The sequence below is a fragment of the Phaethon aethereus genome (genome assembly GCF_964289735.1).
Source record: "Phaethon aethereus genome assembly, chromosome: 6".
NCBI lineage: Eukaryota > Metazoa > Chordata > Aves > Phaethontiformes > Phaethontidae > Phaethon > Phaethon aethereus.
Window position 1 is genome coordinate 39,993,542 of NC_138580.1, and position 144,179 is coordinate 40,137,720.

At 44.0% G+C, this 144,179-nt stretch overlaps 3 protein-coding genes across 3 annotated transcripts in view; 1 reads left to right on the forward strand and 2 right to left on the reverse strand.

Annotated features, from left to right (window-relative positions):
- The window catches only part of BARD1 (BRCA1 associated RING domain 1), a 43,383-nt gene extending 35,356 nt beyond the window's left edge, over positions 1-8,027 (reverse strand). Inside the window, exons 1-3 of the mRNA XM_082001849.1 lie at positions 7,810-8,027; positions 7,625-7,681; positions 3,900-4,045 (exon numbers count right to left, since the gene is read on the reverse strand). Of these exons, the coding sequence (XP_081857975.1) occupies positions 3,900-4,045; positions 7,625-7,681; positions 7,810-7,949 (343 nt within the window). The 5' untranslated portion in view covers positions 7,950-8,027. The remainder of the gene's footprint in view (positions 1-3,899; positions 4,046-7,624; positions 7,682-7,809) is intronic.
- A 16,781-nt stretch (positions 8,028-24,808) lies between these two features.
- On the reverse strand, positions 24,809-111,690 carry ABCA12 (ATP binding cassette subfamily A member 12; the record flags this gene model as incomplete). The annotated part of the gene is made up of 54 exons (XM_082001738.1): positions 24,809-24,928; positions 26,178-26,315; positions 26,978-27,083; positions 27,552-27,644; positions 27,904-28,007; positions 29,415-29,549; positions 29,695-29,839; positions 30,457-30,566; positions 32,213-32,423; positions 33,065-33,333; positions 34,657-34,816; positions 35,432-35,547; positions 37,455-37,632; positions 38,127-38,181; positions 41,714-41,819; positions 43,202-43,289; positions 44,218-44,345; positions 45,898-45,991; positions 47,204-47,290; positions 48,537-48,789; positions 50,130-50,268; positions 51,052-51,276; positions 52,925-53,085; positions 53,483-53,679; positions 54,327-54,545; positions 56,098-56,275; positions 57,036-57,191; positions 57,898-58,032; positions 58,134-58,203; positions 58,977-59,306; positions 60,639-60,753; positions 63,348-63,663; positions 65,091-65,270; positions 66,615-66,705; positions 67,882-68,001; positions 68,579-68,718; positions 69,296-69,497; positions 70,478-70,642; positions 71,568-71,741; positions 72,541-72,665; positions 73,109-73,221; positions 73,340-73,593; positions 75,055-75,161; positions 75,865-75,980; positions 76,613-80,779; positions 80,907-80,997; positions 82,818-82,930; positions 85,848-86,026; positions 86,808-86,993; positions 87,741-87,850; positions 89,278-89,366; positions 91,972-92,119; positions 107,291-107,384; positions 111,622-111,690. 54 exons carry the CDS (start codon positions 111,688-111,690, stop codon positions 24,809-24,811), a joined length of 11,970 nt encoding a protein of 3,989 aa, XP_081857864.1.
- Positions 111,691-138,227: 26,537 nt separating this feature from the next.
- ATIC (5-aminoimidazole-4-carboxamide ribonucleotide formyltransferase/IMP cyclohydrolase) overlaps positions 138,228-144,179 on the forward strand; it is a gene marked incomplete at its 5' end in the record, with an annotated part of 24,234 nt that continues 18,282 nt past the window's right edge. Inside the window, 4 exons of the mRNA XM_082001579.1 lie at positions 138,228-138,303; positions 139,018-139,144; positions 140,930-141,006; positions 142,111-142,177. Of these exons, the coding sequence (XP_081857705.1) occupies positions 138,228-138,303; positions 139,018-139,144; positions 140,930-141,006; positions 142,111-142,177 (347 nt within the window). The remainder of the gene's footprint in view (positions 138,304-139,017; positions 139,145-140,929; positions 141,007-142,110; positions 142,178-144,179) is intronic.

A 144,179-nucleotide genomic window follows, 5' to 3' on the forward strand; every position in this document is an offset into this window, starting at 1 on the left:
GGAATTCTTTGCTGTCTCCAAGTTGGAAGCCAGAGCTCGTGTCTCAACAGGGATGAAAAAAATCACTATATATCATTAAGACTTGCCTTTAATACATAAAAATTATCCTCACAAAATTTTGAGATGCATTGAGACAAGGTAAATCAGTAAAATCTAGAATTAGTAAGGCATGCTTTAAGCACCTGCAATAGTGTAAAGACTATCCACAATAACAGTATTAGAATCAGCCTATAATAAATGCAGTAGATTTATTCTCCATTACCTATTAAACATAACATTCATTCATACACACAATGTATTAACTGAATTCTTTCTAAATTAGACTTACTTGCCCATAATAAGCACAGATTTCTTAATGCTGACATCTAATAAGAGTTGAATTTCTTAAGTGTTAAAAGGGTTGAGACAAAAATATTAGGAGCTACACAGTGCCTTGCAACTAGAGTTCTGCTGTAGTGCAATAGCAGGCTGCAGCAGGAAAAAAAGGAGCAATTAGAAAACGTGGTTTAGCTATCATTAATCTGCATCAAAGGAATATAATGATGCACATTGTGTGCCTTTCAAATTATTCTCTATTATAGGTTTCAGAACAGAAGTTGAGAAATCTCTTTGACAAACTAGTCCCTTATTAAAAATCAAAGGGAAGTGCTTTGGTACCATCTGTGCAACATTAGTGCCTTCAGTGAAACATGATTATTTTGCAAGTTAAGTATTCAACACGGGATAAAAAGAGAGAAATTCCAGCTATTCAAAAACTCATCTTTAGCTATTATGAAAAATGTCAGAGTATACATGAAATGCAAGGTAATCTATTACAACAGGAGTTCAACGTCTTTCCCTCCACATCAGTAAATGTGGAACTAAATTATGATACTATAAAGGCTAATCAAAAGGCAATCTCTCTCCCACTGTCCACCAGCATCAACATGAGCTTAGGAAGCTTTGACCAACACCTGCAAGGTCTAGCTCTGTACGAGAACAGGGAAGGAAGGCTTTCTGTTTGACTGTTAGAGTGAAGCTGATTATGTTACAAAGAATAAGGTAAAATCATCTATAAATGGTTGCATTGTGAAAATTTACAACAGTTTCTTCTTTTTAAAAGAGGATCACACAAAAATCTGCTGAAGTACTTAGAAATTCACTTTCAAAATCATTACTGTAAATCAACCTTCTTCATGTCTAGTATACTATGTCCATGATTCAACAAGTTCTCACTAATTACTCACCTATGAAGCCAGTCATCCCATCAACTCCAGTTCTCAAGATGTCTTGGACTCTGCTAAAGATTTGGAGGTGTAGACATCCCATCTATGAAGCCTGCCAGCCAGAGACCTTCCCATTACCCTCACAAAGGTACAACACTAGGCAGTGAAAAGGTCAGACAACTCTCCTCACCTTGCCACCGACTAGGGATATAACATCTCTAACAAGTGAATTAATTTTGAGACTCAGCATTTGCTACCTATAGTTTGCATTTTCTAGCCAGTTTCAGATTCATTGTTTGCCAATTCCCCTTCAGTCACCTAAGTATTATTCTGTGGTGTCATTTGCTGTGCTTCCCTTTAATTTAAAAGGGAAGTATTAGCTGTTTTGTGCAGTCTTTCCTGAATTACTTGCTGCTGCTTCTTAGAACACACACAGTTTGGCAAAAAGCTATTCTTATCCCAGTGGACTACAAAGTACATATAGACTGTGGAACCTGGGGGTACAGGGATTTTTATACTTGAAATATTCAACACACGAGCTTAACCCTATCCTTTTCAGTCACAGTAGTTCTGTGTGTTTCTAAAGACAACACACAACTTACTGCATTCACTAGGTCTATCGTAGATTAAAAAATGGGTAGGGTGATGCATTTGCATTAAAAACTTCAGTGTCAACAAGGATCTCAAACAGAAGCCTTGAGACAAGCCACAAGTGACCCAAAACAAGGCATATAAAGCAAATATGCAAAAGGCACATAAAACAAATATATAGAACAATTAATTTTGCAACTGCTTCTCTTCCTTTTCTTCATAGAAAGATTTTTTTCAGTCTGTCTCCTTTACCAGAACATAAAATGCAATTTTTGACCTTCTAACAAAAGGAAGGTATTGTTGACAGAAACGTGGCAGCAGTACAGTGCCATAAGAACACGAGAGCAACTCCTTAACAAGGGAGGCCCTGATTCTCCAAACTCAAAACACATTTCACTTTGCATACATTATGTTCAGGACATACAACTCTGGGAGATGAGAGATTTGCCAGAGATGAGTGACAAAACATCCTAAAGAATTTGCTCTCAGAATCCTTAAAGCTCACACATTCTGTGATTTGCCATAGTACAACACATAATTGGCTGTTAGAAGTGTGCTTATCTACTTACGTATCCAAAGCATTCCTGACAGTGAACTATCACCAACTCAGGAGGTATCTTCCTTAACCTCAGTATGAAACATCCAGAAGGCCATTAATCTTTAGTACAAGGCAAAGACTACAAGTGATAGAAAGTAATCTCCCACATCGATTCATAAATTTAACTCCAAATAAAATGGTCTTGTAAACTTCAATTGTATCTGCTTTTAAGTTAGAACAAGGAACAATAAAAAGAACCTCACTCTGTTCTGTGGTTTAGCCAAACCATGCAAGCCTTATTTTAGGGGAACTATGGGATTAAATGTATTATTCAACTTCTAGTACAAGTGAAACAGATCAATTTGTAAAAGCTAATCCATCTGTAAAGTTCTCCAAAACATCCAAGCAGTATTGATACTATCATACTGTATTTTAAATGCTTTATAGCATCACAAATAGCTCCTCTCAGAGATTCTCCTCCAACTATGTTTTTAAAAGCCTTCACCACTCAAAACATTTCCCTGAAATACTATTTAAGTCATCATCTACATTTTCTATGTTCCAGAAGATTTAATCACCATAGGATTTTGTATCTACATGAAATGTATTCCTGTGCAGTGGGACATAGGCTTCCTCACTTCAATGTATTTTGATGTCAGTAAAGAGCTACCCCATAAATGAACATGAAGATGCCAATGGGATTAGACTTAGAAAAAGAATCTTTAATTTAGACAAACATATTAGGAAGCAACAGTGAAGGAAGAATTACCTTTTCTTTATCTGACAGCTAAATGGATAGTTTCTAAAACTTGGTATTACATAAAATGCTCCTCTCTGGGCTTGCAGAAGAGACATACACTCACCTACACTCATTTCACTTCATTTTTTCCTACTTTGACAATCAGCCTAAAATTTGATAGAGAGATGAGTTCCCAGAGTATGATCTCTGCAGTCTTCTAGCACAGTCAGCTGTGACAAAATTCCATTGTAGCAAACTAGCTGACCGTTAGGGACCCAAAAATGAATGAGGTAAGACTTGCCTCCTTCCCCCTTCAGGCAAGGAACACAAATTTTTCTGCATGCAAAAACCCTAAACTGAAAGTTACTGGCACAGCATGCACACCTCAGTGCACAAATACACAAGAGGCAAGAGAATATATGCTTAATTCTTTAACAGCCGCCCCCCCCGAAGAAGCGTACACTGCAGAATATTACACATTTGTGCTCCTCTAAGAGCACAAGATATGACATCTTGTGCCCCTGGTTTGTGCAACTAACTGCCACGTGACTTGGGAATATATCCCACTTTCACCTAATTTTGGAAGACAGATTCTAATGAATTATGGACTAACCCATTCATGCAGATTTCTTAGTAAAACAGTTTCAAAAAACAAGCAATCCATACAGACAGTTCTCTTCAAATAAAATTTTCCAAACATGATTCAGAACAGCCTTTCAGAATCTTAAACAGGGCTGCACTGCTCATCCTCTATAAAGCCCACAAAGTGAAATAAAACAGAGCGGTCTGGATTCAACGGCTGTCAGAAACACAGGTTTGCTCTTACCTGAGGTGTCTGCACCCAGTAGATGCCGCAGTTTGCTGCAAAGCTGAATCATGTTATCTAGTTGCCGGTTTATCTGTGCATCTTGCACCCAGGCTGGCACGTGGCACACTGGGCATTCTGTGCCAACACAGTCACCCACGCAAGATCTGAAAGCCAAAAGTAAAAATCCATTATCCAGCAGAAGTTAGCTACTGTACTCACTATCAACCTCTCCACAGCCAAATGCTCAGCAAGAATCTTATTTTAGCATTGACAAACCACTATTGTAAAGCCCATATGAGTTAGTCACAAATGCAGGAGAGGACATATTTATCATGGCAAGTAACAAGCCATAATTAAGCAAGCCAAGTCCAGAGCCTTGTCAGAACACTGTCATGAAAGATGTGTATCTTGTGACTCCCACAGACTCACAAGCTGATCCAAATTTTCAAGGTATGCTAAAGCTCCATTGCTGTTTGTCTCCAGGTAACAATTAGGATCTGACAGTTAAAACTCCACTTTTACACGCCAGCTAGAGACAAGGCTATTCTTCTGCAGCCTTCAGTTTTTTAAAAAAGTGACAGAAAGCAAACACATCATAAGCTTCCATAAATTTCCAATTTTTCCTACTTAAAATTTTCTTGATATTGTGAAATTTCACCTGTCCGAACACTTTTCTGTAAGAATCCCCATGAGGAACTGCAGGTAGTCAGAGTATTCCATCACTTTCCTCTTCTAGAGCATTTATGCCAGGAGATTATCAAGGGGGAACACATTTACTTCGTAAAGGTCATTTAACACTTGTAGCTTCTTAGCAATACTACTCTCCCCATATGAGCCCAAAATCTTTTATTCATCTGATTAGTCCAGTGAGAGGACCTTATGATTTGCCACCTGAACTGCAACATCCAAGGGCCACTGTCGCTTCCCAATTCCAATCTATCCTATTAAGTATACATTATAAATTCACATACTCAAGACTGAATTAATTTCAAGAGTCTGTTACCTCTATAGCACACACAATTCTAGCCAGAGGTATAAAATTACATGCAAGCAGATCATGTTAAACATTCAGAAGAACAGAATGCAAGTAATATCAAGACGCTGCTACATGGGGAGGAAGATCAAGGTCTGTACATCTAGATTCTAAATATAGAGTCATCTTGGAAGCTGACAGTCATACACCCCCAAGCTAGTAGCATATCGGTTAACAAAAACAGAAGTATAACTACCACCGCTTTCCTTAAGAGGAGAGTTATTTTCAGATCTGTTCTCTGCACTGGCACCTCTTCCTCAAACACCACACAAGTATCAGGCCTTCAGTTAATCCCAAGACAGGAAAACTGGCATGTAAAATTGGCTGCTAGGTGCATTATGTCCTTAAAGCAGCCTGCTCTGAGTAGGTAAAGGACCTCACAGTTAAGACACTGCTATGATCAGGGAGACTGAAGTACAATTCTTGGCTTTGACATATTCTAGATGACATTGACAAATCACTCAGAGCAAAGATGAGAACCAACTGGGTCTCGTTCTCTAGAAAAGTTGGCCTCAGGTCTCCCACATCTGTAAAAGCTAGTGCAGAGGAAATGCAGAATGACTATACTACGACATTTTCTAATTACTTCTAGCTGTTGGGTTTTTACAGTCATTATCCATTAACTGTAACTTAGTAGAGTTACTCAGACAAAACTGCAGAAACTCATCTTAATAAATATCCCTGCCCATAATAAAACCCATGCTGAGGGAGAACCAGCTACATTATGTGTGACCCGATTATTGCAGTTCATTAGTTTCACATATTTCACTTCATATATGAGAAGCCAGCTCCAGCCATTCACCCTGCTTCTTCCCAGGTATATTAATAAATGTCTGTCTTTAGCAATGGATCAGATTGGGTTCATGTCAGAATACTGCAGATTCAGTCCATGCCCTAACAAACTTGCTTGTAAACAAGTTAATCTGAATTTCCTTAGTTTTATTTTTAAAAATAGCCACCATCCAAAATTCAGTCATCGAAGAACATGTTAAATTGATGACTAAAAGGTCAGGCACACAAAGGAGAAAATACCAGGTATAACAATAACTTGGGTCACAGCAAATAAACTCTTTTTCTGGAGTAAGAAATAGCTGCTAATGAATACTTAAGACTCCTATTGGCTAGTCTTTCCTGCCTCATCAATGCAAACTGCAACATCTTCTGATGTCTTGAAAATTTTTCTTAAAACAAAATAAGCACTTCAAACAGTAGGTGTTTGAAATCTGTCACCTAGAATACAATGGCGTTATCCAAAATAGAACCACAAGGGCTTAGGTGCCTGACAACTAAACAATTATATTTATTATGCCACCCTTATGCTACCCTTCAGCAAACCATACTGCACCTGAGAAAAGAGTTCTAAGATTGATAGGAACTTATTTATAAGTAACTTGTACAAACTTCTGGGGATTATTTTACCAGGTATGCTGTGGACAGTAAGTACAAATTGAACAAGTAACAAAAAATTTGCTTCAGATGCAGAATCTTCTACAGCAATTAATGGCCAAAGCTGAGAAAGACCCCACATGTCTGGATAGAAATAATTCATTTGTATATCTTTTAATAGGGAGGGAAGAAATGCTGAGGGCATCTGTCTCATCATCAGTTACTCCCTAAAAAGAGCAAGAAAATCTTTTGCTCATATTTTACTCTTCAGGCCTTTAAAATTTTAATCTCTGATTATAAAGTTACAGCTGAAGACGGAATAACTGCACAGCCGTGAGGGAGGAAAGGGAGCGTTTTCCTCTGCTTTTATTGACATAGTGACTGCAGCATTAACAAGAGGCAAAGCTGAATATCTAGACTGGCTCACAAGCAGAGGTTATAGAGTGTCTATGCTCTCCACTGTAACAAGCATAGGATTTTGATAGACAGCTCATATCTGTGCTGTGCAAAGAAACTGTTTAAGATAGATGACTGACCTTTTAACTCCCTGTGTTTGCATTCATATGCTATGAAGAGCAGCGACATACAGGACACCCAGAAGGTTCCACCACCTTCCCCAAACGAGGTTCTGGAGCAGGAAGGACTCAGGACTTGCCTGTGAGTCATCCCAAGCTCAGCCAAGTGACTACCACTTCCTCAGAACTGCCTCAGAACTAACTTAGTTTTCTGAACATTGATATCATCTGACAAACGGTAAGTAGAGGTACTCATGTTACCCCAGCATGCTCGGATGGACATGAATACAGGAACAGCTACAGCGGCAGATCTGAAGGAACAAAGCCACTAGCGCAGCAGAAGGCCAAAGCAACGACAAGCAGCACCCAATCCTCTCAAGCACAGGGCACACCTTTTTCTTTGTTGTGAAGTGAGGAAGAGAAAGGAGTTGATGACGGTAAGAACCGGCTACTGTTTTCTTCTCCTGCCCCACTACGAGTGGGCAGCCCTCCACACCATGAGACCGAGCGTTCCCTCTACACCAGGCAAACATCCTGAAGCCACAGCCAGCAGTCACAAAGCCAGGCCTTCGCTCTAGCGAGCCAGACACCCACCCCAGAGCAATAAGTCGGACCTCCTGGGGGCCAACAGCTCCCACTTCTCTCTCTCCGGCCAGAAAGCACCACCGCTGCCCACCTCCCGCAAGCACCAGGCCCTTCACCGAAGCTTGGCAGCAAGGAGGGCAGGGAGCCTCGGGCCGCCCTGCCAAGCGCCGGCGGCCCGGGGAGGCAGGCGGGCCGGCCAGTCCCCGGCGCGCCGCGCTACTTACAGGCAGAAGACGTGATCGCACTGCCCCAGGGACACGGGCTCCCGCAGGACGCCGGCGCTGTGGGCAGAGGACAAACGCCGTAATTTTAACACACGCGGCCTTGAGGGCACAGCGGCGGCTCCGCTCGCCTGCCGGCAGCGCGGCCGGGGTGCAAAGGGTAAAGGGGGAGGAAGGGCATCGGTTACCAGCGGGAGCAGCTCAGCGCTCTCTCCAGCCGCCCCAGCGCGGCGCGAGTGCGGGCCCAGGGCGGGCCGGGCGGCGCCATGAGGGGCTCGCCGCCCGAGGCCGGCCGGTTGCCCGAGCGGCCGCGCAGCACCTCCCGCATCGCTCGTCACCGCTGCTGTTGCTCCAAATAGCCCGCCCGCCGCCACTGCGCAGGCGCCGAAGGCTGCGCGCTCAGCAGCGCGCATGCGCGTTCGGAGGGGCCGCGCCCACCGCCCCGCGGCCGCCGCGCTTCCCGCGCTTCGGGGGCGGGGCGGGGCCAGAGGGGGGGGCCGTGCGAAAGGGGCGGGGCCACCCGTGAGGGGATGGATGAGGAAAATGGCGGGCTGGCTGAGAGCCAGCCTGGAATTCAGGGTTGAGATACTTCAGTAGCATCCAAATCAATCAAATACCCAGATTCGATGCATCTATATACATCTTTCCAATATCTATTTATAACGAACACGTCTCACGCGGCACAAACATCTCCTGCCGTGGTGTAGTGGTGGACTTGGCAGTGCTAGGTTAAACGGCTGGACTTGATCTTAAAGATCTTTTTGAACCTAAGTGATTCTGTCATTCTGTGAATCTATGAACGAAGACTGAAATGGGTGGGCGGGCAGGCACGGTATCACGGTGCTGAGGGCCTGCTCCCCTCATGCCCAGCGCACAGCCGAGGCAGCCTTTCTGCCCTGAATTTAAAAACTTAATTTTCTTCTCTCTCTTCTACCAGTTCACCAGCTTCAGTCTGATGGAGATACTTCACCGGTCACCATTACTTTGGGTTTTGAAGGTGTTTTTTTCTTCAGCCTGTGCATCCAACAGCACCTCAGGGTTCAGCCCGATCTCCCACTTTTTACAGGTTGCTGTTTTTGAGGCGGTACCTCCATAGATGCAGCCCCCGCCATCCCTGTACAGTGTAATTACTGAAGCGCATAAAGCAGTTATAGCAGAAATTTATCACTTTCAGGTAGAAATACTCCCCGCCAAATAAAAGATAGAGCAGGAATGCCAGGAGCGATTTATAACAGGCTTACTGACATTTCGCATCGAGAAGCTCCGCCGGTGAATAAGCATCAAGCCATAAATCTCAGAGCAAACATGATTAAAGCGAGCGAGTTATTCTTTGAGGGAACTTCATCATAAAAGGACGCGGCAGCACGGACCCGCAAAATTTCCTTGATGACAGTCGTAGAAAACAGCCGTCAGAGCGATGTCCCAGCAGCCCGTCTGAAATTTCAGTGGCATTTCTCGTCCCGGGTCTCCCTCCATTTGCTTCCTGCGGGTGGATGGTTCCCCCTCATCCCTGCTCGCCGGGAGAAGTAGAAGCAGCAAGATGTCGGGTACCGCTGCTCAGCTGAGCGATGGCAGCCTGGTGAGAGGGACCAATTTGACCGCTGGTGGCAACAGGGACGTTTTCCACAGCTCTTACCTCAAATAGAGAGATGTACTTCTACTTAGACGGCTGTTAAATTGGGGCTGAAAACATTGCTTAATAAGTTATCCTTGTCTTCCAAGAAGGAGGTTCTTCAGTTTTCAGGTTTCACACTCCTCTGCTTCAGTAGTTCATTCCCTCCTGAACACCGGGGCCGTTTTAAATTAGGATTTTAATTTTTTTTTTTCTTTATTTATGGAAGGTACAAGGAGATGAACGCCACACAGGATGGGGAATCGTGAAGTCTCTCAGCTCCATTGATCCAAGAAAATTTGCCAGTGTCGTCTGGGCAAGCTGATGTGTCACAGGGTGCAACACCGTCACGCTGATTCGAATGGTGGCATATTCAGCCTTCGTTAAATCAATGTCATCATAACTCCTAACCTGCTTAACCCCAGCAAACACCATCTTGGCTTTCTCTGCGTTCATGGTAACTCACGATTCTTACCCATGAGAAAGGAAACTGTGGAGATGTGTGGAGGGTCTGAAGGGTTAAACAACAGCCCGTCCTTTGCAGGTGACTCTGTCCTTGGGCCTGAGCCCTGAGGGAGGAAAGGATGGAGGCGTCCCCATCCCCTGGTTTTTGGCTGCGCGGAGGGGAAGGCTGTTTGTTGTCATTGGCAGCGCAGTAGCTGCGTCTGCACTCGGATCCAGCTGTGAAAAGTGCGGTTGTATCTCTGTAAGAGCCTGTTGTTTTCTGGTGCTCAGGAACCACCCCTGCTGTGTTGATAACACTGAGCGGTGTCCCCTTTGCTAACGGTCTGCCATCCCCGGCAGTGGGGATCGGCAGGCCCTCGGCCACGGAGGGAAGAAACAACAGCAGAGGCGAGCGTGGAAGTAAAACAAAGCCAAATGCAAACTGTACCTTGTTAAGAGACATGCATAGGTGTCGGATGCTCCCGGGCAGCAGGCAAGCTTGGGCATGTTTCTGGCAGGAGCTGAATGTGGGGAGCCGCTTCAGAGCACAGCATTCTCCTTGCCTATCTTGGAGGAGGAAAGGGGCAGGGAGAGGTGCTCCAGGCCTTGTCCTGCCCAAAGGGGAGCTCGTCCCCAAGAGCAGCGAGGTGGGGGACTGCCATGTCCCACAGTGTCTCTTCCCATCCTGTGTGCATGCACCAAAACATCTGGATGCAGGAGAGGGATGACAGCGAGTGACACAGCTGGATCGGGCACCCTCGCTCCTTTCCTTGGGTTGCAGGGGATGGAGCTGGGACAGGGACCTGCTCCCTCACGCTGCCAAAACAAGGATAAACTCACAAAATAAGCTAAAACAGGCATTTGTCCCTTAAAAACAAACAGTTTCCAGATCCAACCTTAACATCCTACTCCCTCTTTCTTGACCGTTGTCTGCTCATCCTGTGCTCCAAAAAACCCGCACCTGGCATCTCCCGGTGCACCAGGGTTGCTGAAAGATGGCAAAAGGCTTTGCTGCCGAGATGAAACTTTAGCGGAATTTGAAGCGTTCGGTGCAGGTTACAAACAGCACTTGATCCACAGATCTTTTCAGTCAACCTGGCATTTATGTTCACAAAATATGAGATGCCGATATACACCGTATAGGACAATAAAACAGGTAAGTACCTCGTTTTCCTTTCCTCCGGCTGAAATATGTTTAGTGTCCCTCTCAATAAATCTACGTGTGTGCGCGTAGTCTCCATTGCGCTGAGACATTATGTGCAAATTTACAAACATTTACAACTAAGTTAAACTGAGGCAAAGCACTGCCCTGGGCAGCCAGCATCTAACAAATACTGTGTTCAAGAAAGATGTAAAAGTCACGAGTGATTCATTCTCCCTAATTTTATAAAGGTTAAGGAGTTGGAGCTCTTGGAACTCTTAAGAAACATCTTCCTCTGCAGTGAATTACTGCAACCAATTGGACAGTCAGAAGCAAAAAAAAATGATGCAGAGAATAGGAGGAAGCAAGAAATATATCTCTAAATTGGGTTTATGCAGTATTTAAAGTACAAGTAAAGCCATTCCAGGCAGTATAAGGCCCTCGCACTTTAAAATAAATTTGTTGCATGACAGAAAGCCAGTAAAATGGTTTCAGCAGTGGTGTGATATAGTGTGACAGTCACGTTCGGTACGTGCATGAATCAGCCGCTTCGTACCCCAACGAGGCAATGATCATCTTTGCTGTGCTCAACTGATAATGTGATTTTCAAACAATGCGGGGGCTTTGGAGCAAAACCCATGCTGAAGGATGGGGCTCAGCTTCATGGCTGACGAGGGAGGTAAAAAATCCTCATCTACCTCGTGCTTCATTTCAAAGCATTGCCCGCCTGGTAAAAAAGCTTTTATGTAAATACCCCAGTACCTGATATTTTATTCATTAGTGAAGTTCCCCAGCTGTTTTTCAAAAATATACAATTATTTTGTGATTCATCATGTAACGGGAAGGAGTGTGCAGAGGGAGGCAGTTCCCTCAAGTCTCACAAGTCAGTTGTTTTCCTGTATTTTTTTTAACCTGGTGGGGTTTTTCAACTCTTTTGAGCCACAGCATCTGCAAAGAGGGGGTCCCTCTCCTCTTGTCCACCCAAAACCAAACACATCCTCAGGCCACTGCGCCCCGCCAGGAAAGGGTGCTCAGCTCCAATGTGCTGAGCGCCCACAGCAAGCAACAGGATGGATCCTCTTTAGCAGAAGACTGAAAAAAACAGGAGGAGGAGCAGCCTCATGCTTTGAATTGCCTCTTTCCCCGAACGTCTGAATCAAAGCCTTTAACAGACTTAGTTTGCTCCTCAGGCCAGCCCTCTGGGGCCAATTTTGCCGTGTGCCCAAAGCCCTGCAAGCTTACCATGGTCTCACAGGCATCGTGGGCTGCAACGCTGACTTTAAAGACACGGGGCTGCTAAGATCATTCGGCACAGCAATTGGTTAGGGCCATTAGACTAGTGAGTTTTCAGATTTCAAATATTGAGGGATTTGATCCCCAAAAGGAAATAGTAATAATAATAAAAAAAAGTCTGTTACGCTTTCAGACTAAGCAGCACAGTCAGCATTGCATTACACGGCATTAAATTATTAGTTGAGTCTCAATAACAGGAACATCTGCTGGTGTTAGACATGGCATTTTTAATTAAAGGCAGCAGCAGAAAAGCCCGTGGTGCATCGGTTCTGCTTTCGCCGTGCGAATTGCTAAGTCCAAAGGGCACTGTACAAAAGCTTTGGTCGGAGCACATGCTCTGGACCCAGGGATGCAGAAGTGCAAGTGGAAAAGCAATGGAGGTGACAGGTAATTTACACCTGTGTCCGCCAGGCCCTTCGCTCAGTGAGAGCTTTCTGTGAATCCCCAGCTGGGTCAAAACTGTGGGGGATATTACAAAATTGAGATTATAGTTCTGTTTTTTCCAGAAGAGGGAGAAGAGAGGTTTCCGACAGAAAGGCAAGTAACAGAGAAAAGCAAAGCGGGAGGAAGCCCCATGCCCAGCAGTGCAGCTGGGGAGCACGTGCACACCTTTGCTTCGGCAGCTGCTGATGCTCCCCTGCTTCCAGCCAGTGCTGAGGTGCACGAATGGAAGGCACAGACCCTCCGTATCAAATGGTGCCCCTGGGAGTTTTACCTTCCAAAGGAATAAAGGCTTGAACAGAGAATAATTTGCACCCCTCATCAGCGGCTCACTCAGACCCCTGGCTCTAAGCAGGTCAAGCAGGGCCAAAAATTGCCATCAGACCTGGGCCAGGATTTTGAGCATGGCTGGAAAATGGCCAAAGCCCCTGGCAGCGTGGCTACACCCAAGAAATACCTGGATAGAGCCAACAACAACAAAGTCTTCTTGCCCTCTTCCACCTACCACCACCCTAAGGCAGTCCCACAAGCCTGGGTCAGCACTAGGCAGTCTTCTTTGAAAGGAGCCAGCATTTCTGTAATAAAATCTGAATTTAAAATCTAACTAAACTAACTCAACTTGGTGGATGGGCAGAGAAGAGAAGCAGGGAAAAGCTCTTGTCTCAGGGAATGGATGGCAGAAACGTCAGGCCCCACGGACGCGGGCGGCTGCCTTCCCATTGGCGCGGTGGGGGACCAGGATTTCCCTCGACGAGCCCCACAGATGGTGTTTGTTTGCTCAGCCACGATAAAAAAGGAAAATATTTGGTGCAGTCTGCTAGCAGGCAGAGGCAGACATATGGTCGGTGCGACGCAGGCCTGGATGCTCGGGAAAACACAGTCAAAGCTTTGCAGCGGCTTTTGGATGTTGGATTGCTCTTGAGTTGAGCGGGATACAATCCCAGCTTTGAAGAAGTTGGGTGCAGGTTTTGTACAGTGACTGCTATAGCTTGAACCCTCTTATTATTAGCCACACTCTAATTAGTCCTATTATACTATCCCTATTGTACTAGAGTTATTATAATTAACCCAATTTTAATTAATGCAAGCCTCAGCTCTGGCTCAACACTTGGAGAAATTCTCCCTTGTTTGATGTCTGTTCATCTGGCACACACAAAACAGAGGTTCAAAATGCCAGAGGCTATTAAAGGCAATTGCTTGTGCGTTTGGACCCGGCGGAGTGAAGATGCGGGTGCAGCATTGCTTTTGTTCTCCTTACCTGTGATTTACGAGCCTGTTGTTAAATGTATTGTTGCAGCATCAAGCCTGTGGGAAATCTTTGGACCACCCCAAAACATGAAATCCTTTTTATTTCCCTTTTAGTTAAATTTTAAAAACCCAAGCCCTAATGCTTCCAATTACCATTTCCCAAATACCAAGGCCTATTTCTGAATCGGGACTGTCTCCCTGCTAAAGCAGTGCCGGTGACATTAAAGGTTCTGGTGAGGTTTCCTGGCTGCGTTGAGGGGTCAATGGGTGCAGTGGACCACAGCACCAGTGCCGCAATGGGGCTGTGGCACACGCGCCACGGGAGGACCCTGCACCCCTTTGGAATCTTGCCGTGTCCACCCCATCCTAAGTGAAAACGCTGAGGGCAGCCCATGTTCCACTGGAAGCATTGGGGTTTTGGGTGTTGTGGGTCTTCTTTAAATGAAGGAAGGGTGATCATTTCCTTGCTGTCAGGGTGGCTTTGTCAAGATTTAATTCACTTTCTCCTTGTACGTCTCCTTTTGAAGACGTACAGCTGAGGGTCCCTTTGCAGTCCTTGCCTTCAAATTTACCTTTTGGTTGCTGTGCACTCCATGAGGTCAGTCGGGGATCTCCACGCCCTCAGTCAGGGCTCAGCACCTCTGGTTTCATCAGGATGAAACAGATGACTGAGACTGCGGGCAATGGGCTTATTTCGGATGGAAATTTGCCATGACTCCTTAACAACAAACCTGCCTCTCTTTGAAGAATTCAAATTATTCTGAGGGGGTAGAGCAGCCCCCCTGGATATGCCCAAGCACTCAAGGGCAGGGACAGATGCTGTGTCCGAGCGCTGAGATGGGAATCCCTGAGGCACTTCGAAACTCCATCCCCACCCAGTTCAGAAATGCTCTGCGGGGTGGGATGGGGCCACCTCTCCAGCCCTGGCGTGAGCTCCACGCCCAAAACCCCAGGTATGGCCATACTGGTGCCCCTGCCGGCCTTGCTGTGGTGTATGACCGGCTCAGCCCCACTGTTTTGCTTGAATAAAGTCAAATCAGGGGAAAAAATAATAGCAGCAAGGAGTATAGCTGGCATTTCTGGAGAGTATGAAATGTGCAGGTAATGCTCCCTTAGTTTAAATTAAAATTCTCCTTCCCTGCTAAGCCTTCCTTTCAAAGGCAGGAGCAGAGGGCTCCAGCATCCCACAAAAACCATGCCTCACGCTTTTTAAATGTAAAAGCTAGAGCTGAGCTGCAAATAAAGAAATAAGGAAAACCACAGGGTTACTACCGCGATACATGGATGCAATGCAGTACCTGGGAAGTGCCAGCCCTGTGTCCTGCACAGGGGCTGGAGGAAGGGCTGGGGGCCAGTGCAGAGAGGTGCCCCTCCAAAACATGTCATAGACCTCCTCTTCTTGGCTTTTCCCCTTGGCGCTGAGTTAGCGCGTAATCACAAGACAGATTTTGCTCAGCTGCAGCTTGACCTGAGCCGTTCCACACCCTCACCTGCAAAACTCACGCAGTGTTTTCCTGACTCACTTCCTAGCAGGAGGAAACGAAGGCACAAAAGCCCCAGCACATCTATATGTGTTTACAAGTAAGGGTATATATTTTTTAAATAGTTAAGGATATTCTTTTTTCTATACTAATCCATACTAAATCCAAATTAACACAATAGCAGTTCCTGATGATTTATGTTGTTATAATAAATAACAGCGACCGCGTGCCGCTTAGCTGATGATTAATGACCCTTATTTACAGTGTGTTCAGCTCAGGTCTGCAGTTTACAGTTGCAAACATCAAAGGAGAGTTCAGCTTTCCTTTTCTCCTGTATTTTGAGGCCATGTCGTAAATCCTGTATGAGCAGCCTTGACGGCTGCATTTTAATCCTCAAATGGGATTGCTATAAACTGCCAGAAGAAACGCCAGTCCGACCCGAGAGCCGCGGGGACTGTTCCCCTTTGGCCTGAGGGTCACAGCCGCCTTCGCCACCCTCCACGGGGAAGAGTGCCGAAACCATGGCATCAGCCAACACCATCACACACGCCCAGCTATCAGGATCCATCACTCAAATGTACCATGCCGTAAGGACCAATCCCTCTTTTTGTACTCTGATTTTCCTATAATCCCTCCTCTCGGTTCACTTCTGAGATGAGTGGGATGGTTTCTGAGCTCCTCTGCAGAAAAACTCCCCTCCCAGAGCCTGTGCACATCCCCTGTGCCCATGCTGCTCCATCCCGCTGCCTGCCATCTCCTGCCCTGAGCCACCCAAGCCCAAAAAACTCCTTTTTCCCCTTCACCCCACAAACAGACCCCTGGGGATGGGAAAGCCTAGTGAGACGGCCCCTTTTGTTTTCATGAGATCAGGGCCAAGCACCTCTGAATGTCACAGCCTGGGCTGATGGAAAAACAGCTTCCCATCTTTTAAGATGATTTCAAGGACTCATATAACTTAGACACTTGGGGAGGAGTGGCTGGAGAGCTGCCCGGTGGAAAAGGACCTGGGGGTGCTGGTTGACAACTGGCTGAACATGAGCCGGCAGTGTGCCCAGGTGGCCAAGAAGGCCAACAGCATCCTGGCCTGTATCAGCAATAGCATGGCCAGCAGGAGTAGGGAAGTGATCGTGCCCCTCTACTCGGCACTCGTGAGGCCGCAGCTTGAATCCTGTGTTCAGTTTTGGGCCCCTCACTACAAGAAGGCCATTGAGGTGCTGGAGCGTGTCCAGAGAAGGGCAACGAACCTGGTGAGGGGTCTGGAGCACAAGTCTGATGAGGAGCAGCTGAGGGAACTGGGGATGTTCAGTCTGGAGAAGAGGACGCTGAGGGGAGAGCTCATTGCTCTCTACAACTGCCTGAAAGGGGTAAAAAAACCCCAAGCAATAGGATGAGAGGAAATGGCCTCAAGTTGCACCTGCGAGGTTTAGATTGGATATTAGGAAAAATTTCTTTACTGAAAGAGTGGTCAAACATTGGAACAGGCTGCCCAGGGAGGTGGTGGAGTCACCATCACTGGAAGTGTTCAAAAAACGTGTACACGTGGCACTTTGGGACATGGTTTAGTGGGCATGGTGGTGCTGGGTTGACGGTTGAACTTGATGATCTTAGAGGTCTTTTCCAACCTTAATGATTCTGTGATTCTGTGATTCTGTGATTCTATGATTCTATAACCACGTAGGCTGGCGTGCTCTGTTACACAGGCCAAGCGATCTCACTCGGGAATTTCTGCTTGAGCCAGAGCCCAAAAATGCCAGGGTGGGGTGGGAGGGAGGGACAACACAGCAGCTTTGACTTACCAGGGTGAGGCTCATGAGTGGAAGTTAGCAGTCCTGGGATGACACCTTTCCCTCCCACATAACTCGGCGTGAGAAGTGGTGGTGTGTTGTGCACAGAGGCACTATATCAGTGTCCTACACGAGCTGGTTTCAAGCACGGGAATTACCATGCACGGCAGCTATGCGTGGAGCAAACTCTCGCATCCCTCTTACAGGTGGCCACAGCTGAGCCATTTCCAACACCTCCGTCCCCACAGGCATCTGGGGCCCAGCTTTGTCACATTAAGGACCTTTGAAGGTTTGGGCTTTTTTTTTTTTTTTTTTTTTTTGGTGGTTTTTGTTTTTTCTTTTGAAAGCACCATTTACCAGTTTAAAAATGAAGCTCGATGGCAGAACAGTTCACAAGCAGCCTCCCCAAACACAGGCTTGTACCTCAGGTGCACAAATACTGCTTCGTTTTCATCCCCAAACCTCCTAGTGAAGGTCCCCATTGCTGCAACTCCATGGTATTCCCTAATCCTGCCCAGTTTTGCAAATCCCAGTTTATAACCCAACCCTGAGGAGTAGGAGGCTCCGTTTAACCCAGCGAACCTCAGACAGACAACCAGGGGGGTTTATAACAAACCTACAAGCTTTGCCTTTGCTCCCATCCACCAATGCGTGGCCAAAAGCTGTTTATGGGTAAAAAAAAATGCTACTTGCTGAGTCTGTAATGAGGACAGCTGAATGCTGAAGACATAGAAAGCAGCAGAGGCCCCGCTGCCCAGGCAAGGGAGGAAACCTGTACAGCCGCTCCGGCGCGTTCACGCAGAGGGTTATCGCAGCGTGAAGCACCAGCCTGTGAGTAAACGCTCCCTTTACAGCGCTGCACTCCCGGGAGAGGCTTTAATAATTTCTAGGGAGGCTCTGAAGGCTAATAAAAAAAAAATGAATAAAGAAGTCAACCCGAGCAATCGCTCTCTTCCTTGTTCATGGCAAGCCTCGAGCTGCCCTTGTCTGGCTGATCAGGTGCGGCTCTGATTTCCTGGGTTCCTGAAGCAGAACGGATTCAGCAGCGTCACAGCCTGCTTTGCAGTGATGGATGGGAATGATTATAATTGTTAATCTGATTAAGCCTATGGTCTCAAATTTTGCTCGTCTCACTGACATTGAAGGTACTTAAAGAAACACTTGAGGAGGAGCATATGAAGATGTACGAAGCACATGCTCCTGCACACCTATCAGTATTGATCTTGGGGCACGATCTGGTGCAAGGTGACGTGATCTTGCATTAAAATTGAATCCCTAGGTTATCAATACACACCACCCCTGAGGCTGGTGGTACAACAGTCAGAGAAGTCTCCTTCTACTTGGTTTTCACTCTTCGCTGGGATTTTAAATAGGAATTTGGGGGGAGCAAGATGTGGTCCCACTGCGTGCTGCAGTCCAGGGCAGCCTGACTGTAGGCTTTGACAGGGACTTTGACTACGGCTGCAAGACAAGAACCGGACTCCTGTCTTATGGCCGCTGCGTCTGGCTGCTTTGAGGGTGTGGTTATGCTGAAGATTAGAGGTGGAAAGGTATTCTGAGTTCCTAAACCTCACACAATCCCCCAGAGATGGCTGAGGAACACCTAGGAGTACTCTGGTGTTTCTCACATTTCTTAATGTTTGCACTGATAATTTTTTAATGAGTTTTCTTATCAAAGTCAACTCAAATGCTTTAGTTTCCACAGCTTCTGGGAACAGGTTATGTTCAGTCCCTGCAAGAGGGAAACCCTTATGTATGAAGAAGTGTGAAAATCTCTTACCTTTCAGGAGCATCTGGATCTTAATTGCTTTCCAGCAATCATTTATTAGAGCAAATTGCTGTTAAAAAGCTGAAAATGGTTTATGTGTTTCTCCTCTGCCTTGCTCCTAGGGCTGGCTGAAGAGGCAGCCCTTTGGGGTTAGGTTACCCAGCTCAGGTAAGGGCCCTGACTCAGCCTGGGACTGTCTCCAGGCTCCCGCTGCAGCCACTCAGCAAAGAAAGGATCATTGAGAAGGTGATTCGGGGCTCTTTCTGTCAAGCTCCATCCCTGTGATCCATCCAAAGCAGATCTGTCCACAAAGACTTTCCACCACCAGCCCTGCTATTCCCAGGCTGCAGGAGCGAGGAGGAAAAAAAAGCCCTCGCGCAGAGGTGCTCACAGTGGGGGCTGACACCCTGAGGAGCACTGGGTGCCCTGTGCAAGTGGTCGCCCTGCTCCTAGGCCAGGCTGGGCCACCCCAGGAGCTCTTCCCCCAGCAGAGGAGGAGACCACCACTTGGTGATGCAAACCCACGTGTAACTCCTCTGGAGCCCTCATGGATATGGGTCATCAGGCAGACTTCAGCTCTGTGCTGATAGTCCCTTCAGCATGGGTCTATTTGAAACCGCACTGGTGTAATTAAAGGTACTCTACTAATTGGATGTGTGACCCTAAGGGAACTCCTTTAATTGCATTTCAATCTGGTTGGTATCGTTTTAACTTAAATTCATTGCTGTTTTGCACAGGAATAACCCAATTGGGTCTGGTTATGGAGAGGCATATCATCCTGCTTCCCCCTCCCCATTGCACTCTGGATGCCCTTCAATTTGTGAGGCTCTGGCTGTGAGAAAGCCACTGCACATTAAAGCTGAGGCCTGCGTAAAACCCCTCTAGCTGGGAACTAGGACATAGTAGAGGGCTGAGAGTTCACCTTGACCTGCTAATGGAGGTAAAAACCTCAATTATTACCCTGTCTTCACTTGGATTTTATCTCATATGTGTTACCACAAATTCTGTCAGGCCCTGGAGATGCATTTGTTTCTTTCTTTGGAGTCAGTGAAGGAAGACCTGAGCTCCTCCTCAGAGATGCTGCGTTTCTACCCAATATGCTCGTCTGTGCTGAAAGAGCCACTGCAGAAAATTCAGGAGCCTCCACTACACTGTAGGCTGGGGTAGGTGATCAGATTGTTGCTTTGAGCCTTAAAGCTTGTGGGAGCACTGCCATTTATTTCTCTTCTCTCCCAGTAGGAGAGAGAAGAGTTGCTCTCCCTGCTAATGACCTATTTCCCAAAGTCTCTTCTAGCAGTAATGAGCAATGAAGTGGGGGGCTGCACCCCCCAGGAACCTCTTGGTTTCAAGCTTTGCTCTGTGGATTGCAAGCACAAGCTGCATCTTTTCTTCACCCTGGGCTGAAATGTGGCCACTGTGACTCTCCCATTTTGGCACGTGCCAGCTTTCAGGTGCTGCAGGGTTGTACCATGACACGGGTCACGCCCCAATCCCAAAACACTGATACCCCTTGGGGTGGCATTATGCAGCTACAGATATTTTGGGGGGGGCCTGGTCTGACCCAAATTGGGCTGTGCTCCTTCTGGTGCTCTGAGCACGGGCTGCACCCCAGCGCTGCGGGGCCCGTCGTCTTCCCTCATTACCAGTGCTGTGTATGCCAGTAGCGTGAGGAGCAGAGCCAACAGTAAGTTAGCGCTGGCTGTGTCCCATACTAATGTTGTTCTTACTATTTCAGTGCCATCTTTCTTATTTCCACCCTCTCCCTGAACAGCTAAATTAGAGTGATTTTTTTTTAAATTTAAATACTGTCGTGGAGTAATAATTCTGGTGAATTCTGGGTTTTTTCTTTTTTGTCATTTCCCGCTGCTTCTCTTCTCTGTTGTGCTCTTTTAATGCACTGTTGATATTTTGTTACAGCTATGCAAGATCACAGCTGTTGTCCGCAAAAAAAAATAAGAGAGTAAAATCCTGCTATGTGCTGTTGCCATCCAACAACCATTTTTCTTCCTCCACCAGTTCACAAAACATCCCTTTCCCTATTAAGTGCAGGAGCACACATTTTTCTTGGCTTCTAAAAAGCCAAGAAAACCTCACAGCAGCTTCAGCGAAGCTGTGGCAATTTAAGGAAGCCAAAGCCCCTACGACAGGCTGGGGCCCCATCCTGAGCCTGGTATGAGGTGGGATCGAGCAGATCCTGGATCCCAGGAGTGACTCGGCACAGCCAGCAGGTCTGCGGGCATAATCCGCTCCTGCGCTTTACAAGTCACTTGAGTTACGTTTAACCTGCACGCGTTCATTTGACCTATAAACGTGTTTTCTGATCCCATCCAGTAACAAAACCACTCCCGTGGGTCTTGTAAAAGGACAAAAAAAAAAATCCAATTTTTATTTACGGTAGTGGTCAAGGCTGAGAGAACCACTGTGTAACGTTGGCCCTTCTGGACAGCTTTCCTTGGCTGTTGCCAGACCTTTTCTGACCTTGCAAGTTCAGCCCTCGGTGGCCATTTGCATTGAGACCGCAGCTAAGCGAGGATCAGGCAGGAGAGGCACCCTGCTCTCATCAGCAGCGCAAACTGATAAATGAAGACAAGCCAGGACGGAGATTTGAATCGCTGTCTCCAAGTCTGCGGCTCCAATTACAAAACTGATTTGAATCAGTCTCACAAGCCGCAAAACCAATTATGAAATTCCTCCTTGACTCCCTGGCCCCTGACTTGTTTAGCTATTGCGCTGCGTATAGCTTGTGTCTGTAATATTTTAGAACGTTTTTAAATTAAGCTCAGTTGAGGCCCATGCAGTTCCAATTAACACATGCGGCCTGCCTGATCGCTCTGGCAGGGCTTGCCCGGCCCTGTTGCTCGAAGAGGGGCTTGAAGTGAGATTGCATTAAAGAAGTGAGATGAAAAGCTTGTTTCCCGCCCCGGACTGCAGCATTCACCTCTTGTTCCTGGAGAGGTGACGTGCAGCGGTACGCAGAACACCCCTCTGTCCCTGCCAGGGACACCAGCATCAGTGTTTTCAGTGATCATATCTCCCTGCTCAGACCAAGGAAAGGACCCAGCTTGTTGGCTGCTTGGCTTGTTTTGAAAGCAGAGTTATGTAAAGGAAAAATTTCGGAGGGAATTTGGAGGGCTGATAATGGGGGGCACCTGCTGTCACACCCATACATGGGCAGGATGAAGATTACGGCGAGCACTGAAGCTAGGGGAGTGTCCCCATCCTTCCCTCGGATGTGTACAGCCTGCTCAGAATGTTCAAGACAGATTTGATAGTATCAGCTTCCACCTTTATCGTCCCGGAATGGAGCCTGGGCTGTGTCCTATCTCCGAAAGGGACAGGTTGGATCTGTGAGGCTCTGCAGGGAATAGGGATGCTTGTAACATGGCACAAAAGGTAATTCAGGCCCTGGTGATGTTCCATACAACCTCCTTGCCAGATGCTTCAATCCCCTAAACAGTTGTAACTGCTTCTCTGCAGCTGTCAATTAAATTCCCTTAAGTATGTAAACTTTGGCTTGTTTGGACCTATACCTACAGACTTGATTGCAATAGCAGATGTTTTATTTTCACCTGCAAGTGAAAACGGGGAAGAGTATATCATGGCCAGGACACATTTCACATGAAGCAGATGTTTCTATTAATGCCAGAATTGGGTGGAAATTCAAAGGATGCTTTTTTTTTCTCCTTTGAAAACTCTATTTTGCCCAATTAAACTGCAACTTGCTGAAGTATTCCAATGAATCATTTTTTTTTTCTGATTAGTAGGCTCTAAAGGGACAAAAGAATAGCTTTGTATCAGTCTCCCTCAATTAAATGTAAAGTACATCTGGACAGAGTCTGAAGATCCATCTTGCACTGGCAGTTGCAAAGCCATCGACATAATAAAATAATACCCTGATTGGTATTACAAGGCTGCATTTAAATCATTGGCATTCATGCGCCGAGTCCTTTGCAGGGAGCGCAAGCCCTCCATTAGAGAAAAGCTTAATTTTATACTGTGATCTGTGTAAGATATGCAATGAAAATGAGGAAAAAAAGAGCTTTTGCAGAGCTGGAGACATAATAATAGAAGCTACAATGAATGTCGGGGCAGCTTTTTCAGTTACTTATAAACTGCAGGTGTCAAATGCATTCTGGAAAGAAGCTGAATTCCAGTTTTAATTACAGTCAGCAGGTTGAGGCATAATTCAGGGCTTGATAATACCTTCAATCCATAACAAAACTCCTCCTGCTGTCAGTAAGACGTTTGTGCCAAGATCAAGGAGAAAACATGACCTCCTTGCAGTAGCTAAACTCTGAACTTCAGTATCCCACTGTAAAATACCAAACACCCTCGATATTTAAAATACCTATTCCTTGCGTGCTTATCTCGGCAAGCCTTAGCATCAAATGGGAACTGAACTAATAAAATGCCTCTGATGAGCAGGGTGAGAAAGATGTGTCATTGCAGCTTTCATCTGAGGTTTCCTTTGGCTCAAATTAGTGGGAGGGGTGGGGGGGTAGGAAAAAAAACCACCCCTCTGGCTGGAATTGTGTGTGTGAACCCAAACCCAAGTGCCGTATGGGCCTTCCCAGGTCTTAGAAGGTTAAGTACGACCTGGCTTTATCAGCAACTTCTTTTACCAGCAACAGTAGGTTTACTGAGCTCAAAGAGTTTAAGTTCATTATGTGCTTGAATAGCACGACGTACAATGCCCTGACCCAAAACTGAGTCTTTGAGGCCTTATGCTGAGACATAGAATAAAGAGTAATATTAAACTATTCTACCTATTAAATGATTCTGGGGGAAAAAGCAGGATGTGCGTGCTAGCGTGCTGAACTCAGCTACTGGGGGGCCGCTGCTGGAAGGTAGGCAGAGGTCTCATTTAAAGCCAGTGGGCAGAGTCTTTGAAGGAGGAGCTAATTATGCCTTACGATGTGGGAAAACACAGCTCTAGAGTTACAGGGGCAGCCACCGCTCGGGCGTTGAGGAGGAAGGTCACTGAAAAGGAAGCAGAGAGGCAGAGCCTGCTGGGAGAGGGAGGTTGGCAGAGGCAAGACGTGAGGATTCATGAGCAAGGGAGATGCTTGTTGCTTTTTCTCTGCTCAGGAAAACACGACCTTATGAAGCAAACTTTGTATTGGAGGGTTCAACCAATCTACCTGCCTCCTACCATTCTTCTGCTGTAACAGAGAAGAAAGGGGCTGGCTGGTGGAATGATCATTGGGTACCAAGAGCCAGGAGCTGCCTGGGACTGGGCGGCTTACTCAAGGAGTTACACAGAGCTGGAATAAACCACAGGAACAAACCGAAACCGCTGGAAGTACTGACTTTTAAAATAATTATATTTGTACTGACATAACCCACACATATAGAGAAGCTTTATGTCATTACCAAATATGGCCCCCACCAACGGCATATGCGACTCTCAGTACACAACACCTACGTCCTCACAACACCCCGGGAGGCAGGGCAGTGAACCCAGGAGGCAGGCCGTGAACCCCACTTGACTGGTGGGGAACCTGTGAAAAGGCAGCGACTCTCTTGTGGTCATCCAGAAAGTCTGTTGCTGAGCAGGGAGTGGAGCGTGGGCTTTCAGAGAGGGTGGCTGTGGGGCTGCTATTTTGTCAAACACCCTGCACTGCCAACAGCTCCCTCTGCTCCATCACGGCCATTTCTGCTGTAAGCACATGGCCACAAGCAGCAGGTGGTGTCAGAAAAGTCCTTGCAGGCATTAAAGTGATCATAAAACAAGAACTGGGGGGGAGGGAAAGAGCCTGTGGAAAGACCAGTCTGATTTGTAACCAAATACCAGTCTTAAATGCCTACCATGTTCCTAGTAACAAAATAAGTGCATATCAAAAAAAAGGTACTTTAAGAAAATGTGAGGTTTTATGCCCACCATCCCAGAATCATAGAAAACAGGGCTGGAAGAACCCTGAGGGGTCATCAGGTCTTTTCCCCAAGCTTCTATGATCCCTTGTGGTTGGGTCCCTTCAATAGATGGAGCTTATGGTGCTATCTTGGCTACTTGTGTCAGAGCTGTCCAGTGTCACATCAGGAACTGCGTCCACGCCGTCAGGATCTGCTTGATCTTTAGCAAAGTTGATGAAAACCTAGAAGTTTAAAGGCAAACATTCAGTACGTGGCGGCATAAAGGATTTATAACACGAATGAATGTGGAAAAGGCATGGCTGTTGATTTGACTGTGAGCCTGGCGAGAGTGCTCCGGAATGGATTCAGGCTGGATTTGAGAATTGCAAATGCTGTGCATCCATTGGTGATACTCCACCAATGGATGCACACTCCTGTACCGCTGAATCAACACCCGGGATGCAGAGGTGGACATTCCGGTACAAAACCTAATTGTCCTGCAGCTTGCGTTTCGAAAGTACTAGCGAGGTAATACCCGTGTGGTAGCTCGTTTTGGTCAGTGTAATACAGCTATATTATTACTTTATAAACCCATCTGTCTATATATAATTGGCATCCGTGCACGCACAACTGCATATTATATAGATAGGTGTATGTAATCACACGTAACAGTCTTTGTTTGAACAGTATCTAATGAATACATAAAATATTCTTACTAGAACACTACCTGCAATCACACTTGCATACACACAAATCCAAGCTGTCTTCCCACAAAACATGACTTGGGGCTTCCTGCTGTTTGTCTGCCCATCTCTCTCACAACCACTGCCCCTTATTAAAAGAATATTGAGGACCTTCTCCCCCAGATCGCTGTTTAACAATTTGTAGGATTACAGGGCTGCAGTTCTTGCTTCCCTCTCTGTGACAGACCTGATATATCAGGATGCTGCTGCTCGACAGGATGATTTCTTCCGGATAGTCCTTGTGGCATCCCTTCCGCTGATGTGTTTGATACAAGATTTTGATGCCAGTGTGAATGTTTTTCCAAGGGAGAATGGAATGAACTTAACCATGAAAGCTAGGTTTGGAGTAATGCTAAATGAACTTACAACCCAAATACGGTACAAGAGTGAAATTGAGCAAATTTCCAGGACTGGTGGGAAAAGTCCACCACTGGGAAGCCTAGCACTGGACTTGTGAGTGATCCATAACCCTGCCCTTCATCCACACCCACCACAGCTGCTGAAATCAGCAGTGGCAGAGGGAAGAACAGATCCTTTATGCTACAAACAGCCTTCTGTGCGCGTTTCCCTAGCACCAGAACAGGTATCTGGAGGCAGTAGTACTGATAAAGTATCCCCAGGGGGAATACAGATGGAAATACCTTTCAAAATGCAGTCTATTGTGTGCAGCAGTCCATTATGTGCAACCATCAGTCTGCTCCCCTGTTAACAGTTTTAAATGGATGGCCACATATCTTTAATTCCTTACCTCCTCTAACGTCGTTTGACTCACTGAGAAGTGCCTGATATCGAAGGCTGCTTTGCTGGCTTCCAGGAGATCAAATATATTTGCTACCCCTCCTGCAGAGACTGGAACGTGATACTCCACCATGTTGAAATGCCGATCCTGTAAGAACAAGAATGATGGGGTAAAGTTAAGGGGTTGCTGCCTATAAAGAGCCAACAGATCTGACGGCTGCCTGGCCGAGAACAAAAGCAAAGAGGAGGTGAACCATAGGAGAATGAAGGAGCAGCAGGTGCTTTTGCTCCTTCTGGCTCCCAAAGGTGAAGAATATTATTGTCTGGTATTGACCAGAGTTGGGAGTTTTTTGTGACTGGGAGATGATAACTAAGCCCCAGAGCTGGAAGCTTGAGGGTAGCCATGGCATTTTCCAGCTCCACGTCTGCCATTTTCATTAATGGATTACAGATGATGGATGGGATTCATCACTCAGTTACCTGGTTTTACAGTTACTCAGTTACTGGAAGCACCCAACCATCCAATTACCCTCTGAATATCAAGTGTGTCTCCATGCAGTCCAGGCATTCAGTGGGACCATTCCTGGGGCAGAGGGTCACCTAACACCTGCTGTATAGGATCACTGCAGTTGTTTGGCTCTGAGGTTATTTAAGCCACCAAGGAACTTGGTGTGCGTGTATGAACCCCCTGCACTCCGAGAGCACAGATCTATGTGCACAGTGTGTTACACGGAGTCTATCTTGCAAGATCCTCTTGGTTAATTTGAAGGGATTGAGAGGGCCTCTCCCGAAAGCGTTTGTCCCGCTTACCTTCAGGCATGTATTTGGAAAGTGTGACTTCATGAACTCTGTCAGCATCTCGGTGCTAACTGTGTGGCTATTTAAGTGCATCTTCACAGTGAATCCTCTTCCAAACCTAGGGGAAAAAGAAAACCACAATTAACACAGTAGGAAAGAGAAACAGATACAGAAAATCCTTTGAGAGTGCTGCACAGCCTCTTTGGGGAAATCTAATCCAGGCAGAGTGCAGTCTGAATGGGGTCAAGGTTGTTAACCTGGAGTGAATCTTAATAAGAAGCCGAGCTATTGTGATAGCTAATAAAATTGAAGCTCAACCCTAACATGCATTTCACATTTTCAGCAGTGAACAGATTACTTTGGGGAACACATCTCTGGGAAAAAAGGCTGTGAGAGAGTAGAGAGTACATTAGTTAACACAGAATTTCAATGGTATAGTAAGAAACAGAAATCAGAAAATGACGTTATTTTGATGCCCTGTAACAAAGGTCTCGTGTTCTGAGACACGAGGTTTACTAACCTAAAGCTGTAGGTTAGTAACTCCATATGCTCGTTGGTAAAAGTGGAATAGGTACATTTTACTGACCTGCTCTTGATGTGCTGCAAAGAACCAATGCACTGAAAACTCCCGTTCACCATAATAGCCAGCCTGGTACAGAGGGCTTCACATTCTTCCATGCTGAAAAGAATCAACCAAGAAACTCTTAATACATCATTGAGAAGGTAGAAAAAGTAGTTATTTTAGTGATTGGAGAACATTACTGATATTCCCTAGAGTACTAAAGTGTTGTGGGTCTATGTGGGCACCCACATTCAGCAACAACAAACAGCAAAACCTGCCCCGAAATTCCACGAGGACCAACGGGGAGTGTGAAAGACGGGCCTCCCCATATCACCTGCAGACCCTAAGACCGGAGACAGAGCCAAACCAGCCCTACCTGTGGGATGTGAGTATCACTGAGCATTTGTTCTGCACTTCCTCACTGATGATTTTCCAAAGGTGCCGTTTAGCATTTGGATCCATTCCAGAGCTTGGTTCATCCTGTTGGGAAAGACAGGACTGAATGTGAATTTGCACTCAAAATCTGATCGTCCTAACGCTTGTGCTCTCTTTAGGCTCATCACTAGTTTTATGTTGGCTAGTAAGGATCCACAGGAGAGCTTACACTGGTACAGATCCAGGAGAAGCATTATTTTCATTTGCATTATGGATTTGACCGAGGCATCCTAACACTCCCTTCAAGCAGAAGCAAGTCAGCTTGGCTGAGACCTCCATCCTCACTGGCCTTTGGAACTGCACAGCTCCCATGGTGACTGGTGGGAACTCTCAACCTCCGTTGGACTCTAGAGGAACTGGCTGGCTGTGACAGCACCATCTAAGATCAACCCTTCCGTGCATTTTATACCATGGTGTTTTAAATATCCATAAACACCACAGGCATAACCTCAGACAAGGAGCTATCAACTGGCACGTGGTTCCCACGTGCACTTGTGTTTTGCCTCCCTCTCAATATGGTGACAAAGTATTGCATTTTTTCATTTAGAGAGACAGTAAGCCAGAGATGAAAGATGGTATACTGTCTCCTAGCTTACGCATTGCTGATAAAAATTGTTAGCCAATTTCTGATTGACAAATTGTTATTATTGAGGATAAATGCCTTATGTAAGGCAGAAATAAAACAGCTTGGGTTCAGGCAGCACTCAGTACGGAGGAAATTTCCCCACCTTCTATTTTTATTGAGATGTTTTTTGTCACAAAAACAGCTAGAGGGCTGGTGTATGTGGTCAGAAGTAAAGGCAGTAGTGCTGGGCTTGATACAAGTTGGGGCAACTGAGATTTATGTCCACTAGGTATCAAATTTAATATTGGGAAACCTGCTCAGAGAGCACTGCACACATTCAAAACACAGCAAGTGGAAAAACTGCATGAAAAGGTGTATTTTAACAATGGCATATCTCATGGAAGAACTGGAAAGTTTAAAGTGAAAGACAAAAGGGGAAGCCAAACCTAGAAAAATAGTTTTATGTTTTAATCCTGAGGGAAGCTGCTCCTTTGCTTTCCCACAGAGAGCATCTTGGATGCTGCTTTTCTTGCAACACTGTGCAGGGTAGTCGATACAAAAAAAAAAAAACCCAAAAAAACCCCGAAGAAAGCACTGGGAACAAGGAGAATTTAATTGGCAAATATAGGATCTATTTTTGGCCTCTGAAAGAGGCTAACAGAGAAACTGGCAGACTTACCATGACCACTCTCTTATGCCTTCAAAGAAAATTTGGGTGCATGCTGGAACCTAAACTTTTCTCTGATGCATACGTTATGAGGCTAAGTATGGGCATTTGGGGAGTATCCTGCAAGCTGTGCCTGAGAAGTTTTTGTTAGACTGTCAAAGTACCTCTGCCAGCCCAGAGATCTGCTCCTCTTCCCCCCAGCGAGGCCCCCATTTCTCACCAGCAGCAGAATTGATGGATTCCCAATGAGAGCCAGAGCTGTCGACAATTTTCTATTGGTGCCATAGCTGCACATCGAGGTGACTCTGTCTTTATAGGCCATCAGATTCAGCCGGTGGAGAAGCTGGAGTACAACCTATAGGAGCAAGAGTACAGCCTTTACAACAAGGTCTAGGCATAAATTACCACGCACATATCTATTTATTGAAAGATTAATTAAATCAATGTAAAAGCCTTCAGTAACTGGAAAATGCTCTAAGTCAAGCCCCAGTGCTACTCACTCCTTTGATCTCTCTCTCTGGGATGCCATGGAGCCTAGCATAGTAATACATGTGCTCTTCTACCGTCAGCAAGTCATCCAAGGCATCTTCTTGGGGGCAGTAGCCAAAGAGTGACCAGTGTGCCTCACTAATGTCATTCAAGGACCTGTGTAAGGAAGTCGGCAAGTCATTTCAAACACACTGAATTGCCAATGCACTCTGGAACTAAAACAGGCGAGAGAAAAAAAACCAACACCTTTCTCCTGCCTCCTACCCCTTACCCAGCCCTTAAAGGAAAATGCTGTGAATTTGCAGACCTTCAGCTTTTGGGCCTTCAGTTCTGCAAAGGACGAATTGTATTTGCAACGTCTGTTAGCCATGATGTCTAGTACATAGCTCTCCACTTACTGCCGGGACTTCAGATGGCACAGCTGCCACCAAGCCTCCTCCTGGTAAAGAGCGCTCTGAGAGGAGTCCTACTAGTCTCCAGACACTAGCTCAGAAGTGGGATCACACTCAGCTGAGGATCTGAGTCTGATCCCGTTTGCAATGGAATGAAGTGAAAGAAACACCACTGAGAACAGCAGAGGTATGACAGCAAAATGCAAACCCTACGGAAGCAACCATATCATCTTCAAAGGATGAAATTCCCTGCTTTATTTATTTTCACTCTGTTTTGAATGTTTTGGTTTAGACTTTTACATTTCTTTTCATTCCAGCCTTGAAAACTGCTCCTAGGCTGATTTGCTCACATGCCTTCCCCAGAAATCACATCCTCCATACCCAGAATCATCCTGGACCCGCAACCTTCCGCTGGATGCTCGGATATCGCCTGTCAACATCTTAAAGATGGTCGTCTTTCCAGCTCCGTTCACACCAAGCAAGCCAAAGCACTGGGTTGTGGGAAAGAAAGGTAGAAATATAACCGTGCTGTATTTATAATACAGAAATATTGTCCTGAGATGAGTGCTCAGCACATCTTGTCTCTTCTTTTCTCCGGACCCTTGAGCAAGATGAATTGCAAGAGCAGCAGAGGTACTCAGAGCACATGAACGTTATAATGGAGGTTGTTTATGGTGCAATATACTGCAGTTTATATTAGGACCGTTTGTTTAATGTGGTGAAGAATCAAGGATGTGTCTCTAATAGTCATTCCTTTTACTGCAAGGTGCATTTTTGCAGTGAGCTCATCTGACAGGCCAAATCCTGATCATCTCATTTGTGCAAAGCCTTCTACTGACAGGGACAGAGCTATTCATAGGAACGAGGTGAGTAAGGTTTGTGCTGTCATTGGTAAAACCTTAATGTGACACAAGATTTTTGTCAAATAATCTCACTAATGCACTACATTAATAAAATTAAGAACTGGCTCCCTGTAATAGAGTTCAGTATCTCATGCTAAAAATCTATGTTTTATTGCTAAGGTTGGAGATATGCAGTTGTGTGTTGCATAAGCAATCACCACTGTGCTGATGGTAACTGTTATCTTGATATTGGTAGTACAGACCAGCTGATCTGAAAATCCTCGCGTGCTGGGCCCGCTGCAGATGCACAGCATTGGTCCAAGGCTCTTCCCCACCTCCAAGTCGGTGCAGGGACAGTATCTGTGCACTGTCTGTGGTGCGAGGCCATGGCCTCTGCTGACAGATGGAGAATGGCACCCTAAACTCCACCAGCATCAGGCTGACTTTTGCCAGAAGTTAGAAACCTCGATGCCAGTTGTGGCTTGGGAAAAAACCCTCTGCCAAAAAGATCAGCACCACAGTCTCCACGTGAGGCTGCTGTCCTCCTGCCCAGCACCCTGAGTCTCTTCATCTCAGTGGGATCCAGGCAATTCAAAAAAATTGGGTACCAAGGATTAATTCCAAGCTTCTCCACAAGTCAGGTGCACAGCCTGAGGTAGAATCTGGTCTCGCATTTTCCTCTGGATCTCAGAGGTGCTCTGTGTGCTCCTGTCTTTTCTCATGAATCAGTGTTTTTGCAGGTAACTGCACTGACATGACGAAAGAATGTTATTTGCTTTAGTTTTAAGTCCTGATTCATGAAAATGTGTGTTCAGCTGAAGTGATTTGCCTTTCCCTTATGGGAAAATACAAGCAGATAAGCCTGACTCTCTGTCTCCCAGGCAGTTTAGGTGAGTAATTGCAACTGGACAAATTCTGCTGTCTTCATTTACCATACGGTAATCCACTGTGACCCCCCCGAGACTGCTCTGTGCTAGGTGCTGTACAAACACAGCATGCAGACATTTTGCTCTGAATACAGCTCCACCACGGTCCTGTCCACTTTTCCTCTTTCTAGGGCCTTCAAACTGTCACTTGGTGTCCCAAATGCACCAGGAGCCTTTCATCACCACCGTAACCCCAAGAATCAATAAATAAGGCAAAGGAATGAAGCAGAGGTCATAGCAGAACAAACCATTACAGTCATGCTGGGACAGCAGCAAGGACTGGGAGAGAAGACGACAGTGGGACTGTGGATCTGTTCCAGCCTCCCTCCGCGGGGTGGAAGGTGTCCACAGCCTTTTCCCCTTGCTTACCTCTCCAGCAGGAATCCCGAGGCTGATGTTTTTCACAGCCATGATGCGCTTGTGAGGAAGGTGGTAGATCTTTGTGAGATTCTGGAGCTGCACCACGTCAAAGTCAGCTTTGCCAGACTCCACTCGGTTCCTCTCTGCCTGCACATCCCCATCCTCTTCAGCCACGGGTGGCAGAAGTGATGCTTTGCCGTGTACTCTGTCGAACAGGAACCTATGGGGAGGGCAGAGAGGGGACCTTACCCTCTGGCAAGCAGACAGCAGTGGGCCTGTGTGCTTGGGATACTAAGGAGCCTTCCCGTGAGATCCCAGGGCATGCAAACATACACAGTTACACAGTTTCTATTCTCTCCCGGTCTTTGCACCATTTACGGAATTTAAAAACTCAATGTTCTCTTTCTGCCTATTTTTTTTCTCTTTTTCAGTGAATATTCTGAGCTGAAGGAGGTCCTGCCTTGTGGACACACTTGTAAAGCAGATGGCAGGACTGTTCTCGCTCCTCCCTGTGTATACCCAAGCCAGAGGAGATGGATTCAAAGGAGGCTGCCAATGAACTGACTACTCTTAGCAACCAGCTGAACATCGGCCCACCAAACCCAGAGCCCTGAAAGGAGAGCCATACTCTCAGCCAGCAAGGACTACCAAGGGACTCTGGTAACCCATACCTCTATTAGTTAATACTCTAATTACTGGTAGGTACTGGGACTGCTGCCAGAAAAAACTTACTGCAGGTTTGCGAAGTGTCTTGGAAATTTATGGGCTTCATAATTGACAATGATGGTGCAAAAGCCCAGAATTAAACCACTGAGCGCTGGCTTGGTCTCTTTTCATTGCAAGACTCCAGATGTTACTTACTCTAGTATGTTGTTCCAGACTCTCTGAATCATCCTGTCGTGAACTGTAAGACGAATGGCAAAAAACACGGTGCCCTGGATAAACATGGCAAACAGCTTGGATGTGGTCTTGTCCAGCTCAAAGGTTTTGTCAGGGTAGTCCACTCCATAGGCTTTTAAGAAGCCCAGCAGGGCCTGATCCTGCGACAGTTCAATCAAGCCATAGCCAAAGCAAAATTGTGGGAACAGAAGGAACACATGCCTTAAGTTTTCAGCAAGATCATGCAGGCCCTGAAAAAAACAAAAAGCAGCACAGTCACTTTTTTATTCATGGAATAAATTCATAGGTTTTACTGTGGGACTGAAGTGTAACAATTACATTGGGATTTGCTTGTGTCTCAAAGCAGAGGTAAATTGAGAGCAAAGAGCTCTGGAGACAGCTCGTTTCACAGGCACAAGGTCAGAAAAGTCAACAGGCAGCTCCGAGGTTGTGATCACCCATAGTGAACAGCAGCCAGTTCCTGGTGCAGTCCCTCATTGCTACTCCAGCTGCCTCACCCTGTGCATGCAGCAGCCAGAAACCCCGCCGTGAGCCGGAGCTGAGCCCTGCCACTGAGCTGCACTGTGCATCCCAAAACTACAGAGCCGCTGCACCAGCCTGCTGCGGAGCACAGCCCACTCCCCAGTCCTGCTCCTCTGGAGCACTGTCCTACCTGTTTTCCTTGAACAAACAGCTCCATAAACCACAAGATTTGGCTTTAATGGACATAGGGCAGTCTCACACCCACAAACCCTCGTACATAGAGATTTGGAACATTTCTAGCAGAAGAAAGGATTAGCACACACAGCAAAGTGGAGAGGTGGTAAATTAGAATGGAAAGAGGCTGACTTCCTGCCACAGGGACACAGAGGGATAAAAGATGATCATAATTGCGCAACCCTAAAATCCAGGGGGTTGCTAAACAAGCGCTGTCCAGCTAAAGAGAAAAATCCAACCCAACTATTGTTTTACACAGCAACTGTCCTTTATAAAAAAAGAAAACTAAATGTAAGGTGTACATTTTATCCCAGTGACTCCCAGGGATATCTCAGTTTAAGAGAAGGCTTTACTTTAGGGAATCATCACTGTCTCTGGCATTTTTCATCCTCACAGGGAGATGACTGCATTACAGATCTACATGACAGCTGGTGCTGGGCTTAATGCAGCACATGTCAGACTCAGGGCAATGGCATCTAGTTGTCACTCTCCACAGTTCATACTGCAAGAACTTAGCAATGGTTCAAAGTCCCCAACAACTTTTTATCAAACATTTACACCCACCTCCTGCCCTTCTCTGCACGGGCAGTTTTCTACCTCTCTTTTTGTACTCTCCCCTCTGTCACCATCATTTCCTCCTTTGCTGGGGGTGCAGATTTACAGACAAGCAGGATTCCTCTTTGACTCATGTTCCGTCTATACGAAACCTCATTCAGTCCTGCAGCTAGTGTCCTCTGCTTGGTTTACCTCAAATATCTTGAAACCAGCCAGCTGCTGAGGACCTGATCGAACCCACCAAACTCAACTAGAAGCCTCCTGTTGTTTCACCAAGGGTTTGGTATTAGTAGGATTCCTACCTGATCAGTGGCCTTTTCCTGGGAGAGCAGAAATACAACCGAGTGAGTAATGATGGTATTGATGCCAAAGAACAAGTTGACGCAGACATAAACGATGAAGGCCATTCCCGTTTCTTTGAAAAACCCAGCCAGCAAGTACATCCATGAAAACGTTGCATATCTATAAATTGCCAACAGTGCAGAGAATATTAGAAGTAACTCAAAGGGCGATTGAAAACAAGTAACAAAAGACCTCAGACAACCTAAGAGTTCCTTTTCGGCATGTGAATAGATTCCCATATTATAGGAGCTTAAAGAAGGAAAAATGGCTTGTATCTCTTAGAATTTGGAGAAAAAGTTTGAGATACATATTTGAACACAGAGACCTGACTGAAAGCAGACAGACTGGGCCTGGAGGATTCAAAGCCAGGGAGACAGTTTTGCTAAGTTTTCCTGAATTTTGCTGCTGGGTTTTATTTTTCCTCTCTGATTTTTGAAATGCTTCTGTATCTCGAACTCTGCAATAGTTCAGTAAGCATCTGCTTACAGCTTGGGCTGTCACTGTGACCCTGAATATTTCATATGCTCATGTCGAGTTTGCTTTGAATAAAGTAGGCATGACAACAGTCATTTTAGCCCACTGTTCCTGGAAGGAGCAACGAGTCACCATTTGTAAAGTGCGCGTTAGAGAAAAACGCCCACGTATGCCGCTCTTGGATCCCAAACTGCAGCAGCCTGCAATACCCAGTTCCTCACTCCATGCAATGATATTTAAATAACTACGCTCCACACTTACCCAAACAGTAACAGCAGAAGAAATACTGCCAGTAAGTTATTGCTGTTGCAGAAAGCTGGTATCTGGAAGGATGAAATAACTCCTATTGAGAGTCCAATAGGGACCATAAAAAGTACCTGCAAAATTATATTAAAAAGATGTTATTAGGACGATAATTCTTAAACATTTTTTTAGAACTATGCAGAAGCAACAATGCCAGGTCTGAATCTGGTCCCACAAATGCAGCTTGGGTTCTCCAAGGGAAACCAAATACAGGTGGGATCTCTGTCCTCCTGAGGCTTTCAGGAGTCTTGCAAATGGATTCCCACAAAGCCACTTTGAATAGGCTAAGCCTCAACATTCAGGACTGCGGGCAGAAAGTGCCTTAAAAAAAGGCTGTGAATCAAAAATACCCCTTTGGGATTTCTGTTAGCCTTGCAGTCAGACCACTTCACTGTGCCCTGTAAATCTGGTCTTTATAATGTTGAATCAAGCCAGGGACCTACCAAATGTCTGCCTTGAGAGGTTCCTCTCTTCCCCAGCTTTGGGATTTAACAGAATTTACTGGCAGGGATTTGCTGAGAAATACCAAGTTGCTGAGAGCGCCAGATTAGTTTCAGCCCACTGAATACTGATTGTGGCAAGGACTCTTGGGATTTTTCTACAGGCTGATTTACAAATATGCAGTGCTGGAGCGAGGGCCCCGATCAGGGAAGCAGACACAGGCCTGCCCCATCCTTGCCCCTGCGCTGTGACTCAAGGCTGCTCTGCCAAGCCAGACTGCAGCCAGGCTGCCTTCAGACCCCTTTCAAGCCCCCTGTGCAAGGCAGGAGATACTTGTGCTGCTGCCTAATCGCACCAGCCTCTATAAGCAGGCAGTTTAGACTGTTTAGTGGTGAGCACTGTATTGTTAGGATTGCTTTGTTAGTGCGCATGTGTGTCACCAAAACACCAAGAAGCTTAGGCTGTGCTCTGCAGAAAGAGTAGAGGCTCACATTTCCCAAGGGATTTCAGCCCTTAGCCCTCACTGCATCAAAGGGGGCTGGCCACCCAAATGCCCTTGAAGATTTCGTATTTTCAGGAACCGATGGTATCACGGGGATTTTTAGGCACTAGCAGAACTGCATCAACAGAAATGTGTCAGATACATAGAGCTGATCGCCATTACAGCATAGCTGGCAATGCCAAAGCTCACAAGGAGAGTCTGCACTTGCAGATCTCTATCTATGTGAGGGTTTGACATTGTGCACTGAAGGTAGTTCGTAAGACACAAAGCACTTTAGTCTACAGACACTGCATATTTATCCTCTTAGCCCAGCAATGCTTTCCAGCAGTATCATTAACCCTCTTTACCATGAGGAAACTTAACTTCAGGAAGAACAAGGCCTATGCGACATAATGCAGCACAGTGCTGGGGAACTCAACTATCTACAGGAACAAGGTGGTAAATTTATACAGCACAGTGCAGCACTGTAGAAAGGAACCTGCTCAGGACCTGGAAGGCATATACCTGCATTAGTAGCTTTTCTTGACTTAAATACCTTTATAATATATAATCTTAAAGAGAGCATTCAAGCCAGCAATATATTTTTGCCCAAGAGGGGACTGTCAGCTGTGAGATGTCTGCCAACGTCACACCCTGTGCTCCCAGGGTTTTCAAAACGGCTGTAGCCTCAAAGCCCCAAAGCCCGATCCCAGATGTGTAAAGCCGGCATGACAACTAATCTAGCCCTGCAAGCTAACAGAAAAGCAGCTTGCTGCTTGCATGTTAAAATTGAGATCAAGTTCTGGCCTGTTCTGTGTTGCGCTCTTATAAATGTGCTGAGTGTTTTGCATACACTCAAGAGAGAAGGAATGCCTTTGCTTAGCAAAATCCAGTGTTGCGGTTCACATTTAATAGTCTTCAATGCCTTGGAGAACAATTACTACATAACGCTCTTGGTAGTAATAGTATTAAGAAGTCTAGGCAACCAACTTTAAAGAACTTTTTTTCCCCTGCTGCCTAATGCCACTTTTGGTGCATTTAGGAATGTGAATTATTTACCAGATCATAAACGAAGTTAGTCACCCAATAGCTTGTCATCCCAATGCCTGAAATATGCTGCAGTTGTTTGGCTTTCGTTTGATGTTCTTTTACCACGTAGAGCACAAAGCTTGCTGTTGTGATAGAGTAGCCAACCAAAACAGACATTGAAACGATGATGTCGAGTAAGCTGTTGAGCCTGGGGAAAAGGTGGAGGAAGATGCATGTGGTGAGTCAAAGTGGCAGATTTGCCTCATTGCAGATGCATTGTTTAGAGCTCAGAAGCAAAGAGGTCCTGGTTCTGTGCTAGCATCTGTTGCTGACAATAATTACGCCTAGCAAAAAGGACTCACAGCACTGAGCTGTAACACTGTACCGTAGCATTGATTGGAAAGGTCAGAAGGAAGATTATGTCATCATTAATATTGTGGCAAAACACAAAAACGTGTGAGGTTGTAACTGTGACCTCCAGATCTACATGGGATCCAGTGAAGAAACCCTAACAGGAATCTGCGGCTCTACGGCATGCAGGATGCTATTCATGTATAGAGGGAATGCAGGCAAAGGAAGAGAGCAGTTTCAACATTTAGAGAGAGATATTCAGTAATTTAGGCTGCTTTATGGTTTCCAAGAAGCTGGTTTGCTTCTTTTGAAGTTAAACAATTCAGGCATCAGCCAAATGAATCTTCTTACATTACTTGTTCTTGACTCTGTCCTCCAGGATATGGGTGAGCTGCTAAGAAAATACCTAAAAAAAACAAAAAGAAAAGAAATTGTAAGTGTGGCTAACTTAAAGCTTCCTTCACCAGTTCCTGAGATTGACAGTAATACAGAATACTGCAAGTAGAGAAGAAAAGCATATCAAAAGCTGATTTTTGCTGTCATCTTGGTGTGATCTTAGGCAGAATTTTGAGCATCCCCATTTCTCCTATGACTTCATTTTGATGCACGGCAGATGTGAAATTTAAACCCTAGGCCTTGTTCTGCATCTATCTGGCTGATAGTATCACACACTTCAGTGAGAGCACTCCCACACCTAAAATTAGGCACACACTCGTGGGTTCATGTATTTTAGGTGGGATTCCTCAACACTGACATATTCAAAACTGGTGAATATGTTTCATTTTAAAGTTGCTGCTTGATGATCTCACTGCATTTCATTTGTTCTTTTATCATCAGAAACAAATCGTTCTCTATTGGCTTATTCCACAACTATAATTTTCCGATGATATATATGCCTTTCTCAACACAGGCATCTGTTGAGATGTTAGCCTAATCCCAAGTAAGATACAGACACTTTTGTTCCCAGTTTGGCAATGAGTTAATTCTGAACTATTCTGTCTTATACAGCTAGGAAAAAAAGAAAAGATCGTTTTGTCCAATGCAACTAGCAAAAATCTAGTTACTGTGTTTGTAAGCCCAGTGTGATGTTTTCCAAAAAGATCCCTTAAAAATGGGTTTGTATCAAGCATGAGCTGCAAGAGAGAAGTTTTCTCCTCATGTGTAGATATGATGATACGATTTAGTTTAAGTACTTCTTTACCAAGGAGAACAGCTAGTTCAAAATATACTAGTATTGTTCATCACAGTGCATTTGTTTTGTTCAGAAGCAATTTGTGCCTACAAAACCGGAGTTTTCTAACAACGAGGGGAACTTGTGAGGCTCTGGTGGGCCAGTTCCAACCTCCAGTGAAGGCCTCTGCCTTGGTCCCACCAAGATGACAGCCCAGTCTTTAAGACCCCGGCACCTGAGAAGGGGTTTAGGCTGAGCCGTTTAGGTGCCTAAAAACGAGGTCCTCAGTCCGTATTTAGGCACCCAAGTAAATGCCTCCATTCTGAGGGAGTGCTGGAGGACCTCTAGCTGCTCTTAAATCCAGAGAGATTTGCTAGAACATGCCATCTCTGAAATCTAAGCTCCTTATAACCAGGTGTCTGACTTTCAACAGTTATACAGGGAAGAACTATTCTGGGCTATTTTCCCTAAGAACGAGCACTCCGACATGGGGGCCAGAAAGGAGGGAGACTTATGGGTTTAGCCAACTAAGTCCCATACTGAGCAAATAAATTTGAAAGGGAAAATTTCATAGGAAATTCATTGGGGGGGGGGAAACCATCTCAGTCTTGTCATCAGTAAGAGAAATGGAATTAAAATCTTGGGCTGCTGATAAAACCACACAAACAGCCAGGAAATGTTTCCCTTCTCTAAAAGAGAGTGAGAGAGAGAAAGATACCGTCTGTCTAATCTGTTAATACTTCACTATAAAGCCATTTTCCTTTACTGAAGCTTAGGCTAGAAGTCAAAATTTCCATTTCAATGCTTTCTCTTTTTTGTTGGTTGGGATTGAGAGAAGAGAAAGCACAATATACATAAGTCAAAAGCTATTATGCCTTGCTTAGTGACAGGGTAAAAAGCTTTTTATGTATTTTTTAAAAATATACGCAGTGGAAGTCAAACCTCTAAAGCAGGACTGGCACCTCTTTCAAACTGCTGAAATGACAACACACTTTTATCTGGCCATTTCAATGGCTCTTAAACTGTCATTTATTTGTCACAACAACAAATAGATTTAGCTGCCAGGAACGCACCACGCAGAACGTCTGTTCAATTGTATTTCAAACGGGATTTACACTACCCTGGGGGACCTATCCCCGTCCATTCATTTTATTTTCCCCATTCTATGGCTTGAATCATTAGTGGGAAGTGGAAAATTATCTGTCTGGTCATTTACTACTAAGCATTTCTTTCCAAAAACACATAAGCTGCAGGACAGATGGAATGAAAACTGCTGCTATTCTTTCCCACTGAAAATTGTTATTGTGCTGGTATAAAACTTTCCCTGTGAAAACTTTCAGACTGTTCACACGAGCTTCCTGCCTTCACTCTTGCTACAGCATGTGTTGGGAATACAGAGACAGGGCAAGAAGCTTTACTGCTTAATAATTCAGCTGCTCTGGGATATTCCTGCTGCTGGAAGCGCCCGTCTCAGGTCTCCTCTCTCCGCACCCAGGCAGGGGCTGCAGCTTTGTGATATGCTCTTGCAGTGCACACAGAAGACCCTGAACCTTCTGACCTGGAGGGCATGCTGCAAATCTCAAAGGCACGAGCCAGTGAGTATTTTAGGATGGCGGCAGGGACGAGGCACTGGTTTTGCTTGTTGTGAGCTGAGCTTGTTGAGGGGAGTTTCAGTGCATTGCTATGTGGAGGTGGGAAGAAAGACGGTTTTGACTTGTAATCAGCATTTGCTGTTTCTTTAATTTATGGCACGACACTCAAAGTTTCAGACCAGCTGCCTTTTCCATTGTAGTTAAATTCAGACACATCAGTGAGGAACAGTCTTATGAGCAAAGAGACACTGTCACCTATTTCACTGTCACCTGGAACAGGAGGCCTCTGAGGTGAGGGGGGCGAGGCATGACCAGGACATGGCTGGAAGGGCATAATTTGTCAAAGAAAATCAATCGGTAGGGCATTTCTGCACACAGTTGCTACTCTTGTCAGGCCCCATAAATCTCTGTGTAAGATTTCTCAAAATGGCATCAACATAAATCTTTCTCTTCTCCCTGCAGCCCCTCCATCTCTAGAGACAGGTGTATATACAAAGACATATTTGTGCCCATGCTGCACCCTTAAAAGTGGCCTAAACCGTAAGCGGTAAGATAGGGTGCCCTGGTTTATCAGCAGGAATTTGAATTGCTGCATTACATTACTGAGGAGAAACTATGAGAACTGATAACCCCAAATTGGCTACTAACACTCCTTGGGATCTGTGTATGTCGTGTGTCAGAGGAAAAATATAGCTGAAAATTACATTTCTCACTTAATCTCACTCTCTCTCAAAACATACACATACCCACACATCCTGGGTTGCTCTCAGCAGAACGGTGACATATTAAAATTTACTAATCTAAGCCACCCGCGGATATGATCTAAAGTAGCCTTTCTATGCATAAATAATGGACACCTATCAAGAGACAGCTATTTCAGTACCATGATGAGAAGCAATAAATCAAATAGCAACCATCGGCATTTTTTGCATGAAGGCAGTGTTTTATGTAGGAGTTGGGGTGTTCCCTGTCCAGCTCCCCTGAGTTTTTGACAAAGACAATTGAAATATGTGATTTATTCATGTTTTTCAATTCTGTTTTTAAAGGAGTTGCATAATTGGGAATAAAAAAATGGCCTCACTGAAGTCAAGGTAAGTGTTGTCATCGATTTCAACAGAACCAGGATATTCTCCAAAAAGGGGAGAAATTATCTGCTCATGTAAAGGGACACTTACCGTATCTGGAAGTCTCATTTTTTGGCAAGTTAGCTCGAAGAATGAAGTTGTTCAAACTGTTGAGATAGGCTGGAAGGCTGTGATAACCTTCGGGATTATACCACACCTGCACACAATTGAGAAATTGAAACAATTTGAGAGACAAATTGTTACTGATAACGTTTTGGTTTGCTCTGCTTGCACAAATGAATCATTCCATGGTTGTTATCTAAAGTCATAAGCTCTACAAGTTAAAGTCCAATGATTAAACCACATCGAGTCCTGAATGAGGACATTTCAATTTCAGCACAAGCAGTCCCATCAGCTTCATTTGCCTTCTGGGAGAGAAGAAAGAAGCACTAGCTGGATATGTGACATAGAGCATACAGACACTTCTTTTCTTCTCTTTAGTAAGTTGCTGATGAACATCAGCAGTGGAGACTTCCCAAAGAAGGCTAAGCAGCCAAATGTCTAACACCCCCTGGAAGCCAGGGAGGGGAAAAGTTGCAGAAAAGTTGCTTTAGGGCAGAAAATAGCCAGTTGTCACCTTCTCGTTCAGCAACATGGTAACTTTTCATATCTATACCACAATAAACCCTGAGGCCAGAGGGGAAAAAATTAGATCCCAGGATGTGCACTTTGGGAGGATTTACCATCACCTACTTTAGGCACAACCCACATCACCCAGGTTGGAGGTGTAAGTTACCTACCAAAGGACGGAGAGCTTAGGCTATTAAACACAGCCCACAGAATCCACCTTTGTATATCCCCAAGTCCTGCATGCTCAGTGATTTTGTTCTCCTTGCCCTAGCAAGAGCAAAGACTGGAGTCTGCCCTGCTTCCAACACTATAAGGGTTTCCAGGTATTAAATCTGATGTCTGATAAGCAAATAGCAATGCTTTCAGATCTAAGATGAAGCTGTAAGATTGGAGGGGTGAAAACATCTGCAAATTCATTCTACGAGCTCTGAGTGTTAGTGAAACAATAAACCCTGTGATTCCCTTTTATTGGAGCCACCTCTGAAAACAGCACTGCTCTTGCAGGAACACTCTCCTGGTAGCTAGGTTTTACAATGAGATCACAGGATCTTGTCAACTCTCTTGCATTTGCCTGTTGCCTCAGATTTCAGCCTTGGTGCTTTTAACACTGATGCGTTACAACATTTTCACTGAGCAGAAACAGAGAAAGCGGTATATCAGAATGCACCAGCCAGCCCTAGTTAAGGTACATACATTCTCTCATGAGATAATAGTGCTACTAATTGATCTTTTCAGCTCTGTATAATAAAATTATGACAGCAGAAAAATTGTCTCCTGTTAGCAAGAGAAGTCAGACCAATAAAGAAGAATGGGGAGAGGAAAGGAAATGAACTGCAAGTCATCTCTCCCAGGCCAAGCTGCAGATTTCAGAGGGTTTCGCTTTATTTTCTGAAATAGTCCTGAACTCAACATCACTTCTCCTGAGTCCCACACTTCCCATGCTAGGAGGAGCAGGTGGAGGTTAGTTACCTTAGTCAATGTTCTGTTGGGGGGCACCGGTCTGATATCAAACTGTAGATCTGTTGTCAAAGGCAGCCCAAAGCTCCAGCCACCATACCTGAGTGAAAACCAGACGGAAATGCATTGCTATCCTCCTTCAAAAGCTTTAATACCTTTGGTTGGTGCGTGTTAGCATGCCACTGTCACCCCAGTTAATTCTAGCTGGACTTAAAAGAACTTATCCCAGTACATCTTGGCCAAGTCAACATTGCTGCAGGAGTCCTTATTTGTCGGGGGGGGGAAAGGGAAACAAACTTGGGAGCGCTATCACAAAACTGTCTGAAAGCCTCCATTTGAGAAACATTTTGGAGCCACGTGGACTCCTAACCCACCTGCCTACCACACTGGAATAAGATGACTGCTTCTTACCCGGGAGATGAGCAGCTCAGTTTAAAGCAATGGCAGATGAACATACTCCTTGACAACCTTAATGGCAGGCTATTTTTGCCCCAAGACATGCTGAGTGGCTGTGTTGCAGAGTCCAGACATACTAATAGCTCTAACAGCCCCATGGTGCAAGAAAATGTCCAGCCTCTAATTTCACTGGAACGGATGCACTTGTTTAAGTGAAGCACACACAGAGACTCTTCAGAGAATCAAACTTGGAGGAAAGTCTCTCCCCAAGGTTTACTTCATGACAAGCTGTGTCAGATTTCCCTCTTTTTAAGCATTTATGAGTCAGACAAAGGCTCATCTGTGGATCCAGCCATCAGCCTATGAGGTGATTGACATGTTATCCCTAGGCTATCTCTGCTATGATCAAGCAGAGCACTTGCACAAAGCTTTATCTTTAACTCTGTGATTGCAGGACATTTTACCTCCTTTCACCAGATTCAGAAAGATCATCAGCAGAGAGGCCCTTCTAAACCCCTACTGTACTGTCACCTCTTCAAGTCCAGTAGATGTGATACTAGATACTAGATAGATGTATAAAAGGCTGTTCCCAGTACAATTCAGAGGAGAAGGACTGGAGATGTATTCAGTACCGTTTTTGCAGGAAGTCTTTGGTAGTTGCCAGAATGTAGGTCTCCACATTGTGCCCTGTGAGGTTATAAAGCGTCCGCGTGGAGAAGGTCCTTCTATGAGGGGGAGTGTAGTTCGTCTGTGGACACGTCTGAGTGGAGACAAATTAACAAAAATGTTAGTGTCTGTGTTTTAACTAAAAACTAGCATATCGCGTCAAGATTGAGAGCAGGCAATGGCAACATTCTCGTCCTGGGACTGATTCCTACAGAAACCGATGATTTGCAAATCTGGGTGCAAAGACACATGGCATACACTCCTGCATGGTGTCCCGAACTTATTTAGCGAGGTGCTTAAAAACAACCTTTGCTTAGATCTACACTTCAGTTCCACTGACATCAGTAAGACCTTGAAATGTGCTTCATGCTACATAGGAAGATTTTTGCTGAATTAAGGCTGATCCCACTTAGAAGAGCCTCAGAGTGACTGCACAGACAGCAGCAGAGGGCAAAACAACTCACGGAACGGAAAACTCTGTGGTAGCCTCAAACTCTCCTCTTGCATTTTACAGCAGCTACACTCTACATTTTTGCTTTACTGTCAATCATTGGGAATATTCTCCAGAGCTTCAGAGAAACCTTGGATTAGTCCTAAATATGTAATTTAACATGCTGAGGGTCAAAGTCACATCGACTGTTTCATAACGTTGAAGTGTCCTACCAGACAGCATGCTTGCAACTTCTTTCAGCTCATCCATAACAAAACCCCTGGCCTCCCCCCATTGTGTATCTGTTCACAACTTTGCATCAGAGTACACCAAATAGCCTCCTTCATGCTGAGGAACACCTGCCTGTGCCTGCTAGAGGTGAGAATCAGCTCTGAACATTATCCTGACTTACCAGAGAAATTATGCCAATACTTTTCATGATGTGAAATTAAGCGTATGTCCAGAAAACTGTGTAAGATAGCTGCCTTTTAAGGAATGACTAGGAACATGCAACTAAGTACATGCTTTATTTTACAAATGGCATCATGCTGCGCCTTGAGTCTGATTTTCTACTGGAAAAAGGCTAAAGACAGGTGAATGGCACTGGAGGGAGGAGAGCTCAACTTCAAACTGGACTGTAAAATTGTAAGATTGTTTGGGCCAGAATCTGCCTTTTCCCCATGTGCATATAAAGACATTAAACCCAGCAGTGCCCGTATCTGGTTCTGTATGTATTACTGTAATGCAAATAACTAATGTTATTAGTCATGACTATTTATAATAAGGAGCAAAAGCAGATGGGTCTAGACTTTGTATAAATTTAAATTCTGAAGAGCAAACAGCAATAATAGCTGTGCTTTCATATAATGACAGTGATTGTATAAAATGCAATTTTCCTCTCAAATACATGTTCACCTCCTCTAAATGGGACAATCATACAACATTCAGAAACACTGTTAAACTTTTTCCCACCACGGGGAGGAAGGCAGATATATTAGCATGCAAATCCTCTTAGGACACTATTTCCTTTCCTGTCCCACACTGGTGCAGACAGTGGTTATCCAGTGTACAGAATCAACAAGGCCAAAGAGAGACAGGAGGAATCTGAACACTGAGTTCCCCTTAGTATCATGCCTGCCCACAACACCACTCCCAACTCACAAGGCCCCCCTAATATCCCCTCAAACTCCCTCTCTTTTGGGTTTATTCAAATTACCTGGATGCCATCTGTGCAGTTGCAGGCAGAATACTTAGTTCTCTGGTTTCCACTGACAATCCACTGGCCAAGCATGTCCTCCGTTAAACATTGCCTGAAAATGAACACATTTTCCTCTGAGGTTCCCTGTGCTCAGGTGTGCAAACAATGCTAATTGCTGTCATGTTTAATGACAGCAAGGATGGCAGTGAGCAGCTTCAGCAGAAAAGCAGACCTTCTTGTCATCTCTGGGTGCTTCAGGGAATACCCATCCTCCTGCTGCCTTCAGTGCCTCTCAGCAGAGAGCCCTCACTGCTGCTCGCTGTGCCTGGATTTATTCAGCCGATTAGAAGGAACCCAGACACCACTTCATTCCCACAGCAGACAGTGTAAAGAGTTAGCATACAAAGGCCAAAATCATCTTACAGTGCAGAAATAAGAGCTATTGTCATGGCAATAACTGGGCAGTCCTGCGATGGACTCTATTGACTAGGCAGTCACTGTAAATACTCAGTATAAATATTTGCCGGCAGATATGTGGCATGCATGAGCATACAAGTCTGCCCAGGATTTTACTACCAATTCCTTGAAAATTTATCATCAGGGCCCAAAACAAACCAGCCCTCATAGCACAGCTTTTAGATACAAATAACAAAAGCTATGCCGAGAACTTTCTGGGTGGGCTCAGTGTTATAATTGGGATTATTGGGGAGGCAAGGACTACTTCCCAGATACGAGAATAGCTTGCTCTCATCCTGACATCCTGCCACCACCAGAGCTGCTCCCTTAATACCTACAGTAATAAAGGAGTCCACCTGAGGTGGTGGATACTTCTTGAGGCAAAGAACACCGCTGTCAAGGTCCTGGGACTGTGTGCAAGCCCCAGTCTCAGCCTTAAAGCATGGTACAGTTTCCTGTCTCCAAGAATTTCTACAGTTCTGTGCTGGCAGACACAAGCCTTCGCTCCAAGCTGCACGGGAGCCATGTAGGCTCTTGGCAGGGCTGAGGTCTGCTTCACACCAATCATGATTACACAGCTCCCTGCTCAGAACTGACCTGCATCCTGCCAGCTCAAGTCTGTGAGCAGCACAAGCTTGTGCCTGCCTGCAAAAGGCCAGTTAGACATCTCCTAACAAGCTGAAAGAGTCTGCAAGTCAATCTGAAGAGAAGCAGGAGATAATTTTTTTTTTTCTCTGCATGCGGCACCAACGTATGAAAATTCTGCAGACGATCAAAGACAGTTATTAAGGTCTAATGGCTAATAGTGTTATGTCAATTCTCTTGCAGATTCAGAATTTAAATGGAAAAAAACCCAACAACTACTTACGAATTGCTTTCATTCATGCATGTGTTATCCGTTCCAGGGAAAGCAAGCATCGAAGTGACTAAAGCATCTGTGGTTTCATTAAAATTCCTAAGATTTAACAAAGAAAGTAAAAGAAAAGAAAAAAAAAAATGTTCAAGGTACTTCTACTACCACTGAGCAGAGGAAAACTGTGTCTGAATGAAACAGGATTTATTTAAGATGCTAAATAAATGGTTATTTGCAGTGCTAGGCCTGCAAACCACTTAAATATAGGCAGTACATGAGGGCAGTCACACAGATTTAAAAGGACTGCTTATTACTTAGAGCTGCACACCTACTCCAGTGATTTGCTGCCTCTAGATCTAAGCAAGATAGTGCTGAACATTTGGACAATCAAGATTCTGCTTCCAGGGAAAAGGCATCTACTGCAATTTTCAGGCACAACTTCCAGTCTTGTCTCAGTCAGCTCTCTCATTTGTGAAGTCCATTTGGTTTTGGCCATTCAAGAAGATGCTTCTTGCTTCCAACCCAGCTGTGTAAAATGAATGCTTCAGGAGAAGCACAGAACATTAGGAACAGAGGACTCAGACAAGCAGTTCTGGCTCATTTCCCCGTCTAGCAGGACTGAAGTGGAAAGACATGAGCAGTCCCAGGAAAGAACACCTAAGAGCAGACATGCTTGCTTTAGAGCTAAATTTTATATTTCTGACTTAAAGCTGAGAACCACTGGAGAAAGACAGCAGTTCACATCATGAAATCAGAATGATACAAATTATAATCATTTTGGTAACAGGATTTTTAAGCACAATGAAAGAATTCAGTGGTGACATCTTAATCACACTGAAAAAGCGCATGCCCTTCCAATGACTGCATGCCTTGGACTAATGGGGCCTGGACAGGAGAGCATGTCCTGTACTGACAGAGAGGGCGATGCAGACAGTTCACCAGATGGATAGAATTTGATCCCAGAGTTGTAACGTTGGAGACAACTGATGTGGGGACTTCCATTTCACATCGGGGAAAGAGTATATGTATTAAGAATATCCCCTTGGGGCAGTATGGCTGTCACAGGGCTGGAGCACTCCAATGGCAAACACGAAGAACATTCCTCACATTTCACAGTTAATTCCAATGGAGAGGTTGTTTTTCTGAAGCTTTCTCATTGCTGGTCTGAGCCAAGCCACCTCCCCTTAAGAACAGGATTTCTACATGTTATCTGTGTAACAACTACACAGATAACATAGCTACATACTAGCTGCATACCACTTTTCTACTGGGTCTGCTTAGAAATAATCCTGATAAACTAGCTCTTTATAAATAAATGGGTCTAAGGATCACAAAGAACACCACTCACCCAAAGAAGTCTGCCTGGTCGGATGTTCCGTACAGAGAGGGGGAAAGAACCAGTTCAGGATATTCGGTCTCCTTGGTTCTCAGTGTCCCAAGTCCCATCGCAGCCATCACAAAGAGGACCGGGAGGATGACTTGAGCAATGAAGCCTCTGACATCCCGCCGGGTATGGTGGAACCTCTTAATGAACAAAGCTGATGTCTTCTTAAGCAGCAATGGCAAACCCTGCAGGCTTTTTGATCTAATCAGGAGTTGATCTGGGTACAAAAGAAGAACGCATTTTTATCATGGATCAGAATTTGTGAAATGCAGGGAATTGATGGTTACAGTACTCTGGGAGTATTAGCTTCCTGCACTCCTTTACAGATGGACAATCAAAACTACTAAGTTGGAACAGGCGCAAGGGTCAGGCTTGGCACAGGGCTCAGATTCTGGCTCTTGCATCATAAGCTCATATAACACCATTTTTTTTGTTTAATTTCCAATGTGTACATGTAGTGAATTCATTTTTATATCCTGCACGAGGAACACAGGCTTCCAGATGCAACAAGATGCATTCTACCTACCCAGCTGCAACTCACAGGGGAAACATATTATTCTATTTGCAAACTGAAAATTTTCATAATTTAGAAAGCAAGTCCTCAGGCAAATCAATAAGAGAAGTCATTCTGAAACAAGAAAACAAGGCACATAAACCAACTGATCATTTGCATGGACAGGGCTGTGATATACTAAAAGCAGAGCCAAACCCTGTGCAACTTACTCCTCTTTATGAAATATTAACCTATAAAACACAACATGAAGCAATTAATTTTCAGTGCTCTCATTAGGGATGACACAAAACACTAAGCATATGAGTTACTGCTTACAGTAACATTTACAGTACAGGGTCAGCTTTGAGAAGTGAGTATGAAAATACCTTTGTGTTGTCCCTTATCTGCTTCCCTAACCATACCTGTAACTATGATACATTCCTAAGTAAAAATACGTTTCTACTCTGTGAGAAAGGTTGTTCAGCCAGGTATTTGCTCATTTTTGGGCCACACCACCTTTTGCAGCTCTCAAACCCTCAGGGATATTGGTGTAGCTTGATTATCTTCTGAACGTGAATTTATCCCACTGTCTGGCCCCTTTTGCTGTTTGACCATACTGTAACGGCTGGGACACAGCAAAAAGCAGAGGAGAACCCAGCTCAGAGCTGTGCTGCTTCTGCAACAGGCTAAGGGCTTTCTACAAAAAGTTTCTCTCCAATCCTACTAGTTATGTAGAAATAATCCTCTACATCAATTCCAGCAATTACTTTCAGAGGTATACATTTGCTCTTTCACCCCCTCACTGTATTTGATTAGATTAAAATCTGGGTCAATTTAAAGGAAGGCAGATGCAAACAGAACCCCTCAGAGTCAGACTTTTCCAACCCAGTGGATTTAAACAAGTGTTGAGTGTTGTACTCCTAGTGATTTATTTGTTTGGTGATTCCTGGTTGGGTGAAATGTGGTTTTCAACAAAGAAAGAGGACAGGGAGCTCAGATCGGTCCATCTGCCACTGTTTGCATCTGTGACAAATCTGTAATAAAACCTGGAGGTAATTTAGTACCATCTCTTTCTGTGAAGGTATCCGTGCTCATAGAGGTTTCGTCACTGCCAGTTTGACCACTGGCTCCAGGCAGCTGTTGGGGCAGTTCAGCATCTTCTTGCTGGTCCTTCCCTAGCTCTTTTGTCAGATTGAGAAATACCTATGAGGAAAGAAAATATGAAGGAAAATTGGTCCAAATGACTCCATTTACCAAAACAATAATCAGAATCCACTCTCCTACTTTGCAGCTGTAGTTGCTGCAGCAGTTGCGAATTACAATCCTCTTTCTGTTCCCTTTGTACTCTGCAAGAGAAATTCACTTTTATTTCAGTATAAAATTAATTTTGTCCAGCTCCTTGTCACCTCCTGTCTCTCTCCAGCTGCAGTAGTGGAATCTTAAACCTTTGCAGCTGCCCCCTGGACTTATCTTGTCCTCATACGGCTGCTACATGACTACTGAGTAGATGTAAATGAAGCTGCATTTCAGCTCAGGCCCTACATAACGCTACTCCCTCCACACCCACAGCACAAAGAGCAGCACACAGACAGCTCTCCCTGCACGCCACCAGTGACGAAACAAGGAGGGCTGTTTCCCTGGGATATTTTCCCCTCTAGCCTCCGACAACCCCAGCTGCCTCCATGCTGGGACTGTGCACAATTTGTAGGGTTTACACTATGGGAGCATGCTGGGGAAGCAGCTGAGCACACACAAAAGGCACCTGAGCTGCACATGGGATGGGCTTTTACAACACCAAGTTGGGCAGGAGTGTGGATCTGCTTGAGGAAAGGAAGGCTCTGCAGAGGGATCTGGACAGGCTGGATCAATGGGCAGAGGCCAACTATGTGAGGTTCAACTGTCTAGCCCCAGAAAGCAGAGCTACACACTGCTGTGAAGTTAATCTCCCTAATATTTCATTAAATCGAGTGGATCCTGAGCTCATACCTCTTCCACAGTTGTGTTTGAAATCCCGTAACAACCAAGGTGGAGATCACTCAAGCTGGTATCAAGGGCTCTGAGAAGCGCCTGGTAGGCCCCTGAGACTGTGGACTTGAAGGGAGGAAGGACGTACACAAGCTCTCCACCAATATCCTCCTTGAGATAAGCCTCTGGGAGGTGGGACTGGATCAAGGAGGTCACTGCTGCGGTGTCACACTCCTCTATCATGTTCTGAAAAAGGAAGAAAACACTCTGTGGTCACTGAGAGGACTGCAAGGTCAAACCTCTTACTGCAGGATTTAGCCCAAATTCTGTCCCAGAGCATAACTGGTATGTGATCTCAGTCCAGGTATGCAACATTTCAAGCTAAGTAGCAAAAGGAGACAAAAGGGGGTTTCTGGCCCTTGAGGAAGAAGTGTAGCACTGTGCCCATCTTGGTCCATCCAAGACCCTGCTGGGCTCCCTCTGTCTACTGGGATTGGGCTGAATCAACCACTTTGAGCTAGCTACAGCATTCGTAGTACAACAGATAAAAAGCTTAACCACAAGAGACCTGACACCCAAACTCCACTGCCAGCACAAATACTCTCTTTTTCCCATTAAAAACAGGCCTTGCATATGGGTCTGTTTTCATTTTCCCTATCTATACTGCCAGCAATTTGGAAGAGGGACTGATCTTTTACAATGTCTGTACGTTACTCTGTGTGCTAGGGCTACCAACAGCACTGCAATAAATGCTATCAAGAGCAGAGTTTTCCCCGCCTTGTAAGCAGAACATTTTGCCTCAGGCCAGATACTATCGATGGACTCTTCCCATCTGCTTTATTTCTCTGAACTCCAGAATTCACACTCTGCACCTGACCTTGCCTTTAACCCTCAAGGAGACTCTGTTCTTTTTCAACAAAGCAGAGCACTGACATTCCTGTTTTCCAAGGGCTGCGCAGGCTCGTCTGGTGGCCCCACTGGGGAGCCTCCCCCTGCTTCAAGGGAAGCAGGGGCTACATCTTCTCTTAGCATCTCTCACTGAGAAGCAGTGCGCTCACATCCAGATCCTCAGTAGTTCTTTAATGCAACTACCATCCTTGGATCTGTCACTCAGCTCTTGCCAATATAGCCATAAGTGCCTGCATCCCTGAACAAGCCTTGATGGCCCCCCTCAGAGACAAAGCTGCTGAGAGCTCTAGCTCAGCTCCATGCAGGCTCACAAACAGATGAATCTCTGCCTCTGCCCCTGGTAGTGCCTGCTGTGGTGACCGTGCTCATGGGACACGAAAGATAGCTAAGGCCCAGCAGGGAAGGGAGGATAAAAAGGACTGCATCGTGCACCTGGGATACAGGAGGCTCAAGTTCAGACCTCTGCCTTGTCTATTAATGCTGCAAGGCTTTGTGTAGAGGGGCTGAAGTTAAGACTCCTGTGTTTTGGGGAACTCTCCACATAGGCTGTCTTTCTGAAGGAAACTTATTTATAAAACAAGCATGTGAGTTCCAGCATGAAACTGGCAGAGCGAGACAGAAAGCAGAGTGCACTGTAACCCAGGTATCTCAATGGTTGGGGCATATGAAAAAACAATCTTACTGGCAGCCCAAGGAAACAGTCCAGCATGTTCTTGAACCTGTGTGGCCAAAACCAAGGGTTTCAACCCAAAACACATCCCACTTTCACTTGGGCATAAAGTGGTTGCATAAAGAAGTTACTCCATGAAAGTGAAATTATACTGAAACAACCATTCCACTGCAGACACCTAAGACTGAGAAGAAACTTCTGCAGTGTGCTTCATTTCTGTGGGACACTATGGCTTGCCTCCCTCCTTCCTGTCATATGAGTGACTCAGTTTCCCACTCAAGATGCTGAAAATTTAGGACCAACTCAGACACAAACCTTCTTTTTTGTGAGTGTCAGGTGGTATCCATCACCAAATGTTTCCTTGAGGTAGAATGGTGAACCACAACATTTGAGCCCTCCATGCTCTAGGAAGGCAATTCGGTCACTCAGAACTTCTGCTTCATCCAAGTGATGTGTTGAGAGAATGATGGTTCTGCCTGGAAAACACAAAGCTGATGTCAGCCACCACAGAATAAACATGCGTGATTACATCAGACAGGTGAAAGCTATGCTGAATGAGGGGACAAGGTATCAGGTGAAAATCGACTGTGCTTTTTTGTATTTATTAGTGAAATCAGATGAAAGGCAACATTGGAGAGAAGCTGAAAATTACTGTATTGTAAATTGTGTATTATGGTAAAGTGACTTTTCAAATGACACTGTGAATTTACAGAAGCCAACCAGGATGCACTCAGAGGGCTTGCAAAATCCCAGTCTCCCCCAATTTGTTCTCTGTGGTCTCCAAACCCCACAGTTCAAAGCTGCCAATACCATATTTGCAAAAGTGACACAAATCACATCTGCCATGGGCAGCATCTCATCTCATCGTGGTACCTTTTTTATTCTTGGAGATAATTTCCCAAATACTTCTCCGAGAGCATGGATCCACCCCTGTGGTTGGTTCATCTAGTATCACCACCCTTGATCCACCCAGCAGAGCAATAGCTATAGATAACTTCCTCTTCATCCCCCCGGACAGGGAGCCAGCTAGCTTGTGACGATGGCTGTACAGTCCAGTCTCCTTCAAAGTCCTTGAAAACAAAGAAAAAACAACACCCAAAGGTTGTCCTTCAGCCATCTTTTAAAAGCAGGGAATCTGAAAATACCCCAAAAACCATAACTGTAAATGAAAAACTGCTCAAGTATGGACTGCTCTACTGAATGGTCACTGTGCAGGGAGATGATTCACCCTGTAGCTCAATCACCACGATTTTAATTTAAAATATTTTTTTAGGATGTTTTCAAAGTTTCCACCTGACAAGTCAAGGTTAAAGGCTCAACCTCATCAACAGAGAACACCAAGATCCAAACTCCCTGGGATGTTCTGGCTGCTTCACTTCTCTGCAGAATGAATAAAGCTGACATCATCTTTGTGACTGGCTGATTAAACCTCTTTCTAGGGAAAATTGTAAAGCAGCAAGGACCATACCCTCAGGCCTATAAATTCATCTCCGAAGAATTGCCACAGAAGCTTGTAAGCCCCCTGGAGAAGAGACATTGTTTTCTTACAGCCACAGATACCAACGCATTCCTCTAAAACCAAAGCGTTACTTGAACTCTACATTGGGTCTGCAACAGTCCTCAAAACCATTCATTTCAGCTTTGCAGTGGTAATGGCACTACCACACAATAACTTCGACAGCCCTCCCTCCCTTTTCCAACTCTGTTATTTTTATACCTCTTCACTTCTTGGTAAAGCTCCTGTTTACTCCAGTGAGGGACTTTGATGTACCCGTAGAGCAGTAGGTGTTCCTTTGTGGTGAGGTAGTTAAAGAGCACATCGTGCTGCATACACACCCCCATGTTTTTCCTGATAACTTCCTGGTCAGTCCTGATGTCTTTACCATACACAAAGATAGTACCTGATGATGTAGGGAACAACCCAGTCAAAATAGATCTGAAATGGAAACGTAAATAGAAGTTAGAAAAAAGGAGAAAGCCGTAAGTAATTTTTTCACACAGTCCTGTACATATCATCACTTTCAAAGTTTCCATACATCACTACCACACTTCTTCCAGCCATAGACCACTGACCATCGCTGCTTCTGCTCTCTGCCCCTGCTTTGGCAGAGTGGTGGCCAATTAACATCAAGGAACATCCTCCTGCCCCTCTGCGGGAACGTGAGGGCAAGTACCAAGCTCACACGCTGAACTCTGGTGGCTTGTCACATGTATTTTTATCTTCTTCAGCCTTCCCCTCCCTAAGTCAGACTACTGCGTCCCATACATCAATACTCATGAATGCCCTTGACTTCCAATTTAATCACTGGGAATCCATATAATGCAGTTACTCTTCATTCTTTGTCTGCAGTATCCAGACAGCCTCATATTGCCAACCACAACAGAGACTGAAAACCACATCTTCATTTTACTAACCACATCAGAGCATAGAAACCCGATTTCACTGCCATTATTAAGACAAAATGGGGGGGGGGATGATTCAAAATGGGGGATGATGACCAGACACATCACAGTGGGCAGCACTTTCATCTAGTTCAAGCAAATAATTACCTACTTAGCAATACCCAACAGACCTGAGTCAAACAGCCTCTGCTCGGAATAACTACTTGCACATTATACAGGTCATTTTTGGTGCTGTCCTGCAGGGACTAAAGGGAGAAGATGCGTCCCAGACTGCCCTTCTCCTTTCCCAGAGCTTGTCTCTCTCCTGGGACTTTTAACCATCATTAAAAAGGAAAGAAGTAACTTGTGACCTTACTCAGGATTTGAAGCCTGCACTGTTTCAAGAAGCCATTATACTTTTCTGTATATCACCTTTGCCTACACTTTGCAAAGAGGATATGAGATGAATTGATAATAAGCTGAGATGAAGTACACATCTGTCTTAACGTTTTTGGCTCTTCTGAGGCTTCGATTTATCAGCTTAATGTTGCTTTCAGAGTGATGCACATACATATCAGTGGAGAAATCAAGTTCTACAGGTCTGTTTTAGTGCTGTTATCTAACAACTCAAATAATAATTTATAAATGGCAAGGCTGGAAGGGCTGAAAGGCCAATGTATTAACCCACTGTCATTCCAGCCCAGCCAACACATGAGTTTGTACAGCTGAAATATACCTTTATTAAACTTTCTTGCTAATATAATTTCAGCTTTGGTGTGTGCAGAAGCTACCCACAGCTTTCAGAATAACCTAACCCCAGGCACCAAAACGTCATAGAACAAAATGCTACAACAGCTGTGATGCTGTGTATTACAGGTATCCTACCAGACCAAAAACCATGTTCCTAAACAGAAAAGACCCTTTAATTCTAATAGATGAAGCAACTGCTGAGGTCATCCACGAGCAAGATAAAACTACAAAAGAGATTTGGCCTAATAAAGCATCTTAGTCTCCTAACATTGCACAGCCCCACTTGCTCTCTCATTCACCCAATCATGCCCCACAGTATACAAAAAAACCCCAAAGCAGTTTTAAAGGATACGCACATGGTTGTAGTTTTCCCGGCTCCATTGTGTCCCAGCAGGGAAGTGATATTCCCTTCATAGAAGTTGAGGCTGAGGTTGTCCACTGCAGCTTTGGATCCATAAACCTTTGTTATGCCACGGAGGGAGACTCCCAAGGTGAGATCAGTGGGCTCCGGTTCCAGGTGAGGAGGAGGGGCACCTTTGAAGAGTCAGAGGACAGTTACTGCACTGCAGCAGGTTTGTGCCACCTTTTTCCACCTCAGAGATAAGTAGGGCTTTTAAAAACAAAATAAAGCAAAAGTAGGTGCCTTTCAGCTAGGAATGTAGAGAATATTTCACAGGATCTGTATCATTTTGAGCTCTCTGGGATTTCTCCTTTTTACTTCTGCAGCTTCTAATAACGCCTGACAATGAGCATTAATCACTTTTGAAAAGGTCTCATATTGAGATGTTTCGGAGCACCTAACTTAATTTATACTAAGCAAGCAAAAATTAAGAGGACATACAGCAAAACTACTGAGTTATTGTCAGCTAGGTAGAATCAGCAAGCTTTTATGTGTGATCTCAGATTATTTTACAGGCTAAATATTTAAAGAGATGAACAAAGAAGCACACATCCCTTTTGCCAAGTGGAAATCTGTATTTACACAAACAAAAGTGTACTTCTACACAGAGCATTGCAGAGTGAGATATATGCATCTAAGGTAACTAGCAAACAAGAACACACACAAATATACATATGAGTACCAGTACCGGACTTCCACACCAAATAGGAAGAACAAGTATAATTTAAGAGCCAAATCTCCATTCACGTAAGTAACAGCTTCCAATTTTTCCTGTGCTGCAAAATAAGGATCAGTAGAGAAATGTGCTTTCTGAGCATGGCACCCCTTTATAAATTTGGCTTCATTTCCCTAAAACGTAAGTTAGTATCGCTACCCCATCTAGCATTCACATACATATCTTATTGTTGAGGGTGGCTTCCTTCCTTAACATCAGCTTGGTGAGGAGAAGGCCTCTTCGTTCCGCATTCCAGAAGGGGAGGTAACTGTTGTATTCAACCCAGTAAGATGGAAGCAATGGGAAATACCAGGGAGCAGCCATGCCGTATCTACCTGCAAGGAGAAGAGGAATCTCCTTCAGGTATCTGCTTCTGCAGGAAGTATCACTACTGGGCTGCACTCAAAATAACAAAAATAAACGCCACAGAGGTCTCTCCCCTCTTGGTGTACTCATGTACCACTGATACTGGGTAGAGAATTTGCCCGACTGACACAATAGGAAGCATTTGCTAATTTGGTATTCTGAGTAACTTCATAGCTGGAGGGCAGGAGTACTTTACATTTTCCACTGGGTAGATTTCTGCATGCCAGTGGACTGCTTCATTAGGTGGGGAAGAAAAGAAAAAGACAAATGTACTGGCTCTTGCCCAAGGCAGGAATTACTTTTTGAAATCAAATGATATATGTAACGCAACACAAAAATCACTCAGCTGACAAATGCAGGCTAACATGCTGTGTTCTCATTTTGACTGAGCAGACCGCAAACACATCCTCCCATGTCCTTGGCTTCAGCTTCTTCAGGAGACCCATCTACCCACGTGTTAAGCAGAGGCACTCTACTTCTCCCTTGCTCTGCTCTGTCTCAGTTTCATTAATACTCTCAGACATCCATGAAGTCATACTCCCTTTGATCTAGAAGCAGAGATATCCTGTGTGTGCAGGCTGTCTTGCTGCCTGAATCATGGAATCGGCCAGTATTGTATTCACCATTTTCCAAAAGAGATGGTGCAGCACCAGCCTCAATGCTTTGTATCCTTACCTGGGAAAACATTCCTTATATACCATCCCAGGATGAAGTAAATGAAAGAGTCTATCAGAATGAGCCAGCACATCCAGCCGAAGGAAGTGTTGTCTCCAATCATTGGGGACTTATACATGTTGTCCCACTGCAGACCTGCAGAAAGAAATTTAGAAATACAAACAGAATCCATATCAGTTAATGACATGTCACAATCATGGGAGCTCAAAGCCTAGTTTTGTCTACAATAAACGTACCTATGCCCTGTGCCTCATATCGAGCAATGTATTGACTTGCATAACTGAACGCAGTTGGAGACAACAGACTCTGTGGAATAAACAAAATTGAAAACAAAGAACTTATGAATTAGTCTCAAAGAGAAATCAAGTCAGTCAACCAATCAGGTACCTCACTGGCTAGAAAAAATAGTGGGTTTCTTTCTCCACAGTGCCAAAGAACACTGGACCAAGCTTATGATGGGTGACACTTCTAGTGATGGGCTGTAATGTCTTCTTAAAGCCTGCCTGCCTTTTGCTTCCACACCCAGGACTTATCTCTCATACAGGGCTTTATTTTAGGCTTTTGAAATATAGGCTGACTTCTGGAACCTAGTACCTGACTACTTCTACCCTTGGTAAGAAACAAGACTTTACATCTATTTCCATGGCTAGGAATTGGAGATACATGAAACTGAAGGATGAGCAGAGCCACAAATGAGCAGAGCCAACCCGCCTTCCCAGTCCAGCTACCTAAGCTTCTTACTGAGACAGCCTCATTTTTCACAGTGCTTTTGCTTTGCAATTTGAAAGGGCAAAGCACACAGCTCAAGCCACTCCAATGCAACTGGCAGGTGGGAAACTCACTAAAATTCCACAAGTATTGCTTTCAGTAATAGTACACACTAATTCCAGGTCTCCATTAAACAGGCCGTGGCCAGCTCTCCTGTCATGTGCTATCATACCTGTCAACACCCACTGACAGAATTTAGAAAGGCACACAACTCACATATATTTGTGACACAAGCTATGCTAAGAGCTGAAGTTTATCGAAGGTATCTGCTTCCACACACATGGTCCCTGTTACTGAAAAGCAGAACTTACCAGTAGGCTCTTCACAGAGAAGCTCAAATGATTCTCAATGACGAGCAACACAATGAAGGGAAAGAAGGTGAGGATGTACACGAGACTGCCCACCAAGGCTGCTATGTTGGTGTTATTGAAGAAAACACTGATGAAGTAGCTCATGGCTATGATGGACAGGCTGTAGTCCATAAGGTACAGGAAAAGGAGCGCTGTGTTTGTTTTGGGAAGGATGTCACCCACTTTTAGAACAACGATGAGGAAGGTGACTGTAATTAGAAGGAAGATGGCGCACTCTATGAACCAGGCGATGAAATGGCTGCTGGCATTAACACCCATCATTTTCATGTACTACAGAGAGAAAGGTGAAAAAAAGAATCACAAATGACAACTGTCTATTAAGACATCTTTCTGCTGATATTGAACTATTTCTTTCTTCTGGACAGGGCATACAACCCAAACATGCTCTTTCACACTTTGGCATACTGCATGTTGATAACCAGGGAGAAACCATGCACTCACATTTCTGGAACGCCCTAGGTTTGCAAAGCAGTCTATTGCAAAAGAACTGCATAGACAGGATCTGCAAGTATGATGCATTGCAGCCCACAAGCTACAAAGCAAATTCTGCCTTAGATTTGTAATTTTCTGAAGCATTTTGGTTATTTTTAAAAATGATGCTAATTGATCCAGTGGCTTGAGTGTAAAAACCTCTTAAGTATCTTTGAAACCATTTCTCATACACCCCCAAGACAACAAAGAATAGATAAATTACCACAGTTATAAAGAAGCAATATTAATTTAAATTAGCTGATGATCAAGTCCACAAGACTTGTAGAAAACCGTAAGTTTGTATTGCTAAGTTAAAAAGAAACTACAGGTGCTAGCATCTTGTTGTTATTACCACACACTTAAAAAGGTTACTGACACCTTGTTCTTAGAGACAGTGAAACTGGGTTTCCTAAATTAGAGCAAGGGGCTGTCAGCTAGCCACCGGGGTTCACCCATTGTCAATCTCATCACAGTTCAGAGTGCCATTTCTTGGAAGTGTTTTTGGTGAATCAGTATTTGTTTCCATGGTACTGGAAAAAAAACCCAAATCTGCTCGAGCTTTTGTTGCTTGCTGAAGCTTCGTTTTACAAAAGTTCTTTGCTGCTTGTCTCTGCTGACTCTGTTCACACTTGAAACCTGAGTTAATTTAATAAATTCCCTATGTCTCAATGTCATTTCTTTTCCAATAGGCAACGTGAATGAAGAACTTCATTTCAGAGGAGCTGATGTAATATGTAGCACCTTCTGAAATATTAAGTATAATAACTTCAAGGATAGGAAATAAGTCACCTTTCATGTCTTTGTCCCCAATAGGTATGATTCAAAGTCAATTTTTAGAGAGCTTTAAATCTTCAGAAAACTTGTAATTTTGTGAGGTCCCCATGTTTCCAGTGTTCAGAACTGCAAAGCAATATTCTCACCACTTGAAGGGCAAATATCCTGCATTTCTACGGTTTTGAGCTTGGTCACAATGTCAGAATTCAAACACTGCAGGTCAAACAATAGGTATTTGGAATATTATTTTCCTTAATGCTTGTTTTGCTCCATTTAATATTGCACATGAGACATACTACCCACTAATAAGGAAAAATCTGTTTATAATTTTACATGCCCCAGAAAGTTTCACCATACCTCATAAAGCCTCAGATCTTTCTCTTGCACAAGTGTTTTAACAAAATCAGCTATAAACAGCACCCAGGCAGCCATCAGAGCAAATGGAAGAGAGTAGGTCACGCTGGTTAAGAACCTGTAAAAGGCAAATGCAGACTTTAGCTGAATATGAAATGTTCTGGGGATTAAGGCTTTATACAGAATATATTTTTCAGAATAATACTTTGGTACAGGAAAAGACATGCTTATATTTCAGAATATGGAGTATAATTAATAATTACAAAAAAGGGTATTTTGCCATTGCATCTGATTTTCTATTCATGAAACTCCTGACTGTTCAAACCCTTTTTTCTTTTTTTAAATCACAGAGGTATTTCCAGATGCATTCTGGAAGCTTTGCTCAGCAGGCAGCACTGGCAGGAGCAAGAACCACCACGGGTAGTGGCATCTCCTGGCTCTCTGATGGGGCGCATCCCATTTTGAAACATCACAGCAGCCAGCCATAATCCCCAGTTCTGTTAATAGATATAATGGCCAAATTTTGTTATCAGGCCATATTTCCTGCTGCCAGAGTTTGGATATGGGTGCTTCTTCTCAGAATGTCTGTCCTATTACTCCACAGGACAGGTATTACCGATTGAGGTCTACAACGTGGACTTCACAATTTTTGGCTCCTCGCTTTAGTTAAAACCTTCTTCCTGTGCCAAATATGTACAGAGAAAAGACAACAATGGCCAACAGTAAATTTCTCCTTTTGTGACATAAAGCAAGTTTTTATAGCAGCAGATTCACTTTGTTGTATCGACAGGGCTTATGCTTTCCTCTGTCATTCCTAAACCTGGCTTAAAAAAATAAACAGTGTTATTCCTGGGTAAAGTTTAATGTACAATAAGAGTAAGAAATTAATATGATTACATTTGTTTTTAATTTTTTTTAACCTGTAAAGCTGAAAGTTTTCCACAAACCAGTGCTTTCAGGAAATGCTTCCATGCAAATGAAGCCATATTTATAAAGAACAATGAAAAAGCATTTCAGTAGCTCTACCAGTTCTTCATTGTTTGGGTTTTTTTTGGCTACCACCTTCTGCATGATCTCTAGGCTATTAAAAATTCAGCATTTCCCAACACCTTCTGTGTACTGGCATATATATTGCCTCCTTTTCCCTACAGGATGGTAACTATGTGATAACAATCAATAAACAGTCATTTTATGATGACTTCTACTGGATGCAAATCCCTAGCCTTTAGGTATTTTAATAATTGAGCAAACTCACGTCCCACTGAACCTGAGGTGGGGAGGGAAACCCAAAGGCAAGCGGTTTTCTCAGCAGCCCAAGAACAAGAAAAGGAGCAGATAGCACTGTAGTAAATGCCTCCAGCAGCCAGTTAATAATTGTACAAAACTATCTCACAGCAATAATCCATGTATTTGCTGCAAGAAGCTGACACTTGGTCTGAATGCTTGCTGCATGCATACTTGCAGGCACTTTGCATGCTGTTACCCTAAGAAGAGATTATAGGTCCCCAACTCTCTTAAGTGACAGGAACTCTCTTAAGTGACAGGCTGACGCAGGAGGTTAATGGGTTTGCTATAGCTCCTATAGCTCCCAGATAACCTTTTAGCTCATGCAGTAGGCACAGAGGCTTTTCAATAGGAAGAGCTCTTAGGTCTAGTCTGTATTTTTGGTCCAAGGGAGACCCTCTTGTCAGGGCAGAGTGACCATCCAACCCACCAATACTATTTGCTGAACATCCTTCTGTATTTTCTGATGGACATGAAATTCCTTTCCTGTGTGTTTTCCACACAGTTTGGCCACCAGCTGTGGTCAGGGTAATAACTCTGAGGAAGTACCATGTTGCCAGCTTTCCGACGCAGAGCAAAATTGTCTTGCCAGAGGGGCAGGTCCTCAGCTGTGAGAGATTCGTTTCTCTATTGCACTTGGCAGAGATGCAGTTTATACTAGCTGCAGATCTGGCTCAAGATGAGTGGAAAGGAAGATGATCCAAAACAATTTGATCTGCTTCACCATTCAAAACTTATTCTGGTCTACACACAGTTCATGCTGTGCTGCTCTGTATAACAGGTTGTTAACCCTGGCAACTCAGTGCATAAAAAGCTTCTCTGTCCTCCACCATTATTGCAGAGATGAATGGTACAATTTCATCCTCCCTCTTACCCTTCTTAAGGCACCTGAGAGGCACCTGTATTGAGAACGATTCACTATACACTGAACATTAGCTAGAATCACTGGAATGAATGACAAATACCATAGCTGGATAGCAATCTCTAGGAACAAAGCTCATAAACCTAGGGACTCTTTTTTTGCCTAATAAATAAATTTTCTAAGTTTTTGCTGTATTGTCTGCACGTAAACACCTGCAGAAAAAGCCAACACTTATTTAACCCAAGTCCTGCCAACCCCAGTCTCAGTTCCACCATGTGTAGTAAAACAGACAGCAAATTTTACCTGCTGTAAAATCTATAGTTACCATGACAATTCAGGTACATACAGAGCACTGAAAACAAAAGATGAGGCAAACTAAACAGAGACCGTTTATATAGAGTCCAAAATTCTTTTGTTCAGACCTTTGAAAAAATAAAACCACGAAACGAAATGATTTCTATGTCATCTCAACATGGTATTAAGGGGACCAGTGCAGCTAGTGAACTCCACCAGTCAGACAAGATGAGCTTACACAAAGCACAAAGACAAAAGCCACACAAACTTACATATCCTTATTGTAGCAAGGGTATGGCATGGCCTGGACTTGAACAGCTATTTCCTCTGGATTCTTGCCAGTCTGTAACTCAATAATGGCTCTTTCAATGCTGTCCTGGATATAAATAAATGCCCGGCTGTAAATCTGGCTCTGGGAGGTGGAATTGTGTGGGCCCACTGTCCAGATACGCTCCCTTATTCTGTTGGTGGTTTGCGTGATCCTGCTGCTCATTCGGATGGTGTAGTTGAGCACAGGAGGGAGAGCTAAGTCCCCTTGAACTGAGCGTCCAGGGTTCCTATGGCTTGAAGGCAGCTTGAAAATGATACCTTGGAAAAGAAAGAGAAAAGGCTTTCCTTCAGAGTCGATAGCATGGGAACAGTGCACACAGATATGTAGGAACGCCTCATTTTTATAAGCCTTTTCTACATTACAATCCATCATTTCATTTCTTTGCTGCACACATAATGCTGGGTAGGCTGCTTATCAAGGGTCTGTAAGTGGAAACTGTACATCACTGCAGCTACTCGTACTTTCAAATGTGACCAATGATTCTGGGTGCGAAATACACCCCCAGAGCCTTTAAATCTTTTCCCACTGAGCACTCAAAAACCAAAGGCTCTCAAAATAACCACCTGCATTTGGAAAAATCTTGCTGTTAACGTAGACTGTCACGTATGTTAGGTATGTCACTCATCACATGGACCTCTCATGAACGTACCCAAAGGTACTCAGTAGAGCTCACATAGTGATACTGTAACATAAAAACCTCAGGAACGCGGTGTTGAAAATTGTTCATGACCTATAACATATTTTTTTGCCCACACAAATTCCTGCAAAGCTGAGATGTCTAAGAATATAAAAGCTTTGCGAGTTCCTGTCAGGAAATGGCATGCTGCAGATACAGTTTGACAGACAGGACTTTTTTTCCTTTAAAGTGTCTGTTTGAGGAGAGGCAATACCACAGTAGTTTTTATCTCCAGAATATTTTTCCTGATTATTACATATATAAGGCATACAATGGAATGGAGGGCAAACATGGAAGACAACTGCTTTTATGCAAATAGACAAATATTATCAGGGTCTGAAGTTCCAAGAAAATAAAAGGTTTCTACCTACTCCTCAATTATGAGGTATAAAACCAAACAGGTCACAGGACTTATAAGTAAATCCTAATTGAGAAGATATTGGTAATTCTTTAAAAATTAAGACACATTGGTATCATTCAAATTGATCTAAGTTCCTATTCTCTACTCCCCCCTCCTCTCCCTGCGGTCTGATCTGAAGCTGCAATCCGATCCCACAAATGTGAAAAGTGTGACTGAGAAAACCCAATATGATATTGCAGCGTTTGGCTGGAACATCAAGAGCTTTATGACCTTCTAATAAATTGAACTGTCTCGTATCTTGCTTGATTAAAGCATCTTTTCCCATGGGGGCCTGAAAGAAGGCAGCTGTCATGAAGATTTCCTAAGTGCAGTGAAATTATGTTCAAGCTGAGAATTAACCAAGAGAGAACACCAGTTGACCAAAGGCTTTCTATACAGAGAGCAGAGGTGTGAGAGAAGAGGAGGTACAAAAAGGAGAGTGTGAAATACTGCCAGGAGGAGGTCTCAGTGTGCAGGTCCCACACACACACTGGTGGGAGTTGTGACCACAACAGCTGCTGGAGGGAAGTCAAGCTTCTTATGCTGAAATCCCACCCTGTACCAGGCTAACTTTAATTTACAGGGGGATTTAAGACTCTGTCACATACTTGCGAAAAGCTCGTTCTTCAGAAAGAGCTCTTTAGCCACCATTTCCATTTCCTCTAAGTTTCTGACTGCCTGAATGCGATTAAATGAGACACAGGAGGACACATTTACAGCAAGGGTAGCTAATATATTCAGCTGATCGACAACGTCAGCGTTGTTCTGTAATTCCAGCCGAATATCATCTGAAAAAAAAAAAAACACAAACAAAACCAGTACATCACTACACATAGCAAAAAATTCATCACATCATTCTGTTCTTTACAGTAACAGTGACACCAGAAAGGAAGAAAAAGCCCATCATACTAAACACTAAGTATAAAATACATTTCTGCACTTAGCAGTGCAATGAAGACATGTTGTTGACCCAATTTTTATGTTAATCATTTGTAATATGCTCGTGAGTTTGCCTTTGGGAGGATGCCAGCAACGGGATGTGACAGCCATCCCAAATCAGAAGTTGCTACTAACCCGTTGAGGTTTTAGACTCGCATGTGGTGCTCGCCATTCATTCCACATCTTACGGTTTTTGATGTAATCAACTCGCCTGTTGAGCTGCTCTGTCTCAGGGGAGAATGTGCTTTATACAAACACATCAAGGAAAAGTTATGTCTCTTGTGCTGATGTGTGTACTAAACCTGATAATGCAGTTTAATAAAGATGCCACTGTTTCCTGGCTGTTTTAAAAGGTGACTGAATAATGCAGTGTAACTAATACGGAACAGCTGCTGCAGGCACGATGATTTTATGGGGAGTTAAGACAGGAGATGCTACTCATGAAATAACACAGAGGTCATCAGGAGCAGCATGTAAATATTCTTCTGCCTGCAATAGACTACAGCCACTCTTGGTTTATGCTGGGTTTTGCTGGCATAACCCAGACTTATGTTGACATGTATGGCCACCCACTGAAAAAGCAGGTAGGGACAATAAGACCAGATAGGAAGGGACTGCGATCACCATGCTGTGCACTAACAGGCGATGTATCCACCACTGCTGTTAGCTGATGATTCCCACCGTGCAGATGAGCAACTCTCACCTTGAAGGACCATGCAAGACCACCAGAGAACACCAAATTCCAGCAAAGTGTCTCCTGTAATGATGCCTCTGGCTTCATCAGCCTGGGCGCCTTTATCTGATGCCTTGCTTTTCTCCTCTGGAAAACTTTTTGGTTGAACCCTGATGTGATGCAAGTGAGCTCTCCACATTTCCCAGCAGAGTCCCAGGTAGCTCATTTGAAGTTATACATACGGCTAAACAGTGTCCTCCAGTGGCCACACTCAGCTGCAGAGATTGCCATCCTACTATCCCTTCAACACTCATGAGAAACATCTTCTCATGCAAGCCCTTTGCCTTCCAAGAGTCTTTTCCCATAGACCACAAGATTTTTGAATCACAGCTGAGATTGTCTTTCACTAAACCATCCAATACTGGCAAGAGAAGTACCACAAGATGGCTACAGTTTAGTGACTCTGGAGCTCCCAGACCTGAAGTACAAGTAGAAGGGCAGCAAATGTGGAACAACTTACCCAGTTCATTTATTTGCCTTAGCAGTTCAGCTGCATCCAGATCCACCATTAGCTTGATAAAAACCTGCACAAAGGGATTCTGCAGGGTGTTCTATCAACAAGCAAAAAATAAAAAAGCATCAGTCTGACCAGAAGCCCCTTAAGCTTATTCAGTGTATTTTTAAAATATAACAGACCAGCTGCCTTCACAAAGCATTTACAACCCCTTCCAACTCCTTTCCTGATCTTCCATGTTTCACTCTGTGTATCAGGATGGGGAAACGTTAGCAATGAGATCATCATACAGAGCCCTGTGAGTCCAACCTGGTGTTCTTGGGAGTCAGCAGAAGATGGCTATTGAGTCTCCATCAGGCATAAAGTCCCATGGAAAAATCATGGATCATCTTTGTTATTCTAAAAGTGCAGTAAATTTAATTTGTGCCTGGTTTAACTCCTCTGAACATAGCCACAGCACCGTGGGTAGGGGATCAAAATTTAGCTTGGAGACCAGCAGACAGATTTTTGTTTGGCTGAATGTTCATTATTCCACCAATGAGTGCAGTCACCAGAGAATATTTCATTTCACTTTCGCATATTCCACTCTGTATTTTCTCTCAGTGCTATGGAAATTACAATGAATTCCAGCCACTGAAGTTAGCTTCTAATGCTTTAGGGTTCCAGACATCTCGTTTTCATAGCTTTGTAAGAAAAGGAGACAATTTTTGCTGCGGAGAACAGGAAGCAAGTATGTGAAACATTACAGCCTACTGCTTTCTGTATCCAAGCAAGCCTACGTTCCTTAGGAGGGGAAAAAGAAATTTTATTTACATTCACTGAGGTACAAAGACATCTTCTAGCTCTTACGGGTGTACCCAGAGCTACATGCTTATTATAGGTACTGTTTCATTTTCTGAAAAAGTCATTTCTTGCCTGGTCTTGGCTGGCTGGATCACTCCATCAAGCAGAAAGTTAATTTACAAACTGAAGAGCATTCCCTGCTCATCTTAGCCCTCCAGCAGGCCTCAGCATGGCCAGTGTCAGGGAGCATATTACAAACAGATCATTTCAGAAAGAGGATTTGCATGGAAAGGTGCATCAGGAGTATTTCTGTTATGGGAGCAGAGAGGCAGGCACAGAAACTGTGAAGTCCAGGACAAAAGCCTGAGAAGTGTCCCCCCAGCTGACCTAAGATGTCCCTGAGGTTCCTGGAACCTCAGTTTATTTCAGTGAAGAAATCCATCCTCCCAGTTCCCTCCCGCAGAGAGTCAGTAGAGGTAGGATTTCATACCTTGATCATCGGAACTGTCTGGTTTAACTTAGTCAGTGAATTCATGATGACAGGAGCCTTGTCCAACCACTCCTGGGACTTCATGGCTAGATCAGCCATCTGCTTCAGGGTTGCATTAGACTATAAAAAAAGCCCACAACACGTAAGGATATATTTATTCATTACCTTACAGCCTTTAAACAACAAATAAACCAATAAAACAGCTAAGACCAAATTTTGTTTCCTTAGGATTCTTCTTCGCAATCTACCACCGTTTGGCAAAATGCCCCTTAACACACTGAATTTGGATGCAAGTACTTAAAAATATGGCCTCATATGTGACATTTGGAGCATGTCTTCGATATCCAGCTTTTCTTCCACCACTGGTCTGCCTGAGAACAAGTACTACTCATAGCATTTTTCCTGGGAGACATATCTCTTACTGGCTGAAAATACGGGGGTGAAACTTCATAAACTGAAGGCCTTAAAAAAATGTATTATAAATATTAGACCAACAGCAATTTTTTGGAGGTAAGATTCATTCAAAGACAGAAGACGACTCATGTGACCAGCAATGCAACTAGGAAAAGATAATTTGCCTAATACTCCAAACAGTCAGAAAAATAGACTACCGCTTCTCAAAGAAACAAGTTCATGCTAGATAAATTGCAATCCTTTTGAGTGGGCATATCCTGATGTACTGTAAACAGAGCCATACCTTTCCCATGATTGCTCGAGTTTCTATGGTATCTGGTGTATAAAGGATCTTCCCAAGCACCATTGGTTTTAAAAAAGACCAAATTAAAGCTCCAGTTGGGGTCTTGACCAGGTCCAGGTAAAAGGATAAGCAAAACGGTGCTGCAAGGGGAGAAAGGCAAACAAATTACACAGAGCACAAATAGACCAGACATAAGAAAGCTACCAGTGTATTTTTTCCCATCTGCCCAGTTTGTTGCTGTGTCCAATATGACTTCAGGGCCTTCTTCACTGATATAATATGTCTTGACAAAAGCAATCCACCCCTAAGATCTCCTGTTGTTGAACTCAAGACAACAAGAGTCTTATTGTTCGAGCCAGGATTCTCTGGTTGAAGGTTAAATAGAGTTTCGTGAACTCAGAGAAGCTAATAATGTCAGTACAGTTGGAAAAACTACACATCAAGAAAAAGTGGTGACCTGTCAAGTCCTAAGACCAGATCATCAACAAATGGAAACCAGTGCAGTGTCAAGCTCTGCTATGTAGGCTGTTTTCCTTTTAACTATTATGGAAATAAACCACCAATAATTAGGGCAGTGCAGATCTTCCGCTAGCATAAATCATGAGCACTTACAGCCCTCCAGAGACATATTGGGGGAACAGCCCAGCACTGGATCTCTCTGGAAACAGTAAAGCTTGGCTCTGAAATGTTTTTGCCTTAAGGAAAAGCCAGACTTACTGGAGTCATGAGGAATCCCATATTTCCTCATCATCTTTTGGACGTAGACATCCTCCACAGAAGAACTGTTGCTTACAGGATCTCCAAAATCTGGAAGCAAGGACTCAAAAAACAGGGGGGTGATCTCTTGGTTGCAGAGAACTTTTGACATGGATTTAAATGTGCCACGTGTTATCCTAAAGTTGTTTGGTTTAAATAATGCCTGCAGAAAAGACAAAATGCAAATAAATCCTACATGCTAAAAGCATTTCATTCTGAGATGAAAAAGAAATAACAGAATTAGAAGGCAAGGACTGTACATTTTTACACTGCTTTCTTAGGAGAAGTTTATCTCTACCAAAAAAAAAAAAAAAAAAAGGACTTTCCATGGAAATCATGCTTTTATGGCTAACCTCTGCTATGACAGAGGTGGGAAATTCATTTCCAGGTATGAGATCCAATGTGGGAATTACCTATAATGTGTGTACAGAAATTGGCTATAGTGTGTGCCTGGTGACACACATACACCCTGGCTTACAAGACAGAATTTGCCACACAGATGTGCACATCCCCTATCACCATCTAGTTCACGACTGCACGTGGTTCTGCAACGCGCAGGTAAAGTGATTACTAGAAATGACTCCCGTAACCTGTGCTGTCATTGACTATGGATCAGAGGGGGACTGGATCCAGTGCTGGATGAAGTTAGTGCAACCTGAAGTTATGGCAGCTGTCGGAGCAGGACTGGGTTTGTACTGAATGTTTTGGGCAGTCTTGAGGCTTTGGGTGTGTACTAACACACACTAAAGCTAGAGCAAATTTTTGCTGTTGACTTATGTGGGTTTGGACAGCCTTTAGTGGGCCAGTTGCTTTCACAAGCTGACCTCTTCCAATACACTGGTATATTTTGTTGGAAGTCTACGCTCTTTCAAGACAGTTGTTTATCCCCTGCATTTTTCTTCCTAGTGTCCCTTCCCACAGCATGTGTTCCTAGTGTCCCCTGTCATGAGCACATGATGGTCCCACTGCTCCAAATCAAAGCTCTCCCACGAAGGCAACATGTAAGTTTGATAAAGATTCTTCTTAGGACACTGCTGCTTTAAAAGAGAACTGGTAATCTATGATTTAATGCACCTTTGGCTTCCAGGGTAGAAACTGTTCCAGTGGCATTTTGCCTCCAAAGCACATGCAGACTACACGTACCTTAGTCAGTGGCACGTTTCTAGACTGCCGGAGCTTTTTCAGTGAATGAATAGCTTCTAGCAATGGATCAACGCCAGATTCAACCTGGTGTCTGAAATACTTCATTTTTGTCAGAAGGCCTAACACCTTGTCCACAGGTTTCTGAAGTTCCTTAGGGAAAAACATCTACAAGAGGCAGGAAGGAAATCAATTATGATTAGCAGGAATCTGTGTGCACATGCACGCACACGCCCATATTGTGTTACCTCCAAGACAAAGATTGTGGGATTTTCAAAACTGTTAGGAGGCTTCGGGAGTGGATGTCCCATGGGAAATGAATGGAATTTGTATTCCTAAACCCCCAATCGCTTTTGCAAACCACTCCCCTGAATATTACATATTTTGAATAATGCATGTTTCCAAACACCTACAGTTGGGAAATGTGTATCACATATTGGCTGGGATGTAATCCAAATCTCTAAAAGATTTAAGCATTTCGCACAAGATAGATGTCAAACACTATGAGTGACATTTGACCTAAGCCAAATTAATTTGCGTTCTCATTTAAGAATTCCTTTTTCCCCCTCAGGATCACTTCTGTAGCATTTTTAAATATGTATTCAACACACACTTCTCCATGAATGATATTTTTTCATGTTGTTTATATAGTTGTGTGTGGGGGATACTTGAACCATTTAGTAACTCCGCAGTGCCAATTAGATTGGGAAAATACATTTTACAGGACTTTTTCCAGGGCTTCTCTTCAAGGAATAAAAAAATTTAGCCCAGTGCCTTATTTTTGGGAAGGCTGAACTCAGCTGGGAATGTTCAAGAGGTTGTGACAGCATATAGATACTAGCAGACAAGGAGGCATTTAGAGTAGGTCCACTGCCTTTAAACGAGGTTTGCGGGTTTACACCAGCTGGGTTCCTCATTTATATCCACACTGTCACAGCATGGATATGCAATAAAAATTACTGCATGAGCAAAGCCTGATCTTTGGCTTGTATAAATCAGCATTGCTTCTGGCCACTGCAATGATATTTTATGACCTTTCAGCCACTACACGCAGCAAAGACCATAGAAAGGACTCTACAAATCCAGCACTAACCTTGTATAAGAAATTGTAAATGTCTAAGTGTCGTAACAGTGTGACCCCCAGGAAGTACGTCTCACGAGTCCTCTCTGAAAGGGAGAGATTGCAGAACTCCTGCGCTACTGTTTGCAGCTGTGGGTCAGCAGGGTAGACGTGACAAGACTCCAGCTGGAGGATCTGAGAAATGAGCTGTGTTTGCACAAAGGAAGAAAAGATTTGTTAGGGGATAGAGTGCTCGCTCCAGTATGCATGGATTAATCTTGCCTTGCTGTTGTTCTTTCTACAGTGTCATATTTCAACCCTGAGAACCAGAAAATGCCTACCCATTACTCCTGCTCCAAGGGACAAATCCTAAGGACTGTTTTACTGCCCAGCTTGCACAGTAGTAAAAGCTTTTGTGGCTTCAGTTTTCCATTGACTGATGCATGTAAAGCTTGGAAAAGAGCATGCTCTTTAAGGCTCAGTCCAGACAAGACAGTTGGGAAGGGGAAAATCATCTGGAGCTCTGCGCAGGAGGCTGAGGAAGGCAAGCTCAGCTCTCATTAGAGGCGGCTATTTTTGGATCCCGAGTGCTCTCTCAAATTGCGGTTAGAAGTGTTTTCCATCTGGACTGCAACAACTCCTCAGCACTGAGGACCCCACTCAGTCCTCATTAGTCTATTGCAGTGAACTGTGCCCTTGCTACGGATGGGAGCAATCACTCACCAGGCAGTGCATGGCTGCTTACCAGCTACTGGGGACAGCCAAAGAGACCATATGGCTCTTGGTCTCCAAAGGCTGAACTGACGTCAGTGAGTACTCTTACTGCATTTCTGATGGCTATTTTGATCCATAACATGCTATGCTGTCTATCCCTGTGGGATCATCTACCTCTCTCTGTGTTGTCACATATGCAGCGATTTGCTTAGCTGCACTCACAAATTCTGTTTTTAATGGTCTGAGAGGTAGAAAGCAACAAGATCTCTCATCAGGATGACAGCAAGCTTACCTGACTGCTGTTTTCCGGAAGAGATGCTTCCAGAAGAGCATCAATACTGGCTGTGGACATTCCTGTTGTGTCTTTGAGTTCTTCTTTGAGCTGGTCCACATTTTTAAATACATCTCTCAACTTTTCTGTAAAGAACAATTAAAGAACAACTGCTGTAACAGCAATCTCAAGCACACAGAGAAGACTTCAGGTAAAGTATGGAAGTGAGGTACATCACTGCTGATTAAAAAAAACAACTTACAAAATACAGCCATATTTTCTAGGTTTTACAGTCTGATTTGTGGGCTGAAGTTGACAGGTCTAGTGATAGCAAAAGTTGCTCAAATACAAAGACTTGGGACTTTTAGCACACAGGACTTTTGGGGCAGTACAGAAAACAAAAGGGTGGTCTAGAAGAGGCTCTAGAATTACCCTAGATAAAGGATCCCAAGGATATGGGACACTGTGTATGGTTATTTCATTAATCCCACTTCTTCCCGGCAGGTATGCAAGCCTTGGGATTTCCAGCAGAAATTATGATACCAGTGATGATGTTTACCAACATTGTAAAGAAAACACAGAAAACTACCTTGCTTGCTAGTATCTGTGAAATTCTCAGTGATGTTCAACATGGAATTCAAAGTAGTCATATACTGAGGAATCTCTTGAAAGAAAGCAATTTCTGGGACATTTTCTTGAAGCCTATATTGGAAAGACAAAACAAACAACAAAACTGGGAATATGAAAAGAAGGCAAAGCGCCATTTCATCATTTCATAAACAGAAGACTAAAGCAGTCTATCTCAGAGGGAGAGCCTCACCATTTCATTTGTGTGTGGATGTTTGTGGCATCCCCAATCAGTATATTTTGAAGCTCTTGTGAGATCCTTCTGTGATTCAGTACATTGGTCACAACTTGATTGCTCAGTTGAATAGCACGGAGGAGCTGCTCATGAGATTGACTTTGTTCACACAGTTCTCCAAAGCTAACATTAGGGAGATGGCAAATATGCTGTATTGACTTAAAGCTCTCATAGTCACAAAGAAGTGTTGTCAGGTGCCGGAGGCGAGATATCTTCAAAGGAAATTTTGAAAAGGAAGACAAATGCACAAACACCAGTTAGATGACAGAATAAGAGGCAAGTTTTAAAGAGTCTAGTTGTCCCCTTTCCATTTTTCTTTAGGATTAAAATTCTATTATATATTTTTAGTTCATTCAAAAGGTCTACAATAGAACAGTTCATAACAATCATTCCTGCATGAGTTTGTAGCAGATTTGGCTATACAACATTGCGTAGGATCGAATAAACCCGGCAAGCCTTAACATATCACTTCCCCTGCCCAACGCACATACATAGCAATATTCCATTTGGACTTAACCTGTTGACCAATTAAACTTCCCAGAGACCAAATAAATCAACTTTGTGCAACTTTTGTAGCCTTTTGGACACCACCTGGTCATCTCCACTACAGCATATGAAATGGAGCTGGCTAGAAGTCAGGACTTCTGTACCTGCCAACCTCTGTAAAATTATAGTCCTTTGCCTACTCTGCTATTATGGGCTTTCCTTTTGTCTGACATCATTATTTCCATTATCAGCCTCTTGATACTGTTTTCTGTTTAGTGCCTCTAAGTGCCTGTCACAGTGAGGCTCATCATATTATTGTTATAGATATAGTAAGCAGCAATAGCATCGCACACTGTTATCGTTTTAAAAAGACTTTTTAATTCTGTTTCTCATACAGAGAAATAGAATAAAGTGCAGTCATGCACTGCTATTAGTGCAGTCATGTATGTCTTTTATGCAAATGAGGCATTGCCAAATCCAAAGCTGGTGAGGGAAATCCATGAATCAATATCACTTAGATGCTTAATCTCAGAAACCATTATGGTGTTGTAAGACATCCAGGATTAAGGGAGCATGTGGGGACTTGGACCCCAGCCACGCTGGTGTTGGTATGGCTCTTTAGGCATAGTGGTAACTAAGTCAGCCATGCTTATAACTGCCAATTGGGTATGCACAATTCCACTGATTTTCAGCAGGGCAGAGGTATCTAACTGCTATTTGTGCATTCAAAAACTCCTCCCTACATACTTCTCAAATTAAAGTGGAACAATCACAGCTCTGCAAGGTACTTTGTTAAGTTCCAGTGTACTGAACTTAAAAAACTACTGGTGCACTGCTTTATGAGGAATATGCTGCCACTGGCAACCTATGCAGTGCTCATCCTTCTGGGATGGCTGGTGGAAAACAGAAGCCATTCTATCCAACAGACTAGCATGACAGGAATACCTCTACCTTCTCAGAAAAATGGGTACACACTTGGTAGGGACTCATATAAGAACAAATTCCTTAGCCCAGTTTAATGGTGACCTTCAAATATAGGCAGCAAGCAGAAAACCATTTCAGTCCTCGTTTTTGTCAGCTGTTCTTTTAAGAAACCTTTTTTCCATACGCTGTTTTTTAAAACCGCCATTGCACATTCATGTATCACTGTGGGATGTCCTTCAAGTCAGCATTTTAAGCAGACTCACTTTTAGCTTCAGGAGCTCTGGTATGGATGAATGTTTCTCAGAGGTATTATTTTGCATAAAAGAGTTCTTTTTCAGATGAGTTTGCTTCAAAAGCAGTGTGATGTTTTCTGTTCAAGGAAGAAAACAAAGGTTACCTGAGACAAAAACGCCAGACTCACAGAACCTTTACAAATGGGAATATTAGCACTCTTATTCTGAGCCCTACTGAGCATTGCTATTTTCCACCAAATTCATGTGGCTCAGGACCTCTGAAATCACAGGCCAAGACCTAGGTTGTAATCTGGATTACAACTGATTCAGTCCGAGTAGGTGCTCTGGTCCTCAAGAAATCCACCCCACGCTCGTAACAGGACTTCTGACAGTGCCCTTCAGAGCGCACGCAGTACCTCTATTCTGCGCAGAGATAAACCTCTTAGGTTTTACAATAAGCTCATATGATGAATATCTATGTGAAATACCATGTTAACTCTCAAAAATAACTGCGGTCATCTTATGGGTACATAAAGCTGTGAAGGGAATATAGGTTTCTATTTGTAAGATTTCTTTATCTGAGTGTCAGCAACCTGTCATCACACAGCCAAAAGCAGACGTGCCTTTTGGATAGAGTTGGATGGAAAACTTATATCCGCAATGTGACAGAACTCAAACACAAAAGGAGTCTGGCTTCCCGAGGTCTCACAGCTCCAGTTAATTGCCAGCGGATGAAAACATGTAGCACCATTCCTTTCTGTCATTAGACAAAACACTTTGAAAAGACAAGCACAACATATTTCAGCTGAGGCCCCACAACATTAATGAAATCATGATTACCTGTCAATTTGCTGTCTTCAACTTCAGTGGCATTTATTAAACACATCAGGTAAGGATTATAGCTGTTATTCACTGTCACCTGTAAGATGGTGTTTTCAAATTCTAAAAACAGAAATCTGAAAAGTAAGAAAGGATTTTAAATCAGCTTCTCTTTCAGAAACAAAGTATATTAGTGAGAAACCTGTCAGCTGTATAGATGCTGTTCCTTGGCAGTGTAAATAAGAATTCCAGATGAAGCCATGTGTCTCCCATGACATGTCCTAAGTGGGTACCCTCCCAATTTTACTTCATCAATTCTTTTTGCTGTTATCTCCCAAAGCTGTCATTCACTCTCAAACTGTATGTATAAGAAAACACACTTGACAGGTTCACTGTGGATGCAAGATAGAGATGGAAAGGCATGCCTAGGGGAGACTGAGAATCAAAAATTAGAGAGTCATACCACAAAGAAGGGGTTTCTGAAGAGTTTACCACTGATGGCTAGGCTCCTAGAGGACCGTGCTTTCACTGTACACTGACACATGCCAACATAGAAAATTTTTGAAAGTCCTACTTTTAGCTGTTTGTTCAGTTCAAGGAGAAATTTCCTCTTCTCCAAGTTAACCCATGTTAGACCTAGTGTCCTAAATCATGGTGATTTCAGGCTTAAGTTGCTCCACTGGAAGAAAATAACACACTTCGCATGCTGGAATGAGAATGGTGGTCACTACCCATAAATGCAATTACAATACCCAAAAAGCAAACTCACCGTGTGATCAAACTGGTTGGTGACAGAGTTTGGTCACTCTGAGTCCAAGGTAGGGTCTTGTTGTACAGGGTTTCTGCCATGGAAATGAAGTGATGAGCGACAATATCAATCACACTGTCAAAACTAGTTTTGTTAGAGAGAAAAGCTGAACTGGAACTTATATTGAATTCATTTAGCAGATCAGAGAAGTTCAGCCTCTTGAGAATGTAGCGACTGGCTTCTATGATTTCTAGAGCGGACACATCGTTGGCAGAGTTGTTTGCCACTGCTTCCAACACCTTTGCAAAGGCAGCTGCTTCGGTTAGATTCCTTTTGGTGTTTAGGAAACTGTCAACCACATCCCAGACGCTTGAGTAATAACTCCATTTGGTGAGGCTGAAGGCGCCTTGGAGTCTCTGCAGCAGGTCGTTCATATGGAGCTCATCCTGTGCCACACTGAACAGAGCAGACAGGTTATTCCAGCCTGCTGAGCTGTCAGAGAAATTTAGGGAATTCAGTACTGTTTCATTCAGCATGAAAGGAATGAGCACGTTCAAAAGTTGAGACGGGAGCACACCACCCATATCCTGGACTGGGACGGGGCACGAGGCATTACTCTGCAGCAGCCCCTCCATGAGAGCAGTCAGAGCAGTCGCCTTCTCCTGTACCCACGAGTTTTCCAGCTCGGAAACAAGGTTTAATTTGGAAAGGAAACTCAGAGAAAACTGCAGAGACTGGATGATGCACGACAGCTCCTTGGAAAAGCGTTCACTGCTGTTCTTGTAGACAGCAGCAAACTCTGGAGACAGTTTCAGGTTTGTTATGGCAAGCTGGAACATTTTTTCAAAGGTGTCATTGGGCATTGTTCCACTCTCCACGCCCATGGAATCAAAGAGGGGTTGGCAGGGGCTCCCCGCTAAGGACTCGCTTAGAGTGGCATTTTCAAACAGCATCTCAAGTGTTATGTGGAGCACATCCTGGGCAGAGCAGTTCTGGGGTGTCCCATAACCATTGTTGCTGTTTTCTAGGAAAGGACTCAAGGCTAAATGCAAGAACTCCCAAATCTTTGCCTCTAGTGAAGTATTGTGCTCTAAGGAAGACTGGCTGAACTCCTTTTGTAGCAGCAAATGTGAGAAATGATAGACAATGTCCATTTTTTCTTCAACTGTTTTGTTTAAGTTGGTGTCATGAAGGACTCTCATTCCTGCTGTCCAAATTTCAATCAGTCTCTGGGTATAGTTACTGCAAGAATCAAATAAGAGGTTGATAGTTTCAAGCTCACTGATATTATAACTTTTCTGCAAACCTTTTAAAATTAAGATGGTCCTCTGCATGGCTTGCAAGTATATGGAGATGTTGGTTCCTCTGGAGTCGTCTTCACCATACAGCTCAAATATGGAAGATGCAAGGTTTACCAGCTGCTTCAGTTCCTTCCTGAAAGGAAGACTGGAGTCATTTTTCATGGTACTGAACTGATTTTGCAGTATGTCCAGAAGTGATTGGGAAGTAAGACTGTCTGTACTATTCCAGTTCATGGACTGGAGTACTTCAGCAATCTGCCAGAAAGCACGAAGTTCATTTCCCTGCCTTCCATAAGGGGAACTCTGGAGTTTCTGCATTAGCTTAGACAAAGAAGAGATCAGCAGATAATGATCACTGGTATTCACCTTTGCCATGGCAGCAAGAAGCTTTTCAAGAGCTTCAAAAAGCAAGAGCTGTTCTGCAAAATTTTCAGAAGTTACAGGGGTCAACAAGAAGTCAGAAAATAATGATGACACTTTTTCATTTGTGCTGAGGTAATTTTCAATGTCTTCAAGCGAGATTGCATGAAGTGCAATCATTTTGATAACCTCCCATGCTTTCTCTGTATTAAAATGAGTCCTGTTTAAAATTATCTGATTCCAAATCACTGCAGCCACAGTTAGAACATCTTGATTTTCTTTTCCATAGGGGTTAGGGTAGAACAAACCTTCACCACCAACTTCATACAGTGGAAGTATTTCTTGAAATATTCTTTCCAAGTCGAGCATGCTCTTTGTGGCAGAAGTTGAATTGAAAAAGATGTTTAATGAACTATAGATATCATTCAGATCTGAGGATTTAATTCCTCCACTAGAATTATGAAAGATCTGATGTACTAATGTTTTTCCGGGAGCTATCCCAAAGTCCACAAGAATCAGAGCTCTCTTCATGATTTCCAGGAGTTTCACATATTCACCCACTTCTGTTAGGTTCCATTTGGTGGTCAACATATTGCCAGTGGCATGCCACAGCCGAGAGAAATGCCCCCACTCAGACTGGTTGGAAGCATTTCTGCCCACCTGTAGCAGTTCATATATACTGCTGTTCCTCACGGAAACAGTCAGTAACAGACGGGAAAACACAGGCAGCTTATGCCAGCCTGCTGAGCTGTCAGAGAAATTTAGGGAATTCAGTACTGTTTCATTCAGCATGAAAGGAATGAGCACGTTCAAAAGTTGAGACGGGAGCACACCACCCATATCCTGGACTGGGACGGGGCACGAGGCATTACTCTGCAGCAGCCCCTCCATGAGAGCAGTCAGAGCAGTCGCCTTCTCCTGTACCCACGAGTTTTCCAGCTCGGAAACAAGGTTTAATTTGGAAAGGAAACTCAGAGAAAACTGCAGAGACTGGATGATGCACGACAGCTCCTTGGAAAAGCGTTCACTGCTGTTCTTGTAGACAGCAGCAAACTCTGGAGACAGTTTCAGGTTTGTTATGGCAAGCTGGAACATTTTTTCAAAGGTGTCATTGGGCATTGTTCCACTCTCCACGCCCATGGAATCAAAGAGGGGTTGGCAGGGGCTCCCCGCTAAGGACTCGCTTAGAGTGGCATTTTCAAACAGCATCTCAAGTGTTATGTGGAGCACATCCTGGGCAGAGCAGTTCTGGGGTGTCCCATAACCATTGTTGCTGTTTTCTAGGAAAGGACTCAAGGCTAAATGCAAGAACTCCCAAATCTTTGCCTCTAGTGAAGTACTGTGCTCTAAGGAAGACTGGCTGAACTCCTGCAGTAGAAGATGTGTTAAGTTATAGAAAGGGTTAATCATTCCTTCACTGGAATCTTCACTGGCACTTATATAATGAAGGATTTTCATTCCTGTCCTCAGAAGTTCAGACAAGCTCTCAAAAGTTTTATTGTCAAAAGTAAAGAGAAGATCTATAGATTTTAATTTACTGACATTATAATTCAGCTGTAAGTCTTTTAATACGTACAAGGTCTTTTGTATGGCTTGAGTGACTAGTGAGATATTGGCTACTTCAGAGTTTTCCCCAAACTCTTTAAACAAATCTGTTATAAATTCTGACAGTTGATCCAGTTGTTCACTGAAGATACTATTTGAATTATTATTCAGCTTTTGTAAATGGTTGTTTAATACCTCTAAAAACTGCCCATAGGCTACGATGCCGGTGTTATTCCACTTCATTGATCTCAGTTTCTCCCCAATGCGCCAATAGGCATTCAACTCATCCCACCAGGCTTCACCCATGGAGCCTTCTACTTTCCGCATCAGTTCAAACACAGGCATCAGTAGGTACTGATAACCTATGTTTGCATCTGTCATTATAAAAAACATCTTCTGCAGAGCTAGGAGCTGGTCTGGAAAGTTTCTGTAGGACACAGGCTTAAGCAGATAATCAGAAAACAAAGATGGTATTTCTTGCATTCCATTTAAATGGTCTCTGAAGTCTTCCAGAAACAATGGCATGCTAGTGGAAAGCAACATTTTGAGAGCATCCTTAGTTTGCACTGTACTAAAATTAGAATTTTTTAACACAACTGGATTCCAAATCATTGTAGCTAATTTTAAAGCACTCTGAATTTCTTTCCATTGGTTCATTACATTGAAAATGGAAGTCCCATTAAAGTCATTCTGTAATTGCAGTGATGTGAAGTTATAGATGTCATCAATTATTTCCTTATTATATGGTTCCTTTAATTTATAATCATGATGTGGATTCATTCCCAGTTCAAGAATTGCATACAATTTCTGTAATGTTTCATTCTTCAAATTTCTGAATAGATTTAAGCTTTTTAATTCACTGCTATTCATTTTTTTCTCAAAGCCTTTTAAACGGTGTAGAGACTTTTGTATGGCTTCTAAATCATCTGAATTAATGGACCTCTTGGAGTCTTTTCCACCAGTCTCTGGTGACTTTATTTGTCTGGAGGAGGAAAAAAAGCATTTTAGTGAATATGAAATCAATGCAAGTGGAAATGTGAGGTGATTTAGAGCAAAGATCATAGAGTTGAATTATACTGTTAGTAATATTCCTTTAGCTAATGTCTTACCTCAGAAATTCCTCCAATTCGGATACTAAAGTCCCACTGTCTTCCCGGTTAACAAAGGGATTACATCTGGTCACCAAACTTTTTTCTTTATCTACAGCAAACATGTAAAGAGTACATTAGTAAAGATCACATTAGTTTGGAAACTGAGAAGAACTGTATGGCAAATCTGTCAAGGATAACACGCATGTATGAAGTTAGGTTCCTACAACAAGACACAAGATCCTGGTTAGAAATTTGAGTGCTCTTTTGGGGTGAAACTCTTTCTGCCCTTCTGAAGGAAGTCAGGATGCTACCTGCCATTGTAGAAATGATTTTTCCATCTTAGGAACAGCTCAACAACCCTGTGATCTGGGTGCTAATGGAGCTCTCCTCCTGCTTTAGGAGCACTTTGCCATCAGTAACACAGCATGAGGTGGCCTAATGTTTATCATTGTTTCTTTCCCTTTATTTGGGAGTGCTTTTTTACTACTCATACGCAGGCTTTGTCTGCAGCATCATTTGTCTCCCATAGCCGTTTACACTCATCTTGATATCCCCATGTGTCCAGTCCTGCACTTCGGCCACAACAACCCCATGCCACGCTACAGGCTTGGGGAGGAGTGGCTGGAGAGCAGCCCGGCGGAAAGGGACCTGGGGGTGCTGGTTGACAGCCGGCTGAACATGAGCCAGCAGTGTGCCCAGGTGGCCAAGAAGGCCAACAGCGTCCTGGCCTGTATCAGGAATAGTGTGGCCAGCAGGAGTAGGGAAGTGATCGTGCGCCTGTACTCGGCACTGGTGAGGCCGTACCTTGAATCCTGTGTTCAGTTTTGGGCCCCTCACTACAAGAAGGACGTTGAGGTGCTGGAGCGTGTCCAGAGAAGGGCAACGAAGATGGTGAGGGGTCGGGAGCACAAGTCTTATGAGGAGCGGCTGAGGGAACTGGGGTTGTTTAGTCTGGAGAAGAGGAGGCTGAGGGGAGACCTTATCGCTCTCTACAACTACCTGAAAGGGGTTGTGGCGACGAGGGTGTTGGTCTCTTCTCCCAAGTAACTAGCGGTAGGACAAGAGGAAATGGCCTCAAGTTGCGCCAGGGGTGGTTTAGATTGGATATTAGGAAAAAATTCTTCACTGAGAGGGTGGTCAGGCATTGGAACAGGCTGCCCAGGGAGGTGGTGGAGTCACCATCTCTGGAAGTGTTCAAAAAACGTGTGGATGTGGCACTTCAGGACATGGTTTAGGGGACATGGTGGTGCTGGATTAATGGTTGGACTTGATGATCTTGAAGGTCCTTTCCAACCTAGTGATTCTGTGATTCTGTCCTCTCACTAGCCACATCTCCATGTTTTCCCTACTTGCACTGCATTAATCTGCTTTCTTCTTATCCATCTCAAATTCCACAATTTCCATGAAACAAATAGAGAATAGATAGTGTTTAGATGCTGTACCTTTCCCTTGCCTGTTCACGTAACCTCAGTTAGAGGTGGATGTCAAGGACTCTGCCTCTGCTTGTAAGCCAACAGGGAATCAAAGGAACAGCTAATCTTGACGTATACAGCTTGTTGTGCAGCCCAGCCCCAGCCCCTGCCTTGATATACCAAGATGAGTTTGACAGTGCCCACAACTAGAGGCAGATTTTGACGCCCCCACCCTGCGGGGGTAAGGTAAAAATTCAAGGTAAAAAATTAGCACTCCCCATTTCCACTGAGACAGCAAACTCATGTTAATTCATTGTCTACTGACAAAACCAATCTTTTTTACTTTTGCATTTGAAATGAGGTATTTTATCCACATTTGTAAACAGTTGAAAGAAGAATTCATTATGCTGAGCTCTGAACAGTGTTCAATCTGCATGGTTACTTATTAGCCTGCAGTTTGCTTCTCCTCAGCACCACAGGTTTTCAGCAGATATATGACTATATGGAGGAATCTTACCTTGCTCCAAGCAGTTCAGGGAATATGGAGGATCTGTAAGCCTGTTCTGAACAATTTTGAATCCATCATCAGTCTCAAGCGATGCAGAGACATTCTGAGCTGCCAGCACAACACTAAAGGGAGGGGAAAAAAACCCAACAAGGAAAATAAATTGCGGTTACAGGTTTATGAGACAAAATAAAACAAGTGTTCAAACAGGAAACAGCTGGAGTACAGCCTATCATTCTTAAAGTGTCTGACAGACAAGCCATTGCCCCTATTTTTAATTATTTGTTTGATCATGCACAACATACAAATACAAAGGGCTTTGATGGAAAAGCCATGGCAGTATATTAGCACAAACATATGTGTTGCACTCATTAGATGTACTTATTCAAAGGGTTATGCAACATCTATAGACCACTTAAATCCTCACAACAGGGCTTAGAAAACACTCAGGTTATACGCCAGCCCAGTGATTCAACACCGCAGATGAATCTCCTACTAAAAGAAACCAAGAAGTAAGCAGACAAGGCTCGAGGGAGAGCAGGGATCCCTAGGGGACATCTGTGGATGGAAGAAGCAATCACAAATAACTGTTACCATTTCCAATTTCTCCTTCTTTCTTCTTTTATACTGTAATAACCAGGTTGACAGGGAAGCAAAGAATGTTTTTCAGTCTTAGGAAAGAGCAAGCTGATAATCAGGCATATTGTATTGCAGAGGCAGTCATTTAAAAGACACTGTTCAATGTGTGCAGGTTACTGAAAATTTCACTGTGATTAGTAGTCCCTTTTGCTTCTGTATAAAAAGTAGCTCTTCACTGTAGGTATAGGGTCACCATGAAATGCACAATCTCTTGCCTGCCTGAAGTTCTGCAGGTGATTGATACACAAATAACCTAGCTGAGCTGATTTCAGTGGCATGAATACATACATACTGATTTGTGGGAACAGACTGCTAGTGAGAAGAGAGCACCAGGGAACTCTTTCTCTCCTCATTTAACATAATGTCTCTTCATGCAGGTTTCATGGACTTGGTGCTCACTATACCCATTCTGCAAAGTTACTTGTTAGCAAGAGTCTTAGAGGGAGAAGGGGAAGAATCTGCAGTTATAAATTACATATTTAGTTGAGCAATGGCAGAGCCAAGGAGGAGAGAGGCTTGCCAAAAGTGGACACATATTACACAGATCAGAAGGTAGCAAACATGGAAACAAGTGGTGGTGTTGCTGCATTTTTATTTCAGTCTTGCAGGGCTTTTGTAGACATCTGCTTTACATGCTTATCTGAAAAACTATCCTAAAGCAACAAACAGGAACATTTGTGAATTCAGTCTTTAAGCCAGGTTTGTGTAGGTAGTAAAATTTGCTCCCAAACTTTCTATTGAATTCATGACTTTGAAGTTACTGTTTGACAGTGGTGATGTTTATCACGTGGTTAATACAGATGCCACAATGAGCAAAAGTTCTTTTCTTCTGTATCATCTTATTTATACTACCAAAAAAATTCCCTGTAGAGCATTTCTTTAGGTGGTCAGAACTGCCTGAGTAAAAGACATGGCCAGGCTAGCTAATATGTGCTTTTGTAAGCATCATTAAAAATACTGTTTGTGCAATCTCTTTGTAATAACTCTTTACTCATGCACTTACACTGCCAGATGCTAGGCATAAAAGCACTGCACAGTTCTGGTGATGAAATTCTCTGCCTCTTTGTTGTGCCTATGATAACTTTGCCCAGCTCTGCAGCTGTAGAGCAGAGCAGTGCAGTAAACATTAATTCTTCCTGGGCACTCAAACAGTGCTGGGTCTCAGGCTTGATTCTGCAAGCCAGTAAGTGCAAACAAATACAATAATCCTGTGACTGAAACAGCAGCACGGGCAAAACATCTCTAATAAAATCAAGAATTCTTGCCACACTGCTACTGACTCCTTTAAGGATAAGGACATTACGACTTACAAATAGTTCTCACAATGCAGTATGGCAAATTACCTAGATATTAAATGTAAAGGTTTAAGTGCCTTGGCAACATGCCAGTGATGAAGAGTCCCTCTATGCCTGGGTGTAATCAACGTAGCAAAGTTTCCACAACCTCTTTTGGCATCTTTACCCAATTGCTCATGTATCCAAGGGGGGGAAGAGAAGTCTGGAGACACTAAGTTGCTTGCTGTCCTCTGTGTGCTGTTAAGAAGTGGACTATTCAGAATAATTTACAGCAGTGTCAGTCACACATCCAGTAAATGATTAGGAGATTCTGTAACAAGTCTTCAAGAGATCAGTGAGAGTTAAGCCCAACTACAGATCAAGAAAGGGATTTCAAGGCTAAGCCCATTTTAGAATAGTTTTTATTGTCCCAGCTGCATACAGTATCAAATATTTCAGCACAGTTAATTAATGCAGTTAAGCTAGCTCTGTTTTTGGTATAACTGTTGAGCAAGAACATAACTGGCACTTTCTTCTTAAAGTCACATATATTCAAAGCCCCATATGCTAAGAACCAGGTCCCCTCTCTTCTCTGCTTTCTTGGGACCAATCTTGAAAGATAAATCAGGTAACCAATTTTTTTTTTTAATGAATTTATGGCTCCCCTACAAATGCTTGAGGTATTCCAAAGCAACTTGAATTTGGCTCTATGCTTTTCTGGAAAGAAGCAGCCAGCTGCTGTCTTTGGCAAAACAACAATCCAGCCAGGAGGGCTTTTCTTCAACCAAAGACAGTGGCTGTTACTCACCACCCTTTCTATCTGCACATGGAATTGACAGCGCTGGAAGAAAGTGCTGAAAGCAGGCTGGCAGAAAACTAAGAGTTCATACCAAGCTCCCATTTAAAAAGTGACACAAGCCACTGAAAATCAACACACTGCTCATTGGCCGTAGGGACCTTTAGAGATGCATTATAATGGAGCCACATCATCCCCCAAATAAACCATGCTTTTAAGCTAACAACCCTTCTTCAAGATGAGAGGTCACATGTCCTTAGAGTTCAATACACAAAATACACAAACCCACCAACTTACAGTGCCTCCCTCTCCTGGCATTTTCTGTATTTTTACCTGCTTGGATTCTGAAGGAAATCAATTATGTCTTGCAGTTGCATGTTGCCCTGAAACACATCTGGTGCCAGCAAAAGGAGATGCCACAGGGAGGTGTCATTCTGCACTTGGGAGATGAGCATTAGAAATGAGACCATTTCATTGACGAATGCTGCCTGGTACCGTGGGTTGTGTTGCACCTTAACAAATAACAATGCAAGAAATTATTTAACAACAAGAACCCTTGTTGCCGGTGGGTCTTCTTATGTTTTTCAGCTTGCACTGCACTTGTACACAACTCTACAAACAATACATTCCAAGGACTCTAGTGACAGGCAATAACTGAAAGATTCACTGTGCTTTACCTTCACACCCCACATTAAATACAATAAATTCTCTGTTTAGACAAGCCCTAAGATTCACAATGTCTCAAACAGTCCAAAGACTAGGCATACAAGAAAAATGAATATCAATCCTCACCCTGGCAAAAAAGAAAGCATTACCTTTAAAGGATTCATTTGCTTTAATTATACAGCTTTCCCAAAGACAAGTGCTGCTTCAGTCATAAATTGCTGGATCAGATGCTGGAGTTATTGGATGAAGTTTTACAGCTGAGGTAATACAGGATTAAATTTATTGCCTCCCTTAGCTTTAAATATTCTTATTTACACCATATTCTACACTGTTTTACCTACCTGTCGCTGCAGCAGAGCAAATAAACAGGAGAAACAAAACCCAGGCATGGTGAGAACCCTTAGTAGCCACTAGCTGACGGCTGGATGCCCTTGCCTTTCTGAGCTGTGCACTCAACTCTAAAGTCTTTGGGCTAATCCCATTCACAAGAATTAGCTCAGCCTCGTCATGCACTAAATGCACTGCTGGCCAGGTGCAGTCACATTCTATCTCCAAAACACTGCGATAACGTGTCTGAACTAAAACAGCTACTAGCTGCAGATATTAGGAAAGGTCCCAGGCACTCACCTGGGAGAGCTGACTTCTGAACTCTTGGGTAAATGACTCTAAAAGCGATGAGTTGGTAAAGCAGAATGACTGGTGGATATTGGCTGCCATCTTCCCTTCAGTAAGGCTGGGACGTGCTATGTATCGTGACAAAACCTCACACAGAACGACTTTGAGACTTGTTGCAGTTGAATATTGGGTCTGGCTCTAAAAGCAAGATGTAATGTTAAAGGTAGCTTTAAAGCAATACTCTGTTGGATGGTTTTAAACACAGTAATGAGACTTTTTCTAAGGGTTAGTAGAAATATCTGAAAAGCATTGTCATTACAAGCACTTACACACATACAGAACTCTTAACAGCTGAACAGTGTCACTGAAATCCCTCAAACGCCTCATATAGATAAAGAAAGATGTCTAAGTGTCTGTAGGCCTTAATACAAAAGCATAAGCATACTGGTGTCCGTTACATAGTACCAAGTTTCTGTTACAAAGCAGTTGTTCCTTTATGGGGTCAATACCTGCATAATAAACACACAGTGCCTCTGATGCCACTGCAGGAGTATTGTGCTCAAGTAACGAATTCAATGGCAAAGCCTGTAACATCCTATCTTCAATTTCATGTGAAAGAAAACACACTCTAAACACCTTAATTCACATAAGTTCTGAGCGAAATATTTTGGGGTATTGTTTGTGGCCATATTTGGTAATTCATGGTATTAATGTCCCAAGGTGTCTGGTTTATCTGGTTTCTGCTTAGAAGATAATAAATTCACCACAGAGCTTAAAAGCCTACCCACAATAACAGTCTTCCTCTTCCCAAAATAAAGCACATTGACATAATAGGGGAGATCTGAAAGCAATAAAAGCTGTATGTTGGTGCTTTGAGCTTCTAACTCTTTAAATATGACTATACATAAATGCTCACACTCAGCTATTACGCAAATACAAACCTACCTTCCCAAAATTGAGGATTTTGTTGAACATGTTGATGCTGGAAGTCAAGTTGGATGGTGATGAAATATTCTGAAGCCTTTTTTCTCCATGAGATACCAAATCCCCCAATGCTGCAATAACAGTTTGAAACACTGTATTTTACTTAATGTCTTTTAACCTCTTTGCTACATTCAAACCATGACACAGGACAGCTGACTACAGCTTTGGGCATGCCATCATTATTAATCTGTTTCCAAAGGTACAGCCAACAGCATCTAGTAATTACTTAAGTTTTTTTCTGATGTAATTAAATCCTGGATTACATTATTTCCTTCTGTAACTTCTTTTTTTTTTTTAAATTAAATGCATTTAACGATCTGCTTGCAGGTCAACTTTAATTTCTACCTCTTTTCTCCAGTCCCGCAGCTCCTCCATGCAGGAAGAGAGATGGGTAGCCTTACAAGGAAGCCCACATCAGCTCATGCGGCTAGCCCTGTAAGGGAGAACTCTCCAGGTGTCTTTGGCACCAGTGGGTGGTACTCGTTATTCAGATACAGCTCCAACACAGATCTGGAGCACCGCTGCCCACTATACACAGTGGCACACTGCCAGGTGCCCAGATGACGCACACCAAAGCCAACACTTGCACTGAGCTACGCTCTCGAACAACACAGCTCACTGAAACCGAAGGAGCTATGCCAGTTTACACCAGCAGAAGCTATGACCCATGATTTTTATTTTTTAAATAAGATGTAGAACTGAGTTCCTCCTTGACCATCCGTGGCCAACATGAGTTGATAGTTCCTATAACTGTTAATTTATTTTATTTTTTTTCCTCCATGCCGCTGCGTTCAGTCCCTTTCACATTCTGCCTTTTTCTGCCTGTACACCAAAGAGTGAGTGCATTGGCAGGAATGCTAATTGGAACAGTGAATGGCTGGAGCAAAACAGTCACAGAATGCAAATGTGTAATCATTCATTTGATCGTGAGCTCCCTGGAGAAAGCACTATTCATCATGATGGCTTGTGGATAGTACTAGCCATTACCATCAATAAATAATAATTCTAATGATTTTTCTGGAAAATTTAAACCCGAAAGTTTCTTCAGGAAAGAGAATCACATCAGAGGAGAACATCACCAACAATAAATATCTACTATGGCACTGAAGAAGACTTATTCACTGTATAACTGTGAATAAGAAATACATTTGAAAAAAATCATAAGCTGTTTATGGACAATTTGTGAGCAGTAAAAGGGCAATATTCCATAAATGGCCAGGTCTTTAATTAATGTCCAAACAGTCTGCAATCTCACATTGCTCCTGTGAAGCACAACAATTTAATCATGGTTTCTTGGCCAAATTCCAAAAGTCTTTTCTACAGACAGTTACTTGTAATTATTCCCAAGAATTTACACTAATATCATGGCCATGGTCATGTGCCTGGATAGAACACATAAATCATGTTAGCAGTGCTCTAAGAATTGCATCTCTGTCCAGAGAGCTTCAAAAGATCAGCCTTTAAAGACCTGAACTTTGCACAGCAGCGAATAACCTACCCAGCGAAGCATTCCTGCTTTTAGGAACCTCTGCACTCCATGGTGATGGATGGTTGTCCTTGGCCACACTGGATGAGCTCCTCCGCTTACTGGGGAAAGGAAGGAAAAAACACCTGTAATAACTCAGAGTGTCTTATGATTAAGCTTACGCTTAACTACTGCACAACTCAGAACGGTCTATAGCTGGATTTCAGGGCAGGTGTGTTGAAATCTGGGTTGTGCAAAAGTCTGGTTCCTTCCAGAGGCCTGGCATGTATTTTGGAGAAGCACACTGCAGTGCCTTCAGAGACAGAACAGATGGAAGGGACTCCATCCATGCCTGCTCTGCAGGGACACCAAGGACAGGCAAGGCTTAACTTATGTATTTGATCTAATCTTAAACAAATGCCCACTTCTGGAAAGAAGGCCTCGTTGTATCAAGTCCTACTCTGTCCTCCACCAACATATGTTCAGCAGAAGAAACAGTGCAGAGCTTCATGGCACTGTTAATGACACTCAGACTGAACAGAGAGGCCTTGATGTAAGCTGGAACAGCTCTAAGCTACAACAGCAGGTTGCATGCCTCTACCAAGAAATCCTTCAAGACATCAGGGATTTATTTCACTCTTCCCAAAAATTTCACTACAGGGGAAAAGAAAGGGTGTAAGATGTTGGTGTTGAGCTCAGTCTTTGTACTTAGTTCCCTTTTATTCAGGGAAATCTCAAGCGACTGTATCTTGCACTCCTTGGTAAATGCTTCTAAGGGACAGAATCAAAGATGAGAACCTTGCCCATTTTCTCTGCTGGCCACTGGCAAGACACAGTTTTAGGGCAACTTATAAAACAGTTTAATAAAAGCTTCACTGAGTTGCACAATGGGAGAGGAATAAAACAGTCTGGATTAGCTGAATATTACAAACTCTAGTATATTACATAATAATATATCCAGACAGTGAAGGGTCACAGCTCAAATACTGTGCCTTTTTGACAAACTCACCCATAGCGATTTTGCTTCTGAGGCAGAGCTGCATCTATTCATGTCGGCTTCTGGAGCTTACCCCAACCAGACAACCTCCTATTGAGGTTTTATATTCTGCTCTATCGTGCTAGTTTTGCTGTGGCTACTTAATAGTTGGTGTTTTTTCGTGGAGAATAAAATGTATTTCTAAGGCTGACATTGACCACAGATACTGTATGATACTTCACACAACCAACTTCTAGCATCTATAGTGGTCAAGGTGTTTATTAATGAGTCATGTGACTTGAGCTATAGTTTGGCCAAATCCTTTTATTTTCAGTTGGCAGGAAAAAACAGTTATTTCCTAAACAGCTGTACAGAAACCAAAAACAGAAAGCAAGGAGGATTTGCAGCTATTGAAATCCATGGAAGACCTCCAACTTTGGCACTAGAAGTTCCCATTTCTGCATTTCAATACCCCAAATTAACCATTGTTTAAGATGCCCAGGGAAAAAACAATGATACTGAGGAAACGAGTAAACAGCTGTGAATCCAGGCATCCAGTCTCTGTACAGCTCTGCCTTCTTCTGCTGTGTGACCTTGAATTTGATTAGGATTCACCTTGCGTAATTTCAGTCATCCACACATTTAGTCACCCAAACTCCTTCTAATCAACAGAGAGATCCTGAACACTGACATGGCCCAGAAAATGCCCGACTCTCTGCACTAAGGAGAACCCTTGAGAAGCCACCAACCCCAGGATTCCCCATCATGCCTGATGGGTTCTCTGGTGGAAGGCATGGGGCCCCCACCTTCACTCTTCAGACTCTCAAGCTCTGGCCAAAGGGGATTTGAGGCTTTGACATAGCCACTATGGAGCAGCCTCTCAACTGAAAGCAAAGATGAGCAACCAGGGACCATGGGAGATGCTCATATTTTCAGCTCTCCATTAACCAGTCTCAGTGTAGTATGTTCACCAAGGGTGTGCCAGAACTGGGCAGCCAAGATGTAGAAACAACGCTGGCTGGCAGGTCTAAAAGCAAATGCTACTTGGCTTCAGCTGGAACATCAATGAAATTGAAATGCCTCCACTGAACATTTCAATTTCAACACACTGACATTCCAACAAAACATGCCCAGCCAGCTTCACACTGCAGATCTACATGCTTTTGTGGGCAAAAATTATTTCTTCATTTTCATCTGTTTCCTGATACGTTTGATGGCTTTTAGAGAGGATACCCATTCTGTTGGCACCTGAAGGATCTACTGAAAGAGCAATTGTTCCAGAACAGGTGTACCTCAAACTAGAGCTGTTGGGGAACATTTGACACTTCCACCCAAAGCATCCTGAACGCATCACCCCAGTGGCAGGTCAGCACACTGGGCTGCTCTTGGTACAAGTCTTATCCACAGATACCCTGCAGGACCTGACCCACAATCATGCAAAAAAAAGTTTCTTTGCTCTGATCTGGGTGAGCAGAAGTATTTTTCTCAGGGAGTAAAATTATCTTCTACTATCAAGCCTGGATCAGCTGACTCATTACAGCTGCCCTAATATGGACATTTTAAAGCATCCCATGTTGTAGCCCACATTCTCATTTCTAAGTGTTCAGATATCTGAAACTGTATCTGTTATAACAGATATCTAAGATATCTGGACAGACTTGCACATACACATATGCATGGCTGCTCCCTCCATCTCAAAGCGAGTTTTGCATTACAGCTTGTAACACCCAGCTATATTCAGACTCCCTTACAGTCTGAGCGATGAGATGTCATTAAGTCTTGGCAGCAGATCTTCTGGTGTGTATGGTGTGCCTTTACATCTGGCGTCTGAATCACACAGCACGGTTTGCAGGAACGGGAAGAAGCCTGCACTAGGAAGGTTTCGGGGTGCAAGATAACCTGGAAGAAGGAAGAGAAAGAAAATGCCATTATTACGATGTGGACGTACACTGTTTTGCCTTGTGTTTCTATCAGTATGTGCTATTTTCTCTTCCTAAACCATGGGCTTGATTCTCAGTTTCACTGCAGCTCTTTTACTCTATCCTGGCACCACTATCAGCCAAATCCCCCTAGAAGCCCCTTCTCAACACTGACAAAGCCATGAAAGGCTATTTAATAGGAAAAAGAGTCAAGCTGTTTGTCTATAAAATACCCGTTGGTCCTGAAGCAACTGCAGATTTCCCCACTCTGCTGCAAAATGCAAGAAACAGGCAAGAAATGACAAAAGCACCCTAGGTTTATGATATCCTAATTCCACCTTTAAAAAATAAAATAAAAGCAGGCACATGGCCAGAAGGACCCATAAGAGCATGTTCTCTAAGGCTTGGCTGGATCAGTTTCTATGCAACGCCACAAGCTTCGGTTTCAAGCCAGGTTGTTAAAACAGGGCTCTGTCTCAACTTTTACCACAGGAAGGGGCAACGGATCCAGGACCAGAGAACCTCCTTTGCTTTTTGTGCAGACCTGCCCAGGGGAGGGAGAGGAGCAGTCTATCAGCACCACCGTGTCTCCTGCCATCTCAGAGCAGCTCCTGTACCATCTGCTTGGTGACCTGTGATGCTGGTAGCCACCGCTGAGGGGTGAGATATATGTTGCTGTCTCCCATTTCTGCAAACACAGAATAGACCTAAGCAATTAGAGACTTCAGTATTTCAGGTGCCACTTGCCCCGTACTGCTTACTGCCAAGCCTGCAGAGTTCACCGGCTGCTTTTCCTCTCAGTGACAAACGCTCTAATAAATCTCAAAAGTCTTTTGCTGGATCACAGCAACATATTATTTAAAATAATCATTTGGAAAATTACCTGGCAAAGGACACTGCTATTATTTCTACTATGGAAAGGAGCCAGATTTACAAAAGGCCCGCAGGCAGGCTTGTGGTAATTGATTACCTTGCTCTTTAGTCTCCAAAGATGACCTGTGACTCTCATCCAGGCACAGCTTTATCTCCAACCCCTCCAACAAGGACACTGTACTACATTTGTACTGCGTTAATTAATTACGGCAGTGGTCAAAAAACCCAGATGTTCCCAAAGGGAACGACAGTGCTAGGTGGAGTACATGGCTGTTGGTCTCTGTGAAGGAGACTTGACTTTCCTGAGCTTTCCTCAGCACAGTTGGTCACAGCCTATGAGTATGCACAGCATTTTTTGGGTCAAAATGCAAAAGCTCATGGTTTAACATGGGAGTTCCTGCTGTTGCAGGCCAGATAGCAAGCGGCACAGAAGATTGCTGAGACCTGCAGAATCAAAGGCATCCGTTTTGAGTGTGTTGTGATTCTCTTGTATACCTCAAGCAGAGAAGTGCCCTAGAAAATTAAAGGGGATACCCTGTCAGAGGAGAAGGCTACCTGCTGTGGGAAGCTGCCCCAACACTCATTGCATCCCCAGGCCACCGGGAGTTACACAGCAGGCTGAGCCAGCTCCTGGTAATCACAGAGCACCAAGGAGAGTAAAAGATCTCTCTTGTCCCTACAGGCAGTGCTTCTGGTGTTGGGGCCAAAGGACCAAACATACACCACTCTAAAGGTTTTGAAGTGTAATTGTCTCCTGCCCACGAGGGAAACTTTAGAGTAGGGCATTTAATCTGGAAGCATCCTCGTGTGAATATCCCTGCTGTGTCTGGGACGTTTGCCCTTTGAGATCACCAATTACAAGCCTGCAAAATGGCGTTTTGCACACGCTGGCATTTTTCCTCTCATCTTTCTTCTGATCTCCCCCACCTTCATTCCCATGCAGGAAAATGATTCACAGCCCAATCCAAAAATGCACACCACAGGCCTCACTTTATCAGTGTCTCTGCCAAAAGGCAGCCTCAAAGACCTGGGAAGCCAAGAGGTTCAGGATGGAAAGCATGACCACAATGAAGACAGACAGGTAGGAGCTAGGAGAGAAACAGCTACACCCTCCACAGCCATCCACATCTACCAATGACAACCAGGGCCAGGAACTAAGCTCGTGTCTCTTAGGAGACCTGGAGCAGCTAAAGCTGTGTAACTCTGAATTGGACAGCAAGTGAGGAACACAAGGATGGGGCTAGGAGCTTCGGGAGCACTGTTCTTCTCTGGAGAGATGTGAGGAGCTTACAGAGCTTATTATGCAAGAGATCCTGCTGAATTCAGAGCAAAACAATTCCTTGAGATCTAAGTAGCAATAACAGATTTTAAAATTGGGCTCAAAGGTGGTACACTTCGAACTAAGTGGCCAATTAAACAACCAGTTGCTGTATCAGAAGCGAGGTGTACAGTATAAGAACAAGGTGAAGATATGAGCTCTTTTCTTTTGAAGCAGCAGCCTGAAAAAGAGAGACAGGAATTCATGACCTGAAGTTTGCAAGTGCTGCTACTCATGGTGGTGACATGATGCCTGTGAAGACATCACTGGCCCAATGTGATAGATATTCAGTGGAGCTCTGCCAACTTGCATCAGATGCTGAGCAGTTTGCTGGCACGTGGTTACAAGCATGGGGCCTGACCCATCACTGAGTCACTGCAGGCATGAACTGGTGTAACCCCATGATGCTCTTGGCACAAAAGCAGTGGAGATGCCAGAGAGGACTCTTCTGGAAGAGGCCTGGACTCTGACAGCAGTTAGAGAATTAAGGAAGTTTTTTATGACAGACCACAACACTGAAAAATCTGAAATGTCTGGGCCAAATTCATATTTGGTGTTAAGTTAGACTTACGCTGGTTCTTAACCCTGAGTATCTAGCACAACCATGCTCTGTGTCAAGCACACAAATAACACACAGGCTTATACATCAGGCTTATACAACAATGAATTGTTACATTGGCTCTGCTGTCTGCATTGATGAGATCTCCACCAACTCCAAAGAAAGCTTAAAGACCTGATTCAGAGGCAGGCACCTGTCCACAGACACCTAGCACTGGGAGATGAATCCCACCCCTGCTTTCTCGCGTGGCAAGCTGATGGTGCTGAAGAAGATACACCGTGCATGTTGCCTTCTTTATGCACCGTCCCCACCAAGCCAAGAACAGGGTGGCCAGGCTGTCTGTCCTTCAGGGTCACAGAGGCCGACAAATTAATTTAACAGAGGTTGAGCAGCGCAGCCACAGGAAGCCCAGCTCTGACTATGCTGCCTCTGGCCGGTGCGCCCAAGATCAGAGCAGAGCCAGAGTGTAAGGCATCGTGCAGGAAGCATAGCTGATTTGGGTGTCCAAACCCCAGACAAACACAGTGTAGCTTCAGAGCTCTTTCCTGTAACTCCCTCTCACCCTGCAAATGAAGGAATTTACTGATGAGAAGGTGAGTCAAGAGATTAATGTGCTCCCTGCTCCATCCTCCCACCCTCCATCCACTTGCTCGTGAGGTAAGGAGACATGACTCCACAGAGCCACACAGGCTGCTCTGCCCACACATACAAATTCATTACCTGTGTTGGCCTGTACACAACTGCAAGAACAGCCGGGAAGGAAGCTGGCTCCTGACTCCTTTATACACTTCAGGACGTGTTTGTAACTACCTGTCCCTCCCTTGGCTGAGATCTATCCAACATGTCAACTACATTAGTACACAACATAAGCACTAGCTATGAAACATTATTGAAGGAAAGTTGCAAACACTCTGCAAATTTTAAAGGACAATATTTTGATAGGGATAGTTTTGCAATCTGAAATGTAACACATCACCATTAGTGACTTTTGAAGTATTTCTATTGTTGGGAATCCTTTCAGTCTTCCACATGCTGCAGAAGGCAGCTCCTCCCACCAAAGTCTGTGGCAATGCCATATCCAAGGAATATGGATTTCCCTATCCCTGGAGTCCCCAACGTTATGATGCCATGTCACACAATACAGCAGATCCACAACACATGACATCATTCTTTGTTCCCCCCACTGCTGTTAGCTTTAAACCTCTTAATTTCCTAAAACTACAATTACCTTTGGAGGGTCTCACTACACTGCCTATAAGCCAAGAGGGGGAGATCACTACACCCACTGCTGCCCCAAGTCTGAGCTGAGAGCCCACCCTACCATAATTCTTGTCAAATTGACTTGACTGCAACCAAAACCTGAGCCCAGATCTGTATCCTGTTAGTAAAGACTGACTTCTGTGTTTGCCAGCAGCAGAATCCCAAGTGCAGAGGCTTTTGCTGTCCCCTCTCACTGACAGCTTTGATTTTCTGTCACCATTGAGAGAAGGGCACCGAATCTGAAGAAAACAAGACAGGCATCCCAAAGGGCAGAGAGGCCAAGAGCTCAGTGCTACATGGGCTGGTTGGTTCTCCCTGCTCAGTAGCATCTAGCTAGGCCAGCCACATCTCTAAGAGCTGAAAAGAAATAAGGGATGCACAGCAGTAATAATAAATACAAGATACATATAATAAACAAACACATGCCACTGGAAATTCTGGCATTTCCACATTTGCTTTCATTTGGAATACAATGAAAAAAATTAATTTCTTTTACTTCCCTGAATGTTGTAGATTCCAACATACTTCCCCTTCAACACGAGCAAAGCATTTTGTTTTCTTCAGGTAAAGGTGCTTGGTGTAATAATGATGAAAAATGTCAGGGTAATAATAAATGTCATACAAGAAAGATGAAAATTACTATTTCACTACGATCTATAAGATTAATTGAAATTGACCAAAATGTTTAAATCTAAATGGACCATCTTTTACTTTGCCACATTGATTTTGCTGCTTTCATCACACAGAGGTTTCAAGCATTTGCATTTGCTGAGTCCAACCACTCACTTCAAGGTACTGGGCGTTTCAGCAGACCGCAGGCACAGTGCTGTCAGCGCAGCCCCCAATGTCACCCCCTTCAGCCTGAGGCAGGAAGCCTGCCTGCCCCAAAGAAGGCAAGTGCTGGGAGGATAGCAGCCATTATTACCCATACCTGAGCAAAGGAAAGTAAATATGTCGTATTTTCAGGTTATCGCTTCTTCTATTTATTGTTACTGCTGTGCATGGAACACGGGTATAAAGAGGGGGTTGGATTAGATGACCTTTAAAGGTCCCTTCCAATCCAAAGATTCATGATTCTATGCAGGACCATGTCCACGTTCAGTACAGGTCACACTCTGGTTTACATCAGCCAGTGGTCTCGTGTAAACTAGAAACCCATTCACTCAGTGTGCTGCTAAGCACCTTCCTTTCCCTCAGTTCCCCAGCCTCAGCTCTGCTCCTCTGAGAGATGCTAACTATACTGCAGCCCCATCACTTGAACATGCAAATCCCCTTAAATATAATGGAGCTACACAGACCATACCTTTTGCTTTCAAAATATCACCCATGCATTTCTTCTGCCTTTTCTGCCCACACCGTATTTCTGGTTTCAGGGCTTCTTACCTAGCTCTGCCATCCATCCTGCAAAACCAGACAAAATCTATATTCCATTTTATTAATATCAAAGTTACGGGGTTTCCACTATGAATAGCTACTTCTTAAACACATTTACATACATTAACTGTATTTTCTTCCTCCTTTACCATTAATTTAAAAGGCATGCTGAGTTTTTCTGTTTTCTATCCACCCGTAGTTTGGTGTCATATCACTACCACTCCTTGAGCATGAAAAAATTCTCTTGGCTTCAGATTTCACACACTCTGATATTGCATATACCTTATGCATTAAGTCCTTCCATAGTTCATAAAAAATCCATACAAATATCAACTCCCCCACTAGTGAATTAGAGGCATTAATGAGCAAATTACTTCATTAGCAAGTATTGTGTTTAATTGAAAATGCATTCAATCATTGCTAAATCATTCAAAGAGACTTAATAACTGGGACTCTTCAGCAAAGAAAAAGATGGCCAAAAAGTGGTTTGACTGATAGAGAAATAAATAAAACAATGATCAGCAATGAAAAGCGTGAGTAAATGATTACCCCTCGCAACACAGGGACAAAGAAACACAATGAGATCATGAGGTAGCAGGCAAAAGGGACAGAAAATACCTTTTTTAACAAACACCAAAATGTTGTGGAACTCAATGCCACAGGGTGGTGTATGCTGAAAAGTCGACATTAATTTAAAAGAAGAATTAGACAAATTCACAGAGATAGATTTGTCACTGGCTACTAAATACGATCACTTGGATTCAACCTCTTCAGCTTCTGGCTGAAGAAACCTTAAACCTTCTAATATTTTTGTAGTAAAAACACTCTGTGCTTTGCATTCCTACGTGCTTTCTCAATGACCCCTGAGCAGCAGCAGGGGATCTAACCAGAGTGGCAATTCTGACTGTTTATCAGCTGGGACTTATATTTACCTAAGAAGTCACAAAACATATAATAAAAACATTTACTGCTACCGTGATCTCCTCCCAACTTTCTAAGCAAAATGTTTAACTATATTGTGTACACCCAACCTTCTCACTTCTTTTCTAGTCTTTCCCATAGTCACACAGCATTACTTTAAACTTTGCTATGTTAAGCAGTCAAAAAGAAAAACATGCCTGCTTTATGACATGATGGCAATATTGTTTCTCTTCAACCACATGCACTGCCTATTTCCAGCTTTGTTCACATCTATTTATCAATAACAACTTAAGCTGCCTATTTTTTGTAGAAAGCTTTATGATAACGCTAGGACTTTTGATGTCTCTCCAAAAACTAAACCTGATCACCAAATCTATGGGATAAAATTAATTTTGAAGCAGTTTTTGCACACATGGAGAATGGTCCAAATAGCCAGCTGGCTTATCCCTTATCTATGAAAACAGAATATTTAATTGCCATGGCACTTGTATTGCTGTGACATTGAGACATTCATGCACTCTGAAACTCACATCTGACCTTGAAGCTGGAGAACGGGACCTGCGTGTTCCTAGTTACCCGAGGTCTTTAGTGGGAGCAGGACCAGGAAGCAAGTGCCAGCTGAGACTTTCCTTTACCTTTTTCACACCTACAAGATCAATGCCTATACCAGTCCCATGCTTGTTGCACGAAAAAAAAAAGAAAAAGAAAACAAGAAAAAAAAAAAAAGGAGGACAAGGACAGAAGGACAGTAAGTGTTACAGTTCCTGGCAGTACAGCCCAAACTTTGTTTGGTGTATCCGAAGCCCATAGCACAGTAGTGATTAGCCATACCGATATTAATGGGATTACTCATTTAACCTGTCCTGAAGGACTTCAGGTTAAACACATACTTAAAAGCTATGCTGGATCAGAACTAATGGTTTGGTATTGCACTGTCCCTACGCTGTTGCCTTTCATATCACAAAACTGATTTTTAAAACCACTCTGGAGCTAGCAAGTGATTTCTTTCACCCTATTTTTGGCCAGCCAGCAGAACTGTCATTTACCTCTGCAATTTTACCTGTTGAGTGGACAGCACTGAAAGAAGAGATTCCCTGAGCTCACTCCAAAGTTGCAAGACACCAAACAGCCTCAATATCTATCGTAGCAGAGTAATTTTTGTTCCTCTGTGAGCCTCCGTCACTGCTGTGTGTTAGGACAGGTTCGTGCTGCAAGGGGGCACGCAGGATGCTCAGATACACATGGTACAACATACTGCTACCTGCGCACGCCAGCACAGGTCCGGATGGCACACAGCGCGGGGAAACCTGCTCCACACGTTAATTATGACGATCTGGTGTTAGTCCAAGTCTCACTGTCCCTGGAGCACACACATTTCCTCCCTGCCTTACTACCATGCTCTAAGCAGTCATCCTTGGTCCCCTTTCCCTCAGTTCTAATTTGATTTTTTTTTATTTCCCCCCAAAAAATCATCCTGTTGTGATAGGACAAAGGCTAATGGCTTTAAACTAAAAGAAGGTATAAGGAGGCAATTTTTCCCAAGGAGGTTGGCAAAAAGCTGGCACAGGTTGCCCAGAAAGGTGGGAGATGCCCCATCCCTGGAAACATTCCAGGTCAGGCTGGATGGGGCTCTGAGCAACCTGATCTAGTTGAAGATGTCCCTGCTCACTGCAGGGGGGGCGGACTAGATGGCCTTAAAAGGTCCCTTCCAACCCAAACTATTCTATGATCATTAGGTAACAAAAAGATGTTGTGAGCAGCTATTACACATACATCAGTTCACCTGTGTACCACACAGCCTACCCTGATTTGCAAGTCATACACCCATTCCTCAGCTCACTATTTTTTGAATCAAAAGCTCAGCAGGACCCCAGATAACTCCATTCAACCCCCCAGACACCTAGTGTGGCTGGGCGAGATTCGAGAGCTTGCATTTTCCACTTTTACAGCCATAGCATCCTTGCTTTCTCGAGTGTCCCAATAACATGATGTCCTCTGTTGTCTGCCTACGACAGTGAGATTGAAGCAGCAGACAACTCACTACAAGACTCCTCCCTGTGTTGGTGGCTTCAATGGAGGAAGCATTTCATTGCCTAATTCTTCCCTCGAGCATTTCAGGCTCTGCAAGACGACCAGCCCAGAGCAGACAGCATCTACTTCCACACTTATTAAGGTTAGGCAAGCTAGTTTTGCTCGCCCACAGACCTTCACCTTCCACCCCTTTATTTAATAAATTAAAAATCAGCACTTGAATTTGAATGCATTGAGTTCACGTACTGATCAGGGAGATAGACCACAAAGACCAGAAAGCATAAAAATTGCAAAGGAGTGAGAGAAAAAGCCCGTATAAAGGGAAGAGAAAGAACCCAAAACCAAACCCCAAACTAGACACAAAGAACAAAGGAGGGGAGATGGAAACCTTCTAAGAGGTATTGCAAATTCAGGTCAAGATGGGGAAATGACAGAGCTGATGTCTGCATCGCAGGGCAGAGCTGATGGGGAGGGATCGCACTGGAGGCTGACTACATTGTGGAAGGATGCTCCATCGCCTGAAGCACAAACACACCAAGAGAGAGTGGGAACTGTACACTAGCCCTTTTCCTGCAGGCCTTTTTTAAGCAATATTTAATGCAGACAAGGCTAACTTGGCCCTGTTGTAATACAGCCACGTTGCTGTTGACTGTATAAACAGCAGGGCACCATTTCCCAGCAAGAAGTTGAAACCTAAATGCTTATATCCATATCTAAACTCTTGAAAAAAAAATCTGCTCAAAAGCTGCATTTGCTAAACCAATGTCTTTCAATGCTGAGTGCCTCCAGGCAGTCTCCAGAGTCCAGGTTTAGATTCTTTAAACAAAAGTGACCTCCTTTCCAGAAACACAGACATGAACAACTGCTGACTTCAGTCCAAGCCAAACTGCTAAGCACCTTTGGAAAAATACTTTTGCACTTCTAGGTCCCAGATCTGGATTCAGATGCTTCAGGAAGTCAATTAGAATTAAGTGACTGCCCCAAGGCCCTGTTGTAATTCAGTTGGGAGGAAGAAAATACTGGTAACTCAGGAGTTCCCGTCTCCAACTCTAAACATCCTTCAGTCACACCTCACAAGGCGGAAGAGTCTGTAGAAAGAAATGGAGGCATTATAAACGTCACAGCGCTCTGTTTAGGCTATGGGTCTTGAAGCAAAGTAGAAGCTTGGGCAAGTTGCAGGGAACTGTATGGCTAGGTACTGCTTATGTAAGGAGATCAATGCATACGTCTATTCCAGCAAACGTGGGGGTAATTAATATAATTCATACCCCCCTTCAGCACTGTTTCAATGAAGCAGAGCATTATATGGCAGTCTGCTCCCTGGCACAACAGCAGCACCACAAAATGAAACAAAACAGAGCTCACACCAAAGCAGAGAGGGACCTGATGAGGCCATTTGCTAAGCACACTGCAGTTAAGCACAGACAAAAATCTGGTGGTGGGTTGTCTAGAAGAGAGGAGAAAACAGACAGAAAAGAAGGGGAGGAAAATGAAGGAATGTAAAAGAACAAGGAGTGGGGCTGCTCCACCACAGGCAAAAGGAGGAGAGCTGGAAGTCTGAAGCATGCTTGTCTGCATACAGAGTAGGTTGAAGGTGGATTACGCCTTGCATAAATACCCACATAACTTCTCCAAATGAACAGAGTGGCCTGTGTAGCTGAGCCACTATCTCAACTCCCTGTAATTAGCATAGGAACCTATTAATTTTTCCACACTACTGGGGAAAGAGATGACTTCAGGTCCCTCCAACTATGAAGCAAACTCCTCTAAAGTACAAGAATCTTTTCAGAGCTTTCTCATCTCCAGGATGAGAGAAGGATAGTGCCATGACCCACCTTACTCCATGCCATCTGCCCTCACATGTGGCAGCCACAGCCATCACTCATATTGAGAATCAACCCAGCTCAAGGTCTTTCTGTTAACTGTGGGACAAAGTTAGTTTAAAGGTTTCTGCATCAAAGCAACATGCTGGGATTGAGGCAGGAACTCTGAGAGCTACAAGTGGTTTGAGGTCCCTAGTTACAGAGACCCACAGGGCAGGAGCCCCCTGAACTCATCACCAGCACACTGCTGCAACAGGCAGCAGGGCAGAGACACAGGGTGTGTCTCTGGGTGTGTATTAGGCATGATAAGGATGGAGGGCGATGGGCACTGCCTGCCATGCGCTTGGCAGAACAGACACCTCGCACCCGTCACAACCAGCTGCCTTATTCCCTTTCCCAGGGGTATGGCAAAGGGGATACTACCTGCATTTATCCTTTTCTTCTAAGCTATACAGAGCATCCTGCCTCTTTTTCTGACACTGCCCTGACCAGGGTAACGCACGCCTCAGTTACCTCTAACATGGTAATTGTGCTCAGCACAGAAGTCACAGGAAAGCTCTGTCCACAGGTACAAGAAGCCACAGCCTCTCTCCTAAGGCATCTTAGATCTGTGCTCTGTGATTCATACCGACTTTTCCAGCCAATTCTGGACCTGTTCAAATCCTAGCTCCTGATCACAGTAAGACTGAATGGCGTATAGGTCAGGGACCCTCCTATCCTGGGCCCTCTCCCAGGAGCACTGGAGCCAAGAATGAGAGCAGACTACGAATATCTGCTCCCAGGTAGTGTTGTGCCACGCAGCTCTGGCTCTAAACTACACCTAAACAGCTAGGCCGATACTGGCAAACAGTCTAGTACTCAACTATTACAATATTCCCCCAGAATATTGTCTGCAAAGAGCAGCCTTGCTTAGCACCCTGCTCCTAAGTCTATCACAAATACCTCCCACTGAATGCAACACATCCTTCAGGCATCTTCACGGGGGTGATGAAATCTAGGTGGAAATTCTGGGCAGAGGTGAAGGGTAAGATACGCTTCACTGAGAAGAGTTTGGGCAACAAATTCCCTGGCAGAAAGAATTTGGTGTATTTTAAGATCAGACCCAAAAAGCACAGCTTCTTTCCATCAAGAAGGATAAATATCTGTGACTGAGGCATGGCTTTTGCAGCCCACTAGCTGTCCCTTGGAAAGCCATGGGGAGCTGAGCCCTGGGTCTAACACGAGAGGTTTCTACTGCATCTTCTCCATAGCACTAAAGAGCGGGGTTTCTGAATGAGTGGACAACTAACCACACCCAAGGGAGCTTCTACAGAGAATAATGATGAGGTCAAACTGACATGAGGGGAGAGAAGGAGAACAGAAAAGGAAGAAAGCGGGCGGGGAGGGTGTGACAGGGTGTGACAGTGCTAGTTAAAGCAAGGAGTGTAATTGGGCTTCTCTGTAGACTGAGTGGGTTGAGCCCTGAGGGACAGATTGTATCTCATACACAATTCCCATACCTTGCAAAAACCTGTAGTGATGGAAAGGGACTCTGTCCCTGCTCACTCTAGAAAACAGGTGATACAGGCACAAAAAACTGGAAGATACCAAACCCAGCTCACTGGCGTTCACACTGTAAGCTTCCAATCCAGAGCTTCCTATTCCACACGTATGCCGCAAAACAGACCCCAATACCTTCTAGCAAATACAAGGCCTGTAATAAAAAAGTTAAAAGCCACAACTGCTATGTGCATAGTAAGTTGGAAGGGGATTTTGTGTGGCTAGACTCCCAGATCATCACAGGGACCGGGTATGCAGAGAAAGAGAAATCTCTTTTTAATTTCTCCTGACAATAATCTCCACTGACCTGGAAATACATAATCAAACAGATGCCTGGAAGAAAGAAGAGAGGTGGGCTTTTTTCCCTTCTTAGAAACTAGATGCTTTAGTTGTGAAGAAAATTATATATCAGATTAATTTCAGCTCCTTGTTTTCCTCAGTTCTTAGTTTTTCTGTGAGCATCCTCTTGACTAGTGACATTTATTTGGCATGTCATTTCCCTTCACAGTCTGGCACAAGCTCCCATTGCATTAGGTGCTACATAACATAATTCAAAGCAAGCAACCTGCTCTCGCAGGAAGCTCTTGCCACTTGCTCATTCTTGACTGACATTTGCTGGCTAATTTCTCTACATAATCCTCAACCTATTGAATGTGTATTAGACATCCTTCAGAAGAACCTACTGTCTTGAATTTCAGCTGTTTTAATTGAGCAAATAGATTTAATGATATTTCTGTGGCCCTGGATACACGAGATAAGCTTACAGAGTGAGATCTTCTGCGGGGTTATCTCTAAGGCTTCAAAACTCAGCATCATTCAGTTTATCTGAATAAGCTATTCTGTCTCTGTGCCATTGATTCTGTGCTTCCTGACTTTTGTCTACCTGGAATAATCTCTTGACAGCAGAACTGGAAAACAGCTTCTTGTTCACTACTTAACGATTGTGTCTTTTAAGGCAGGCACTGGAACTCAGCATAAATTGGATTTTATTGCTGTTCAAAATGAACAAAAACCCGCTCCTGTAATAGTTTTCCTAGATGTGTCCACCCGCATTTTTTTTCCTATCAGAAAAGAAAGTTCCCAAATTATTTCTCTTTTGCTTTTCAAGCAAAAAGTTGATACATTTTCCCAGTTGTCAAAAAAAGAGGGTAATTGTCAAGTGGCTATTCTTATTTAACTGGAAAAGCAGCAGAAACTGGCTGTTTGATGAGTTGGTTAACGTTCTTCTCCATCCCCTTGGGGTTCTTAGATGGTCTCTGAACATCTGGATCACAAGAATACACCACAACCATTATTTTCCAGCATAAAACCTCTCTTGCAAAAGAAAGTTCCTGTCATCCACTTCTAAGAGAGACAGACACCTACTCACAGACTTGTCCCAAAATAGAATTCATCTATGGAAGGGAACTAGTCCAAAGATACTGCCCAGTCTTCCCCTTTCCTGCAAAACACAACCGATGGAGCTACTTGCTGCTCCTGAGAATGTTCGTTCCAATCCATTAATTCAGAGATGCAACTAGCCAGAGCAAACATACTCCAAATAAAGATACATTCAAACTAATAGCCATGTAGAGTAAAAAAAATAAATATTTTACCATCCAGCGGGCTCTCTTGACATTCATCTTATCTGATTTATCAGAGACAGGAAGTACAACTGATGGAGCAGCGTGGGCGGACTGCCATTTCCACACTTGGCAAAATCTGGGGTTTTCACAAAGTACAGCATGTCCTGTCTTGCCTGCTCCAACTGGTTCAAGGCAATTTGGGAGAACTTAAAAATATGTAACATGCCTAAAGAGGCCTTCAGCTGACAGCAGATAGGCTTGGGGTTAAAAGACTACACTAACACACCAAGATTGTCCTTCTCCATTAAACACTTACTGTGATACTTTCAGATAGTCACTTACTCTGGCTATCCATCCCTGTCTACAACCCTTTAGTCAGATTAGGCTGCAAGCTCTCTGGGACAAGGGCTATCCTAATTGTATATCCAGCATTTGTCACAATGTGGCCCCTTCTCACATACCATACAGAAACAAAGACTTTCTAGTTAGAGAATCACACATGTCACTGGGTCAAACATTTCCAGTGCACAAACACGTCATCATGTACAGACGCTTCACAACCGTATTTTACACATCTGATAGCTACAAACTCTGGAAGCCAACTGCTTGTCCTCACTGCTGTCAGAGTCTGTCTCCGCTCCCCCTGCATCAGTCTCCTTGCCCCAAATATAAAAATCCAACATTGCCCATGCCAGGGCTTTGTTCTTGTCAAGTCGATGACAGCCTGATGCAGGTCATCCATGGTAGCATTTCTCCCATGGATCAGATGTTACCCTGTTCTGGGAAACTATAGCTCTAACAGCTCTCAGCACAGCACATGGATGTGATTCAGCAGACTAGATGTGCAACATGAAGCAAGGATCTCACGTACACTTTCAGGATCGCTGCAATAAGGGCAAGGAATCTCCCTAATGATAACAGAGTGCAGCTCCATGATTGATTTCTCCCAACCCAGAGGTAGGCCATCACTGAAAAGAGGGACCTAGCCCCTTCACCCACTCCTCTATGCTCCCTTGGGACTACACTTGTGAAGCCACAGAAAGCAGAATCAGGGATTTGATCCAACTCAAAAGTAACACTTTGGAAGGGAAAAAGATTTCCAACTGGATAAAATCCTTGCTCTGTTTGACCATATAACTTCAAGAACAAGTGTGGCCAGGGTTGGGGGCATGCCTCTTCTGATGGTGATAAGGACTCACTAAACCAGTGTAAGTTTCTTAGCGCGGGTTTAAGCACACCCATGCTCTGAGATATACACATGTTCTCCTGACCCAGGAAGGAAGGCTTGCAAGCAAAAGTGACCTTGTATAAACTCTTCACCCATTTAACCACCACCAACTCTTCACCCACCCAAACTGCTGCTCTTCAACTTGCTAGAAAGGGCTCTTGTAAACCATCAGGTCACAGGAGCCAAAAAAGTTACCACTCTTCAGCTGAGCCTTAGTAGCAAGCTGCCTGTCGCACACACAAGGTAAAAATCTTTCACATTGACCAACCTCATGTTTGTTACCTCACCTTCATAACCCTACTTAAAGCCTATGCCCTTACTCATTTTACTGAGTAAGATCTCCCCCAGCTGCCCTCTTGTCCCTCAATTTATCGTGTAAATTTATATTGCTGTCTGCAACAGCAATATCTGAGTGCATCTTGATGAGACAGTTCTTTAAAGTTGTTTTCTAATTATAAAACTAATATGAAAAATACATAAAGAGAAACAACCTCAGAGGAACACAGGCATTTTATTTACAGCATGCTGCATCCCAGGAAATCTCCACTGGAAACTACAAAGAACCAAATTTATAAAAGTAACAAAACACATCAAATTAACACATCAGTCACTGAAATGAGAACTAAATCCCAAAGACAACAAAACAAACAAGTTACTTACAGTTTGGTTGTGGTTCTGGAGGGAATTTGAGACGGATAATGGCCAAGATTATGAACACAACCACAGGCCAGGAAATTAAAATGAACGACCATACCTATAAAACAGTAATGAAAATATATCGGTTACGTTTGTTGTATTGATGTGTCTCAGAGCTTGTCTGGAATGCACAAGCATTATCCCAAATGAGTTATAGGATGTACTGTAAATCACACCTGTCTTGGTATGCATAGTATTAAAACCCAAGTATTATCTATGCAGGAAAGAAAAACTACGTAAGATTTCAAGAGCAAATAACAAGCCTGAAAATAACACAAGCCTTCCTGTGTTTCAGTTTGGCTGATAATTATGGGGGACAGTGTTTACACAGCTTTGAGACACTGCTATGCAATAGCAAAAGCACGCTGAGAAGTACAAGACTTTTGGACGCACTGATCGCAAGATAAAAGAGCTAAGGTGTGAAAGGTTGGTTTCACTTTCAGTGAATGGCACTGCTCAAACGATGCATAAAGATGGCTTCGATTTGATTATACCTCAAAATTAAAGTATTTGACAAGTGAATTGACAAGCCTACAGCATTTTTTTTTTTCCAAAAAAGTTTTACTGTTCTTTACAAACAGTAGTTCAGCCTTGCAGTAGAGCTGAAAGAAAGGATTTTCACAGTAGTTATTTAAAAGATGCGGAACTCGAGCACGCTGTAGGAAGGAGTTTATGGAGTGGTGTAACCAGTCAGCTGGAGGAGTCACATTCAAACATCAATCACCAGGATCCCTCATATTGAGCTTCTGACCCCAGCAACCTAACTCCTTGGCCATTTCCAGGCTGTAGCAGTTCATATAGATGAGCTGAGATGGAAAAGAAATGACAAAATTGGCTTAGTACAGTGGAGAAAACATGACTATTTATAGAGCTCTTGCCTCTGACATGAGGGTTGACCATTTCAATGGACGAGAATGAAGAAAATACAGTCTGCTAAGCATCTAGTGTAGTAAACCAATCTAGGTAGGAGGCCCAAAGTTACTCTTAAAGCTACAAGCCTCGGAGTTTTGTAAGCTAGGAAAATACAATTATTCAAATAATCAACTGCTTTTGCACTAGCTGGCTAGCTTGCTACCATGCTTACTGGATTAGAGTTTTCCACCCATCAGTAGTTAAGCTCAAACTACTCTGCGCTGCAAAACTGCTGTGCTATCTTCACGCCAATTTTTGAAACTATGATGTCTTTCTTCAAAATAATCCCATTTTTCATTGTTGTGTTGCTATTTTTTTCAGATCAGCACATATTACCCAAAACTGTTTTTCCAAAGTAATTCCAAGCCCATAACAGTGTTTTCATTTCCTGTAACACTTACTGGAACATAAAGCCAGCCAGCCAGACAAACAAATCCTGGAGAGCAATTCAGCTTAAAGATGGTTGCTTTAGAGCAACTCCATCCCTATCATCTCTGATGAGATGACACAGCCATGAAAGTAGGGGCCAGATTCATGCCCCAAAATAAGTAACTGACAGACATCAAATCACAAGGTACCTCCCACACATCCCTTGAGAGGGTACTCCTAGGATTTCAGCATTCAGCAACCTTTTAGCTTTTACAGACAGTACTCTTCCTGTCTTTTATATATACACTGCCATTTATAACAAGATTCATCACTGAAGCTAACATCTTTTTATAATTTTTATATCACGTTTTCCCTATAATCAGTCCACAAACACACTGTTTAACTCTGATTCATTCACATGCAAATGGTATTATCAACCCATCCTCCTTATTTAGTACCACGGAGGCTAAAATAAAATTATGGGGTAACAGCACAGAAACTGGTATTAGTCAGAGGCTGTCTGAAGGAACGGCAAGAGGTCTGTCATATTCTTGGGGGAAGAAATGAACACTGATTGTCTCTACTCAGGGAAATCTTTGTAGCTCCCCATTTGGAGCTAAAATGGTGCTTTTACTCCCCACTTCGCAGACAGCTGTCCCCTTAATATCTTCTGTCCTTTGACTTAATTGGATGTAATAGTAGCTGGGTACATCAGCTGCAACATAGCAGCATTCCCACTCTCCCAGGCATTTCTAGTTAACAGAAACAAGACAACCACCTTGGCCAAACGGATTGCAGGTGGAACATGTTGACTTGAAAGGAGCCATAACCAACCTCAATTTGGCTCTTGGGACATTAAGCACTGTGCTGTGATGTAGGTTGCATAATCCTTTGGTTGCTGGATTATTCCACTGCTAAAAGAAGATTTAATTGCTCAGACCTTACTCTCTGGACACAGGCACATTTTCTCTCCATCCTGCCTCTGTTTAAGTAACCAAGCTGCCTACAAGTGACAGATGGAAAGCAACCAAGTGCAAGCAGCACAGATTTCTCCAGTTCCTCTTAGAATGCAGACCAAACCTTGCTCCTGAGAAAGCTGCCTCCTAAACTCATGACCATTCCTTTCTCAGCAGGAGTAACCTGTATTGAAGCACTCCCTGGCCATGGATGGAGAGCTTCAGCTGATTTCAACACATGGACTTTCAAGCAAGCTGTAGCTCTCCCCCTGCTGCACAGGTAGAGGCTGTCTGTCCAGGGGCTCTGCAGAGACTTCACAGAGGAAATAAAGCGTAAAGCAAAAGGCAGTAGCAAATGTGTTTGCCAGTCCTGGAGAAGCTGATAAACAGAGCAGGAAAAGTCCTTGAGTCTGCCGCAGGAGGATGGGGGCTGCCTGGTGTCAGACCATTCCGGGACATACCAGTCAGCCCCAGTGAGGGCAGCCAACACCACTGCAGCAGCAGGAACCACCTTCCCAGGTTGTTAGAAACTGAGAAGCACAACAGAACACTTGCCTTGCAAAACAAGCACACTGAAAAAAAAAAGCTTTCTAAAAGCCTGGTCTGTAACCGAAGTCAGATTACACAGGTTAAAAAACACAAGCAGGAGGACAGACAAATCAGGATGTGTTTGGGAGAAGAGATCTGGGTTTAGGTCCTCACACCCTCTCCAGACTGAGCAAGCTCCCTCATTTGGAGCTAGCTTGGGAAAAGGGGAGGATTGGAGGGAATGCCTGCTATATAATAATCAGTAGTGGCCAGATTTTTATTTTGATTGACATTTCAATTCTACATAATTGGTATTTCAACTCCACAAGAAACAAGAATTAGAGCAAGTAAGACTATATGGTCAGAAGTACACATAGGGCTTAGGTTAGCATTTACTCTGGGTACACAAGAGCTGAAAGAGACCCAAGCTGTCTGCTTTTAACAAGGCTGTTAACAACTTCTCTTGAGAAATTACAGGTAATTTATTGGGATTTCTCTGCATCTCAGAAAAAGTCTCCTGTATCCTTAGCACCAGCAAAGGATACGCTACTGTAAGGTGCACAGCATGTCTACAGCTCCTATAGAGCATCACACAGAGTCAAATGAACTCAGCACCTCTCTGAATCAGGCTCCAAAACTGAGAGGCAGGACAAGGCAGGCAAGAATGGACCTTGCAGTAGCGTGCTGTGATATAAGGCCTTTTGCTCCATCCTCATATCACACCCTCCATAGCCCTTTCTCTTCTGTCAGCATTTTCTGCCCCTGCCAAGGCTTCCATTCAACCAAAAAGTTTTAAAACCATCACATTTAGATTACTAGCAAGAGGATAGGCTGCAATACAAGTCCATGAACTGCAGCATGCTTCTGCTGAAATTACACTGCAGCTCTACTGAAACCAGCCTGGGACAAAACTACTGAACAGACGTTGCCTGGACAAGCAATGCCACCCAAAGGAACGTTAGCCTCCTTGATGCTGCTGCAGTCCAGATTGTTCTCTGGACATTGTTGGTAATGGTTTGTCTTTTGGAAAGAAAGACTATTTGGAGTGTTTGATTTGCAACACACTGTACTGCACTGGAAATCTGTCCTACCCGCATCTCTCAGAGCTACTTTTTTCTTTGTCCATCCTTTCAGATGGCTTTATATAAGAGCACCCACCACCACCCCCAAATCCCAGGGACTCGCTGGAGGCTGTACACAGTCTGTGGGGTCTGCTCACATAGGAGCAGGTACAGAACTGCAGCCTTAATTGAAGTTTGTGCATGAGTTCATTTGCAGAGACCACTGCCTCGAGGAAACAGTGGCATCCGTGGTACTCAGTCTAGACTCCTGAGCCCTCATGCATGAGCTCCAATGCAAGGCTCACCTTCACTTCTATGCTATTCCCTTCCTTCCCTCTGCCTCTGTCACCAGCCTTCAAAATATTTCTATTTTAATACTGTGACCTTCCTCTCCTGCAGTGCCTCCCTCACTCCTCAGCTCCTGTGATCTCCAGGTCCCTTTCCTCTACTACTTTGTTTCCACACTCACCGGCTGCCTCTTGACACTCAGCCAGTTCTTCCACAGCAGGATCCTCAAGTGCTGAGAGAGCGCAGCCATCCTTGGCTGACCCAACCAAAAGCGAAGGGGCTGCGTATTCTTCCTCCCCAAGATTAGGAGGCAAAAGCGGAGGCTCTAACCCAAACGGGCATCCGGTGTCCAATATCCAGGCCCCTGCCGCTTCCCCACAGCATAGCTCTGAAGCAGTTACTTCATCCACTTGTGGCTGCTGTACTCCCAGTAACTGTAGCTCTTGTCCTCACAGCAATAGCTGCTAGCAAATTCAACAGGTTATTCTTCTCCAGGCAGGCAGGCAGGCGCAGCAGCCTGCCTCCACTTGTGTTAATTACAATATCCAGCCTCTCCTGGCTGCTCGGTGTTCAAGCCCTAACCGATAAAATGGACAGCATTCCAAAAAGATGCTTCTGCTTAAACAAAAGGTGATGCATGCCTCCTCCTCCTCGTGATGAAACTACCTGCCTGCCCACACACCGCTTCTGCTGGAGAGCTGTCATCAACAGCAAGGAGTTAGGCTGCTTGCCAGGCCAGTCTGACTTCCCTGAGTTCACAGGGAACAGCTGGGAAGAAGAAAGCATCCACAGCCACAGCATGTGGCTTTGTAGCATTGCTGATTTGGAATTAGGGTGTTTTTTGTGTTTTGTTTTGGGTTTTGGGGTTTTTTTTTAATACTTTCAAATGTCTCAAACCTACCCATCCAGGAAAACTAAGGAATAAAAAAAAAAAAAGTAAAAATGAAAGTCCCAGCAACTAATCTAATTGCTCAGCTTCCTGCATCTTCCCGTTCCTCTGGGAGATCAGTCCTGGGGTTCTCACTGATTCAATGTATCACATCAAATCCACTGGGAATGGGATTACAGGATCAGACTCCACAAAGTTTTCAGAGCACTAGTGTAGCTCGAACACTGTTGTTATTCAACTGATCATTGAATTTTTCAAGCTAGGCTAAGATATCTAAAAAAATCAGCTAGAAATAAAAGGAAAGAGTAAACTGCAGGTACAGAGGGAAGCAGTGACAGCAGAGGGGACTGCTCATTGCACCAAGGACTATAACAAATCTGAGTTTTGAAATCAGATACAGACTTGTTTGATGAGGTCTGGTCATCCAGCAGAGCTTTGGTCCCACTCAGGAGAGTAGCATGTAGACTCAAGTATTCCATCTGCCAACACCAAGATCATCCTCAAAGTACCTAAGCAAGCCATGGAAGACTTCACTGCTCTCAGCATATTTTCATGAGATCAAAAAAGATTCTCCTACATCGCATTTCTTCCAGCCACAAACTAACTTTGTGCCTCAGAAATGAAAACCATCTTGAACGAGTCCTTACCAGGCTTCACCCAGGGACAAAAGTGGAGGCGGCATCTCTGCCATCCAGAATGATCTTGGAGCAGAGGAGCTTTGATCTAAGGGTTGCAAAAAGCGCCGAGTGAGAGTAAGTGAGAAGGGAAGAGAGAGATGTGGTACTCAGTGAAGAGAAATAGCTTTCTCTGGACTGGTTAGGAAATACTTCAAAGGTGAGAACAGCAACAGAGATGGAGCAGTCCCTGGCCCACATACCTTCAGTCTAAATAGATTTGACATTCCAATGGCAGGAGTGGAGCTGGAGCTAAAATGAGCCTAAAAGGCTTGCTTGGTATAGTTTTGATAGTGATGGGAAGAAACCCAAATATCTAACCTCCCAGCCCTACATTCACATTTGTTTCTACCAAATGTCCTTAGGAGAGAGAAGGATCTCGTTTGGGTCTGTGAGCAGAGAACAAGCACTGCTCCTCAGGACACTGTTCTAGTTCAGCCACATGTAAGTGGCACAGCCGAATTCATTGCATTTCATCCAAACACCATTTGCAAACTTGATTCACTTCCTCTTTGGCACTGAAAAATGAAATCCAAATATAGATAATTCTGCTCTGAGGGGTAAGAGAGAAGAAATTTATCATTTCACCATTCACTGCTTTGCCAAGGTCTTCTAAGGCAAGCATCTGATTGCTGCTTTTTGGTATTCAGTCAAACAACTGTTTCAAAAGAACACTGTGATTTGGATAATAATTTTCCCAAGCAAATGCACATCCTTACTTCCTTTGTGAACTGAGTCAACAAACATTCCCCTTGGGAAGTACCCAAAGGGTAATTTGTTCAAGTTCACCACTGTAAAACCAGAATAACTCAACGTCAATTGGCTCTCAAAGTGCCTGCACTCAACTCCCCAAACACCATACTGTTCCAGTTTGAGAACGCAAGATGAGAACTTTATTAAGCCATTATACCTTTTTGCTTTTTAATTCCTTTACTTAACAATTCCTGCAGATGGCACAGGAGGCTGTGCAACTACATGGCCACTCCTGGACAAAGTGACCAGAGCAGATGTCCCAGTGACAATGCAAATGTGCATACAGGCAGAGGGGGAGAGAAAGGAAAGGCCAAATTCTTCCTTCTCCCAATAAATCCTCAGTTGGTTTATTCCTCTGGTTGAAGAACTAGCGCTCTTCTGGGCTGAGGGGCAAATCGCTGGTTCAGATCACAGGGAAGAAAAGCAGAGTTTGCTTCTGTGACCATGAAGCTGCGTGAGGAAACCCTCAGGGGAGCTCTAACTGTGATTTCCTTTAATGTAGGTCTTTAGAGACATGATTCATCACATGTACTGCAGTGGTGGCCATGGCTCACAATGCCATGCAGGGGCTGTAACCTCCAGGGCAAAAAGACTCTCCCCATGGACCAAGAACTCACAAACTCTGGGACCTTCCCTTGGGACATTCTTTCAGGTAGAAGAGTTTTTACTTCAGTAATGATGAATGCACTCATGCTTCCCAGGTGTGCTGAGTTACCTCTATGAGAAATGAAAGCTTAGGGAAGTGATGCAAGACAGAATTGGTAAGAGAAGAGGATAAAGTCCATGAGTGAACAATCTGCAAGAGTGCTGAAAACATGCTTGCAGGAGGACATGCCTTTATGGGTCCTGCTGTATCAGGGCCAGCAGCCCTGTGTGCTATAGGCAAGGGAGGAATCCACAAACAGAGAAAACCGTCCTGTGGAACAACTGCTGCAGAGGGCTGCACCGGGAGTGCGAGGGGCTCTCTCCAGATCTAAAGCACTGGGAGGGTGAGAAGAAATGGCCAACCTTACAGTTAGTGTTTCACTAGTTGCTTGGGCAAAACAACAGGTCCACACACCAGAAAGCTAACAGTACCATAAAACGCAAGAAGCTGTCTGCTCATCAACACTCTTGGCTTGGTTTTAAACACAGGGGTAGCTGGAACAAATTTGACAAGGCATAATATTCACCCCCTTGAAGTCAGTGCCAAACAAGAAAGAAAAAACCTATTCTGCTGGCTACCAGGAAAAAAACCCAAACAAAACACTAATCTTGCAGTGGCTGTGTATGCTACAACTAACCCGCAGCAGAGACTCCCAGAGGCACACAGGCAAACAGTGGTTAGGAGCCCTCCGGGGCCCGGAGGAGGAGAGACCACACCAGCAGTGACTGAAGAAGCATAACCAGATTAACTACCATGCCAGAGAAATACATGCAAAGCAGAATGAACCGAAGGAGATCTGCAAGGGAAGCGATGGGGTAATGCCGTGACTCATGAAGAGGCAGGACTCTGAATTTGGTACTTTCCTCTTACAGAGTTTGCAATGTCTTTAGTTACTGAATTTAGCTCAGGAGCAAGTCCAGACTGTGCAACAGATGGGCTTTCCTCATGGCTTGTGTAAGCTAATATTGACCAAATGTTTGACATGCTGTCCTTAGAGATCTCAGAGATGCTGTGCATAGACTTCATGTGACCTTTTATCCACAAACCAAGCCAGGCCAAGGACTGCTGAGTGAGCAGCCTTCAGACCCACACTCCTATGTGCAAGCCGTAGGGCACTCGCAGACCAGTGCTGAGCAGGCCTGTCGGCTTAAAGGTAAGTGCATGCTTATATGTCCTGTTAGATGGCACTTTGCTAAGGTCGCATGCACTAGCAAGGTGCTACAAAATACAAGTGTCACCATTTCTAGGAGAACTGAGACACAGATGCAGAACAGAGCAAGAAAAACACCTTCATCCAATGGGTACAACCGATTTTCAGCTCAAAGACCTTGGCTGCTCATTCAGGGAGCCAAAATGAAGGACAAAGGACATTTTGTCCTTTGTCAAAGGACAGGCCCTCAAACAAGTCCAAATTTTAGAATGCTCTGATACCAGAATGAGTAGGAATCAAAGAACATCACATGCCCTCGCAGCACTGAGGAAGGTAAAAGTTAAAAGTCTATGGCCAACTTAAAAAGCTGCCTTCCTCACAGGTAAGAAAGCAGTTGCCTGAGGACTTGACAGCATTAGGCAACACAGTACATGGTGCTGGATGATGCCGAAATGGTGTAAGACACTTGTGTGAACGGGAACACCATTTGCTAAATGATAAAAAAGGCTTTGTTGAGCAGCCCACAGCATGCCCCAGTGTGAGACTGCACATACTCTCCAGGTTGCTCCAAATTCGTTCAAAAGGCATGTCAGGAGCCTAGAAATGTAAATTCCCCCACATTTCCTGGGTGCCTAATTTCAGGCACCTGAACAAGGCATGTTTTTTAGAGAGATGCTCACTCAGCATTTTTGAGAAAAAAATCAGAGCCTTCAGAAAGCTTAAAATGGGCTAAAAGTATTTTTAGCCACTATGGAAACTGCAAGTGATGTGGCATCACCACTGTACCACTCTGCCACCAGCAAAGGCATTTCCACAATTTATTGGTGATTTTTTTTTTCTCCCCATTAAAAGGCATTTGCCAAACAGTCCCTCCTGGAAGCAGTTTTCCTTCCAGTGGTCCATAGTCATCAGTTAGCTTGGAAATACAAGGATATTGTCACACAGGACCAACTCCAAAGAGTTCAAGGAGAACAGTGCTGCTGATTTTTGGCTCAAAGCCCTTGGATGTTAGTTAACTGCTTATTTCTACAGAGCAGCCTTGTTTCCAGGAACAAGCCCCAAAATCAAGTATGAGTTCTGGGGTACTCTGGTATTAGAGCAATTAAGCACCAAAATCAAATTGTCTGAGCTTCCTGCAAGTTAATTAGAGGCACCACAAGCTGAAAACATTTGGGACAGGATTTTCAGAAGAGGTCATCATTGAGTTTTTCCTCTTATGTCAACAACATTCTACAGGAAAAGATTTAGGGAAGAGTAGGGAAATGTAACTTTTGCACGGTGCCTCTGTTCAGAAGCGCAGTGTTACCAGTCAGACCTTTACCCTACTCATTTGCTCCTAAGGTCACCTTCATCTACATCTGGTCTTAGCAAACCTACAAGTCCGTGAATCATTTCCCACCACACCCAACAGCTGAGGGCTTTATTTGTGTGGCTCCCACATGCACACCTACCTTGCCACAGGCTGCTCGCAGGCTTCACGCTGCTCCTTTTCCACCAGTTACAAACTCCTGTGATACCATTCACACACAATGCTGAATCAGGATTAAAAGTTAGTCAGAAAAAGAGTTGTGGGCACAAGTAATGGACAGAGAAAGGCAGCTGCTACTGCTAGATCCTGGCAGCCACCAATAATCCCAGTTTAGTCTCTCCCTGGTACAGTAAAGGTTCACCAGCAGAGCCACACACCCCTTCTATTCCACCCTCTTTCTTATTAAATAAGCCAAGCAATGCATAGCCCGTCAGAGCACGTATTCAAGCCCACTAACTTGGGGTCTGTTGTGCTCAGTTACGTGTAATGCCTCCTTAATTAAACACCCTTGGTCAAAATCCTTATTCTTGGGGCTAGGGTCTAACTTTCAATCTACACAAACCCGCTGAATCCCAAGGCTTGCAAGTGGGCATTACCTGTTGCAACAACTGGCATGCCAGCTTCAATGCAAAATTTGCTCAAGAGCCTTGCAAGTGGATGATATCATTGCGAGATTCATTAGTGTATCTTTTAACCCTCCCTCCAGATTATTAACAATGTTAAGACCAAATCCAATGCCAAGGCTTGCAACAAGATATTAGACAGCTACCAGCATCCAAATCCTCTGATGTTTCTCATTTATCATTCTTTGTGCATTCAGCTGGTTTCCCATGTGCGTGGCAACACTCATGTCCTGTCACGTGAACCTGGACAGCTGACAGATGGACTAATTAGAGATCCCATTATTTATGGTAAGACTGATAACAAGGTCAAAGCAAGGTCACTGTGAAAAATGGATTTGATTTTCTTTGCAAAGAACAATGGGTATTTCCAAGGCTGGGGCCAACCATGCTTTCCAAATGAAAGTGTTGCCAAAGCTGCGAAAAACCTCTAACAAACCAGCTTCCATATTAAGAGGCCTAAAGACAGACTGCAAGGAGAAGGAAACAGCAGAGGTCAGATGCGCTTGTGACAAGAGCTGTAGCATGAGCGTGCTGTTCTGAATGCAATGGAAACAAATTTCCTGAAAGATTAAAATTGTATTAAGTTAAAAATTAACTATAGTCATCTGCACATGATGGGAAGATAAACCCTCAGTCATGTGGACTTAGAAAAGAAGGGGTTTTTTTCTTTGTTGCATAATAAATGCAAGATTGGCTTCACAGCTGGTTGACTTGAAAAAGTAGAAAGTAACACATATATCCTGATAGATACTGCAGCACAGAACATGAAGCCAGTATCAACAGAGCAGTGATCACCAGTATTGAAAAAGAATGCTCATCTTGCTTCTCCCACATAAAAATGGGACCAGCTAGTAAGTATGCTTATGTAGGGACAAACACCCTTCTACAGAGCCTGAAATAGTGGGCTGAAGACCCAAATACATGTCTAGGTTGAGTGCGGTTGAGTGCAGATAACCAAACAGCTGTCTGACTTGCAGAACGTGGGGCAAGACATTCTCAGGAAGGTATTTAAAGGTCTTGACTGCATAACATTAAAAAAGAGCTTGTTATCTCAGATCTAAGGACACCACTGAAAAAGAAGTCCAATGAAACCCCATCAAAACAGAGGTAAAGCAGAAGTTCAACTTGTACAGAGGGAAACACTTGATTTTATTGAGCTATTTAAAAGGCAACTGACTAGACCAAAAACCTGTTCAGTATCATAAAGACAACCAAAGCAAAGCTTTGTTTCGCTCCAAACAATACAGAGCCTTTGGATATACCAGGCTGACTGTATCTGATATCAAATACAAAGTCGTCCTTGGCCAAGAACATACCTTGATGGCAGACCATTTCAAAGCCCCAGGCGGCTTCAGCAAAAGTTCATGAGACTTCATTGACACATGCTGAAGACCACAGAAGTCTAGCAAAATGGAAGATATCACTAAGCTGCTGAATTAAGGAAACTTACAAGTAGCAACAGAAAAAACATAAACTAAGATTATTACAGGATAATAAAGAACTTTCTTATAGTGCAATTTGCTCAGATTTAGTAATTGAGTTGCAAGCAATATTTTTTCCCCCCACATAGCTGGGGCATTCATGGATTTTCTGTTACCTAAACAAGCATAGAATTCCCAGTGCAGGCACTTAACACATTCTCTTCTACCTGGTTGCACATTTCTGAGATATCTATAGGCCTGATCATTTCTGTGGAATTTATCCACCAGAATGACCTGGTTGAATTCAACCAACAGGTTTGGAAGCTCTGGGGCAGGATGGACAAACAACCCCACAAACTTGATTTCTAGAAGCAAACAACAATCTGAGAGAGTACTCTAAGGACATAGAGTCACTACACTGCTATTTAATAGGTTTCTAGGGTGTCTATCCATCACCAAGTCACCTGGGTATTATTACAAAATCAGCTAATTAAAACCACACCCTGAGATCTAAATGAGTATAGGGAGTGCTGATGAGTAATGACAAGTTACACAAGGCCTGCCAGCCTTCTATAGCTGGGAACTTGCTTGCTGTAGAAGAAAAATATGTGTTGTAATAATCTCATACAAGCACTATGGTGATGGAGGAGCACAGAGAGATGCAGTGAAGGGCTTGCTCACCTACAGACTGTTTTTGAAAGCTCCTTAATTTATAGCAACGGAAAGGTTAAAGAACACTTTTCCCTCTTCAGGTTATTGATAAAAGACAGAATGTCCCAAAAGAGGGTTTGATTCTCTGACTCATACAATGCAGATGGGCAATCTTCACTGAATGGGTGAGGGAGGGTGTATCAACCTGAGGCTCAGTAACCAGCCTGGGAGAGAGTGCTCACCCCTCCTTTCCCTAATGAGTAGCACCCCAGCACCCTTCCTGAGAGAAAACAGTCTGCTCCTTCATGAAAGCTTCTGATCTGATTCACTGAGCTGAAGGCAGCACAGTGCACATGAGGAGGTCTTACTATAAGCCATGCTCTGAGATTATGGCCTGTATTTCAAAATCTGTATGTGCTTAGGCACAAGGCACGCAGTGTGTACCTTGGAGAGCTGAGGAGCAGGTGTGGTACACGTGCTGGGGAAGACAGCAGCTCCCTGGGAATTGCTGTAAGATGTGCTGCTGTGTACCTGAGCCTTAACTGCAAACCTAGAGTTTGCAATTACCCAGCTGCCTGCCACCAGTACGCCCTCACTAGTGGTTGCATGATGTGCCCTTATCTTGGGAGTTGCCCTTGATCCCTGCAAAGCTCTTCACCTATGATATGCCCATCCCTGAATGACCAAACGGACAAGACCCCACTCTAGATTTATACCTCAGAGAGTTGTCACTGCTGGACTTACCTAACAGCATGCTGCAGTTTTGTTTCATTTTTCAAACATAAATGACAACAAGACAAAGCCTAGAGTAGATATTGTGCCTTTGCCATCACGTGGAAGCTTTCTTGGATATGGAACAGGGAAAGAGGAGAACTTAAACACAAGTACTGTTGGACGGACTTGCACTAAGGGCACAGCAAGTCCAGCACCTTCTGGATAGTCAGTCAATCACACCCAAAACAAGCCATGCTTGGTGGGCATATAGTGATCTACCATGCAGGACCTCCTCAGCAGGTCAGACAGGTCCTGGCTGTACTGGTCCTACTATATGTGCACTGCAAAGCTGAAAAGCAAGTTGTCTAGAGCCATTAGTCCAGGACCTCTGGATGTCTGGCAGGCCTGGCAGATCCCCCTGACTGTTAGCAAGGTTGTTTGGTGACTATATTCTGGGCTCCTTGGTCCAAAGTCCAAGACATCCCAAATGACTTGCTGGGATTTTGCAGCTTGCTGGGTTTGAAAACTTGCTGGGTTTTGCAGCTACTGAGTTGCAGAGCTGGCCAGAATTCTAGTCACTTCCAGTCTGGATGTCTAGAAATCTCAAACAAATAATCTTGTTTGTGGCTTCTTGCTTTTTTTCTTGCCCAAACAAAATTTCTGTCTGGAAAACCTTTTAAATTATCTGAAAAAAACCCCAACTCCAAAACCCTAGATGTCTGTCCTTTTGGATGCCATTACAACCACCACAATAAGAAATGTGTTCTGTAAGAAATTTATAGCCATGAAATACAGCTGGAGCAGTGGTAAGTGAGGCCCACAGGACAGACAAGGTGCCTGTGCATGAAGATGAACGCCTTTCAGCAGGAAGTTACAGTCTGTCTACAAAGGGCCCTGAAGAGCTTTGTTACTTATGGATAGTATCATTACTTAGAGTCCAAAGCTCTGCCCTTTTTCTTCAGCTTGTTTCAACAGACATCAAAGGAGGATTCATCAGTGTCTTCCTCTCCATTGCCAGAAGGTAGTAGTAATAATAGTAATTGGGGCTCTTTACTGTCAAAATGCTTATAAAAACCATTCTCTAATTACTTAATAACGAGACATTTGATGATGCATTGGAAACAACATTCATTGCCTCCAAGAAAACAGAAGTAGCATCAGATGTCTGCTTGAGGAAAAATACCATGAAAGACTACACTCTCTGTAGACACTAATCTATGTAATCCCTTGAAAGGAGCTAGCTGATGCCTTGTTGTTCAAAACTAGTTTCAAGACAGACTATAATATACGTACATATACACACGTATCTCACTAGAAATGGGTGAGCAATCCTCAGTTTGTGCCATTCTCATAATTAAAAGACAGCAGTAAGGGCTTCTAAGAGCAAATGGGATTGTGATATTTATCCAGGATATAACTTCTTCCTAGAAGTTAAACCAGAGGATAAATGTGGAGATAATATCCAGTGTCAGTCAGATGGCATAGCAAGGCATTAACCTTCTCACCAGTGCAGGCTGTTTAACTTGTATGAAGAAACCTAGAGTGCGCAAGTAACATAACATGCAATAGCAGAAATCATCAACCAACAGATCAACCATATCCCGTAAGAAAAATTTCTCCTTTCAGCACAAGAACAGCAATATCAAGAAGTCTGTGATATCTAGACACTGGCTTGCATGACTACTCCAGCTATTGTAGAACAAACATTTTGCCTCCTGCATTTACATGAAGCAAGTTCGGCACAAATTAATTTGGAAAAAGGCTAGGCTAGCAATGGAATAAAATATTGCAAGCAATTCTGAGCTGCATGACTATTTTCACATTGCTTTGGGCACAAAGGTTTCCCAAGAATGCATCGTTTTGAGACAGGCAAGAGCCTTGGGCCTTCATTAATGTAAAACACTGCTTTCTACACCACTGCTATTTAGAAAGACTCGCTCAGTCCCATATTTTAATGCCACTTTGATGCCATTTCTTAGAAGTGGTCCAAATGGATGTTTTTTGACAGTGAAGTATCTTAAATTTAATGGAAAGTTGATGAAAATCTTAGTTTAAAAAAAATCCTGATCAAACATTGGTTAAACAAATGTTTTGAGAAGGGAGATAGATTTTGACAAAAAACTTTCATGCATGTGAGAAGGTGGAATAATTCCACACACACAAACACTCTGGGGTGAGGGCACAAGCAGTTTCAGCAGCACCTTCCCTTGAAGACGCCCTAGAATTCCCTTGATTTTGAGAGGCACACATAGCTCTGGCTGCGATGCTTAGAGTTAAGTATGTTCAGTCCCCTGAAAATGAGGTAATTTGGGGGCCTCTGCCTTCACTTCGTAGTAAGGTAGCTTGGTAACACTACATTCAGGTGCTTTCTCCTGGCAGAGGGCTTCATAGAACCATTTCCGTGCACGCAGCTAACTTAGGCGCACTGAGTCACTCTCCTACCACCCTCCTCCCTGCTACTGAAGAGAGACCCACGCTGGGACTCCCACCACGGTGTGCGCAGTTCAGCCATGATCAATAACACAGATATGACCTTTCCTTCGGCTCTGAGCTCAGCAGGAACAATGCAAATGCAACCACTTTGAGAGGTGTGGTGTATCAGCTAACTAGAGATACGTTTCCACAGCTGAGGTTTTACTTGGAGCGCGGGCAGGGCAAACTCCCATCTGCCTGCAAAATCCCCAGAAGAAACCAGCTTAAAATGTATAGCCCTTAAATGTCCCAAAGCCCCATTTCTACAATCATTTATATACATGCTTAACTCCACAGACAACTTTAATGTGGAACAGCTACCCATATGGGAAGAAAAGCCTGTGACAGCATCCAGATTGTGGGAGCCAGAGGCCTCTCCTTGACGGCAGGAAGGCCCTTTGCATGCTGTGGATGCAATGCAAAGCACCACAGAAGTCAAACCTTAATATAAACATTGGTTAGAACTATGTCATTATTCAAATCTTGGGAAAGCTGTGGAGTCGGGCATCTTCTCCTTTTTACATGAGAAAATGTGAAGACCCCGCACTGTCCTCTTCCTTTGCCCTGGACTGGAAATGGAGGACTTTCAGATTAGACTCTAATGCACGCATTGACTTTGAGCCTTTTTTTTTCTCTTTTTTGGGACGCACAATAAGCATTGCTTGCAGTTATTTTTTTCCACAGACAACAATCAACAGCTTAAAACCAATTCCGAATGCATCCTGGATCAGGTTTCAAAAAGCCCTCATGTTCTGCGTGAGTGTGTGTGCAATGTGTGTGCACAGTTTAATTTACTGTGGCTATAGAACTGCATTTGTCAGGACCACATTTAATTTTTTCTTTTTTAATCTCCAAGGCAGTTATCTATGACAGTGAGTGTGTCACAGGACGACATCACTTGTAGTGATTGCACAAATCAGCCTCCAGCCTCTTGCCTTAACAAGCTATGCGACCCAGTGATCTTCAGCATGACACTCCTTGTGTTTTATTGCTGGCTGGAAAGATTTGTTTTGAGTCTCTTTCAGTGCCAGAGGTCTTTATTGCTAAATAGCCCTAGCTGTTGAGTAACACATGAATTTAATGTACTCCTACTGCAATGCCCACTTGGAAGGTAGTGAAAATTCAACTTAAAACTGCAATTAGCTCTTTTTTTTTCTCTTTTTCATTCTGTGTCTGAGTTTTCTCTCTTTGCTGTTTGTAAACTACTTCCTCAGCTGTTTCTCGTGCCGTTACAGCTCTTTACGAAGCAGACCTCAGTCCTGCTAAGGCACATGAAAGAGATAATCTAGAGGAGGGAGGAGCAGTGGCAAGTCTCAGAAAAGCAGCATCCTACTTGTGCTGCTTTGACAAGACATGAAATAGTCCCATTCTTCCTGATCATCTTATTAATAATCAAAATCCATCCACAGAACAAAGCGTTGCTGGTGACATTTCAGCTGTCTGTCTGGCAAGACACATGTGGGGAGGACATGGAAGAATCTTAAGAAGAAGGGCACCAAAGCCCATATGGGACCGTTTCATACCTGGAAGAGGTCAAGGAAGGTTTCTGGGGGCCGGGCTTTGGAGAGGGAATAGAAATCATGCTTTTGAACATTCTGCATCAAAGCTCTTGAACGTACCACTGTTGCCTCTGGTACTTTTTGCTAGGAAACAAAAAGCTCTTGTGACAGCTACCAGCAATTACAAGAGTGGAGCTATGTTACTACTGGGGAAAAAGTTCCAAGTCCGTAAATGCGTATCTGAATTTTTAAACAAGTCTGGTGCTTGTCACAGAGCTTTTCAGCAAGCACTATACACTTCCAGCAGGAGCACTGACAACTTACTGGGAGCAAATCCTGTGTTTTATTCTGAAAGAACATTTGCGGTTTGGTGCTCTCAGGTATTTCATTTTTCCCTAACGTTCCTGGTTCCAGGATCTGGGTTATAAGTGAGAGAACTTCCTTTCCTTAAAGAAAAAGATCCATTTTCAGTCCTCACAACTGCAAGACATGCTGAAAAACATAAACTCAAAAGACATGGACATCATAAAGACCACATAATGCAAAGATGCCACGATTTTTGAAAGGTTTGGGGCAGTGAAACTGAACTTCTGGTTGTCCCTCTGCCCATTGCACATGAGAAATTTGGTTCTAAGAGTTATGCTCCCATGATCAGTGAAGAGAAGCGCTCTAAGTAGCTATCTATCCAGTTAACGCTCCAAATTTGACTACTGAATACTGCAGGAAACTGCTCTCAAACAAGCTGCAGATTCAGTATTACTTGCAGAAATAATAACAACCAGCAATTTGGCATTCTCTGAGAAAACTGTCATTTTCTAATGGGCTGTTCATGGCGACCCCAAATAGACAAAATTAACCTAATAAGGTATTCATTATGTATCATTTACCAGCTTGTGCAAGTGTCAGTCCAGAACGCAAGCCCACACCTGACCTTTTAATAGACACATTTTTCTAACAGCCAGTTTCTGTCAGACTATATTGTAAAGCAGTTTAGCTTTTATCCTGGTGGCTGACCAAAATATCCCTTCTAGCATTGAGCATTCTGCTCCGTTAATGCCCCACAACTCTTATCACACCTCTTAAGTCCCATTCCTGGGATGAAGAGCAGAAGGCGCATTGTCTCTTCTGGGGCTTCTCAGAACATCTCTGTTGAAGGTGCAGGCTACCAGAAAAGGAAAAAAAAAAAAAAAAAAAGACATCAAGCACAGAAGCAGTGTCCTACTGTTGCAAGGTGATGATAGGAGATGCTTATCTCTGGCAGGTCAGCATGTGTTGGGATGTCCCATCCATTATCGAGGCGAGCATGCTCTACGTCAAAGCCCATGGATCAATGTGAAAATGAGACGTTCCCCAGGTCAGTGCCCTGACTCTTGTCCGCTGACGCAAACAACAGTAGCTGTTAAAATGTCACTGCCTGTCCTGCCCCTGCACTCCCAAGTTACCATCCTTTGCAGGGAACAGCAGAAGCAACTGTGCCTGTGTGCCAGCACTGCAGCATACCCATGGCACCCACCTCCACTGGCAGCCCATATACATGAGCCAGCCTGCAAATTAGGAGCCAGGGACACCGGGACATGTTCCCTGTTGCAGTCTGACCTGCCAGGGCTTCTGTGGTGCAGTTAGTTAGGTGCGGTTAGTTCAAGTTTTAGCTGTATGCCTCAAGACCATTAAAGCTAATCTCAACAGGCAAAAGGGGTTTACAAATGGACAATGGCAAAACAGTTGCCTGTGAAAGAAGTGTCATCATACTGCATCAGACACTGACTCCCAAGTCAGTGCAGCAAAGCATGAAGCTATAACCTAAGTTTACAACTACTCAGTGGCCCTGAAAATATCAGGGCCTCTCCTCAGCTCCTGTGAGTGCTTTGAGAAGTTCCTTTTTCATGGCTTTGATGTGGGACTCAAAGCATCTTCCCCACTGCGGGGAAGAGCGAGCTGTCTCGAACCCAGAGGAAAACCAGTACCTTTCATCTGAAGCGATGCTATGAGGTGCTCCCACTACCTGTTTTGAACGCCATGGGCTCCTGCACCCCCTTTCTGGGGTCTTCCCTGTCCCTGCATGTCTGCCTTTAACTCGGCTGCTCTGCGAGGTGAGGAGAACCCAGTCAACTCACTCCTAAGTTCTGCTAACCAACACAGCTGCAAAGAGCAGAGATGAGTCACCTTCAGATTTGCCCTGGCACAAATGTGTCCAGGTTCCTGCTCCCATGAGCTGCAGTGGGGATGCAGATATGGTATTTGGTTTTATGTCCATGAGAAACCAGGAAGGAACGACAGAGTATAAGAAGGAAAGAGAGAGAAGATGCAGAGATTTTTCATCTCCCACTTTCTGAAGTGGCTGAAACAACCTACAGACTGGTGCCACTGTGCTGTGGCTGAGGGAAACCCTTTTTCAGTTGCTGGAGAATTAAGGGAAGAAAAGTATGAACATGAAGACTGGTTTTGTTTTACAATAAACATCAGGCACAGACAGCTCAGCTGTACCAAGTATAGACAGGCATGGCTCTATGTTACCTTTCGCTCTGCAGGTGCTTGAGAGTCTCAGTCCAAAAGAGTAACTCTCAAACTCTCCATAGGCATGCTGGCTGGTAAACTCAGCATTTCAGACAAACCCCAGACTGTTCCATGGCTGTCGATGCAGAACCCAAGGGTGTTCTATGACAGAGGGACAGGGTAGGTAAGGAAATGCAGGCAAAGGGTTCCCAATGAATGGTAAGTAGCTCTATCCATGGCACATTAAAGACCAACTCAAATAGGCTGGGGTGTTTTTAATATGGAAGGTCCTTTCCTTTGGGGTACAGTTTCCTCTCGCTTGAATCAATGATCATTTGTTACATTAATTCAGAGACAGAAATCAGCTACATTGCATTCATGCTCCTTAATTGTCCAGCCGGAGAAATCAATGCTTTTATTGAATTAACCAGTTGCCACAGCAAGTTTTCTTTGATTTCTAAGGCTCCCATGAATCAATAGGAGTCCGTCATTGCCTCTAAGTGGAGCAAAGTCAGACCCCACGTCACGCTGCTGGATGAAAACACAAACCTTCCTGCAGAGTTCTCTGCATTAGGTGGATATGGGACTACTCGGCAATTTGCCGAAAACTACTTCAAATCACTTCCTCCCCTGCCTCACCAACTGCCCTCAGCTCATAACTCCACCTCCCTTTGCGTTATCAATTCTCATCTCTCATACTTAGTATTTTCTGTTTTCCTGCTTCCTCATCAGCTTCTTCTGTGCCATAGGCAAGATGTGCTGCTGCTGTCTCCGTATTGTCTTAGGTGCAGGTATCTATGCCAGAAACATCTTCACCTACATAGGCCTGATAAATCTAAACGCCTCTCCAGGACTCCCTTCCCTGCACTGTTGGCAATAAGTCATCTTTAATCAAAGTGCTGGTCCAAATATTTGTTTGGGCTTTTTTTTTTTCTTTTTCACAAAGGTAATTTTGTTGTTGTTGTTTTCCAGCCTTCCCATAAAACTGGCCATTTTTTATCAGCACAGCTGGCTGGGAAGCCTGAGTCATACATAAATTACCACTTTTACTGCATTCCTTCCCTTTGTCAGCCCTTCTGCTGTCAGCTACATGGGACAGAACCATTATTCTTCAGTGTTTAGCAACCACTCTACACATAACAGGCAATACTGTAAATAAATTGAAATAAGACCTGAAATCAAATGAAAGCTGACTGACAGGACTTTTGTGAAACCATCTGAGCTTTGCAGGTTTTTAATCAGCTGTGCTGCACTGTTACATAGCACTTACAATGGCTCTGCCTTACTTCCGTAGTGTTAGACAGGATCGCAAGGGGATGGCAATGGAAATCAGGTCTTTAGCTCTTTTACCCATGGCTCACTTCAGTTGATTAAGAACGATCTTGTGCTTTATAGGCTGAGACGCACCACGCAACTGGTGACTGGCATAAAATGATGGATGGCCCGGCATTTATTGCCTAATCAGAATTTCTTCCTGGAAAATCAGGGAAAGTGATAGAAATTAATGCTAAGGAATGGCAGGCAGCAGGAGATGTCAGACTGCAAAACTGATGGGAGTAATTTCAAAAGACAAGTTGGCCCATCGTTAGTGAGTGCAGAAGTTCGTACAAACCCTGTGCAAACAAATTTTGATCATGTTGTAGAGAAGGGAACAAGGGAGAAAGGCAAGGATTATTGCCAAGACAAGTACTAATCTGAGCACAACTGAAAATTGGGGGAAAACAGTAAAGCAAGCTTAGAGGGCTGCAGTATTTCTGCTACCAGGTGGAAGTAAAAGAAATGAGTAGACGAAAACAAAACTGGTGCATTGTTTGACACAGCTCAAACTGGGACATCAAACTAGTATGAACAATATTACATGGTATTATTTGTAGGAGAAATAGAAATATTTTCACAGTGCCAACCAGAGGCTTGTGGATGCACATGTGTTTATGTAGTATTGCCTACCCCAAATACTCAAAACTTTCAATTTAGGCTTGGAAAGTGTGAAACTGGCTTGAAAACTGATGGGTTTATAAAAACACTCTGTATTTTCTAAATGTTTGCCTTCTAGTTTTCAACCTTCATGCAACTTTCAGTTGCAACTTTCAGTTTTCTGCAGGAACTGGACTAGAGCTTCATTTTTGGGGGACAAAAAAGCAAACAAAGCACAAAACAAACCACCAAGAGTCTCATCATCCTCAGAAAAAAATCCAAACCACTAATTATTGCAGGATCTGCAGTGAAATCATGCAATCAGCAAAAGCCAGCTGCAAACCAAGTAACAATGAGTCTTTGGACACAGGAGAACATAAATATTGATGGCAGTGAAAAGGTGAAATCAGAAGATGGAAAGGACTGGAAGGAATTAATCCACTGGTGGCTGGTTCAGATGGGCACAGATCAGCAGCTATGAGGTACCTTAACTGCTTAACGCAGTGTCCTTTCTGCCCAACTCAGAATGGTAGATTGGCCTGCGGGGAAGAAAATCAGTAGAGCATATTTTGTTAAGCATCTTTCAAGATGGGCTGATTTCAGAGGGAAATACATATATAGCTGGTACAGATGGGGCAACTCCAGCAAGAGTCAGGCACATGCACAGACAGCAGGGTGGCAGCAGGCAGAGCAGCGGCTGATGTTCCTGGTGCCAGTAAGGCAGAGGGAGCCCACCCTAATCCAGTCCTGCTCACGCCACCCCTGAACACTGTGAGGGTTGCCGGGGCGAACACCAGCAGACCCAGGTGCAGCCTCCGGCCAGCCAGGAGGAACTAGCCACAGCCCTGTGTTAAGCCAAGCCTGGCATAGTTGGCAATGTCAGCTGTGGCTGCAGGAACCAAGGCGTATGCTTTTTGTGTTCAAAAAACTTGTAGACGTGGCACTTTGGGACATGGTTTAGTGGGCATGGTGGTGTCGGCTTGACAGTCGGACTGGATGATCTTAAAGGTATTTTCCAACCTTAACGATTCCATGATTGTATGATTCTATGATAATAATGTGGAAACTTCTGTATGGATCAAACTCGGAAGGCTAAATCTACTCCCTACTATAGTCCCAGCTTAGTTCTGTTGTGCGAGGGTAGAATCTGCTCCAATTGTCACACTGGAGGTCTGCAACAGAGCTGGAGATCGGACTTCAAATGCTGGACTTCCTGCAGCCTTGCCATTTATCCCTGCTTCCTTGGGAATGCAAGGAACCCCATGAAATTCAGCATTCAGGGTCTTCCCTACACCCAAGAGGCTTAGAAGAGGCTTTAGCCTAAAATGCCTCTGAAGAAAAGAGCTGTCCTCTTTCCAGATGGAAAAATGCTGATGATCCAGTAAAATTAAGAACAGTGGATCAGTAAAGGAGGACTTTGCACAGAAATGTCAAAACTGAACAAAAAGACAGGATGTGAAGAATTAGCCATTGCTTCCCCAAACTGTAACATTACGCCCAAGTCTCTAATATTAAGCTAGGAGTAAAAAACATTTCACGTGGTTCAATCACATGTATTCTTAACTCCTCATCTCAGTGTGCTCCTTGCTATCGTTTATGGCATTGGTGGGATTTGATGCTGCCTAACACTGGGATTTCAGCCCCTTGCAGGAGTTAATCTATAAATGAAGATTAATTCTCATAATCTATTTAAAGGATTTTTATCTGACCGATCATAATTAAACTGTCTCTTGCCTGGACAAATTGTTCTTCCCCCGTGTGTTTGTCATAATGCTGGCGTGTGCTTCTTGGGCACAAGATGAGTAAATGGATGTGACAAGACCTAAGCAAATCTTTTTCCAGGTTCTGACAAGGTGTACATTTATGTGAAAAACAGTGTAAATAAAAAAAACCCCACAAACCTACTCTCCAACTTTCAAGAAATAGCTAAATGTTGCCCATACTCAGCAAAATTTTATGTTCTGGGAATTCTGTCCCCAGCATGTTTGCTTCTTTTCAACTACATTAAATTAGTCAATAAAACACAGCAAAATAAACTGAAGTTTTACCCTGTCCTTATTAGTCACTCAAGTCTTATAAGACAATGGGATGAGACCATAATTATGTGATTAATGATATTATCATTAATTAAAAACAGGGGATGGAGAAAACATTAGTTAGGTAAATTGAAGAACATAGCTGAAAGTCTGTAGTTGTGTTTTGCAGGAAGTCCCATTAAGCTCCCTCTGGCCCTGCTGCCTTGGTCTGAGTCACAGGCTCAGTTTTTTACCACTGAACTCATATGGGGCCAAAATTGTCACCCCATGCATCTGTTGATTTAGCCCAGAAAAACAGCTCCACACAATTAAAGCATGACTGATAGCTCCGGGGACTCCAGAACAAGAGCCACTGGGCAGAGGTGGGCACAGAGACACAGTTTCAGTGCCTGAAATGCGTGGAGACAACCACAAGCTAGTGTGGAGGAAAGGTGCACTACCGCAAAGCCAGTGCTAATCCTGCTCTCGCCCCAAAAGGGTCAGACCCAGCGCCCTCCTTCACTGCTGATCGGCAGGAATCAAGAAGCAAGTCAGGGCACAGCTTGCACGCTAGCAGGAACCATGAGCATCGCGACTGCAGCTCCAGGTAATTAGTACCTGCCTCAGCTCTGCCTAATGAAGTGTGGTATTTGTCATCTCCATCCTGAAGGCTCCCTGCCTCTGCCAGGTGGATGTGCCGCATGAACACAGGCCTACGACAGTCTGTGCCTACGATTAATGTAACTCAGCCCTGCCTGAGGTTTTTCATCAATAGATTTCAACTGCACTGCAAACGCGGACACGTTGTTGCCCCGTTTGCATGCAGGGAAACACAAACACCCCTCACTTAATTTGCATGGGATTATCATGCAGGAAGCAGAACTTGCATTTCCCAAGTCCGGACCTGTGCAAAGCCTGCACAAAAGTTTTCCTGGGGACCCTGGTTAATGGAAGATTAGCTACGTGATTAAATTCTAGTTTTCTGAAAGGTATTATCTGGAAAATGACACTGTTTATTCTAGAACCTGGAAATGTTCATTTTAAGGCCTCCCGATCAATTTAAAATACTTGTTTTTTAATGAAAAGCTGAAATACTTGGCTTTGATTGAGGTGAAAAATATAAAGGTTTGGTTTAATGATGTTTTCTGGGGAAAAAAAACCCTTCCTTTTCTAGTCATTCCTAGCCACAAAACTTCAGTTAGATGATTTTGAAAAGGCAGAATTTGTCCTGTTGTGACTGGAGACTGAGCAAGGAAGGTCGGAAGAGAAAGAAGGAGCCACAACTGATTATGAATGCAGGGCATACAGGATAACAGCATTTCAGAAAGCACACGAAATTCCTGGGGAGTCTAAAGCCATCGAGTTTTGAACACAGAAAATAAACTTCTTTTTTTCTCCACAATTCTTTATTAAAATGTTATCCATGTTTCTAAGGCAAAAATACAGTAACGTGGTCCAGCTACTTGAGAGGAAGAAAAAAAAGAGTAACTCCTCAATAACGATCTGCTTTCCTTATTGCTGTAGATCCCCCATGCCTGGTGGACAGTAGAACTATGTCACCTACCCCTCCAGGCTCTCGCTGGGAGACAGAAGCACACCCCATCCAGGGAGTATTTCATCATCTCCCAGATCCTGTCGGAGCAAATTCCAAATATTTGGGGAACCACAATGAATTAACATGCAAATTGAATCCTAAGCCAAGATTCATGTCACTGTCATCTTTATGTATTAGACTGTAAGATCACGAAAGGAATTATGCTCCAGATGGCTAATTAGGTAAACATGAAGCAAAGGAGGGTAGCAGACAAGGGCTAGGGTCTGGGAGCCTGGGTTCAGGTACTGGCTGAGGCAGAAAATTCTTGTGTGATGATGGGCAAGTTTGTTAGGGGTGGTTTTGAAATGCAGAAAGGATAGTAGAAGGCCATTAACAGGACCTTGAGATGGACTCCTGTCCTTGTCGAAGTACAACACAGAGCTTTACAGATTTCCACTTCCCCTGTCATACAGAGCAATAAGCTAAAACAAGGGGACTGTGAGATGAGCCAAGTTAAATAAACGGCTTGAGAACAAAGCTTCTCCCTGCCCTCTGTGTACAGGCTGGAGTATTCCACAAGGTCTTTCACAGCACATGGCTCAGCCCAAACCTCAGTGCACTCAGGCAGCTATAGTTGGCTTTGCAGCACACTTCAGCCTCATCCGAGGAAACTGTAGCCAAAAGATGGAGAAACCAGCCAGATTCCCGCTTTTAAAAACAAAGTTGCCATGTCATACATGGGCATTTTGATGGTTCCGCTCTAATGCCGGAAGAAAACCATCCCCATTTTAACTGTCCTAGCGCGCTCTAGTGGGAGCCCGTTCCCTGCACAGCCCGGCAGCATCCCTGGGACACAAAGTTACCTCATGCAAGTGTCCAAAGAGCTGGGGGTGAAGGGAGACAACTATAAAACCAGCTCCACTGGGGGGCAGGGATTTCAACGTCAAATTAGAGAAAAGATAAAACAGGCTGGTGTTATTTGAGGGTAAGGATGTTTCTTTGCAACTACAGAAAAAAAAAAGGAAAAAAAAAAAAAAAGAAATTCCCAAACCATTTCCCCCTGCTTTCTTTTTAATTGGGAATTCTTCCTTTCATGTGAATCGCTCAAGGAGGCACACAAAGAAACTCAAAGTGGATGAGATCTTTTTAACTGCAAAACCCCTGTTTGCAGTTATACACAGAGCTGCTCAGTCACACCCCTCAAGCACCGTCTTCCTCCCATTCCTGCACCCTCTATGTCAGTGCCACACCACCACCACTGCCTCCATCTTGCTCAGCTGAGGCTGCTCTGAGGGCACACGACCTTTCTGCAAAACACTGCTTTGCCCCTTTGCTTACACATCACAGGCTGCTTCCTCACCCACCGATACAGGGTTTGATGCTCTTGGATTCATTGTCTCACTACTTAGGGATTTCAGACAATAGAGTAGGCACCAATTTGCCAACAGGAGAAACTATTTCTTACTTTTTTATCATTGTTATTATTCTTTCTATGCTTGGATAGGAACAAGCCTCTGTGAGGAAAGGAATGGGAACATTCAGAAAATAGTTGTTCGGTTTATGCACCTTTGGGTTTCATTCATAATTCAGAGCATTATGAGAATAACTCAGGTTGAAATCTGCAATATTTATTCTATCACAAGGAAATTGTTTATTTCGCAGGAAAAGCATCAGACAGTGATATCAAAGGTTTGGGAAAACCGAACACTTATGTTGACGCTTGAACAGGGGACATAACATTCAAACCCCAGGTCAAATTGTACACACAAACCTCTTCAGTGTCTCTGAACCTTAGCTAATAGTCTGGTCCGCAACTCTGCAGCTATGTGGGACCCTCACCATGGATTTACAAGGACAGACAACAGACAGCATCCAAATGCCAGCCCCACAGATGTAATTTAAATAGGACCTCCTACAAAACATGTACACATGGCACTTCAGGACGTGGTTTAGTGGGCATGGTGGTGTTGAGTTGATGGTTGGACTTGATGATCTTAGAGGTCCTTTCCAACCATAATGATTCCAGGATTCTATGATTCTAAGATAAGCTGCTACAAGCTGATAGGGGCTGAAAAAGAAACTCAAGATGCATCAGAGCCCTTGAGTCTCTCAGTTATTATGGAGTAATCCCAGGTAGCCTGTTCATCAGCTTAGCTGCTGGAGTCACTCCAGAGATTTGGTAACTGGTGACAAGTGGCATGGGCAGTGTGATGCAGCCTTCGAACAAGGTTCAACACAGCAATACTTAGCAGCTCTTCTCCTGGAATACACCAAAAAGACTTCACCCTGCAGTTCTCATGAATGCTTAAAGCAACAGGCAGATAAACCAAAAGACTGGATATAGCACTATCCATTGAGAAATAGCCTGTATTAAATTCCACTCCCATCTCTACTCTTGTGTAACATTTGAGACACAGCATCTGAAGCCCGCTTGAGCACGCAAGTACTTCACTCAACTCACGGGGTACTTACTCAGGAGGTAAGGACTCCCATAATACTGAGCATAGAGGTATATAAAAGTGCTTGCAAGATTGTGGTCTCTGTAAGACTGGAGAAATTGAGGCCCAGTGCGTGGCAAACAGCATTCTGAAATAAGATACCAGATACCCCAACAATGCAGATGATAGCAGTGCCCCTTGTGAATGCAACAACTTTCTCACTTATACTTCCTTGCTTCCCATTTCATTAACTGTCAGTAAAGAAAACAGGAGTTTGGGTAGGACAGAGATGTATGTATTTGTCTTACATCATGCTAAATACCACCGTGCTGAGACAGTGCAACCTCTGCTTGAAGGCAGCTCACAAAGAGCACAAAAGAGGCAAGGGGTTGTTTGTATGTGAACAGGGCATGGGGAGGGATATGCATGAAAGTGGGGCCTGGTTAAGGAAAATAAACTTGATATGATGAAGAATTTAAAAGTTAGAGATTGTTTTCATACAGGCAGAGATGCCCACAATATCATGCTTTTCCGAAGCAGTCTCATGAAAATGAGATGTGTTTACTGGGGTAGGGCAGATCCAGAGCAGACCACTGCTGTAACACTCACCACCAATGACCATTTCTTAAGCCAGGTTACCCCAAACCAGATCAAACCAGGGACTTGCACTTCGGTATCCTACATTTAGGCTGGGTCTTCCTTGGTCCACTGCCAGGCCCAGCCCACCCCCCTGCTAGCCCCCAAGCAGCTCCAGTATCAGCTGGAGAAACCAAGCTTCTTGGCTTCCTACCCTCATAAATTAATACATGGCCAAATTAACCTGTTTTCTCTACACTCCTCTTGGCGTGCTACATGGAAGAAAAACCATTAGAGAACAGACTTACAATAGGGACTCACAGCCAAGCTAAAAAGCATTGCTATTACTCCCTAGTCTCAAGAGAAGGGAATCTAGGGTATTGTCCTGACAACAGCAAAACCAGGAATGCCATCCCTTTTGTATGGCTCTATTTAGCTTCGTCCTCTTTTTACTTCTCTTTATTAACACAGCAGAGAGTACATTGCTAATTAAGCCTGATTTTTCTTTCTTGGATGTAGGCCCTGGTATGATTTAGAAATAACCTTAATCTGGTATTTGTAATTCTAGTATTTACCTCTTCCCATGATTTCCAATATGATGTTACTGCATTCTTGGCTCAGGATGAGCTTCTGCAATGGTTTAAAACATCAGGAAAAGCTCCAGTGAGACCTCGATCCTATTGAATAAATGATGGGACCTGAGCTGAGCACAGGATATTTGAATATCCTCTAAACATCACCAAAACCAGTTAATTAGTTAAGCTCTATAAAGCAAAACTAAACCTTTGGCAAGGCAGACTGCTTGTTTTCCCTGCCTGGCCATGCCAAAACCAGGACATTATCTGTCACATCCAAATCCACACACCCCTCTAGCACACAGCCAGAACCCCCCCTTCTCAGACTTCAATCTAAGAAGGGACACGGGGTAAACCCAAACTGCCCTCCTGCCACGCAAGCCCCTGTGCAAACAGAAACCTCGTCTCATGCGCCAAGGGACAACAAACTGCTGGAGAAGCTAAAAAAGCAAATGCCACTATTTACACTGATAACGTCCCTCCGACTGTTTGTCTGAAGGCATCAGCGGCCCTGTCCTTTTGTGCCCAGGCTGACATGGCCACCCGCTCGCATGCAGCTTCTGCAGTATCACAAAACACCCTGCTTCACAAACAGCATGCACACTGTTCCTTAGCTTCTCAGGCGCTGCACCAGAATACACAATTTCTCTCCAACATTGGATAAATATGCAGAGCTCTGTTGAATTTTTCATTTTCACATACATTAATCATCCCCAAAGCCCACCTCAGCTGTACAGATCTGTACTCTTTGTACAACTTTTAGTCTCTCAAAGGTGTGTATTTTCATAATGATAGTGCTCATGTACCACTTAGCAGTATATTTTCATTTGGCCCCAGCCACACTTCTGAACAGTAATTTATTACTGCTTGTCACGAGCTGCTACTAAGAGTAATATATATACTGGGTTTATTTAGTGTGTTTAGTATTTCTTGCTTGACTCTTTCTTACACAGACAATACTGCCCAAGCCCAGAGATTCACAAATCAAAACAACCAAGTTTCTGGGCCTTCCAGTTGCACTTGTTTTGCATTGCTCAGTTTTTTGACTGCAAGATCTAGAAACTTTCATTTATTTGTTCGTTTTTAATGAAAATAGAAAGCCTAATACAGTCTGCCTGCTCCAGGCGCTGCAAGTGTGCAGTGAACACCTACATGGACAATGAAAACATGAGAGAAGCACACAGGGATGTCTCAGGGACTGGCCCATGCTGGCTTTATTGCTTAAGGACCCCATTCAAAACCTATATACCAGGCTCCCACCACCCCAGAGGTAACGTGTCAGGGCTGTGCATGTTATACAAAGGTAACCAGGTGCCAGCTTGCTGGACCTGATAACCTGCAAAATGTTTGCCATTTTGCTGGGCAATGCTACCTGCTGGGAAAGGCAGCACTGACTGTGTTGCTGAAGTGACAGGACAGCCATGGAGAGGCCTCGTGGAAACACTGGCAGGGCAATGGCCAGGGCTTGTGCTGCAGATTAACTGCAGAGCTCGCTATCTGCAAAGTGGCATGGGTTGCTGCTGTTCCACTGCTGCACTTGAACCCTGCTGGGGTGTGCAGGGGCACAGCAGAGATTTTAACCAGCTATGTTGAAACCAACGTGTTCTGTCAGTGCTACCTGTCAAGCAGAAGCTAGAATGAAAACAAGAAAAAACTCTTTTGCAAGGAGTTCCTGGAAATTTAGAGGCCTGTAGGGTACAAAAGCTCCCCCTGTTAATTCCCCTTACAGAGAGAAATAATAAATAAAGGGAAGAAAAGCATCATTTTGCTATTGGCAAGCTTAATTTTTTACTTCGGACTTGGTAAACAAGTGTTTTGTCTTTGCCCCTGATCGTCAGTAGATTGCAAGCTCTGCGAGAGGATTTTCCACAGACGAAATTCCAGTGAGTATTTCTGCGAAAAATTAATTGTCCTTATTGCACTGCCTTTCACTGCAATGAGGTATTACCTCACCTACACCTCATTTTTCACCTGTGTAGTGAGTTGGGTTTCCTGTCACTGAGGAGGCCCCAGAAAAACCTGTCCCCCGGCCCGAAGGTGCTTGGCCTGCATCGAGCCACACTTGTGACCGCCCACCCTGTCCCCGCCGGCACCTGGTGAGCGGGGGCACCACCAGCTGCAGCCCAGCCGGGGCGAAGGGAGGGCTGCCCGCCTGTATCTCCCCTCAAGGGGGGTCCCCCCTCCTCACCCCAGCACTGCCGCCCGTTGTGCGCACACACAGGCGCACACCGCACGCCACACGTGCATGCCACCCCACGTTCACACCCCGCGCCTGCCCCTCCATTCCCCGCCCCGTCCGGGCCGGCCCCTCAGGCTCCCGCCTCCCCCCCACCCCGTGCAGCGGGCGCCCAAATCCCGCCGGGCCGCCGCCGCTCGCTCCTTTCCTCCCCGCCCTCCTGCCTCCCCACAGCCGCCGCAAGCGCGCACCCACCGACGGCGCCATGGCCGCCCGGCAGCAGCTCGGTAACGCGGGGGCGGAGAGGGCCCCGGGTGGGCTGCGACCTCCTGCCCGCTGTGGTAGTGAAAGCAGCCGCCACGACCGGTGGCGGCCGTTAGAGCCGCGGCGGGGGGGGAGTGTGTGTGCGCGGAGTGTGTGTGTGTGGGGGGGACTGCCCTCCCGCCAGACCCCGAAAATGGCCGTCGGGCGGGTGGGCCGCAGCCGGCGGGCCGAGGTGTGCGTTTCCCGGCTGCCTGGTTCAGCTCAACAGGGCGGCCCCGGAAGGCGAGGGGCGGCCGGGTGCCGCTCGCCTCAGCGCGGGGCCGCCGCTTCCAACCCGGTAGTTCCCGTGCCCTGAGGGGAGTTGAGGGCGGGCGGGCGGGGGCCGGTCGCTTCTTTCCCTCCGGGCTGGTTATACCTTGGCTTCGATCCGAGCCGGTCGCTGTGTGAAAGAGGCGTTTAAGCTCCGGCGAACGGGGGAAAGAGAAGCGGGAACGACGGTGAGGGCACATCCCGCCTTTCGCGCCCTGAGGCAGGGGCGGGAGAGCGGCCGCGCTGCCTCCTCCCGCCGGCCTCTCGCCTGTGAGGCGGCGGGGGGGGCCTTCTCCGTGGGGGAGGTGGGGAAGCGTAAAGCGCTGCCGGCCAACTCCTCCCTCCCCTCCCCGGTCACCTCGCACCGGAGAAGATTCCCAAGTTACAGAACTTAAAAAGGCTTCCGACTCTTGATCCTGTTGTTTTCGTTCTCTCTGTTCCACTTTTAAAACCAAGATATTTGTGCTCTTCCCACCCGTTAGCTTTACTCAGCGTCTCTGACAAGACCAGCCTGGTGGAATTTGCAAAGAGTCTGAATGCTCTTGGCCTGGGTTTAATTGCCTCTGGAGGAACAGCCAAATCCCTGAGAGATGCTGGCTTGCCTGTCAGGTACAGACACTTTCCACCAAAAATGTTCATTTGGGTCCTGAGGTCGCTTAAATTGTTTTCTCGATCCATGAGCAAAACTGATTGAAAACTGGTCTGAAAAGAAGTCTTCCCTCTCCCCCCCCCCCCGCCAATAAAAAAGAAACCAAACCACCCAAAAAGCCCCAGAGTAAACTTCAGAACCTTCTCGGCCCGAAGCTGGTTGACTGAAGCCAAAGAGCAGGTTAGCAGGTCAGCACACAGAGGGATGTCAGGAGCATTGTGTGGGAGATGACACCTTATCTGCCTTGAGCCAGTTTTTTTTTTCCCCTGTGAGACAATCGGTTGTCTTGAAATTCATAATCTGACCCCAGTGCTGCTCTTCACAGCCAGGTGAAAGCTGCTCTTTGCCCAGTCCTGGGATAGGGAAGGTGACGTGTCAGGAATACGTTAAAGCTCAATGGAGATAGTTTGTCACACATAATTTTCCCAGCGTGATGGTCAGCTTTTTCAGACAGAGCCTTGAAGTGTTATGCATCCACTGTTTGAGAAGGGGCATGTACAGTCACCAGCTGTTTTGGCCCACGATTCTGGGGAAATTTGTTTTAGTTTCTCCCATGCTGTGATTAAAAAAAAAAAACAAAACAGCTCTGGCCAAATAAAAATTGTTTCCAGTACAGTGATGAAAAATCTGTCAATTAGTTGGCAAAATTCTTTTTTGCTTCCAGTGAATGCAGTGGTAGTCCCCTGGGACACATCAGTATGAATATACACTGCTTCCAGAGCTCCCTGTCCTCACTGTTACCCAGCACTTGGTCGTGTCTCTCTGACTTCTTTGCTTGGCTGTGCTGTCAGTGAAGCCTGAAGCAAAGGAGGGCTGCCATTCCTCTTTTCTCTCCAATTTGTTCTTCCTTTACCATCATAAACAGTCCCAGGGAATGGTGAAACTTTAATTAATGTTTTGTCTAAGCTGGGAAGAAGACTACAGACATATTGCTTCTTTTGAGGATGGTCTTCCATTCTCTCTATAAACCACGTTGACTTGGGATTTGCTTATCTTGATTATTTCAGTGTATTTGAGAAATAACCATACTGCTTAGTTGAGTGTGACCCATGAACTTTGTTTCCTTTCGTGGGAAAAGCAATTGTTGCCCCTTTGGCATAGGGAGGGTTTGTAGTGAAATGTATACGGTTTTTTGTTTTGGGTCACTTACTAGAAAGCAGTGTCTTTTCTGTCTTCTCTCAGATGTAGCTTTTGCATAAGATGTAGATCAGCATCTGGTGAAGGGTGACAGAGCAACATTTTGGCTGTTTCTATTAATCCTTCTGTACCTAGCAGCATTTTGCTAACTAGCTGACAGATGCCAACTGTAATAAAAAGTCAGATCTGCCTTAACGTAGAATGCTTCATCTCAGAACTACTTCCCAGCCTTCCGTAAGAAGGATGCATCCTAGTCCATCAGTCTACATAGGTTTTTCCTAGCAGTTTAGTAATACACCCTCTATATGTTGTGTTTTTACTGAGATACAAGATACTGAAATTTAGAGGAATCATGCATGTGTTTTCTCTCTAAACTCCTGTTTTCTGATGGAAAAGTGGTGATTTTTTTTTTTTAGGACCAAAAGAAAGCTAAGTTTATTTCCCCTCCTTGCTGCCTTCAAAACTCCTAGGTTTTAAATCTCTTTCCAGTAAAACCAACATTGCCAGTAGATCCAAATTACTGCCCTGATGGGGATAATAAACATTGAACCTATAGAGTAAATCAGTATGGCACATCTATTATCATGCTGTGTTTTGTCATTGAGCAGAGATGTTTCAGACCTGACAGGGTTCCCTGAGATGTTAGGTGGACGTGTGAAAACCCTTCATCCTGCAGTCCATGCTGGTACGTTTCTGCTAATATATTTTCAGTGTAAAAGAGAAATCCATGGGCAGTGAGGGTGGGAAGAAGGGATTGACAGATGTCTGGTTTTTTTTTTAAGGGTTGTGTGGAAGAACCGGGTAATGAAAACAAATTTGCTGTAGCAGCAGGAGAGCCGAAAAGCATGGGGTAGAGAAGTGCACGGTGGCTGAATTACTTCCTCTTCTGTTGCTATGCTGGCATCTGTGCAGTTAGCAGAGCTTTTCCTCCCCAGGGCTACAAGGAACAGGGCTTCTCTTTCTCTGTAAATGCCTTTGCAGACTCAGTTTCAGACCTATTCAGGCAGAGAGCTCCGCTGAATTTAATCTGTGGATGAATCTGGTGTGCAGCATAAGGAACATGACAGCAGAGTCTTTAGTGGGTGATTTCTGCATGTCTAATCTTCCCTGGCTCCTCTTCAGCAAGGAAGATGTCTGATAATTGGTCAATCTGCATGTTAACCCATCTGTTTTTTCATCTGTTATGGTGCTTGAGATCCCTCAAATTGAACCTGTTGCCCATCATACTTGAGGGCTGGAGACAAGCGCCTCTGATAACCTTGAACCCGGGATTGTGCTGTTGCTTACTCTGTGCCAGCCAGTCACCAGCATGTTTCTCCCAAGTTCTAGACCCAAGCCAGCCACCTATGCTGCTCAGCTAGAGGCACAAGCTTCTTTTGCTTCAGAAGCTTCATAGGCTTTGAGTGTTGCTGGCTGATGAGGGCAGGTGCCCTTTTCCTCTCCATGGAATCCTTAATGACAGTTTTAGTGTTTTAAGGGTAGTAACTAAATGCTTATAAAGTATATTTTTAAGGTTGCTGTTCAGCACTTGGAATGCTCTAGGATTTAGCATTGGGGAGAAAAACCCCAAACTATTAGTATGGAATTTAAACAGCCAAAGAGTCAGTAAAATGGAATAGGGTGGAAGAGTAGGGGCTGAGGACTGTTGTCTGAACTAGAATCAGAAGGCTTATGGCAGAAAATCTCTGAGGAAAAGCACAGTCTGAAGGAAGATGTTGAATTTAAAAAAATGTTTGTTGGTGATTTCATTATTTTTTTTTAATAAACATATATTGTTGTTTGTAACTAGGCATCTTGGCTCGCAATATTCCAGAAGATAATGCCGATATGAACAAACAGGATTTCAGCCTTGTAAGGTAAGTGTCAGGGGACATGATGCAATTCATCAGTAATCAAAAATGAACATTGGAAACCAGTCAACACCAGTCAATGGGAGCAGTAGGGATTGTAACATCTGCACACCAGCTCTGTAGTCTTCTGCCTTTTCCTGGTCAGGAGATACTATGTTTTTAAAAACACAGTTTTCTAGAGATGCATCTTCATCACTTGCAGCATGAGAAAACTAAACCAAGAAAGTTACATTGTGGTTTCCGCAGGGAACAGAGGTTGTAATGTCTTCTGGTTATCTGGGAATTTTGATGCTTTACATTTAGTCAATGTTGGACCATGTTACACTTCTTGCAAAGCTGAATTCAGTACTTGTGAAGCTCGTGCATCTCCCCACAGCTTGGCTCTGGGAGTCTGATCAGATGATGATTCCTGATTTTGAAATATTTGCTTAGTAAATATACCCTTTGATATTTGCATAATGTTTACTGAGTTTCAACACATAAATAAAGAGTAGACATGAAAAGTGGGTCAGGAACATGCAGCATCTGTACAGACAGAAAACACACAGATAACAGACAGAAAACTTACTTTCTGAGAGCCATCATGGGAGCGAGTGAGCTGCAGCCAGAAATTGAAGTAACACAGTTTGCGCACTAACCTACCAAAGACTTTTTCTGGTTTTGTTAGAATGTACTTGCTCAGTACACTCACGCAGGGCGGTGTGGGACTGTGTTTAACTAATTGGTTTTAATGTCTAACTAGGGATTGTGAGTAACCAGTTCTCTGATGGTGGGTAGCTCCTTGTTTAGAAGTGAATGGCTGAATTGAACAGGATGGGAGGTATAGTTTGACTGTAGTGATTGGGCCAGAATGCATCTTAAAATTGCTTCTAAAAATTGATGTGCCTAGGATGGATGGATTTCCAGGCTGATTTTGAAAACCTGAAATTTAAAACCACAGGAATCCTCATATATGGCTCAGCAGTGGTGGCTCTTCAGAGTACACTGCATATTAAAGCCAGCTCTGCTGAATCGCAGGGGGAGTTACATGCCTTTACATTAGTGACTTATAGTGCATTTGCATCCAGAGTAATAATTTGGATCTGGGCTGTGTTAACACAAAGCAGAAAGAGCTTGAGTTCATCACACTGTGTGGGAACAGAGGAATACTAAAAGTGGGATGCAAGTGTATGTGTCACAGCAATTCACTGCCAATACTGGGCATGCATTGGAATTTGATACCTTCTTATATTCAGATCAAGAGAGTAAATTAATTCTCTTAGATTAAAAACATTGCTTGGAAGGTCAAAACAGATACCTCCTTTCACTACAGTTCATGTGGCACTGGTAGGATGGCACAGGGCAAGTTATTACTTCATGCTTTCTGGAATACAGACTGCAGCTGCTTTCAGATCAGATCAAAAAAACCAAGTCCAGTAAGGTCCAGTCTTACCTTGAGAGGGGCAAGTAAATTCTTCCCCCCTGCTTTCATGTGCTACAGAAGCTTTATGGTATCTGGGGCATGCACTCGGGTTTCATACACTGTTGGTGTTTTAAAAGTCCGGAAGGTGATACATAAGTTGTTTTCTGCTCTTGGAAAAGTTGTGGAAAATTAGATTGATTGTACTTTGCTTGCAGTGAATCTTGCCCTAGGTGCTTACTCTCTTACGAAAATTGGTGGATGCCTATTTTCAGTATTGCTGAGAGCCCACTTTGAAGTCACAGAATCACAGATTCATTAAGGTTGGAAAAAACCTTTAAAATAATCAAGTCCAACCATCAACCCAACACCACCATGCCCACTAAACCATGTCCTGAAGTGCCACATCCACACGTTTTTTGAACACTTCCAGAGATGGTGACTCCACCACCTCCCTGGGCAGCCTGTGCCAATGTTTGACCACTCTCTCCATAAAGAAATTTTTCCTAATATCTAATCTAAACCTTCCCTGGCGCAACTTGAGGCCATTTCCTCTCGTCCTATCACTAGTTACTTGGGAGAAGAGACCAACACCCACCTCACCGCAAC